We start from the raw sequence: 144,179 nt of genomic DNA on the forward strand, positions 1-144,179 counted from the left end.
TGGGTTGAAACTCAGGCTGATTTGAAATGGAGGCATAACTTTTTGTTCCCTCTTACTGTAAGAGTCAAAGTCATCGGTCTCAATCAGCTTTTAACCCAGAGATGGCAGGGCCCTTTGGGTCACTGGGCGCCAAATGCACTTCTTTTTACATTTCAGTGAATATGCCAAATCCTATTACAGAGTATTTCTCCAGTTGTGGCCACAGTGCTTCTATAAAAAAAAAATCGTGTTCTATTAAAATATGCAGACAGGTGGTTAAAAGCGTGTTTGGGTGGATGGAAATAGCTCAATTGAACAGAAATACATCCTATTTGATGTTCCTTGCAGATGGGCCGCATGTTTAATTTGCATAATGTTATTCAGGGAACACTCTGAGATTTGCTAATTCATCTCAGCATCAGGCCAAGCTAAACAACGCTGTGGCCCTTGAGCTTTGAAAGGGCAACGTGTTTCCACATATTAGAGCGGACTGATTGTTTACAAGTGCTGTAGCTAATTGATGAATCTTAATACAAGCAGGCAGCGTTGCATGGTGGGATGTCGTGTGCTTCCTGTTGGCTTGACCGCTGTAAAGCTGCGAATGGACGGGGTTATCCCTCTGATCTTTGTAGCTTACTTCGCAGCCGCAACCTGATGCTGTGATCTCCCTCCGATTACGTTCCTTCTCTGCATTTTGTCTTTTATGTCTGACTAGCAGGGCTCACTGTAAAGCATGCGTCCGTGGGAGAGCCCCAGCTAGTCTGATCAAAGTTTGATACGGCCCCCCCCCCCCCCCCCTTTTTGAATGTACCAACCGTGCACTGTAGGATAGAAAGATGAGAGGAATAACAAGAAATGTGCCGCAGTCAATTGATGCAGGGAATGTCTTTTTTGACTGCTGTATGAGAAAATGTAATGTAATGCATCACTGCCGTGAGCGAAAGTCGCAAGGTGTACATAGATTAAAACACCCCCACAGATGGACACGCACACATACACGCACAGCCACACAAGTTATTTCATCAAAAGATGGCTTCAAAAGCCACTGTGTCTTCTAGAGGTTCCAGAGCCAGTGATTCATAATGAGTTTCTCACATTATTTTGATCCTTTACACTAGATGCCTCTTTATTAACATGCATATTACATTATCATGTAGGTTCAGGCCACGTTAGTGTCATGTAAGCCCATCTCGGGCCCGTTGGATTTGATTAAGCTTGTTGTCTTTAGTGTGTGTGGGCTCGCTTTAGGCTACTCATGAGGACATGATGTCCAGGAATATGATTAACATTTTATGTGCATAAGACATCCCATATCAGTAGTAGACTTGTCATTACTCAAGAGTGGAAATATAAAGATGTAAGGATGTAAAGTTTGACTTAGTGGAAAGATTGGAGAACAAATGTGGTGACAGAAATGATCATGACTGATCATCACAGAAAATCAATTCCTGACCATCTAATGAAAGCGAGCTCTTCTTATAGCGGCTCCTATAGTTATTGAACCAGATTTACATACAGTTGGGACAATACTGAGCATGTAAGAAGTCTCAGTCTGTCATTCTTTTAACTATTAAAAAAAGCTTTTTTGCAAATGCAATTCAAGATTTTAACCCAATTATGAAAGATTACCTTTTGTTTGTTTGGACTATATACAGACATATAAACACCCACAAAAGCATTTGGTAGTTTAGACTGCAGTAGGTTTCTCCCGGACCACATTTTCCCTTGATGACACACACACACACACAGTCTCACAAGGGGAAATCAATACCATACACATGCTGTAGCGGATAATAATTGGTTTTACGCAGCGTTTAGTGCCCTTTGACTCCTTGCTTTGGTTTTTACGACTATTCGGATACTACTTGCACCAAACAACCGACAATAGCTGCTGCGACAAGCTGGTGAACATGGTGCAGCATTTGGGAGCTAAAGAGCGCAACATAATACCACAATATTGGAATTACATTCATATAATCACAAAAACAACCTAAATGTTGCCCTGCTGGATTTATAAACAGACGACATAGCAAATGTAGCAAATGTAGCAAACTTGCTATATTAATTTCATACAGTGAAAATATGTCCCTGGTGTGATTACAGCTTGTTGTGCAGCCCCAAAGTTGACAAAACGCACATTAATCAATTCCCCTTTATGAATCAGTATTAATGACAGAATAGTCAGAATAGAGAGAGGTCTCTATTTTGTCTTACAACAACTTCTCCTGTTCATCCTGTCTCTGCAGCCAGCTTTATAAGGCGTAATAACATGGATCAAGGCGGTGATGTGGATCAACCTTGAATTTAATTTATGACATTAGAAGCATCATTGTCATTTGCATACATTGGCTCTGTACTCAAAAACCCACATTTAGAGGAGGAGGGGTTAAGGAGAGCTTACAATTATGCTATTATTCCCACTGTGTCCTGTTAGGCTAAATACTTCAAATCCAGCAGAAAAGACGTGAATTAATCTGGTTGATGTGAATTGGAGAATAAACCCTGTGTAATAAGCATTATATTTAAGTGAGTGGCAGCTTGTCTAGCGGCCTCTAGGTGTGTGTTAGAAAGAAAAAAAGAAAGGAGCGAGAGAGGGAGCATATGTGCTTGTGTGCTGATGTGAATGCCCATGTGTGCATTTGTTGTCTGTTTATGTGTTTATGGATTTGTTACTCTAAGTGGGGGGAAGGGAGGAGAGGGGAGTGCGGGGGGGTGGGGGGTAAATACAATTTTGTCTGTTGTGATCCAGTCCCAGCTGTGTCTCATTAACTGCTGTCATTTTAATCCTCTTAGTCAAATCCCATAATTTTGTCCATCAACAAAAACATAAGCAACAGGGCAACGATTAAGCTACCCAGTTTCAGCCGTTCAAAATGGAGGAAGTCTAGATAGAGTCAACACGAGTTCAGCCACATCCACCCTGGTGTATGTAAAAACAATCGGGAGGGCTTGCTTTAACTTTTCATCAAACTTGGTGCTAATCGGTTTGACATCTGCAGAATTCTGGGAGCTGAAAGGATTTGTTGTTTGTAGCTTTACTCTGCTCATCTGCAGTACATCTGGGGAGGATGAGCAGTTAGGTACCGTTCTGGATTCCTGCAGTCAAATTCTAGTTTACCCACGTGAATTTATTTCAAAATGTATGACTGATTCAGTCTCGGCCTCCCCGTGTCCGACACTCCTCTCCCCTTCCTGATGAAAGTTATTTTCCTCTCTTTCCCCACACTGACAGCTGGTATGTGCTCCTCACCAGCAACACTTCAGCTAAGACCAGCTCTATGTATAGATTGCCGTCATTGAAAAAGCCTATTTCCGTGGCTCTTGCTGCTATGAATATTTGTGCAACATTCTGCAGTGCTTTATCTCCAATGCAATTACCTCTTTCTCTCCAAATGAGTCCAATAATGCTGCAATGCGCAAGCTCTTCAGGGTACATAAAATCCAACTTCTTTCATGATGAGAAACTCAACATGATTGTCCAAATGTCAAGCTGTCCCCAGAGACATTGTAATGTACACAGAGCTTGTGGTTGGTTTTAATTGTGACATTTATGAGATGTGGGAGAGCAACATTTGTGCTCTCTTTCTCCTGTGCCAAAGCAGCCCAGGGGACTCTTTTTTTTCTGATGAGAGTGAATCGTCCATTAATTGAGGGTACAACTGGTGAATCGATCTGTCAGGTAGTATTTTCCCTGGTTGCAAATGAGCTTCCCTGGAAGCTGTTAGACTAGCTATGAGAAGGTTGCAGTATGTCTGCTCAGTGGTAATACAGTGTTGCCTTAGCTTCTCATGATGCCTATAAAGTTCAAATCACAAATTGTAATTACCATCTATTCTTCAGTGTACGGCTGCCCGTAGTGACTGCCTCCACCAGGAGAGTTAGGACAAGCTTCACTGCTTTATTCTCCCGCATGTCATCCTGGGCTGAAAAACAAGATTAAATTGGTTCTGCTCAACTATTTGCTGTCAGCTAAAAGTAGATGGTTCAGCCTCAGAGAAAAAAAAGGTATCCTGCGAATCTGTGACCAAACACTCGCTCAAACAGACAAAAGAGGCGTGCATATGCACGAAGACGCACACGCACAACCTCGCACTCGCACACAAATAAACCCAAGGAAATTCAAGAAAGCACTCACGGAGAGAAGCTTTCACACACTCATAAACACAAACACACAACAACAACAAAAAAACGCCAGTGAACACACGAGACCACACATTAGTGGCGTGTCAGAAGTCTGTCGTTCTTTTGTTTAGAAGGTGTCAAGGCCAGATTTGTGACCTCTGTTGTGACTCTGAGGCGTGTTTCTCCCTCTTTGGAGAAGATGATTAATTTCTGTTATTTACATTACTGGCCTGAAGGCTCCTCAATAGGCCTCACACATTTGTCATTTCCACTGCACTGTTTTTCAAATGGAAATGAAATAGAATATACAGCCTCCTGGGTCCGCCTCACAGAGGCTCTTTTAAGCAGAGAAAGCCCAGGAACATTTTTTATTTGCTCATAATAAAACAGCCGTGTCAACATGGCTCTGCAGCAGTCATGCAGTGCAAAGTCTTTTGGCTCTAGTAAACAACAAAATAATCTTGAGGGCTATTATATACTATGCTAACACCATTCCCACACCGCTCTTGCTTAATTAGAGCTCTGATTGGATGGGCACAGTCCATAAACCAGCCATAACACTGGTTCGATCCAGCTGCGAATCTGCGCTGCTTTTTGAACATTGGTTCATAGCCTGCAGCAGGAATCATGACATCCCCAGATGTCTGTCTGTGTATTCCCACACCCATGCAGCAATCAAGCACACAAACACACACACACCACACACGCACACGCACACACACCACACGTACACACACACACACACACACGCACACACACACACTCAGTGAAACACCCAGTGAATTTATGTTCACCCAGTTCTCACTTCCTTCTCCTCCTCCTCCTCTCTTCCAACATTTCAGGGCTTATTTCTTTCACCTCCTGGGAGTGTGGCAATGGAGTAGAAGAAAAGTGAGAGGAACAGGGAGTTAAAGGGAAAGTGAGAAAGACTTGAAGGTGTCCTTAGAGCGCTTCTGCTTTATGGAAAACGCTGCGGCTAATCCTCAGTGTCACTGCACTCTCCGCATCCTAAATGAGAACCTTTTTGTACGGTAAGTACCGACACTTCCCGAGACATGACTTATCCCTGTCCCTCCTCTTGCCGTTGCGCAGTCTTGGAAAAAAGCAAAAAAAAACAGTAACAATCAACTGCATGAACTATATTGTGACCATCATTAGCTTTCACCAACACAGTCAGAGTTGGCATCATTAGAGCCTGCTGAGGTTTGCTGGAACAGTCTGAGTGGAAAACAGCAGCCACTGATGAGCCATAAATACGTTGGGGTCATTTATGCTAATCAATGCAACAGCACACACTGCACAGATCTCGTTCTATGCTAAACAAAAAGCTTTATTTTCCCAATGAGAAGCACTGACGTTTGTTCTCCAGGGTTGTATTACTACAGCTGGCCTACAGCTGAGATCATAACTTAACGTCTCCATAATGGGCTTGGCCCTCTAAGCAAGCTGACCTGTTAGGTCTGGGACTGCTTGACGGCGGTAATTACACATGTGAGCCATTTAAATGAGCATGATTTGCCAGTAACAAGCTGAAAGACTGAAAGGAGGTGATTATGCAACTGGGTGCTGATTCATCCGCCAGTGGGAAAAACCAAACCGCTGCAGGTGAATATTTGTGTTGCTTTATGCAGTAATAGTTTATCTAACGATGTTTATACACGTGGCGGTAACCCCAACCATAATGACAAGCTTAAATTGTAATAAAATTAGAATTTACTACTATAATTTAGGCAGAAGGCACACCAAGGCACAATGAAATGGAGGGGCTTTTATGTAGCTGTGTGTGCTAAGAAAGCCAAACTCTGTTTAATGTCAGCAGCTCAGTTTGGGTTGTTCACCTTGTGTTTATTTCAGTCTCTTGTTTAATTTAACCACTAGCTTGTGATGTCAGCGTAGCCCCTGAGCTTTGTTCAAAGCCCCAGCATTGCCCTCTGGATTGTCTTTCCCTTTGCAGATAAAGAAACCCCTGGCTTAGCTGATCAAACAATTGCCCTTTAATGTGGCAGATTTATTTATAGAAGGCAGGATTTATAATTATTTTCGCATCAAAAGATATGCTGGATTCTGTAATTCTAAAGCTTGTGTGTGCGACTCGCCATCATAATATCTGACAAGCAGCAAGAGCCCAAATCTGACACTGGTTAATTCTGAGATATCAATAACACTCCTTCACTTTTTCCATTTAGATACTCATGAGTTTAAAAACATACCTTTGCAATCACCAGCCACTGCAGTTGTTCCTGGGGGTGAACACACTTGTGATTAATTACCCGTGAAACATTAGGTTTTTACAGCGTTCGTCGGATCATTTTAAAGGGAGTTGACTACATCACAGCAGCAGAACCAAAAGATAAAAAAGAGCCAGAGAAAACCAGCCAAATGTCATCTTGAATGCTTTGGGTGACTGATCTCCACTCAAGATGGAGTGAACCGCAGAGTGTGACTCTAATGTTCTCTTGCAGGCCAACAAACACAATCAAATGTTGCATTAAGTAGAACATGACATCACATTAGACAGAGTGATTAGTGGCCTTGTATAGGTCAGTAATAAAGCAGGACACATCTCCAGTAAACACTCACGAATGCACATATCCGTGCCCAAACATACGTACGATAATGATCCTTCACTCAAGTTGAAAAACTTCTAGGGCAGGGGGCCAGTTCCAGCAGCCATCGCCATTAATAACATATTAACAATGTATGTCTGCTTTGAAATTATAATATTTTCATAGGGGCTCAATTTTAAAATCTATCACGGGTGTGGGGGGCTCATTACTAGTATGTAGCCGAGGAATTATCGGAACAAGGCCCTTTGCTGCCTGTCTGTCATTACAACACTGTCAGATGTGACTTTGCTAGGGGGGCTGTTAAAGGGAGCGCAGGGACTTATCTGCTCAGCTGTAAAATGATTTTCTGTCTCCTCAAGAGATACCAGCAGTGTGTGTGGGGGGGTATCAGTGATCTGAGAGTAATTAAGATATGGGCTCACATCACACAAGGGCTTTGCACGTGGGAGACGATGAGATAAAATTCAACGTGAAATAGTCCCCCTTTAAATAGTTTAAAGGGGGACTTTGATTAATTACAAAACTCTCAAAGGATGGTCCACCCCCTCTTAAATTGAACTGCCATCCAATTGCAGCTGCTCATGAGCCGGTGACCTCAACCCCTCCCCTTTTATCTAATAGGCAGGTTATCTCGTTACTCATTGCAGCTCACCCGCTCATTTGCTATATTGCTCGTTCTGCAAGACTGAAATACATCATTATCTTTGTATCAAGCTGTTCCATGTAAAGATTTTATTTTAAAGGGTAAGACAAGTGTCTGCTTTATGGAATATCAATTGAGTTCATGACACATAGCATATCGGCACTGGTCTTTTCCCTTTCAATTTGCACATTCTGCTGATTACAAGGTTTTATAAATTATATATTACTCTGAAAATAGCTGCTAATGTAATTCTTAAAGATCAATACATTTAAAGGAATACTTTGACATTTTGGGAGATACATGAGAGGGTCACATATTTTGTCATTAAATATGAAACTACAGCCAGCAGCTTGTTAGCTTAGCTTAGCACAACGTCTGGAAACGAAGGGAAACAGCTAGCATGGCTCTGTGCGACGCTGACAAAATCACTCCCTTTTTTTGTTTCATGTGGCCAACTATTTCTTGTCTCTGAGCTAGTTGCCAGGCAACCAGCCCGCTACATGATCTATGTTTAACACTGTCTTTGTTTAAGATTAAACAAACAGATATAGTGTGTTAATTAAAAAGTTTAGAGATGCAGATTTTGAACAGAGCCAGGCTAGGTGTTTCCCTTTGTGTCTAGTCTTTATGCTAAGCTAAGCTAAGCTAAACGGCTGCTTGCTGTAGCCTTATATTAATCAGACAGAAATGAGAGTGGTATTGATCTTTCATCTAATTCAATGTATTCTACAACAATGTCAAACTATTCCTTTAACTGTCCGCTCACTATGTGATGCAAATTCGGGATTGCTTGGGCTCAGTTCCCCACAGAAAATAATTGTTTGTTTATAGTCTGTTGAGTTACACAACAGAAGCAGTAGGAAGTGAATGTGAACATAATGAAATATGCTCAGAGAAGCAGCTCGCACGGAGCTTCCTTATAGATTGATCAACATGTGCACTGTCAGTGCTTCACTGTCCATATCATTTCCTCTGACTCTGTGGTTTGTGCTTTCTACTAAAGCAGAAACAAAGTTTAAAAAGCAGCTCAAAGACGCTTTAAATTAAAGTGCTGATATGATGCATTTAGAGAGAGCCCTTCTTCATTTAGTTTCCTCCAAGCATGCGATGCTCATGATTGATAAAACTTTCAAAGGCAGTGAATTGATTTGCCTCCTCCTAGAAAGATTAATAGGCCACACTTATATTCACCTACAGAGTTCAGTTTGCTTTACAGCCTCAAGTCTCCATGGGCTGGACTACATCACATGATATCTGATTCAATGACCAATCTCAGTTCACTGGTTGTTCCCCTGAATACTGTTCAACGAAGACTGACTGTTCCTTCATTTGGGACCAAAAAAGAAAGGACGAAACACATTTTGCAGTCCAGATAAAGGGAGAAGTGGAAGTGCTGTGTGCCGTGCCTTCATGATGATATTTCACCCTGAACAAACAAGCTGAGCCTCACAGAGAGAGGAACGCATCGATCTACCCAGCTACAATCATAATACATCCACTTTTCCCCAAGTTTACTTTCTGGCATTCTATCAGGACTTTATAAATTATTTTGGGTGACAAATCGATTTGTTGCTTTGCCCCCCTCTCTGCTGAGTGAAGGGGAACTTGATTGTGAGCATGTGTGTGTGTGTCTGTGCTTATGTAAATGTATCTGTGTGCGCACACGCGCGTGCGTGTGTGTGTGGATATATTCGTATGAGTGTTTGTGTGTGGTCTGCTTTGGAGGCATCATCTGCCATCTGGCCTCAAAGTACAGGGGCCACATGGTGGGAAAGCAAATGTCACCGGCCAGGCCAGCCGATGCCAAGTCCCGACAAATGACGTCAGGAGAAGCCCACACTGACACTGCCCGAACAAACAACCCTGCCATCAAGTCCGAAACCCTTGGCCTCACTGTCGGTTGCTTCAAATGATCATGATGGTGATCTACTGTAGACATTGAAGCTTATCCCAGCAAGAAAGACAGACAAAACCAAATCCTAAACAATAGATTGAATTACTGAGCCAACTGTAACTAGTGGTATAAAGTATCACCAGCTGAAATGGCAAAAGCAATTCTGAGCACGATCTGCTAAACCAATATTATTTCAATGCTTAAACAGATTAGATCATATTTTTCTCTCTTGGATGCAATCCCGCGTATTCCGACACGCACGTTAGTGTGCACCAATGATGGGCAATGCACTGTGAATGTATTGGAGCTGAACTTTGCAGCTAATGTATGTCCCTACAGCCATAACTTCAGTGCACAGAAGCATCGGGAACATGAAGGTTTTCGACACTTTATTAAGAAGCTTCTTTTCACTTTGGGGCTGCGGCTGCACAGACAGTGTGAACCTGTTAAAAGGTTGAGAAGTTCACATAGCATCTGCTCACCACCACCTCTGCAGCAGGGATTGTGTGCAACAGATGAGGCAGGTAAACAATGCAGTGTCCTTGGAAAAAGACGTACTATTTCGAAGAGGGTTTGCCTGTCAGGCGCTTTGCTGTCATTGATTTTTAATTACGCACCGTGAGATAAATGCACATCTGTATTTTGGCTGAAAGGCCAAAAGAAACACTACAAGGTTGATCTGACAAGGCAAGGTGAGTAAAAGTATGGAACTGTTTAGTTTCATGGCCGCACTTTACATTTTTCAGCCGATGTGCCCCTGTGCAGTAGCAGTTAAGGGACTCGAGGCTGATTGTGCGGTGATGTACTGTACTCGAGGAGTTCTCAAAGCCCCAGACAGATACTGCGGTGTATGTGCTTTAGCTATAGGCACAAGTACTCACAGTGACAGACACCCCCCCTTTCTGTTCCAATCCCTTCTACACCTCTTCACCAGATGACAGGAGCTACTTTCCCTATAGACACAGTGAGAAAGAGCTATGTGAAAAACAATTAAAAAGGCGCTAGTGGGTGGAACACTTATCCCCATCTCATTGTTCCCCATCCAGGATGTATTGTATGTAAACGATACAATGATTTAATGAGTAAGGCCATATTTTTAAAAAAGGGCGTTTGTGTTTTTGCCAGCCTGTGATGGTGCCAATAACATTCGTTGGCTTTAACGTATTTGGTTATAATAACGAGTATATGTTTACTCCTAAAAACAAAAACAAAACACAGGTAGCATTACAAGTGCTGTGAACAACACATACCATATGGCCCATTTGCAGCTTTTTGACAAGCAGCAGGTGTTAAATTACAGATTATCCCCTCAATCCTGACAGGGATAAAAACGAGTCATACAGTCCTCAAGCACAAACATCATCCTCCCACTCCCGGCAACTCCCTTCTCTGCAGTACATAGAGCACACACACACACACACACACACGCACACACACACGCGCACACACACACAGACACACACACACACATGCACACACACACACACACACATATATATATAAATAGCTTCACACGTGAATGTACGGATGGACACAGAGATGCAGACACACAAACACACCAGCTGCCATGCGCAATAAAGAACCAAGAGGACCTACTCTATTTTACACATCCGCAGGGGGGTCAATAACTCATTAGAGTCGAGGAAAGGCAGAGGCAGCTGAGGAAGATGACGTGGTGGGAGATAGGCTGTGGGCTGTTCACCTGAGAAAATCAGCATGTCATTGTGCCCAGAGGTCACAAGGACGATTCATGACTTCATTAGCAACATGTCATAAAGCATGCCAGGCTGTTCCCAGGTCTGAAATAGGGTACTAATGTGCCTGTTTTATTCCTCTCTAACCTTTTTCTGCCTTTGTGGGATTTTTACTGCTCATCCTCTTGGCCTTTTATTTATTACCCTTTTATGGCCTGTCATGAACTTTGCATCTCGTTGAAATGCTTCATAAAAAGAAAGTTTATTATGGGGTTAAACTAGACCTCTGTCCCACTATCAACACGGTGTAGAGCATTGGCCTATATGACTGTCTTTAAAGGCGTTGAAAGCATTCAAGCAAATATTTATACTAACAATCACTCTGCTCACTTGTTATTTGTGGCTTACATTTACAAGATTGTAGGTAGTTTCAAATATTTTGAGTTACTTTATTGATGATGGCTATCAAAATGGTGGCTGCACTTCTTCCTTAACAAGCACTGGCACGTCTCCAGCGAAGGGGACTCATCTGTTTAATCATCTCAATCACTGAGCTGGACGTGACTAAATATAGAATACACAGAAAACATGCAGTGTGGGCTGCGCAAGTGTACTAGAGTGGACAGACTGTTACTGTCAGTTGATCGAATGCAACAAGGAAAACAAGAAAACGTGACTGTGTGTGTGTGTGTGTGTCTGTGTGTGTCTGTCAGACTGCATGGAAGTTTAAAGGGTTTATCAGTCAGTGTGTTTGTTTTGGGTGCATGCCTTTGAGTTACACACTTATGGACCTGTTTACGAAATGTATCCTGTTACACAACCTAATCCCAAAGGCGTCAATAGAAGTTCAAAAAGCTGGCTGGACAGTACAAGAGTCTGATTGTGTATCGTTACTAGTGGAAGCCACTGAAAATCAGGTCGGCATGTTTGTTGATATTACTGTTTTTATTGTATATATCAAGATCAGCAGTTTCCATCTTTGAACTGATATCCACAAAATGGCACAAAAAATGCGGGATGAGTTATTCAACCTTGTTGAGGACACACACTAATTACTTGATCCAAAAGGTAAATCCATAAACACACAGACAACGCAATTAAATCATCTGCACAGTTCTGTGTCAACACCAATCATCTGAAAAGACCTTGGAACTTCTTGGAAATGAGCGTGTTCATGTCAACACCTTGGATGGTGTCATTCTCACCATCACACCACACCACAGACCACAACCATTAAACGTGACTCGTCCTATATGTATCTGCCAACATGCTGTGAAAAGAAAACAGGGTATAACTGTGCTTTCACCTGTAGAAATATACATTAAGGATTTAGAGAATTTACAAACCAAATGCAAATGGTAACACACTCATACTGATGTCCCATGTTTTGGAGAAATATCATAATTTAAGAACGTTTTTGACAAATTACAGGATATGTAAATTATAAATAACCACTTTGAGTACCTTCTAAATTAAAACACTGTGGCTATCTGTGCTTTGACAAGCTTGCAGTATCCAGCTCAGCTGGGATGCCTGTGTTTGGTGCCATTTGGCAACCGCTGGAATATTTAAATGCCCTGATGAATACATAGCCCCTGGGCCTGACTGCTCAAACTGAACACTGAGTGTGCTCTGACATGCTCAGCATACACTAATGGGACTTCTGACAGTCCTGTGCATTCATCCTACCAAAAAAATAGTCCCCTCTGGCATTGTGCCAACGGGGACCATGGCTGGGTGTGAATGTGTTACACTGGCTGGAGATCTGGAGAACAAAAGGCCACAGATCTGACTAGTGTGTCCATCAGTGGCTACTTATACTGCCAAACTGTCCTTGCGCAAGATATTTGCCACTTCCCTTTTTTTCTTGTTGCAAATTGCAGTGCTTATAAGAGCAACAGCTGCTGCATCTTTTTAAGAGAATGCATCTACATCTCATTTCGAGGTCAGGAGTCTGGGTCAAAGAGTCTATTCATTTTCCAGAAGCTCTGCAGCTGTGTGTACTTAACCATGATTCCGATCCCCCGTGTGTTGAACTGAAGCTAGAGAACATATAAAGCTAAGTGACTACAGTGTAAAACAAACCACGACACTGAAAGTGACGTCTGCCACGCTGTTGAACGGCTTGGAGCTGTCCGTGGTGCTGAAAAACGAAAAGAGGACAGCAATCTGTTCACGACTCGGTGCGAACCTGATCTTTATGTTTTGATATGTAGATCTGAAGCTAAATACGGTGCCCGCAGAAACACATGCTCCACAGTGGACGCAGCTGTCCGGATTCCCCTCGGAGATGGATGTGGTGTGTTATGGAACACAAGAGACAATTTCATTGATTATGGTTATTTTGGAAAATGTCAGTAGAGTAGTGTAGCCCAATGATGTTGACCTTTAAAGCCGTGTTACTCCGTCAAGTAGCATCAAAAAAAACAATGCAATTCAAGAAACAATATTGATTACGATTTGTTGCAGGTCTTAGATTTTATTTTCTTAAAAACTGAAAGTATTATAAGCGCAGCTGTTTAAATCAATAGCCCATGGCATCCTGCGAGAGTTTTGATCATATCAAACAACCATATGGCTCTTAACTCCACAAACTGAGTGGTATCAGACATATTATCTTTTCTTTCTTTGTATAAGGGATTTTTTTTTTTTTAAAGAAAAAAGGAAGACTTCAAAGGACTTTGCGCATCAGCCAGAAATGAATCACGACGTCCACAGAAAACCAGCCACCTGGAAAGATATTTCACGATTTGTATCATACACAATAGTATAGGCTACATTTGGACCAAGACGAATTGTGAGGTTCACGGTGTGCAGCGAGGGGAAAACACCCGCGTTAACTTGAGGTTTTGGAGATGCCGCCTACTTGGACTACCATTACGCATTGATTATTCCCCACGGAGAAGCAGCAGAGGAATCTCTGGATGCAGATAGGACCACTCCTCTCTCTCTCTCTCATACTATTGTCTCTCCTCTCTCCACAGTACGGGCTCGGTGGTGAGGAGGGGGGAGGGTGGTCTTGCAGTCGACGAGAGAAACACGAGTTATTGAGGAGTAGCTGCAACGCGAGGAAAAAAACGCATGCAACTGAGCCACCCGTTGCCTTGCGGTGGAAAAGAGGAAAGAGAGAGAAAGATCGCGCTTGGACGACTGACCACTCTGTGCGGGGAAACTGCTGCTCGAATTGTTTAACTTGTTGATGCGACGTTATTCTACTGTTTTTTCCTCTATCGCCTGGCTGCAGTGAAAGATAGATGGGTGTCGGAATCGCAAGTATTCTCTTCCGAGGATAGCTGTTTTTATTTAATTTATTTAAAAAATAATTAAACTCACCGTGGATGCGATTTAAAAGAGCAGCCTTCCCTAAGGTGGGTGGATTTCTTTTACTTTCATTCCTGCTTATTGATTGGTGACGTTTCGAAATCCAATTCATATTCTGCCGCAACCATAACTGAACAGTTAGAATGGGGGAAAAAAAGGCTTGAGAGTACTCAACAGTGCTATGCGCAGTGCCCGTATACAAGTAAATGGGTTTGTTTGTTTTCTTATCACACATTCTGTTGAGCCTATATAGGTGCCTCAGAAGCCTAACCACCAGTTTCTCTATCTGCTGTTCTTCCTGCAGATGCAATACATCTCTGAACCATAGCACTGTGATAACCGGAGCAGGGTTGTATTAACACTATAGGCCAGCATGGCAGCAGGTGTAGCGGCGTGGCTCCCGTTCGCCCGTGCGGCGGCCATAGGATGGATGCCCGTGGCGAGCACCCCGATGCCATCCCTCCGCAAGACAAGAAGAAAAGGCAAGGACGGACTCATCATCCTCAACGTGAGCGGGACCAAGTTTCAGACGTGGCGGACCACTTTAGAGAGGTACCCGGACACTTTGCTGGGCAGCACGGAGAGAGACTTCTTTTTCCACGAGGAGGACAAACGAATACTTTTTCGACCGTGACCCTGACATCTTTAGGCACATCCTCAATTTTTACCGCACGGGGAAACTACACTATCCACGCCAAGAGTGCATATCGGCGTACGACGAGGAGCTCGCTTTCTTTGGTATAATCCCCGAGATCATCGGGGACTGCTGTTATGAGGAGTACAAGGACCGGAGGCGCGAGAATGCGGAGAGGCTTCAAGACGACGAGGAGATGGACATGAGCAATGACGTCACGCCGGTCAATCTGACGTCCCGGGAGTTCCTGTGGCGTGCTTTTGAAAACCCTCACACCAGCACCTTGGCGCTGGTCTTCTACTATGTCACGGGCTTCTTCATCGCCATATCAGTGATGGCCAACGTGGTGGAGACGGTTCCGTGTGGTATTTTGCCCAACAGGTCAAAGGAGATGTCCTGTGGAGACCGTTACTCTCTGGCCTTCTTTTGTTTAGACACTGCTTGCGTCATGATATTCACGGTTGAGTATCTCCTCCGTTTGATAGCAGCTCCCAGCCGGTACAAGTTCATGAAAAGTGTGATGAGCGTCATCGACGTGGTCGCCATCATGCCTTATTACATTGGCCTGGTCATGACCGACAATGACCAGGTGAGCGGGGCTTTCGTCACGCTGAGAGTCTTCCGGGTCTTTCGCATTTTCAAGTTCTCCCGACACTCCGCGGGGCTGCGCATCCTGGGCTACACCTTGAAGAGCTGCGCCTCCGAGCTGGGCTTCCTACTATTCTCCCTCACCATGGCCATCATTATCTTTGCTACGGTCATGTTTTATGCAGAAAAAGGCTCCACGGCCAGCAAGTTCACCAGTATCCCCGCAGCGTTTTGGTACACCATTGTCACCATGACAACACTGGGGTAGGTGGCTGCATATAAGTCCATACAATCCTTTCAGCTGCTCCATCGATACACAATTCACGGGTTCAACCAGCTCACAGCCTCAACGATACGATACACATACCATATACAACATCTCCAATTGCTTATTAATAGTTGTCCCATTTTATGTATTAACATTATTATATTCTTGAATAAGGTACATTAGCACTATCACACATTTGACTAATATTTGACGTAATCGTGCAGCCACAGGTGTGCATTTAGTGGGCATATTACAGCCTCGAGCGCCGCTCAGCCAATATGACGGTCTGCTTTATCAAGGCTTCTGTGCGGCATTCACTGCCTATCAATGAGCCCGCACCTCACAAACAGTCCTTATCCGAAGGTCACCGCAGTAACACAGACATTGTGGCCAATAAACCGACTGTGGAGGTGTCTTTTGGTTTAATTCCACGTTACAGGAGAGGCCTTAGAATCAGTTACAGGCTCCAATTGGCCAAGACCCTGCATATAGCGCATTTATAGTGAACACTGAGGCACAAGTGCAGTGATTGAATTAAAGGCAAAGTAGTTTACAAAATGTATAGATTAGACACACACACGCACACACACACACACACACACACACACACACACACTCACACACAAACACACACGCACACACACACACGCACACACACGCACGCACCTTCCCCCTCGCTGCATTCTCTCTCTCTCTTTATTTCTCTCTCTATCTCTCTCTTTCTCTCTAGTTTCTCTCTCTTCCTTTACGAGGTACAGTAATGTTTGAATGCTAATTCATGGTCATGAACAACGTCAGCTGTATGTGCTGATGTAGCATAAATAATTAAAAGCGGTTTGAAACGATTACTACAAATTAATTTTGTATTGATGTGTGCACTCAACCGCTCAGATGCCTGCATGGGTTATTTTTATTTTTATTATTAATATTTATATTATTAATTTGATCTCAGCTGCTGCAGCAGTGCGCTTTCCAACGTGCTGAAAAGTTGTTGTCAATGAGTCAGTGTACTGGCCGCCATTTGTCTTTTATTGGTTCAATGAAAAACAAATGTATATTTGGCATTTGAGTGCCTGAAGCACGATTATTAAGTTATGCAGTGGGAAATAATAACCGAACCGTTTCTAATATCTGTGTAAAAATACCCCCGTTGCTTCTTTACTCGCTGCTGCACGTACGAGGTTGAACAGACACTCAGCCAATGTTAGTGCTCACGCGCTGCTCTCCGCTGATGACACATAAATGAGGACCTGATGAAATAATGTTGTCTTTTAATTTCAAAGTCATAACATCACAGATCAAACATTGCAAAAACAAATTGCCACTGGCTGTGTGTACTTATGTGAGCGTGTATGTGTGGCTACATAAGAGTGTGCTTTAAATGTGTCGGGCATAATGCTGTGAATAGATGTGCAGTTTTCTGTTTTATCTGTGATTTATCGGATACAGAAATGTTCATGCTCCATGCCAGAAAACTGCATTGTATGCTTGACTTTTTATGCGTTTGATACGGATCCCTCTTGATCCTCATATCTGCATTGATGCAGGCACTCGGCACCTGGTTACCCTTGAGCTCTGTAGGCAACATATCTTATTATTATTGTTATAATTATTATTATTTATTGTCACTACGCCAACCTCTCTATCTTTCCTGGTGCAGAAGGTGACACTATATATAGTGGATTTCCTGTCTTCTTAATAGCATACAAAGGCTTGCCCCCTGCACTCACTCAATACCAGTCGAACTACCACTCACCCTCGAAATGACCAATGAGTGCATAATTAGCAATATGCACGATTCGGTGATTGAAGCCGCGAGCTACAACGTAATGCTGCATTGGCCATGCGTTCCATTTATATTGGAAGCGCAGATGAGAGATGAGTTGTGTAAGAGGGGTACATTATTTATCTTTTGGGAGCAACAAATATATTGCTGCATTCAGCATGGAATCCCCTTTGTGTTGCTTAAGATGGATTTGAAAAAGATGTTCTGCCCGTTCGAGGAACAAAACTGAAATGTCCTTGGTAATGGGGACATTTTCTGTCACTCCATTGTGAACCATGACAGCCTGGCTGACAGATTTGCAACTTAACTGAAGCCTTGCAGTGGTGCAATATGCTGCATAGTGGACCACCGGTGGAGAGGCTGAATACCCATCACTGTAAGACAAAGTCGGCTCCTTCTCATGATCCATCATTGTCTTGAGGTGTGCTTTAAAAAATAAATAAAAAAACTACAGCCGTACAGTAGAGCTGAATTGTGCTTGTTATTGTCTGCGGAATACACTGAAGTGAGGAAAATATCTGTTGTTGCTCCTCTTCTCCAGTAACCTTCAAATTGTTATCTGATCAAATTAGGTATTTTGATGGTTTGTTTCAGATCTCGGCATGCAGAAAAATTGAGCCACGCCTAAGAAATAGTTATTTAAGTTAGATACAAATGGGGTAGTCTTTTCATTCGGTGTCAAATAATCTTTTTAAAGACTAGCGAGGGCGCTACTGACTGTAACCTCCATTTGAGGCATTTGATTTTATGCTGATAGTCAAAGAGGCCCTATGCCTGCATGGTGTCATGATGCCTTTCCACTACATATATTTTCAATTTCCTTGACTCTCGCCCTGTGGAAGTAAAGACAGTGGCGTGCGTTCTCTCCCCCGCTGATGGCCCATTGATTGTGCTTAAGCAGACGTGCAGACATTGGGAGAGCAGGGGCTCCTGTTCAGTGGCTCTTGGCAGGCAGCCTGAATGAAAGGGAAGGGTGCCTGGAGACTAGCGTCGAATCAATAGGACTGTGCAGCTGCGTGTCACGCCTCTGTGTGTCTGCTGCTCAGTGCCACCAAACACAGGACAAGACCCACTTATCCCACCTTATTTATTGAGACTAATCTCTGTGTCTGCTTTTCGGATATTTAACAAAGAGGAATCTGCCTCTGTCAAAATGCTCCTGCCAAGAACTACAAACAATTGTCAGACTGTGTGTTTGAGATGTGAGATTATCACCTGTGGATATTGTGTTTTGCAATATGTTTGAAAACTGCACTGAGGTCTAATTTAGTGACTTTACCCTTGTCCATTTAAGGCAGCGATAGCTTCCAACATAAAGATAGCGATCCCTTGTATTAGGCCGGAATCAGATGTTGCGGTGTTTTCTTGCTCTTGCTTTTCTCGAGATGATCCACACAGTCAGGGTGAATTAGCTGCAGTGGGACTTTTGGTGCTTCAGATCTTTTAAGTGATTTAAGGTGTAATGGAGTGCACTGCTGAGAGCAGCTGTGAAAACGGTGGAAGTCAAGCGCAACCCACAAGGGAAGAAGAGTGGGGAGGACAGGGTTTAGTGTGGCACAGAGGCCCACTCGTTCCTCTGGACACAAACAGACATTACCTTTGAAAGACGTAATGGCCCTGAGAATCCGACAACAAGCTGTTTATTTTTTTTTTTAACGCACACACACTTTTCTCCCATATCTATATCTTTCAGCCGCTGCCTCCGATGCTGAGAGGAATGATTGTTCTAATTGCTGATTTGTTGTCACATTTACGAGGTGCATTGTCCAATGGTGCAACAAACACGGCTGTACATTGTAGCCTCTCAACAGATGCACAATTTATCACCATGTTGCTACTCTGTGCTACAGCTCCACCCACCAAATACGTCTGTAAAGGCTGGACAAGTGAGCCCTATAAACCTCTCAGGGTCGGATTTATAAGCCAAAGGAGGAAAGGTTAACAGACATGAGGGTCACTGTTGGGTCCATAAACCACCAGAAGTATATAGCCATTATCATGCTTGCCATTTTTGACACCTTGATCCCATTGCAATCAAAACCTACAATGCAAAGCATTAACTTCTGCTTTAATATGGTGCACAGCGAAGCTTTCTGAAGTCCAAACCCCTTTACTACATGTCATATGTAACTGAAATATGCAGGAACAATCTGTAGGGCCTTTTACCGTATCTGTACCCATGAGATAACAAATGCATTCTTGAAGATATAGCACTCATCTGATTGGATGAGTTACCACATGAGCCAATTCAGAGGATTTTCACTCTTCTTTTCTTTTGCCGCCTGTGCACGACCGTCAGCGAGAACATTTGGTGTGTTTGATTATGTGCCGCAATGGGTGTAATTGTTGTGTTCACTAGAATACATTACACCACTTGGCATTGTGTATGTTATGCACATTATGAAAATCAGCAATCCATTATGAGGGATGTGGTGAATTACTCTGTAAAGCAAAAGTGGCTGATGTGAGATGTGTAGGCTGCCATTAGCCTGTAGGCTCGTAGTGCCTCTCCAGGTGCTTTATTGGGGAGGAGAGGTGATGCTAATATGCGGCTGGTATAATGGTCCTGAAGTGACAGGTGACTTAATGAGGGGGACCTGGCAGTGAAATGTGTTCTGTGCGCGCTCCTTTCTGCCCATGCAAATGACTGTGAAATGGAGGAGTGAGAGCGAGGGGCGTGAACAGGAAGCCAGGGAGAGGAGATTAGGATCATTGTGAAAGACGGAATCAAGGAAACAAAAAACGGAGCTGCTCTTCTTCTGCTAAATTGAAAATACGCAAGAACCTGCATTTGCTTCAGTCTCTTTGTTTTCATCACACTGAAACAGTTTCACACTGGGAGCTAGAGATTTACAAGGGTGTTTTAGACGTGTGAGTTGAATGATTGATGAGCATTTTATAGGGATTCATATATTACAGATCACATTTATGTAGCTTTAACGACTTTCATTCGCAGCTTAAATTACATTTTAATGACAGTGTACACGGTATAATTTTACTGAATAATATAATGTTTTTGGTCAGTCAACGCTGAACTGAAAACAGATTCTGGCCAGTTGGTAGGTTGATGTGAGGCTACTGTGTATGTGAACTGACTCTAAAAGCAGGCATGCGTCACTGCGGATGGTCAGATTGATAAATAATCTATATGGCAAGGACAAAATGGCTATCCCTCTATTTGATTTGATTTCTTTGACAACCCGCATTCAAGGCAGCTCTAATAACACTCATTCCATGCGTTTTTTTTTTCTCATTAATTCACTTTGAATGTGCTGCATTAAGCAAGGAAATAGACTAGCATGTTCTGCACTTGGGCCCGGGTAACGTAGTGTGAGGACATAAAATATGGCATCAGTATTTTTTTCCCACTGGTCAGCATTTTTATCTACTTCTTTGTATCGCAAGCAACGTCAAAGATTAATGGAATTTTCCAGAACAAGATTAAAGTTGCTCTGAACGAATGCAGCATCACTGCATTAGGAAACAAGGAGATATGTGAGAAAACACATCACCTCAATTTCATTGTTGTTAGAAAGTATTTGCTCTTTCTGGCTCCACTTGCATTCAATCTAACAGCCAAGAAACCCTGACATAACTTGAGAGAAGGAACAAAATGTGGAAATATTGCCTATTATGCGACTGTGTACTATCTTGAAAGTTGATATGTCCTAGAAGATATCAGATTCAAAGTGTACGCCATGAGATCAGTTGATCAAATGGTGTGAACATTATAAACCCAACCACAGCTATCTTCTCTTCTGGTGCTGCATGGCTTATTTACATACTCAACATTTACATACAGATGAAAATGGCTGTTCTGCTGATGGAGATTGGTATGCAGGCACACATAATGCCACCTCAACACTTTGTTGAGATGTCCAACTTTATTCTAAACGGTGTTTACTGTGCTTAGCTTTAGATCCATACACTTACCATGTCAGGATCACAATAAATATATTGCCAGGCTATCTGTAGAGCTCATTATTCTAAACATGTCTCCCCATTTATTACTAGGCTATTGTATGTGTCCAGATTGTAAAGCCCTCTGAGGCAAATTTGTAATTTGTGATTTTGGGCTCTATGACATGAATTGAATTGAATTAAATTATGGAGGCCGAGAGAATAAGGGGTTAGCAATACCACAACATTTTGTTTCAATTCAAGTAATACCAGGACCACAATCACACCGATCTTTCATTATTAAAGCCAGTAATGTAGAGGAGGACCACGTGTCATTGTTTTAGGTGAATGTGATCATCTTATGATTATTAATAGGCTACCTATGAATCTATTTTTCATCACTTTTTAATGATAAATTACAAAAGATGTGTGAAGTCTATGAGCTAACAAAGTGTTCCCCATCTGCATGTCCGCAACAGCAAAGAAGCAAAGAGTCCATGCATTACTGTATTAAGAGTGTTTATTCCATTTTCTTTTGGTATCAATCTTTTTGATGCAACTATCGATACCCAAAACAAGACTTAATGTCGGTTGTCTCAATCCATTAGGTATTGATTCTCCAACCCCTCCAGATCAATGCAACTCTGAAAAACACAAGCAAATGAAGAAAATATCTTCCAGATGACAAACAGAAATAGACAAATGTAAGAAACACAACAGCATGGGGAGGCAATATGGAAAAACTGACAAACACACTTCAAAGGAGAACAATGGTTCTTTTAATTGATGTCAAATTACAATATTCTGGGAGATTTGCGATACACTTCACCTTTCACTAATTGTAATTAGTTGTGTTCACCAGTTTGTAGCGCCCCCATCGTCACATTCGTTTGCTTTTCTTGTGTCAAGTTGGTGAATGAGTTTCTTCTTGACTTTATTGTGTTCATTTGTATAGCGTCTTTTTTTTCTTAATGCCACAAAACGTGTTTTCAATATGGTCAACTGTCTTTAACACGATGGTTAAAATTAAAGAAGTATTCATTTTAATCAAAACCGTAACCAGAATGTTGTCAAATCATAAAACTGATTAATTTTTCATTAGTGATTGGAAACGGCTTTGGAAGGCACGGACAAGAATTATCCTTATAATAAAGGCATAAGTTCAGATGTGTCCTTCTCATTGACAAGCACCTCATTTTGTGGTTTAATTTGGATGGCTTTAAGTACATTGAGCTCTCTTCCTCTCATTCTGAAACAATTTTGATATTATTCTAAAGTTTATTCTATATTCATGAATCAATTCACTTCCTATCATTTTAGTAGGACCTGCAATTCAATACAACATTTCCACATACTGCAGAAACTCTTTTTATAAGTTTGAGTCCAGCCACTGTTTCCTTGGAGAGACATACTGGAGCCACTGCCACTCACTTGTTTAAATCTTCACGATCAGGGATCTCGCTGTAAGGCCAGAAAACTAATTATCAACTCAATGTGGTGTTGACACAATGGAGAAATGAATTGGTATGTATAACTCCCACATGGTCACATTAACATTGTGAAAAAAGAAAATCACTGTCATAAATTGTAGAGTTTAACAAATGCAAGTCACTGGCCTCGCATTTGTTACTTCTGTGTCACACTGAAGCTAATGGCTATTAAAAGAACAGACTGCATTTTGTTTTTCACCATTTTTTATGCCCGCTATGCCTGTCTAAACATTTTCACATTGCCATGTAATGAGTGTGGGTTGAGGAGAAACAGTTGTTATTTTTTATTTGTAGATGCCTCTGTCACTACGGTAAACATTGAACTAACATTCATCATGCTGCAGATCAAATCCGGTCTTTGACCCCTTTTTTATGACCTCAAAATCACTCTTTGCAAAACAGATGTTGGAACAAAAACGTACGAGGGCGGTGATGATCGTCCCACACGTCACTATGAGGAGTTTGGGAGGAGTGAATTGCACTTTACACCGATTTTCTTTCCCTCACAGGCGCATGGGGCCGCATAGCAAACACAATATCTTGAAACAGTGCCAGCTTTTATAATGCCAGACTGCGAGTATCCCTCCCCCTGACATTTGTCTCTTTATCAAAAACGCCCCTCAGCCAACAAGCCAACATCTGTGATCAGCAGAGATCCAGAGATTATGGCTAAAAGCAATCACGAGTCTGCTGTGTGAACGAAACATAATTTAAAGAGTGATGTAACTTCTGCTGGTCCGACACCCCAATATGAAGAGTGATGGTATATCATTAGACACGTTTTTTAAATGAAACTTATGCTCTCTTCAAAGTCTCTCAGCAAAACAAGAACTTGGGTGAAATGAGAGAAATCCATTACCTTGACAGTTACCTCAGTTTTAAAGTACCTACACTTAGATGCGGTGTAGCATACATTTGACGGTGTCACACTTTCATTGTATAACAGTGTGTAATGTTAACACTATAGCCCCGGTCTAGTGTCCTTTGAGAGCGTTGAAATCGATGGAGGCTTTCATGTACCGAAGACAACCAGAAGGTTTGTCATCAGTTTCAGAGAGAGCGGTGAAACTTTGATGCTAACACATTAATTGAAACTTGGTTTGCAGCTCATTCATAATACGTGAACGTGTCATGAATATTGATTTAGCCTGTTTGTCGGCATTAAAGCACTGGTTCACTGCTGATGAATTGTCTCGTTTTTTCTTCATCGCTGAGGCATCTTGTGCCAGTTTACAGCGTCAGGATACCACAATAAAAGCTCCTCGTGATCAATACTGATCTCACTTGAATGAAATCCACAGTTTGCTGTAAAGGCAGAATACACATCTATGCAAAGTCGCAAAAGTGTGCCCTCGAATGAAGCTGCCCATACTCGCCACTGTTAACCCAGTTACGTTGTTGAGTCTTTGCCACAGGCTCCATAGATTATTAGTTTTTGTATGCAGTATGAATGATAAGAGGCCATGTCCCATTTCAGATGAGGTTTAAAGAGCTTCCTCCTGTCTGCCTGGCAGGGAGGTCCTGCTGAGATGAGGGATGTCAGCCTGTCACCCTGACGCATGGCAGCTGTTTCCTGCCCGCCCCAGCTTCTATAAATAGCTAGATATATCACCTAATGTAGGTCATTTGGTCAAACAGAAACTAAACAGGGCATGTGCTCCAGGGATATATTTTTCTCTTTCAACCCCAAACTTATTTCACATGTCCAGATGTATACCAGTCACTATTTTCTATTTCTTTATACCTTCTTCCTGCAGTCGCAGATGGATTGATGACATATTAAGTGGCGATCATATCATGCTATTATTTTATGTCAAGTTCAGACTTTCAGAATCCTCCAGCGAGCGGAGTAGATCTTAGAAAGAGAAATATTATGAGTATATCTGTTTTCTTCTGCTATCTACCATTATTGCAACTACCAGTTGCTATTTTTAGAGTTGCTGTTTAGGCTACTGTCTATCGGTGATTGACACCATAAAGCCTGTAGAATATTAAGTATTTCATTACAATAGCAATGACTATATGAAGTGCATTACTTTTTAGGTTGTTCTATTTAGGTGTTGGTTCTTGTTACTGAGATAGTCAACATTGCAATCATACAGAACAATGCACTGCAATGGAATTACCAGAAAATATGGTCTTAAAGAATTACCACAGTGTTAAATCAACACTTTACTGCCGCAGTCTCAACAGGGATTGAGCATTACATCTTCACAAAGGGAAATGGTGATGATGCTTTTATTGTGCCCGGCACCTGTAAATTCAGAGCAGTCACATGGCAGGTTCAAGGCATTACATATCAGAATCTGTCTTTTGTCTGTATTTCAGCATAATTTACTTTCCACAGTGTGTTTCGGGGGTTTCTGCATAAACAGACAGTAGTTCTGTCGGCTGGTTGATCCACCACTTTGGTGCAGACTGATATATCTCCACAACTATTGAATACATTTTCATTACATTTGGAGCAAAAATTAATGACACCCAGAGAATGGGTAACATGAATGGGTATCATGAAAATGGCTTACTGATTTTGGTGATCCACTGACATTTCCTCTAGCGCCAACACAAGGTTGGCATTTGCAGTTTTAAGTGAATGTCTCTCTGGGGTGGCATGCCTTACAAGTTGGTGCATAAATTCTTGTTCTCTTCAGGATGAATTGTAATTAATTTTCGTCAGGAAGAACACTTCCAAACCAGGTCAGGTAATGGGGGTGGAGATGCGGTCGTTTCGTGGCCACGCCCACTTAGGAGACAGGGCGTGCATACCAATTGAAACACTATTGGCAGGATTTTAATAACAGGTTGCGGTGTTTGGCTGACAGCTGATGGAATGAAAAGCTCCCTTTTATTTTTTGGATAATGTGTTTACCCAATTTGGTTATTTTCTATTCAATCACATAATGGTCATGGACGACACTCACGCCAGAGATCTGGGCCATGTTCCAGAAAGCAGGTTTAGTAAAAACTCTCAGTTAGTTAACCTTGAGATGATGACAAAGGGAGGTAACTTAAACGGTTACCATGGTAACTGACACTGTGGACCTACCCTGTCCGCTGGCACGTTTTCTTTAACAACCCCTGCTAACCCTTTCTCCCTGTCTCCTTCCTCTCACCGAGCCAGACATCCTGTTTTACATCCTCATTGATTCAGTCTGTGGCAGAGCGCGTATTGAAGTGAATTCATTTACTGAGGTTCCCTGGATGTCCAAATCAAAGTCCTGGTGACAAATTAATTTATTTACTCAAATCTAAAGTTCCTGCTTTTATGTGTTGTCACTCATTTCTCTTTTCCCTCACATTCAAATACCACCCTCAGCTCAGAATATACTATCTCTTTTATATAAATATATAACGCGGTGACTCTGAGCACGCAGTTGATGTTGGCTGTCACTGATGGAACATAATTCCTATAATATTGGAGATTATATGTTAATATTTCAGAGAAAGCGGAACGTGGTGCAGCTGCAAAATAGTTTGAAATTGAGTTGTTAAACAGACTGAGTATGGTCTGAATGAGTGAACAGCATTTCAGTGCCTGGGTTTCACATTTGTTTAAGTAGCTGAAATAAAGCAAAAAAGATGTCCATCTAGGGTATCTTAACATATTATTACTGGATCAGATTGTGAGTTTACAATCAGTTCTCTTAGGTCTCTTGATCTATGTATTTTTATTATTTTTAATCTTCTACTATATGTTTCATCTTCAGTTGCTCTCTCCTGTGTTTTCTCCCCGTCAGATTAAAGCTGAACAAATATATTTAACACCCAGTCAGCACAAAACACAACGTTATCATTCTATTGACCTATTGACACTTTTCCAAGCTCTGACTATTATTCAAAGATAAATGTGCACAGTCCATATACATCTTACATACATTGGGCTTTGACTCTCGTATACCTGTTGCCATGGTGAATCGTGGTATCGAAGCGCCATTGATGATGGCTTTTTTCCTTCATCGCGCACAGTTAACTCAGAGCTCAGGGTTCAGCTCAGACTTTGTTAAATCTGCTTTCTGAAACAGACCCTGTACTCAACCGAGTGCACCTTTCCGGTTACTGACGGTTCATTTATTTTTCATCTTGTGCCATCATCAGGTCGAAATACCAATTTGTCCAATTCTTTGGGATATGACCACATACCTGCTGTAAGCTTACGTTCCCATCAGCCTCAGCTATGATAGAGCCAAAGCTGTTCCTTCATGTATTCATTGCAAATGATCAGTTATTTACAGGATAACGCACTACACTTAGAAAAGGTTGAAAATGGTGAACATTATACCTGCTAAAATCAGCACGTTAACATTGTGACCCTGTTGGAATGCTGACAATTACATTTAGCTCAAAGCACCCCTGTGCCTATAAGTACAGCCTCACAGAGCTGCAGTTTTAACGACTGTCAGTCTGCCAGGGTAACTGTACAAGTCTTAAAATGATAAGATCTGCTACTTCTTGCTCTACTATCACACCTCTTTCATATTTTTATTGCGCTATCACAGTTCATTTCTAAATCCCTGCTAAAAGAAATCATGTCAGTGCTCAGTTTATGACATTCACATTAGGTGCTTTACCATTTTGTCACAGTGCATCATGTAGTGGAAACTAAATGGGTGTATATATTTTCAAGTGCTGTACTTCAGTACAATTTGAGGTTCTTGGACTTTATTTGAGTATTTCTACTTCATACTGCTTTATACTTTGACCTCACTCATTTCAGAAGGAAATAAAAGGTATTTGATACATTTTTTTACTCCACCGCAATTATTTGACTGTAGTTATAGAATTTAAATACACACTATTTAAAAACTACCCAGCAGGATATAAAACAGTTATCACATTAACCAGCATGGTTAAAATGCTGCGTATCAATGCATCAATATTGATGATACAAATTTGAAAGGGGGCATTCTGAATTTGTATTAGTTATTTTGCTACAGAAAGTTTTGAATAAACTATTTGAATGTGTATTTATATTAAGTAGTATTTCCTCCACCACAGGACAGATCATCCACATCCGTTTATGAAAATGGAAAAATTCCCAAACAAAATCCTTTGTGTATTTTAGCTCAGGTATATTTTTAAAGCCCACATGCAAGTAGTGAAACACACACATTTCAAGGTCAGACCAGGTAAGCATAATGAAGCATTAAAATGACTAATCCTAATCGTGTCCTGTCGATGGCTTCTGATACTGTAATGGTTGGATTTGATTGACTTAAAAATTGCAACAATTTCAAAGCTTTATTCAGAATGGAATGGACAATAGTTCCTGTCGATTGATATGTTCACCGAGGTTTTATTGCAGAGTGGGTTCTGCTTCCACCTCAAGGATTTCCTGCCTGTGTGTCTCTCTGCAGGCATCCTACTCAGGAGTATCTCAAATGCTTAAGGATTGCATTTCCATGCAGGGATTTTCATTTCTTTTTCAAGGTATTAGTGCAAAACCGTAAACAGTTGATTATTATTTGTATTTTTCCCCTTAGCCAATTGTCCGTAATCCCTGTGGAGGAGCTTTAGAGTTAGATTTCTGGCATGCTTGGCCTTATCTTTACATAACGGCCACAGACAAACGTAGTGTGTCTCATTTTGACTAAGCCACACATTTGGGCCGAAAGGCAAAGACAAGCGAGTGAGTTGGACAGAGAAGAAAGTAGCTCAGACAGTTAGCATTATTAAAGCCGGGTCCCGTTTAGTCTCATTTACCTGCACATTTACTGACATGCTCTCACGTACAGGGAAACGCGTACTATGTGCTTATGTGGTAATGTTTGATCCTCGGGTCCTTACTGTCCTCTGCAAGTCACAGGGGAATCATGCCGGATGTTTCCAGGAGACAGATCCAGCGTCAGCCTCGCTAATGTGACATTCAATTACCTGCAAAGGTGAAGTGGTTTCATTTGGATCCAAAAATCCTTTTTTGCTTGGACTTTGTTCTATTTTACTCCTCTTCTCCACACCTTTCTGTACACATGTTGGTGACAGAATAACAAGCTTTGTCATATGCTGTTCCAACTCTATGAAATGGCATCCATCAAAGTTAATGGGCTGTAATCATCACCACAAATACACTGTCACACATCCCACTGCTCGCTCCTGAGTATTCAACTCCTAGTCAATGGGATGTAAAGACTGAGCGCATGGAATAACATTTCCCATGTCATTAACGACTCCGAGTTGGAATGGGAGGAAAATCATAAAATTGTTATTTTCAGGATTTCAAGATCTCGTCTTTGGGGACTGCGGAGGAGAAACATTCATCAGATGTGCATGTGACATCCAGTCGATACTACTGACGCTATATTTCGGGGGAACTTATCGACATTGTCATCTTGCTAAATAATTCCTATTAAACTATGTCACTCACTACCGACAGATCTGCTGTGTGGTAGATTTATTTTCCAAACAGCCAATCTTGCCAGCTTCAAATCCGGGTTCAGCAGGGTTCTACTTATCTCCACCATGTATAGCGCTGGACATCTGATTATACAGAACATCACGACACACAGGAAAACACACGCGTAACCAAACTACTCTTTCAGTGCCTGGTATGGCAGCGCTCCTAGAAGTCTGTCCCTGACATATTTGTGTGTTTGATAGGATGTTTTAGCTGTAGCATCCCCAGAAGACAATTTGTAGACCTCAACAGATGGAATAGTCCAATTAGAAAGCAGGGAAAATGGATGGGAGAGATGGGAGACGTTCCAACTCGTTCTCTCTCCCCTAGGACAGACTGCTAATCTTAGAGTACAGGTACAAAACCAACATCACTTCTGTTTTGGAGGGGAAACATTGTTTTGTTTTTTTAAAGAAGAGAATTACAGGAGGCGGGCAAAAAAAAAGTGCCTGTGATTTGATTTCTAAACACTACACCGTCAATTTGATACAGCTTGTTCTCACTCCACATCTACAGTATGTAAAAATATCTCCTTCTGTTGTCTGATTCTTCAAGGGCAGACGTCCCACAAAGCAAATTGCCTTGCCATCAGCCAAGACCTAAAAAAGGAGAGGAAATAAAAAAAAAAAAAGTGCTTAAATATAGCAACCCCATGGGATAGTGAGAGGGAGGGCGTGCTGTAGTGTGATTAAAATGAATAACCTTAATTCAGTCACGATTGTTAACGGTATATTCAAATGTGCTGCCTCTGCTGGAGCCAAAGCTGCGCCCGTCTTCGGAGTGTTAACGTCATTATTCATCCGGAGGCCTGTCCTCTGCAGTGACGAAGATCCCGATGTTAAAAATAATGGGGCGTTGTGTCATTAAGTACACATGCGTTCTCCCTCTGGCCCAGGGTCAGTTTAATTCAGGCTTCAGCCACCCACCCCTGCTGTGAAAGCAGACACCGCTATACACTCCTTGATGACTGATAGATTGTGTGGATGCAAGGCCAATTTTCATCGGCAAAATGACCTTTCGGTCGCGTCGTTGTTGTTCCACCCATGTCCCTGAGTTATTATATTTCATGTCATTTTTTGATTTGACAGGAGAAGTCTCGTGGTGTGAAATGGGAAAAGTAATGATGTCTCCAATGCGCGTGAAGAAGCGTGGCGCAGTTGGGGAGATGGTGTATATTGGTGCAGCTAGCAGCGCCGCTCTACCCCAGGGGCCAGTCAGCAGCTGTTCGAAGAGCTGTAGCTCTATCCAATACTTCCCCGCAGGTTCTTGCTGGTTCCATGTACTTGCTGTTATCTGGGCTCGCTGCTGTCGCCGGTCTGGCTGCTGTCCACACTCTCTGAGAGAGCGCTCAGTACATTTATACGCTTCGCCGCTCTTTCTGTCTCATCCCAACCTCCGCTATTCCCCTCAGCTTCACTGTGAGATTCTGAAATGTTCCTTTGAACTTGCAGCTGTTTTATTATTTTGTTTTAAACGGCTGGAATTTGTACCTTGATGTTTGTTTCAAAGACACCCTGAGGAATTTGAAATGCTTTTTTCCCCACTGGTATGACAAGTAATCTGAGGCCATTTATGCATTGAGCTTCTATCTACTTGCACTATCCCATATGAGGCATAACTATCCAGCATTAACAACCAGTGTCGTTTTGCATGTTTTGCAGTGTGGAGATGAGAGACTAAGCAGCTGTTTGGTGTAAAAAGCTGATCTGGACAATTTAAAGTTGCAACTCAAACAGAATCTAAAAAGATTTCTGGTGTTGAGCGTAATGAAAATCGATCATTTACCCCCAACATTTATTATCCCTAAACTTTCTCCTTTCCTCCAAATGCTAGAAATATATTTGGCATTACTTTTTCAAACTCTTTTATAGTAATATTGATCTGCCCAGAGACTGCAGAATGTTATTCAATCAATCAATTCATTCTTGACTTAGATAGAATAGTGGTTTGACTGGCAATCCCAATATGAAGTCAACTGACTAGCTCGTTTTTCTTCATCAGTGGATGGTGTTTGCTCATTTGTCATAGAGATGGATCTGTTGACCTGAGAGCTCAGTTTTGATATCAAAGTATTCACATGTTCTATCTTCTCAATTGAGAGGAAGTGCTGCCCTTCTTTGCCTTCTATAATTGGCAATTAAATAACCTTTCGGTTTTGAACTGTTGGTCAAAAGATCTGACTTCAGGTCTGATGGGCATTTTCAATTATATATTTTTTACATTTACATTTAAAAGTGTAGCCAGTTAACAGATTAGGTGGGTATTTTAGCAATGTATTATTGCATTTACAAACAAGTTGGGCATGTGAGAGACAATTAAATAAATTGAGTTATCAAAAAGAACACAGACGGTGAGATGTCCTGACTTTTTTCAATAGTATAATAATAATAATAATCATAATACTTTAATTTGATAGAGCGCTTTTCTAGGTACTCAAAGACGATTTACATAGGGGGAGAGACAAACAGAACAACACAAAAAATAGAAAGTCAAAAGAGCAAATAAAATCAAACAAAGAGAACATTTTTGGTAAAGGAACAAAAATGGAGAAGCTGTGCAGAATGATTCATGTACTGGAGGGCAGGGTGCAGGGGTTAGCAGGTGAAGGCGAGTATGATGAATTCCAAAATGTCAATGCGTTTTTGTACTGAACCCTTCCTGACTGTTAAATGGCTCTTTTTTTTTTCTTCTTCAAACTCTACACTTTTAGTTTGTGTTTTAAGCTTTAATTTGAAAGACTCCAAGCTCAGATAGTGTCATGTTTTTTTTCCGTAGACTTGACAATGCTTCTTGAAAAATACATTATTACATCTGTTTTTACAAGCTGGATGCTCGTCACTATGAGGAAACTAATCAAATGTCAAATTGGTGGAGAGCCCAATAGATAAAATTGATTCCAAAAATAATCAGTAAATGCAGCTGTTTCTTTACGGTAGGTGTAATATTACCAGGAGCACAATTTCACAAAATCCGGTGACTCTGTTCTGCCGTTGAAAGTGCAGATTTTTAGATACTGTACCTCATGAATGCACAAGCTGCAGAGTTAAAGGGCCATTTGGTGGAGGGAGCTGATATCCAGCGGCTGCTCTGTGTGGAATCGCACATCAAAGTTAATCTTGCACCGTCTGCTCTGGTGCTGCGTAGCACTAATCTGCTGTCAGTGTAATGAGGCTCCTGGACCAGTTCTCCTTTCCAACACAGACGTGCTAATCTGCAAGACCTTTGGCGTTTTTTTCTCATCTCCATCACTTGAACACACAACAAAGGTCACAGGGGTCACTTTAAAATCCCATCTGGTCAATAGCAGTTGACCATTTGCATCGGTCCTTATGTATGTCGGAGTATGCACCAGTGAGAGGCCAGTGTGTACCCCACTGCGTCTTTGTGAGGAGGAATTTGCTATTGCACTATATAATAAAACAACAACACATTAATCCTTATTTATATATGTTGGTGTTTTCACCTTTAACCCCACCGTAGGCCTTCACCAGAGGTGCGGTATCTTGCCACCTGCTTGATCAAAGCTTTCTGTGAAAATGCCACCACTCTCTCCCGCATGCCGATTAACCTATGATGAATACTGAATGAGCTCATTAGCATAATCGCTTGAGTGTCTGATGATTTCATTTCATTATCACGTTTTCTCATAATCCATAGCTCTGGCGCCCCTTCGTGCCGCCAACCCCTCTTTCATGTTCCTTTGCCCTCCCCGTTCAGCCACGAAGCAGTGTAATTGCATTATCAAAGTATTATACTGACATGGTGGGAATATACTTTTAGTCCCTGTCTTTTTAAAAGATTGTGAGGAGAATGGACACAAATCTAAACATGGAACGACACATTAAGCAATGAGTCAGTTTACCTCGTTTTATCTTGTCCTGACTGATGGAAGACCTCCCAAGATACATATTATTACTCTCACATTTGCTGTTTGTAGGATATCAAGCTATTTTTATGGGTCCATGTGGACACTTAACCGTCGTAAAACTTCTATTAATACAGAAGAGCCATTCATCTTGTAATTAAAATAAATCGCCGTAAGGAATTGGTTGTAATCACGACTACGAGGAGCTGAAGTAGAGGTGACTTGGCAGATAATAGCAGAGGAATTGGGCTGTTTTTTCTTTTTTGCATCGGACAGCAGTTGTTTCTCATGTGTCAGCAGGTGTACAATGGAGAAGAGTAGAAGAAAAGAAAAATGTCAAGCAGGGCTGTGCCATAGCATAATAAAAAAAAAGGAGGAGAAAAAGAAAGAGAATGAAGCGTTTCATCTCCATCTCGTAGTTAGAGGCAGGCAGGTCCAGACAGAGGAAGGGTGAGTCAAAGTCAGGAATGGAAGAGCGGTAGAGAGGAAAGCTTTTTATCATCCCTGACTCTTAAGAAGATCTCCCAAATGAGAGAGGGCGTGCATGCTAATGTCAAAGCCGCGATGATAACTAGCCGCCTGGTTTCACCGGGTGAGGGTTAAGCTGGGATTTGGAGGGCTGAGGGAATACATGTTTGATATGTGAGCGAGAGAGAGATGAGGTGCCTTTGCCAGAGCTATACGTGGGGGATTATTCTATATGGTTTATCTGTGTCTGCGCGGTTAGGAAAAGAAGAGGAATTTCACCAGCCTTTATTGGTTTTGTGCCGTTCCCGAGTCTCCGCGGTGAACCTTCAGTCAGAAGATCACATTGACATTGCAGCATCACAAAGTCTTCATTTACTATGCATTAACGCCCACTGGCATGAGGCCATGAGTGCGATGGCTGTTTCCTTGAACTTCACATGCCAACCTTCAGCTCTATCCATTACCTTTGTACAAATCTGCAGAGACTGGATCTCAGCTGTATTGTGGAAAGCATGAAAAAAACAATCTCTCACATCTGCTGCGCACTTCGATTATACTGCATTTCAACATCCAGTCGGAGCAATGTAGTGTGTGCATCTGTGCCTGCAGAGTTGACAATGGTTCACCTATCTTAAAGTTGTCCTTCCCTGTAGCTATTGTTCGCAGTTACTCACACTCGAGTGCTCAGTTTTTCCTACCACACATATTACATCAGGCAGTGAGGTCTTCTGGCTCCCTCCGATCTCTGCTTTCCCATCTCGCCATTATGTTGTGTAGTTCTGCCAGCCTCTCCTTCATTCCCTTATCACCTGCAGTAAAAATCCAGGAGGCTAATCCGAGCGCCTGTGGGAATCCCCCCTTTGTAACGATGTATATCTGAGGGATAGCATCAGAGCAGAGTCCTATCGGCCCACACACTCTTAATCCCATCAGTCTTTGGTGTCCAAACCCAAGAGAGGCAGCGCTTTTGGATGTTGGCCTCCCGGGCTACAGCCAGAGATGCAGTGCTGAACATCCGGAATGATAGGTGGTGTTTAGGGATCATGCTGGAGATCATGTTCATTTATTGTGCTTCTGATTCTTGAAACCTTGTGGTGTATCTCCCCCAAGGATTGCATTGCAGTGATACACACTGTAGCTGTGCCACTGCATTGAAACCTTCCTGCAGGGCGATAGCCACCAGTGATGCTTCCAGTCTCTCTGGCATGGAAAATACTTTCTTTTCCCAATCTGTTCATTCGTGCCCATGGATAAATACAGAATGTGCTTAATATTTTAACATGCTGACCAAAACTCCAAACTGATTCACATTTGCTTTATCAATAATATCGATCTATGGTACACAAGAGAGAGTTTTCCTTTATTCAACTAGCTCCTCTTGCCCTTGTTTATTGGTTAATGCAGCAGTCTCTGTTTGCTGAATTTCTCTTTTCTTACGACGTGGTCAGATTCACGATGCCTATCAGCACACAAATGAACGATCATATCGCCTTTCCTGTCTGGTTTTTACACACTCATTTTTTTTACGAGAGCTCTTAATATGACATAAACACCCTCAAGACCTCTCCTGCAGTACTCGATAAATCTTGCGGTCTTCACAAATACACCCCAGAAATGTATATCTCCCTGTCACTCATGTTAGTGTGCCTCGATGACATACAGGCAGCATAATCCATTTCTTGATATACTGGATTCATAGTTGTGTGAGCATGATGGAGTTCGGGAGGAAAATTACTTTCTTTTGGGTACATCTATTATTTAACCGTCAGCAAGGATGAATATTGTGCTCTTTCAGCCTCGCGGAGAAGGAACAGAGCACTGTATTGTCATGGAGCGATGCTCCATTTGCTCCTTGTCATGACTTGTAAAAAATGGAGCATATCTCGGATGGTCAGTGTAAGACTTCATCACTTCTGTGTCAGGTCCTCGGATAACATTAAATGTCGTGCACACTCTGGCAGTCTCTGGCCCGCTGCTCTAGCTTTACATTTCACATCACTGTCACTACTCTAAGGATATACGATGCTTCCCGACCTTGCCACTCTCCCGGTGTCCCCTTTGCTGTTTTTAATGCCTCTGTCATGATCAACTTTTGATTGGTACAGTCAGTGACAGTATTGGAGTTTCGGGGTAATTGACAGATTTCGGTCTCACAGGTTTGGAGGGCTTGTCTGTGATTTAGAAACCATTGAACTGTGAAAGTGAGCGAGTGAATTACCTCAGGAAGCACCGATAGAGAGGGATGGGACGGTCGGTGAAGGTCAGACAGAACATCATGCATTCACCGAATTATCAAAGACATGCCGAATAAACTCGATGCAGAGAGCATGTTTGGGATTTAGCAATCTCCTCTTTTTGATATATATTTATTTTATTTCAAACACAAATACAACAACAATATATAAAATACAATACAATTCAAGGACACAGGTATAATCATTGCAGTTAAAAAGTCACTGATGGTTAAAAACATACAGACACTTTGTATCACTCTGTGTTGGCTCAGTTAAGGCTTTTATAACTAGTCATGTAATCGACATTTAAATTTGTTTATAAAATTCAGCATGGAAGGTGGGAACATTATGAGTCACAAACATATGACTTGTCCATCTGGGAAGCTTGAGCGAGATTCTTAAAGCATCATTAAATGACACCTGAATCTTTTTCATTTTCGCTTTACTATAACTGCACCACAGTTAGTGTAGTAATGTGTAGTACAGTAGGCTCTAAAGAGAGCAGTTTTAACATCTTCTGTACACATATGAAATTTATGTGCCAGCATATTGGCTTGCTCATAACGTTTGCAACACTGCCGCTGCACATCGTCATCATCACTGAGGTCGTTCCAGATGATGTGACCCAAATATCTAACTTTGTGCACCACATTTAGCTCCTGGTCTCCCAAAAAAATTAAGGAAAATGGAGCTTCTGATCCTCCTTGGTTTTAGCTATCATGATAACACTCTTTTTAGAGTTGAATTTGATCATAGTGCACACCATACCTTGAGCAGACTCTGAGCAATTGCTATAATACAGGGCTATAAGGAGACAGGACCACTAAGTTGTCAGCGTAGATCAGATGGGTAATAAGACTTTCCACCACCATACATCCTGTCTTACACTCTTTTAACCTTTTTAGAAAGGTCATCCATAAATAGATTAAAAAGAGCATGTGACAGTATTCCACCTTGTTGGACTCCATTGGTTACTAGGAAGGGTGCAGACACACTCTTACCTCATCTAGCTCGTATGGTTTGACGTGAATACCAAAAAGATTAATTTGATCAAAAGCTTTAGATGCATCCAGGAAACACATAAATATTGTGGTGTTATGTCTCCTGTACATACTAACAACTTCCTTCAGTGCATATATACATAAGTCTGTGCTATGTTTACTTTTTTATTTTTATTTTATCGGTTTTATTTTTGATTACTGGCACTAACAAAACAGTCAGCATAGAGTCAGGAAGTACGCCATGCATTAACAATCCAGAGAAACACATAGCAAGTAACACTGAAATTCTGTTAGCATGCCTCAGATGTTCTGCTGTCATTTGGTCAAGGCCACATGCTTTGTTCCTGTTTTATTAAATATAATAACAAAAATGGTAATCCTGTGTTAAACGAAAAGTGGTTAACCTTGACGTTTTTTAAATTTTTTTATGAAGTGCTTTTTCAAACATTGGTGTTGTTTGATCATCTCAAAGAGCATTTCCTAGTAAGTTCACAGTGAGTCAACACCCACCAACAGATGCCTGGGGGTGCGATTGCCTGTGGATAATGTGAAGCAAACACAGAGTGAGATGTGAATTTATAACGGATCTCATGGAAGAAGGTGAGATATCAATTAATTTGAGATTCAGATTATCAGATGGCAGGCCCCTCAGCAATTATTGGCATGAAACAACGGGTATAGATCATGCACGAGATAGGACAGTGTGCTTAATCCAGCTTGATTCTAATCAGCTGACGAATCAAAAATGCTTAATGTATTAATCAAATTAGTGTAATTCTTTTGCTTCTCATTGAAATATCAAAGTGGAGTAGATCAAAGTGCGGTTTGATGAGATTCAGTGTCTTTACCATGACGGATTCAATAGAACAGCGCCGCACAGTTCAGCAGCTCCAGTATCTCTATCACAAGGTTTCTTCATTTGAACACTTTGACCTTCATTGCTCACATCAGTGGAATCTAGTGCTGTGAGGCCATTCATTCCCTTTGTTTTTATTATTGCCCTTTACTACAGTCACTTCTGCAGGAGGCGAGTTAGTTTCACGGTAAAACCCAGGAAGTGGAAGCCCGAAGTACCACGACAAAGGTGCCAGTGAATGATTGGATTTTAACGCTGGTAACAAAGCCCTCTCAGCCGAAAGATCTGCCACAATCCTTCTTGGATCCTAATTGTCAGCCTTGCTAAGCTGTTGGCCGTGAACTCAGCTAGCGTGTGAGTCGGTGGGACCTCTAAGATTACATCAGAAACTTAAGCCTGTGCTCAAGCAAGAGGGTTTTTTCGTGTAAGTGTTGCCTTTCTCCTGCCAACCCCAAACTCTTTGATAGGTCAGTTTATTTCTGCGGTGCAAACGATCGGAATTTTAGTCCTCCCCCTGTCTCTGAGAACAGTAATAAACAAACGACGTGTCTTCAAAGTCATCCAGATATCTTGTGGGGGGAGGGGGGGTTCAGTTTTTTTCCCTCTCGCTTCCCACCAACCAGATGGCAGTCAGATTTCAGACACAGGGTTCTGGCAGACAATCAAGCAACAAGATTGCTTTTTTAGGAAGGGGGATTGGTTTAACTAGATGTCAAATTAAAGGCCTTTTCCCACACAAACACACACACACACACACACACACACACAAACAAACAAGTGCATAATCTCGTGGCTGTGTATGTGTGCGTGCGTGCGTTTCAGTATCCGAGTGTGTTCGTGTTTTTTTTGGGTGTCGGTGCTTACTGTGCCACGGTGAGGTCAGAAATCTGTCTCAGAGCACCTCCTGATAGAATACCACACATTCTTAAGGTCAACCGCACAAACTCTGCCACGCAGGTTGATACAGGGACTCATGAATCTTTGATTGCTCTATTATCCCGAGCTGGGCGAGAACATTCATCCCCCGTTTACTGGAATTCAAATAGTCCTTTTAGTCTGACATTTCTTCTACACCGTCTGAGGCGAAGCCTCTGTTTCCCTCCCTCTCAGGGCTCTGGGCTTCATCTGCAATGCTGTCATCTCTCTGTAGGACAATTCTACCGAATGCGCTGTTTTTAAGACCGGTGCTGGTGCGAGCGCAGTACAGTTTCAGGTGGCTGGAACTGGGGAATTGATACTCACTCATTCCGACACTCCTCTTCCTCCTCTGCAGGGTGGATACAGATCTGGCCATCCATCTTCGTGTCTCACCCATGTCCGCTTGAGGTAGAAAACGTGGCTACCTGGTAGTCGGAGACAACAAGAACAAAGCAGGAACATTACTTTAATCTCTCGATGCTGCTAATTCCTGCCTCTGCCGTCATCCAGGAGGCAGAGCTCTGTGTATCTCAGCTTCCCCCATATGAACAATCCATCACTGTTAGTGTTTCTCTCAAGGGTGCTCTTGCTCCTTTCTTTTTTTTCCACCTGTCCCACTACTATGCTTTGCTTTCGAGAGAAAGGAGCTCAATAAATTGTATCCCGCAATTGGACTTATTTCCACACCCGGCAGCATGTTGCGGCTCCTCCCATTGGAATACAACACACTTGAGCAATCACGTATACGTGAGAGAAAGCTTTCCTACATTTTTTTATGTGGATCTCTTAATAGGCTTTTAGCAGAACATCCGGAATCCATAATTGACACCTGCTGTCAGGCTTTGTCTGTGATTACATAGAAAAATGACTTGACCTGTAATGAACTGTAAAACTAATGACACCTGTGTGAGATTACCCAACTTGAAAGCAAACTGTTGTACATGAAGTCCCATCAAGCGTGATATTAAAATGTCCACTTTTACATCTTTCCGCCCAAGCTCTGTAAAGGCCCAAGCTGTTTGGGCCCAATGTGACGGAAACCTGAGGCTAATGACTCAAGCAGACGACCGTGGGCATTAGACAACTTCATTTATGAAATAGTCAACCTCCCGTGTAGCGATACATTCACATTACGCTGCCTCACTTGAGAGACGCGCGGCTGTCACAGCCACTGAGCAATGCTGATGTCCTTTCCTACCTGCATTCATCTTCCTCTTCGGAGGTAATGGTCTTCTCAGGTCATTTGCGCATTAGGGCCTCGATCATTCATCTCACCCACCTGCATTCCTCTGGATCCTTGCCGGTCCTCCGCAGCACAAATTGACGAGGCAGAGGGTTGTTTAGAAGAAAAGGAAAACATCCATGCTCTGAATCATTCATTTGCTCTCTTTTGCCCATGTGCTGCCGAAAGTGTCTGCAGGGGCCTATTCATGAACATGCAGGTAACGTTCAAATGATTTGTGGGTGTAATTTGCAGTTTTGTGCCTTGGAGAAATCAGGGTTTGTTACCTTTTTTATTTCCCGATGTTGAATGATAGTTACCTCTCTATGTGGCAACAGGATGTCAAAATGTGGTTTAACATGTATTGATAGCAAGCAAGTGGTGGAGGTGTACATCCAAACTGAACCGGCTTTTCATGATTATCACAAACAAATCAGTAGCTCTGAGCAGTGGAGCTCGCCCCGACTGGCTGCTGAATGAATGAATGTATGTTGTTTTCTCATCAAATAATTATTTAAAAGACCACAATTCTTCAGAAACAATCATATGATAACTTTATCTCACACAGTTGGCTTCTGAGCCAGTAACCTTACCCAAACAGTGTCTGTGTAGTCTAGTTCAGTGCTGAACTGAAGGTAACAGTTTGCACAGAAGGTCAGTATAACTATGTATATATATATATATATATATATGTGTATGAACATTCAGAATATGAGGCTACTACTGAACAGAATCCGTGTTGAACGTTGGTATGAACGGCGCTTCGTTCCCTTATTGTTGTACGTACTGAAGTGCATTGAACGGCAATGCAAATGCTTATCTGACAAAAAAAAGTGAGCGAACTGTTTAAAAATATCGTAAATAAATTAGCGAACAAAACAATTGAAGTCAGCGGAGTGTTAAGTAAGGAGCAGCAAAAGGTGTCGGCAAATGTAAAGAAAGTGAGATCATGAAGACAGTTTGATTTTAGCTTTACCTTGAGCCCAGACAGGTCTGCCTGATAGAAGACAGGCACATTAATCTCTTTCACAAGGATGATTCATTCCCATCTGACGTATGCACGACCATCAATCTGCTCGTGCTGAATGTAGCTCAACATTTGTACAATGTTGTACAATCGTATGCGTGTGCTTCGATCAGTGTCGTGCACGATTTCCAAAGAGCTGCTTTTTCGCTTTTATCCCCAAAACAAATTGTTTTTATTGTGGTTTTTAGTCTGTATCTGCATTCAATATATTTCAAGGTATTTCATGTGGAAAGAAGGCAAAAAACATACGTGTGGCTATCGGGGGGCCCACACACTTAAACCCTTTCTCCAGGGTTCAGCATCACACGCCTTTTGCTTTTACTTGATGTGATTCTACTCCCTGTATCTTTTGCACGCTGTTTGCGGCTAACAGAGGTCACGGGGGATATGTGGCGCATTTGGTCATGATGAGAAAGCATTAGCCGGTCCCAGCAGGTGTGTAATTATATATGAAACATGGCTTTAAAAGAGGAACATCGCGAACGTAGAAAGTAGGCCAAGAAGAAGAGGCGTCACAGAAGTCCTATTTATTCCTCACCCACTTCAAATGTGTGACTTCGTTTTTTGAAGTTGTGAAATAATCCAAGGTCACTGTGACTATTTCAGGACTATTAAAAATAACATTAGACACACAACAATTTAACTTGATGAAACAAGACTCCGGGGCGGATTCTTTCAAAGGAATATGTTTCCACCGAGTGCTCACTGTCGTCTGTTTTCTGTGTTTCAGATATGGTGACATGGTGCCAAAAACCATCGTGGGGAAGGTGTTTGGGTCCATATGCTCTCTGAGTGGGGTGCTGGTCATCGCCTTGCCCGTCCCCGTCATAGTGTCAAACTTCAGCCGTATCTACCACCAAAGCCAGCGGGCAGAGAAACGACGAGCCCAGAGGGTACAGACTCCCCCCCCCCCCAACCCCTCTGCCTCGCTCTTCCTTTTTCACTCTCTATCTCTCTTTATTTTTCTTCTATCTGCCTCTCCCCTCTCTCCCTGTCTTATCCGCACGTAACAGAATGACAGGGCAAACACTATCTTCCAGAATATTAATCTTTTATTGTGTTTCTGCGTATGTGTGTATTGGATGGGCTCAACTTCCTTGAGTACATTTCAGTGGGAGAAAGAAATAAGCGAGGGAGTGACAATGAACTGAACAAATGATCTTCAGAGTATTGTGTCAGCTGATTTTCAATAGCAATATGTGCATTTCTTCCATAAAACTGTTTGCTAAGGCAGAATGTCTTAATCGTAGGGTTAAGCATGGCCTCTCCCTACTAGATACTGTGGCTGCCAGAGGGAGATAGAGTCAATTAGTGTGACAGACAAACCTTCCGAGGCTAAAACAGAGGTCTGTTTGTTCAAACAGAAATCTCGACTTGCTAGAATCCGTGCTGCGAAGATTCGAGGCACTAATGTCTATATGCGCTACAAACAAAATGGGATCCTGATCAACTCACTGGAGGAGGTAACGAGACCAAGCAGCGGCTTGGGGCCTGACTGACTGGGGCCTCGCTGACACTTGCATGCCGCTCTGCTCGGGGGGGCCATGCCACCACATACGGGTGGGGGAGGGGGCGGGGGGGGCCTTCTCATGCTGTAACACAGGGGCTGCTGTCATTCCAGTGCTTCAGTGTGATCGTCCTCTCTCTTACATCACACCTCTGAGCTGCAGCATTGACATGCTTCCTCAACACTCTCTCTCTCTCTCTCTCTCTCTCTCTATCCATACAGCAGGAGGGCCAGGCGGGCACACTTGCTTTCTGGTGGAGCACAGCCATTACCGTCACACTGACTCATGACCAAGCTCTGCATGTCTGTCCAACAGGGTTTGGAGGGGAAGGAGGAAACCAACGGCTTACTGCTATGGAGGCTGTCTGCTCGGCCTGCATCTCCTCTAAACTCTGTTTTTTTATCCGGTGTGCGTTCTGTGTGTTATTTCTAGAGCATCCAGGTTGTATTGCAAACTAACACAACATACCTTCCATCCCAGAGTCGTGCAGAGCTCCATCAAAGTGTGCAGTGTTGTTGTGGTCCAGAATCTGTGACGTGTTTGGTGCAATCTGTTCGATCTGTGTCTAGGTGTGCCACTGCTGTTGAAATGACCTCTAATTTGACGTTTCTGGTCCTTGTCACCACATCAGCTAAAGAGTGGCAAAAATACAATTTTATCAGTGAAACATGTTGTGGTCCGCCACCGTCTCTACGCATCTCTAAAACGTCCACACCTCACTAGGATCTCAGTAGATTGGCTGCCGTGCTACAGATCAGCATTTCAACCCTCAATGCTTTCCGTCCTCTCCACTACATCACCGATCGAGCTGTTGCCTGAGACTTTGTGTCCACTCAGCATCTTAACCTGCTCATCTACACTGTTGTTTTTTTGTTTTTTTACTCTGTGTGTTCGAAGGCCTCCAAGGAGGCCGGACAAGCCCTGGTGGCGAAGGCCCCCAGCCCTCCTTTTGAGAGCCAACATAATCACCTGTTGCACTGCCTGGAGAAGACCACGGTAAGATACCCTTTGCTTCTCAAACATAACAAAGATAAGTCCACTGGAAAATAACCAAACACTTTGGCATCTTTCATTCGTACTATCTTGGTAACAGAGTTTAGATAGCGCGCTCTAAAAACATTTCTTGTGTGAAATAATGCATCACTTGTGTCTGTGTTGTATTATCAGTAGTACCCGCCTCCTACAGTGTGTTGCAAATAGAAACAAAGTGAGTTTTGTCATCCATGCTCTGGCATGTACAATCTATTTCATATGCAGCGCAAGTTAAAAATAGCTGTAAATAGAGCTGGGGAATGTTATGTCCCCTCACTACCAACATGCTAAAGATAACATGACTCAAGCAGCCAGTCTCTCCAAACAAACCAGCATACTTCATTTTACACTATGGATAATTTAGAGCTGTGCGAGTTTTACACATGCAGCTTTAAATCCTATACAGAGATATGGACCGGCAGGAAATAAGTGTACCCCCCCCCCCCTCTGAGAAAGGGTTGATGGTTGTCTGGGAGAAGCTACATAAAGGCTTTATGCCATTCAGATGGCAGCGCACATATTTACATTAGGCCTCTCACGGGGGCGTGCATTATAGATGGCAGGGATACATGAGTGACAGAGGGAAGGCATAAAACAGGAGGCATGATTCAAGGCATGGCGTCAAACTCTGTGTGGTGTCACTCTGCCACCTGCTGGCTGAGCCTGAAACCCTCGTGGAGCCTGACCTTGAAGTCACGCTCATTTGTCACAGGGATAACAGTTGTGAATGTTATCACAGATGGCACTTAATATGGACATCTGGGCCAATGTATTTATATTCCCTTAATGATTCATTCTCCAATTATTAAACAATTTTTACTGTGGATTCTGTTCAGTCTGTTTAGTCTTTACTGTGAAACATCTTCACTTACTATTTCGCAGAGCCAATCGTCTATGTAATAGAGTGATTCATGAGCGACATTGAATTCTAAATGTCCCCCCCCCCCCCCATCTTCCTCCGCAGAATCACGAGTTTGTGGACGAGCAGACGTTTCAGGCCAACTGCATGGAGATCTCTGTGATGAACAAGTCGGGCTCCTGTGGGTCCTCGCTGTCCTCGTCCCCGCACGGCCTCAGCTCGTGCTGCTCTCGACGCCACCGGAAGAAGAGCAGCTTCAGTCTGCCCAGCACAAACAACCAGGAGCTCAGCACCATACAGATAAGAGAGAGGCCCGTGGCCAACAGGTAGTCTCTACGTCGCCGTCTCCCTCCACTCACTCACACCAAAACACACAGCAGATCCTGTATTATATGACGAGAAAAAACAACTGTATTGATTCAACGCTTGGATAGTAAGTGATGGATTCAGTTTCCCTGATGTGGAGACAAGTATCAAATACAAGGAAGTACAAAACATCGTGTTGCTGTCCAGTGAAGATCCCTGAGTCTTCATCAGCATGTTAAGTGTTTGGTTAGCTCTTGTTTCTACCAGTTTAGAAACACTTCTAAACTCAGCCCCATTGTGTCCACTGTTGAGTTGGAAATGATAATTCATGCATTTATTTCCTCCCCTGTAACTATCTTTTCACGTTCCTTTCGCAAGACTTCCCTAAACTGCCTACCAGTGGTCCAAAATGCTGCTGCCCAGCTTTTGACCAGTCCTCCAGGGGGTCTCATGTGACTGCCATTTTGTTTTCGATATAGAATCTAGTTCAAGTTACTTGTGATCACTGTGAGAGCCCTTCATGGTCAGGCGCTAAAGACTACAGCAGCAGCAGGTCTCTGATGTCCTCTGATCAATGCTTGTTAGTTGTTCCTCGCTGCAGGCTCATGACTAAAAGAGACTGGGATTTAGAGGTGGTAGCTCCTCGACTGTGGACTTCTCTCCCAATTGAATTAGCATCTGTTGATACACCTGTTTAGAATTGCTCTTGTTTAGTTTCTTTGATTTCTTTAGTTTGCAATCTGCATTTTCTGCCGGGCATTTTGTCTTTTCCTATGGAGCACTTTGGGCCATCTGCTCTTGAAAGATGCTTTATAAATAAACTGATTATTATCTCCATGTTTAGTTTAACAGCAACAACAGTTCAAAGCATGTGGGATTTGTGAACACGTTCGGTTTTCACATCGCATGTGAGAGGGCAAGTTCGGATTTGCCAATATCTTAAAACATAGGCAAACATAGGTGAATTGACACCCATTAATTTTGGTGACAAATATTTAATACACAGGTGAGAATTCTTTTTCATGGGTTATACATTTCTTGTGTGGGATTTTAAATGAAACATGCAACAGGACAGTCGGCTACATACAGCAAATGAGAAATGCACGATTCAATTCGATTCAGTTCATTTTGTATAGCCAAAAAATCACAAATTATAAATTTGCCTTACAATCTGTACACAGACGACATCCCTGTCCCAGGACCTCACATCGGATCAAGAAAAACTTCACCCCCCCCCCCCCGCAAAAAATAGAAAAAAAATCTTTCACAGGGAAAAGAAAGGAAGAAACCAAAACACTGATAACTGAGATATGTATACTTAATGCCGTTATATAGTCACTCGGCTCAAAGAACGTGGATCATTTTGGATTATGGCTTCTCGACTGTTCAGTATAAGAATAAATAAACTCTGTATAGGCTTTGTGTAAGACATTCACAAGGTCAAGGCTCTCACCCTCTTTCATCCCGTGTTTCCTTCGCAGCCGCTCCTGCCTGAATGCCAAACTCGATGAGACTGTGCCCTTGAAATGTGACAAACCTTACATCACTCCTTCCATGGTCAGCCTATCTGCACCGGCGGTGACCTCATCGGACGGACACGGCTCCACCACCACCACCGCATACTCTCAGAGCAACATTGTCCGAGTATCTGCCTTGTAGACGTCATGCTTATCTGATCAGCTAACTGGTCTTATGAAGCACCAGATGCTGAGGAGAGGGACCACCGAGCATCAACCTGCCATAATCTAGAGGGATTATAAGATTAGCAGAAATCTGGGTTTTTTGAAGTAGTGATCTCATCTGATGTCAAACTCTGCATGGTATTAAAATGATGTGGACGGCTGCCTTGGAAGTAAAAAGCAAACCAGCAGATCTTGCACCATTAAGCACAGCAGAGCAAGGAAGCGTTGGAAGTGCGTGGTTATCGTTGTTGCCTAAAAATACTGAGAAAAGAAACTTTATTTTTGAATATGTATTGTAGTTGTATTTGTTGTCTTCTGATTCAAAGGAGTAAAGGCAGATGTTAAAAAGTCATTCTCGATGGCCTCTGATGACAAAGCACACATATTCATTAACTGAAGGCTGTCTTTGTGAATATTCAATCATCTACTTACACATTAGAAACGTTCACTTCACTCACCAACCGGATGAATAGATTGTTTTGAAATCCCTCAATTAACTGCTTTCTAATAGTCCCCTCACTGTTGTAAATTTAGAAAAACATACATCCACTGGAACGGATAACTGTTGTGAATATTCATGAACTGACTCATTAACTGGTTGATGTCATCGCTTGATGAGTAAAGTATACTACGCATCCTGACATGTTTGTGAAATGTGCAAGTGAAAGTCAAAAATGACGAAATCTGTGTTAGCTTACATATTTGACATTCTGATATGGATCTTTGTGAAAGCCACTGTCATTGATTAACAATCTACATTGAGAACGATACAGGGTACATATTAGTTAGGTCACAAGGTAGAAATATAACACTTAACTAATACTAACCCTAATGTGGACACATAGTATTGACCTGGAAAACCATATGAAGGCCTGTTGAACATCAATTCCATTGAGTTGCTCTTAAATTATAATATTCATTATAATAAGCGAGACTTGGTAGATTTCACTGTGTTTAAGGGCCATTTTGTAAATTTTTCATATTGTAAATATCTCAGTTAGAACTTTATCGACTGCATTTGAAGTTGGCTCCTCTTATTTCTAGATTTAGTTTACAGTTGTTACTATTTCTGTCTGTTTACTGGTTGAATTAAGGATTTGCATGCTGTCATTGCAGAATTCTGTTTTATTAAAAGTATGTCTTCTTGTTGGAGGTTTGTCAGTAAAATTGAGATTGATGGAAGGAAACACAATGCGACTGGTATGTTATGATGTAAATTCCGCAACACTTTGGCTTTTAATGAAATGCAAATCTTGTCATATATTGAGTACATATATAAGGAGTAAGGCAAAGGGACAACTGGTCACACATTGTGCATTTGGTGCAGTGGATAGAATAAATACTGTAGCTCTACTGAAACATCCATTACATGAGCCATGTCTTGTTTTTTTTTTACCAGAGCACAGTAAGATGGATTTCATAACGTTTTGCCTGATTACTCGAAGAGCATCACTAATAAGCAGATGGGGATGATAATTAGGTAATGCTGCAGGACATGTGAGGACCTGACTGTCCCAGTGGTTGGTCCTGCCTGCAGGGTCTCTGGAGATGGACAAGCAGGACTCAGTGATGGTTTGACAGAGAACTCCCAGGACAGCATCCCTCCACCGTGCTGATTGCTTCAGTCCGGGCTGCTTGTGGCAGCGTGCAGCGCCTCTGCTCTGCAGTGCTACGGAACTGCTGCAAAGTCATCCTGCATGAAATCTAAGATAACGCATCGGCATATAGAATAATATACCCAAATAGAAAATTCACACTTTGTCTACCGGGGTTTAATTTAGTTCATATTTGAGCAACGACTCGACAAACGTTGACCATTTTAATATTTAGGTACACAGCGAATATTGAATTTGGTCATTTGGTCTAGTGCCACTCAAAAGGAGATATATAAGTGTCAATATGATTATTTCTTATTGAACGAGGACACAAACTTGTTTTTAATCCTGTAAAACTCTGTCTGAAACTGAGGGTTCACTGCAGCATATATGATAGGGTCGCTCAGAGATGTGATGCAGGCGACGGAGACGGACAGCACGTCCACGTCCAGACTGATCTGAAAAACATCAACAAATTAAAAAAAATTAAAAAAGATAACTCGGATAACTTTGTGTAGCGGCTGTCATTCTATAGAAAAGAGCTTTTAAACCATTGGTTCAGTTTGATTCATAGAAAATAAGCAGCACATATGGACAAAATATGCCAGAAGAAGTTACATCCTTATCAAACCTTACCGTAAAACAAATATTTACCTTTGTATTCTTGTTGCCATGAACAACAAAATTCATCAGGATAGTTGTGATCAATGGGAACCAGGATAAGAGGAAGGATAAAATGATGTAGCCAGCTCACTTCGCCATTTGACCTTCCTTCTTTTTGTGCACTCTTTCTTTACTTGCTTTGGAAGGCATCATGCAAACAGCACCTTCCACCTGCACACTTTGTTTTGTAGCTTCTGTTTCGGGGCCATTATTTGAGATGGGAGGTAATGAAGACACTTGATCTACTGTGGCAACAGTCGGTGGTTCTCCTCCATTGCTGTTCTTAGCTTGTGTTAGTTCAATCAGTACAACAGAAGAGGATTGGGGTTGTTCTAACTGTGCAAATGAAGGAGCATGGGAGGTGGTTTCTTTCATTTCAGAGGGCGCTTTGAAAATGTTCACTCTCTCTCTGGGATGCTTTTCAGTGTCGAAATTGCTTGACACCTGCGGCATTGTGGTCGATCTTTTAATGCTGGCAGCAGCACCTCCATTTGATGGTTTCACCTCAACTTTTGTGCCACAGGAGTTGGACTGCTCTGTTTTAAAAGCAGTCTGCACGGCAAGCTGCATTGCAGGAGGGCGAGGTTGTTCTGGTTTCCAGTCAGTTAACTCTGATGCAACACTTTTGCTCAGGGTCTGGTTTTGCTCTGATTTTCCGGGTCCATTTTCCACCGCTGTGGTTTCTTCTTTCTTCTGCTCATCTTTAGTCGAAAGACAAAAGTACCTTTGTCAAATATTTTGCGATTGTGTGATCTCACAATGGCAAAGATGTGAGCGTAGAATAAAATTATTATAGTAAAGCAAACTGCCCATAGTGGAAACAACATGTAAAGTCCAAAGGTGTCATAGGAGGACGATGTTTCTTCATATCCTTTGCATTTGACATGCACGGGTGAGTCCCTGATACAAATTAGACAAAAAAACGCCACCAGAATCGCCAAGATCCATGTGAGGGGAATCTGCACCATAATCCGTCTTCGCCTTTGACTAGTTTTAAAGGGTTGTGCAATGGCCTGGTACCTCTCTGAACTTATACAGGTCAGTGTCAACAGTTGGACACAGCAGCTGAAAGAGAAAGAGGCCACTTGCGTATCGCAAATCAACTCATCCACATGCCCTCCTTGATACACAGTCACGGCGATGGTAAAGAGGATGGGGCAGTCTATTAAACACCTCAGAGTGTCTACGACTGCAAGATTCACCACCAACGCATTAATCGCAGTTTGAAGTGATTTTTGATGGCAAACCGCCAGTATGACAAAAAGATTTGCTGCAATCCCCACGGCAGAAGTGATCAACAGAATCAGGCTGTTTGCCACTACAAAGGCGACGTCAGCCGAGTCCTCCCGAACGGTGTTGTTCCCAAAGCCCCATGCAGGTGTAGGCTCGCCTCTCATCTCCAGGTTCAAAGAACCAACATGTTCAGTTCTGTATCTTCATTCTGTCCACGCCGCCTGAACATACAGGTTGCCTGATCCGCTTGTTGGCAAGGGATTCTGCACTGAGTGAATAATATTAATGGGTGAACCTGTAGCTTGGTCAAGTATCCACCCTTTTCATTATCACTCCACTGCAGCAGCAGCAGGTCACCTGGGAGTCCTCACTGTTCACAATCATTAAAGGCTGTGTTGTGTATTCACAGCATGGACAACTAGGGGGGGAAAAGGGATAGCTGTTAATTGAAAACGTATTTACGTCACTATTGTCTCACTCCCGATTACAACTTTAAAAAGCAAAGGTTTAAAACAGAAATGCAATAATGAAGATGCTGTAATGCATAGGCTATTCTTACAGCGCGTGTGTGAGGGGAACAGCCGCCCAATTGACTTAATCTCACAAAGGTTAAGCTTTGCATTAAGCATGCCAGATGGATGAGTTGGGAGTTCTTGAATTGGCTCAGGAAATAAAGGGAACCATGCTGCTGGATTATAGCATGACATTGTGTAATCCTGTTTGGAGATAAAGTGTGAAATGCTCTTTACTTCAAATGTGCAAGTTTATAGATGACAGCAAATCTGGGATTAGATCAACACAATACATTTTTCTCCTGACCATCCCACATATTAGAGCGATCAAATGTCGAGGTCCTGGAAAATTCAACTGTGCTGAATCACAAAAGTATGTATCAAATGCCTTGGCCTATAAACAAAAAAATTGTAAATATTTCAGAGTTAAACACACTTTATTTCGAAACATCCATCCATCCATCCATTATCACCCGCTTATCCGGGGTCGGGTCGCGGTGGCAGAAGGTTCAGCAGGCCGACCCAGGCTTCCCTCTCACCCGCAACACTTTCCAGCTCATTCTGGGGGATGCCGAGGCGTTCCAAGGCCAGCCGGGAGATATAATCCCTCCAGCGTGTCCTCAGTCTTCCCCGGGGCCTCCTACCAGTTGGACGTGCCCGGAAAACCTCTAATGGGAGGCGTCCAGGAGGCATCCTGACTAGATGCCCGAACCACCTCAGCTGACTCCTTTCGACATGAAGGAGCAGCGACTCGACTCCAAGCTCCCCCCTGATGTCCAACCTCCTTACCCTATCTCTAAGGCTGAGCCCGGCCACCCTACGGAGGAAACTCATTTTGGCCGCTTGTATCCGAGATCTCGTTCTTTCGGTCATGACCCAGAGTTCGTGACCATAGGTGAGGGTTGGAACGTAGACCGACCAGTAAATGGAGAGCTTTGCCTTCCGGCTCAGCTCCCTCTTCACCAAGACGGACCGATACAGCGCCTGTTTTACTGCTGCAGCCGCACCGATCCGCCTGTCGATCTCCCGCTCCACCTTACCCTCACTCGTGAACAAGACCCCGAGATACTTGAACTCCTTCGCTTGGGGTAGGCAGTTTGCCCCCACCTGGAGGGAGCAATCCGCCGGTTTCCGGCAGAGCACCATGGCCTCAGATTTGGAGGTGCTAACTCTCATCCCTGCCGCTTCGCACTCGGCTGCAAAACGCCCCAGTGAATGCTGGAGGTCACGGTCCGAGGAGGCAAACAGGACCACATCATCCGCGAACAGCAGAGAGGCGATCCCGAGACTCCCGAACCGGATCCTCTCTGCCCCCTGGCTGCGCCTAGATATCCTGTCCATGAAGGTCACGAACAGGACCGGTGATAAAAGGCAGCCCTGGTGGAGGCCAACACCCACCGGGAACGTATCTGACTTACTACCGAGGATACGAACACAGCTCCTACTGCAGGCGTACAGAGACCGGATGGCCCGTGCCAACGGGTCCGGCACCCCATACTCCCGCAGCACCCCCCACAAAACCCCCCGAGGGACCCGGTCGAAAGCCTTCTCCAGGTCTACAAAGCACATGTAAACTGGTTGGGCAAACTCCCAGGACCCCTCCAGTAATCTTGCGAGGGTAAAGAGCTGGTCCACTGTTCCACGACCGGGACGGAATCCGCACTGTTCGTCTTGAATCCGAGGTTCGACAAGCGGTCGGAGCCTCCTCTCCAGCACCCTGGCATAAGCTTTTCCCGGGAGGCTGAGCAGTGTGATACCACGATAGTTCGAGCACACTCTCCGGTCCCCCTTCTTGAAGATGGGAACCACCACCCCGGTCTGCCAGTCCATGGGCACTGTTCCCGACCCCCATGCAACACTGAAAAGGCGTGTCAACCAAGACAGCCCAACAATGTCCAGCGCTTTCAGCATCTCAGGGCGGATCTCATCCACCCCTGGCGCCTTGCCACCAAGGAGCTTTTTGACTACCTTAGCAACCTCTGCCAGGGATATGGGTGAAACCACCCCAAAGTCTTCCGGTGCTGCACCCTCTCCGGGGGACATGTTGGCCGGGTTTAGGAGTTCCTCAAAGTGCTCTTTCCACCACCCGACGATGTCCCCAGTCCGGGTCAGCAGTTTCCCCCCCCTGCTGAGAACAGCCTGGGGTAGACCCTGCTTTCCCTTCCTGAGCCGTCGGATGGTTTGCCAGAACTTCCTTGAGGCCAACTGAAAGTCCTTCTCCATGGCCTCCCCGAACTCCCATGCCCGAGTTTTAGCCTCCGCGACCATCGCAGCTGCAGCCCTTCTGGCCCGCCGGTACCCGTCAGCTGCTTCAGGAGACCCCTGGGCCAGCCAGGCCCGAAAGGCCTCCTTCAGTTTGACGGCTTCCCTCACCCCCGGTGTCCACCATCGGGTTCTCGGGTTGCCGCCACGACAGGCACCGATGACCTTCCGGCCACAGCCCCGAGCAGCCGCGTCCACAATAGAGGCTTTGAACAAGGTCCACTCCGATTCCATGTCCCCAGCCTCCCTCGGGATTTGTGAGAAGTTCTTCCGGAGGTGGGAGTTGAAGACCTCCCGGACAGGATCCTCTGCCAGAAGTTCCCAGTTCACCCTCACTACACGTTGGGGCTTGCCAGGTCTTTCTAGCCGACTCCCCCGCCATCTGATCCAACTCACCACCAGGTGGTGATCAGTTGACAGCTCTGCTCCTCTCTTCACCCGAGTGTCCAAGACATACGGCCGCAGATCAGATGATACGATTACAAAGTCGATCATTGATCTCCGGCCTAAGGTGTTCTGGTACCAGGTACACTTATGAGCCACCTTATGTTCGAACATGGTGTTCGTTATGCACAGAAGTCCAACAACAAAACACCATTCGGGTTCAGATCGGGCAAGCCGTTCCTCCCAATCACACCCCGCCAGGTTTCTCTGTCATTGCCCACGTGAGCGTTGAAGTCTCCCAGGAGAACTATGGAGTTGGCAGGCGGCGCCCTTTCCAGGACCCCTCCCACCGACTCCAAGAAGGCCGGATACTCCGAAATGCTGTTCGGTGCATAAGCACAAACAACAGTCAGAGCCTTACTCCCCGCAACCCGTAGGCGCAGGGAGGCGACCCTCTCGTTCCCCGGGGAAAACTCCAACACAGCGGCGCTCAGCTGGGGGCTCGTGAGTATCCCCACTCCCGCCCGGCGCCTCTCACCCTGGGCAACTCCAGAAAAGGACAAAGTCCAACCCTTCTCCAGGAGCTTGGTTCCAGAGCCCATGCTGTGTGTGGAGGTGAGCCCAACTATATCTAGCTGGTACCGCTCCACCTCCTGCACCAGCTCCGGCTCTTTCCCCGCTAGTGAGGTGACGTTCCACGTCCCTAGAGCTAGTCTATGCCGCCGGCGATCGGCCCGCCCAGGTCTTCCGCCTGGCAAGGTAGCTTCAGTCCGTGGGCTGCTATTCATCAGGGTTTATTGAACCGCTCTTAGTCTGGGCTCTTCCCCAAGACCTGTTTGCCTTGGGAGACCCTACCAGGGGCTGATGCCCCGGACAACATAGCTCCCAGGATCACTGAGCCACTCAAACTCCTCCACCACGTTAAGGTAGCGATTCATAGGAGGAATCTGATTTCGAAACAGATTCACATTTACAATATTTACATCAAACGGCTCAAACATGGGGGATCAGGACAAAATAATCAGCAAAACAACAAAATTAACCAGACTATTTCTTTGAACATAAAAAAATACTCAAAAACATCCTGACATATTTCCAAAAGACTTTTCAGAAACATTACATTAGGGCATCCACCACTAAATGAGTTTATAATAAAATCACTTATAGTGTTCACCTTTTCTTCTTTTTTTTACAGCTAAAATGAGTTACCGGTAATTCACTCTTCAAGCTACACTCCATACCACATAATGTCAAAGAGACACATTTATTGAAAAGAGAAAAAAAAAAGGAAATTTAGCTCAGATTCCCCTCGATTTGTCTCGATCTTCTTTGGGATGTTTCCCCACCTTGATTGGAGTCCTCCTGTAGTTAATTCAACTGATTGGACAGGGTGTCCAATAAGCACTCGCAGCTGACAATGCTTCTGAGAACAAAAACCCAGCCAAGAGGTGGAAGGAAAAGCCTGCATAACTCACAAACCGGATTATGTCAAGGTGCAGCGCTGAGGAAGGCTACACAATCCTTTCTGCTGCTTTCAACATTCTCATGAGCGCATTTAATTTTCAACCAGAACTTTTCCAAGCACTTCCTGGCCAAACTGAACAATCTGGAGAGAAGGGCCTTGTTAAGAGAGGTAACCAAGAAGCCAATGGACCTACTGGCTGAGCTCCCCATGGGAGACAGTTCAGCCATCACTGATCTGGACTTTATGGCAGAGTGTCCAGATCGAAGAAGTGAAAGACACACGAAAGCGCCTAAAGGACTCTCAGACTGAGAAAAAAGATGCTGGCTGTTTGCAATCAATTATAAGGGTCATATCTGGAGTAAACCGGAACATGAGATATTGTAATAGTTTTTTGGGGTAAAATAAGGATTGTCAGATTGACAGAAGTTTATTGTGAAACGCTACTAAAGCGAATCATGGTGTAAGAAAAGGAAAACCTGAAGTCAAGTAAATCAATATTTACTCCCCTTAGATAAAAAAAAATGATTTCCCTAGTTACTCACTATAAAGTTAAGACTCTTTAATTGTTTCCCTTTTTTTTTTTTTCAATCTTCTTTTCTGGTGACTCAGTTTCGTGAGTAAGACACAACGTCTTGAGTTTGAAACAGGGACCGTCTAATTCTTCTGAAGTTTCTATAAAAAAATGAACACAAATATGAAACAGACCACAGAAAAGACAAGCTAAGAAAAAGGAAGTATCTCACTGCCTGAACATGCACACGGTGAGCTGTGCAGCAGGCTTGCTTAAGTGCACCCACATCTCATGTATTTTGTGTAACTGATTTCTATTCATTGTTGTTCTTATATATTAAGCCAGCCATACAATATGAGGAAGAGCATATTGTGATAAATAATTCCACTGAGTAAATCCCGTATTCACAGAGGTGCTCACGAGTGAAATGTTGCCTGTATACACTGCAGCAATCTAATCGTCTATGTTTTGCGCTGCAGACTTCTAGGAGGTCAAATCGATTATGAAGGAGCTGGCTATTGTTGACATTGATTACATTTTCTTTAACATATAAAACATATGGGAAGAGGTGACGTGACGTGCAGTATGATAATAACTAATAGAATCTGAATATTTGTTTAGAATGAAATAATCTTGAAAGTATCTTTTCACACTATAAACAGGTCAAAGTGAATTTTATTTATAAACAGAAATTCAGGGGTCAAAGGTTTCACTTCCTCATAGTCTCTCTCTCTCTCTCTCTCTCTCTCTCTCTTTCTCTCTCTCCATCCATCCCGGCTGCAATTGACTTCCCATAGTCTTGTTTAAAATGCAGGATCTCCTTTTTTTCTGGGGCTAGTTTCACACATGCATACAGTATACACCTGCAAACATCAGTATGAAAGAGGTAACAGTGTACTGATCTAAACAAATCACATAAATAAAACCACCTTACTGAATAATCTGAAACAATTGGATGGAGAATAACTACAGGAACACCTTGCAATGTAATGCAATTTATTAAAATACCAAAACAAATTAATTTCAGATGAATCAGCTCTTTTATCATCTAACAGGGGAAGAAAATAAGCACTATTTGGGGTGGATTGGTTTGGATTGCATTAACATGTTTCACAAGGTTTTCCATTTGTTTTTTTCCACCTCCTCTAAATCAGCTACCAGTTACTGAGCTGATCCAGTTCCCACTGGGCTGCAGTGAAAACCTCTCTGAGACGTGGGCCTGGAGATGTGCAGGTCTGCGTCCTTGATGAGGCACCGACGAACGCCGACGATGTGTTTTTGCTGGAGGCGGTCACAGAGGCAACACCTTGCTGTGCGAGTTGACGTTCCTGCCTAAGGAAGTCAGTCGGCTCCTCTTGTTCAAGGAGTGCATGTTGATGTTGACGGTGGTGGGCATATGGGCAATGTAGCGGCCGCACGACAGCATCTCCAGAGTGGCATCACGGAACTGTTGGACGTATAAAAAAAGAAAAGAAAAGAACATTCGGGAAATATATGAAGCATCAAGTTCACGAGCAATTCAAATAATTGTGCCTTGTGTATAAGTATTTATGCACACTCAGCATTTGCATCTCAATGATAGAAGCAGATATACACTTCAGCTGCTTACCTGCTTGTTGGTAAGGAAGTAGATAATGGGGTTATAGACCGGGCTGGTCTTGGCAAAGTACATGGGCATGGTGGCGACCAGTGGAGGGATGTAGAGGGTTGGATCCACGACAACCACCACTGACAGTGCCGTGTAGGGCAGCCAGCAAACAAAAAAAGCTATGATCATAGAGAGGACCATGTTGATGGCGTGATCATTCTCCTTCTGGCTGGAACGCCCACCCTGGAGCTCCACACTCCTGTTCAGCTACAAGTAGTAAGAACATTTCACACCCGTTAACAGCTATTTAAAGCCTGTGTTAGTCTGTAGGCGGTAAATTGCAAACAGACGAGGAATTTAAAATCTAGCTCTAATGGTGTAAAAGTGTAATAAATACACAGACACCGCCATGAGCCCACCTTATTCATGGATGTGAGCATTTTGGAGTAGCAGTAGATGATGACCGCAACAGGTAAAATGAAGCAGAGGAGCGTGTAGAGGATGAGGTAGCTGTAGTTGCTCCACGATCTCTCCTCCCAGGCCAGAGAGCAGGAGGTCTGGACTCCCTCCGGTCCGTAGGAGCTCCAGCCAAATAACGGAGCCACCGCCCAAAACAAGCAGAAGATCCAGACAATTAGCAGCCCGTGGAGGCTTCTCCGCATGCTCAACTTGAGGCCATTTCTCGGTTTACACACCATGTTGTAACGCTCGTAGGCAAGCAGGGTGAGAGTGCAGAGTGACACCAGACCTGGGAAAGAGGGATATGTTTAAAATCTCAAGTTGCACTCACTTTTTCTCATTGCCCTTCTCAGGGATTGAACATCAATATCTTTACAACAAATGGGCAATGTCATCAACTGAGGATACGTTGTATTACAGTTTGAGTCCAAAGTCAAGAGTGAACTTCGGTCAGTTGAACAAATATGGAAATAAACATGACATTTGCAAGATCTGATTACAGTAGAGGGACATCAAACAGAGGCCTACCACATGAATATATTTGTAAAGCCACAACAAATTCTGAGATTGCGAAACAAAAAGATAAATATTCTACCCTTAAGATTGTGTTTTACAGTGACACAGAGAAAACAAACAAACAAACACTCCACTTACCAAAATAATTGACTGCGAATCCTTGAAACACGCAGGCTGTGTGGCCGATAAAGAAGGAGCCTTGGTAGTTGGTGATGGTGACGATCAGGGAGCCGCACAGGCCTATCATGAGGTCCGACACCGCGAGGCTGAGGATGAAAATGTTCATGGGCTGGAGGAGCGACGGATTCCTCAGCAACACGGTTATGACGAGAACATTGTTAAAAACGGATAACACCGTGTTGATGAACATGAGGAAGGAGAGTATACTGTAGCCCACCCGAGGGAAGATGGTGGGCGTAAAAGTCACCATCTCGGGGTGGATGGATGGAGGAGGAGAGCCGGAGCTCAACAGCGTGCTGTTGCTGTCCATGGTGCCTATATGAAGTCCAGCTTTGGTGGAACAACTGTGAGGCCAGAGACTGAACTCGCGGACACTCAGCTCGAGACACAGCATCATCGATCTTATCATTTCTGATCCCTCTAAAACTCGGCTTTGCTTATTTTCTAAGAACTCACGATTGTGCACCTGTCTGATCGAGAAATCCCCAAATGCAATATGCGAAATTGGTCCGTAACACGATTTGAATGGATTAGTCCCAATAAACCCTCTGCAATAATGGTAATTAGAAAGTAGACGGATATTAAGGAGTGATGAATTAGCCCTGACATTTAATTTTCGAATTACTTCTTCCTTTTGTTGTTGATACAGCTAATAGAAAAGGAAAAAGCAGCATAGTACAAATGGATTACACGTTAAATAAACACATACCTGCTAATCTAATTACATAACAAGTATCCAACCATATAAATTTGCTTTGAATTCATGACTCGGATCATTAGGCCTAATCCATTTTAATAAACAGTGAAATAAAAATACACTTCATATTTTAAACTACAGAAACACAAATAAACAATGAGGTTTTGGTTGTAGCCACGGATATTTAAGGGTTCCCCATTTCCAAATGATATATCAAATACATTCTTCTTAAGCCTTTATTCCAGCACATGTAAAAACATGTCACATGTTTTCTGCAGAAGTGTGAAACCCAATGGAACTCATGCCTGAACAGATCAAATAGCAACACTCTTGCTAAATATAACACAAATGCTCTATTTTTTCCTGACTAATAAGAACATTTCTCACGTGCTAAAATTAGACTTGATGTGTGGAACCCGTTCAGACAATTAAATACAAAGATCTCAGGCCATAAATGTGCAGTTCAAAATGAGATGAACCAAGATGTAACATTTGAAAAGCTTCATTACCACAGATTACATTAGACTATAGCAAAAATACACACATTGCAGTAATGCCACAAAGTAGATTAAGGCAGCAGAGTTTGTAATGTAAATGTCCCATCTGAGTATTCCCATTTCACTGACAGTCTAGTCCAGTGTCTCTCTAGTTTTACTGACACAAAGGATAGGAAAAAATGCAAAGGTAATCTTCCATTTACACTCCAGAGACACATAATAGAGACGATGCGTGACTGCCCCCCGTTGTTTAGACTGTGTAAATCCAGCATCTTTGCATACATTCTTACAATACCTCTCACACACACACACACACACACACACACTCACACAATCAGTGCATTCAATGTTTCAAATTCTGTGTGACTAAAATGTAAAGTACAAAGTGTCCATTTCTTAAATGAAAACATAACGTAATATAATAATAATGTGTTAAGTTAAGTGTCCTTTTGCTTAAATAGCACAAATCCACTGGTCCTCTTAAAGACTGACTTTAACGTTTGTAACTAACTAGTTTAAAGTCCAATTAACATCAACAGTCTACTTGATTGTTACTAGTTAAACATCTTAAAATGTAGCATGCATCTTCTAAAATTAAATAAGTCAGCAATGGAGATCAAGTCTCTCTCTCTCTCTCTCTCTCTCTCTAATCGGAGTCTGCGTTCATCTTGCTGAGCTGAGAGGAGACGCTAATACCAGCAGGACCGTGTTCAGGCCAGAAGGGGGCCTCGTGCTGCAGGGGGGTGCGGCGAGGGAAAAAGGTGTGCTGGAAGTCGTAGTTGAGCAGGCAGCTGATGGAGGCCATGTAGATGTCCGCAAAGCGCGAGAGCCGGCGTGAGAAGTAGGTGGGGTTGTGGTACGTCCGGAAGAGACTCCCGAACTGAGAGTTGAAGATGTCCTTCGTCTGTGACCTGCCATGAAAACACATTCATACCATCGAGATGAGATTACATCAGCTCCACGAGATCTCAATAAATGAACTGCTCTCTATTCTATACATTTTTATTTTATTATCTCCACTACCTCATGGCTTCTCGCTCTTGTATCCACTCCTCCACGACGGCTTGAGATGCTGCATCCCTGTGCACCTGTTTGGGAGCCGTGCAAAGAAGTTAAGCTCACACATTGGAGGATAGAGGCACAGAGGGAAGGACACATGTGTTTTACATAACGTCTCCTGACCTGCATCTGCTCGATAAGTCCAGTCAGCGCCTGTAACCAGGCCATCATGTGCATGTACTGCTCCGTGTTCATGATCTTGATCTCCTTCCTCAGCTCAGGGATGATGGCGCCCGTCCTCCAGCCATGTTTCAGTGTCAGATCCTGCAAAGCAAAGGACCGGAATTGTCAATGATTCAGGAAATCGTGTGAGTTGTAGGCTTTAAGTACATATTATACAGCACAGCCAGAATGCTATTGTATTTATGCTGTTATACCACAGTGTCGTGCTAACATTTATGATTACCTGCTGAGACAACTACGACATAAAAACACCACGCCGGCAGCACCGCTGCAATGCCGCACAGGATCTGTGTGACTGCACAGTCTCAGTGGGCCTAGTGTTCAGTACTCAGATGAATATGACAATGCTCACTACCCCAAACACAAGATGGAATTAAAATTCATATTCCCCTAAAGCTCATTAGGTAACAAGTGCAAACCAATTAAAACGAAAGTCAGAAGCAAATAAGACAGACGAGAGCGGAATTGGAAGAGAGAATTTCTTTGGGGAGGGATTCTTCTGTGTACTTGGATAATCAAATAAATCTGCATAAAACTGGAATAAAACATGGCTTCATCCCTCCCTCCCCTGTAACTCAGAGATGCTTCTGCTCTGTGACCGTAAGCTGTTGTTGGTGTAAAATACAAACGCCATGTTCCATCTTCCTAAACGAGACGTTTGACAGCTGGCTGCCCGCCACCGGCAAGGAATTATTATCACCAAAGATGTAAACTCTACGTTTCATTATCACCATTTGCACCTGATCAGACACATTAATATATCCAAGTCATTATAGCTCATTGTGACTCAGTGAAATGTCAGTTTGTTTAGCGCAGATGAAGGGCGGGTTGCTGGGTTACAGATATAAAAAGGTAAATATTCTTGGTACACATGGTAGATGTTATATATGAGGAGAAAATACCTGTCAACCAAACCCACTGCAGTGCGACGGTAACTGTGTTATAATGCATGAATAATTACTTTCTCAACCCATATTTTTTACTGTCTTTGTCGAGCATTCGCTCAGTATCTCATTATAGTATTCTTTCAGACAGTTCCGATTTAGGCGGTTGCATATACAAATTAACTAATTTCAGGAGAAACCTTCTCATCTGAAATGGAGCATGGTCAAAGCAGGGTTCCGCTCTTTGTTCATAATGTCGTAATTGTTCACAATGCATGGTTTGTGTGCTTGTAATGAGCCCTTTGTAGTAAATATGGATGCTGCTTACTGCCAAGTCACTGTAGATGTGATCACCGAAGTAGAGCACTTTGGATCCTCTCCAGCCGGTGAGTCTCAGGAACTCATAAAGGTTTCCCTACAGTGATCAAACACAGAGTTTTAAAAAAAATTAAAAATGAACCATATATTTTATTAAGTGTATCCAGGTGACGTTTTTCAGAAATTATGGGAACACCTGTTTGTAGATCTTCCCTTTTTCCAACTTGTGAATCCTGTCCCACTGCAATGCACCTTTGTCTGTCACTCGCCTGAAAGGTCTGGTGAAAAAAAACAAAAAGACACATTTGACCCAATATTGGCAGCTCCTAAACAAACAGATAAAAAGATATTTGCACATTGATTATGTGTCCAACTAATAAACGCGGTAACTGCAGGCAACGTGGCCCAGTGGGGTGAAGGAGGCCCAGCATTGCACAAACTTAAGCACTTACTTCCTCCTGTCATTGAAGAAACCAGGTTTGTCAGCCTGAACTATCACAACGTCAAACAGGTCTCGCCAGTCCTTCCCTACGATGTAGTTCATTCCTCGGTTCCTGAGGACAAAGATTCGAGACGTTAGCTTGTGTGCGACATCGTGAGGGTGTTGGAACAAACACTTGTACGTAAAGCAATAAATACTCCCAGTTTAGATAAAACTCAATGAAACTGCCACGTTACTTTCATCATATCGGTCATTTCACATCTATCCTCCTGTGTGAATTAAACACTTGACAAATTAAGTGAAAAACCTCATTTGGGAATACAAATGTTCTCATTTAAATAAGACCTCTAGCGCATAATCTAATTTTTTCATTCAAATATGTGCTTGTTATTATCAATTTAGACAAAGTAATGGTGTATATTACAATATCTCAACATGTTAAGATATTGTAATATACACCATTACTTTGTCTAAATTGATAATAACGACAATTCAAAGACAACAAATTCAAAGACAATATATAATAATATTGAATTATCGGCCAGCCCTGTTTCAAAAAAGGAACAGCGCACATCCAAACCCAGTTAGGTACAGCTGCTGGACAAACAACAGCAACAAAGGAAAAGGACAGGCTGGGGAGGCCAAAATCATAAATAGGTTGTAAACATGTTTTTTTGTTGTTTTTTTAAACCTTTATTTAACCAGCGTTAATACCATACCATGTTTGAATATGGATCTGAGAGGACATCATGGTAAAAACAGGGGAACTTCAGTGTGTGTACAGCCTCTCCTTTTCCTTTGGTCCATGTTCAGCTGTAACAACTGAAGGTAATAAACCTTTAAATCAAGGACACAGGTTTGATGTTTTGGGGCTCTGGGAAGCCTCCCGAGGTTGAATATGCGTCGCTAGTCATTTTGCACTTCCGAAGCGGGTCATAGTCAATGACTTATAATGAATTACAAATACTTGCGGATAGAAAGCCCTTTGAAGTGTGCTTGCCTAACCACAAAAGGTTGAGGCATTAAACAATGGCATCAATTAAATATTAGCACAGCGATACAAGGCAGTGTTAATTCTTCTCAATTAATCACAGCAACAATCACTCGCGCTCCGTTCGCTTACACAAAGTCAAATGGGCTATTGGTAATGAGGAACATCTTTTTCCCATGCTCGGACAGCTTCTTCAGCACAGCATGGCTTTGCTCGCCATAGCAAATGTATTTCTCTAGAAAATGAGAAAACAGAGAGGTGGGTGATGGTGATATAATTTGCACAGACAAAACTCTGTTTGTTTTTTTATTTGTACTATATCAAAGCCTCATTACTTCTGAATTAATTGTTTAAGTCTTGGCACCAACTTAGATGTGGCCATATTACGTACTAAATTCTGGCTCAAACAAAGTAAAAGGCTATAAATCACAGGACATTACCAATATCTGCCTCCACGGCTCGGTACATGATGCCCTTGACGTGAACGTCTCTAATGGCTTCCTGTGAAGAGGAAAAAGTGAAGCCAGGAAGTCAGGACTTAGACACAATGTTAACATTCAGCTGCAGGAGCAACACTTTACTCTGTGTGTAAACGGTTGACTTGAAAGAACAAAGACAGTGCATCTATGAATACAAATTCAATATAAAGAACGCCGTCCCTGGAGTTCAGTTGCTTTGGTGACACAGTGAGAGTTTCCAAAAAAAAGGTCAAAAGTGTAACCTGCGCTTTTGAATCAGTGCATGAGTAAATAGACTCTCCCGTGAGATATTGCACAATAAAGGGCAAACATAAAGGACGTTTATCATAGCCAAAGACTATTTGATTTACGCTAAAGTCAAAAGGAAATGCGAGGGAAAGAGTTAAGGCTGCATAATAAAACAGACTTGGCAGGAGAAAAAAAAAAAGAGATGAAGCGGGTGTCCTTGAAAAGATATGAGAGCCACTCGTGGAACCGAGGGCGCGTTTGAGGGCTTTTAATGACATCGATCTGTCAAAAATGCTCCACTGTCACACACAGAATAGACGGGACCAGCATGACAGCTGCCCTCAGAGGGAGAAGGCAGCGCTGGTTTCTCTCCGCTCTCCGTCTGAAGCAGCAGAGCCACCAGAGAACAGAGGCAGATGGCTGGAGGCGGGCTTGCCTGACTAAAATTAGACTCCTGTTTTCACGGCTAAAATTAAGACTGGATTGAATGGCTGGAGTATCACAGCACACTGCGAACATGTACGCATTAACATGTATGAATATGTGTCTTTACACACGTTGACCCCTGAGAGATACAGCAAATGGGTGCAAATATTGAATGCCGACATTGATCAAAGTCACACAACAATAATAACAACGGTAGTTCACCTTCACGTCTTTGTAGAGATGCACTGGCTCATAGTCGATGTTGTGCCTCATGAAGAAGTCATTGACACAAGACAGGAGAGTCATCTCGGGCAGGGAGAATATGTCCATGAACTGTTTCATGGTGTGGCCGTGGGAACTCTGCGGGACAGGGATCAACGTCATTATATTCAGCCGATTGCATTTCTGCAGCGTCGGCCTCGTCACAGGCGAGAGAGGGAATGATCGTCACCTTGCCATAGAAGTCGCTCATGTTCTCGAGAGGTACGTGACAACCGTCATACATGGCAATTACTTCCTCTTCAGGGACTGGATCAAGACCCCTGTCGAAGAAACACAAAATATGAAATCCTTGGACAATAACGTTTTCATTTGTATCGTGCCACAGATGTGCAGCGTTGCCCCTTCACTATCTGAATCTGTAGCCTGGTGAGAAGCGGCATGTTAGGCTCACACAGGGCTGTGTGTTCTTCAGTGTGTTATTCATTACCTACTACACTGAAGTGAGAAATAACACAGTGCACACATACCTGTATACAGTTCCCAACTGGATGTAGTGAAAAGCATCTATCTTCATCAGCAGCCCCTGTTTCAAATCATTGAATATTTTCCACAAAAATTATCACTTCATAAGAACTGAACCGTGCGGTACAATTGGTGCAAAATATAAAACAACGGTCAGTTTTTGAGTGAGAAAAGCAAAGACCTTCTTCTCACCTTCTGAACATCGTAGTGAAGTCCTCTTACAGCAAAATTAGGAATATACTCGTACTTTCTCAGACCCTCTGGATACTAATACGAAAGAAAATCAAATATTTTAGTGACAACAAAATAGGGAATTACATCTTCTTAATCTTAAAACATTTGAACAACAGAGTGCACCACAAGCCGTACCCATAATCCACCTGTGTAGGTCAAAATGGTGCTCGGTGGTGCGACACAGTTTAAACCTTAGATGTGATGTGATTATTCTGATCATTATCTCTCTAATATATAAACGTCTGAAGTGCCAAGTGAACACTGTGAACACACCCTGTGGTTAGTGATAAGAATGTCCCGGGCTATGTTGAAGATGAGGGTGTGCAGGTGCCTGGAGTAGAAAGCCAGGGTGTAGTCGTAGTCGAAGCCGTAGATCTCCGTGTCTCGTAGGCTCATCTCGTTGTTGGCAAAAATGGTGTCAGGGTTGATGGAGTTGGTGAAAATGGCCGGGATCAAAGCTAAGAGGAGAGAAACACATGGGGTGGCTTTACAGTTTCCTTCCGTTTCAGAATATGATGTGTTGTTATGACAGAATGGCATATCTCAGGACAGACGTACATATATGTCTTAAAGGTGGTGGATAAATCATTTTGATCTGGTGTCTGAACAGGGCCAGTACACATCTGTCAATGTATGTTTCTCCTGTCACTATTCTAATAAATACAAGTACGCATGGTGTACTTGTGATGTGTCTGGAGTTTAGTCACTTCCTACTATCCACTAAACTGCTGCGATATGTTACCAGACACATGCATTATTAATGCAGAATCCAGGAAAGGACACATTATTCGTCTATTTGCTGGAGCTAATGGAAGGTCGGGGTTTCTCCTTCTCGACCAATAAAAGGCTGAAATATTCTCTCAGACATGTTGCCACTTAAGGAAGCCAAAAACAGATCAAATGTTTGGAATGATAACAATAAAAACAAAGTCATGGTAATAACACTTGGTGATTTCTGTTCAACTACAGTTACTGATTTCTATCTTATTATATCTATTTGCTTAGATGTGTCCAAAAACCTTTTGTCCATAAACGTCTGTGCACAGCCAAGCGGATACTGCAGGTCATTCTTGAATTCCAGTATATTTTGTTTGTGTTTACAAAGTAGCATATAGCTTATTGACAATATATTATTTCCACCACATGTGCAGGTTTGGAAGGCTACTATAAGGCGAGGCTGCAGAACTGGTTGGTGCACAAGTCTGCTGTAAACACGCGTAATAACAGCGTAATAAGACAACAACAGTTGCTGCTGTCCATACCTTCAGTCTGCTTCTTGGTCTCGTTGTAAACAGCCCGCAGCCGCTCTGTCATGTCCTGGCCGGCCGAAGAGCTGCGACACACAGATGCTGCGTAGTTTGGGGATCCGGGTCGGTGTGACAGTAATTGACCGACTCCGTGGGCCACCGCACCGAAACTCCGTTTCCATAAGCGAGACGTGCACGGCCGGTGGTGTAAACTCTGTAACACATTACAAAACGCGTTCGCCTTCTGCAGACAGTCCTTGTGCTTCAGGAGAGACGACAGGGGCAAAGACAAGGGCGCCATGACTCTTCGGGTTGCAGCCCGGGTGTAGGTCGCGGTGGGCTGCCGGACCAATGCATGCAGTTCAGCAGCTCTTCTGTAAATACCGAGAGTGTCCCCTGGATGGGTGCTTTTTTTTTTACGTCACTTCCGCGTTTCGCGACGTCCCAGCGAAGCAGCGAATCAGAGGCGGGTGCGTCTTGGAGATCAGTCGCTTCCTACTGTCGAGCAAATAGCTGCGATACAACCCGATACATGCATTTTAATGTGCATAAGCCAGGAGAGGATCGTTACCAGTGAGGCCGGAAGGAGTTTCTGTTTGGTCGAGCATTCAAATACTGGCGATTTAGAATATTTCAGGCATAATGGCACATAATTAAGTCAAATAAACTGTTAGGAATGACACACATAAACATATAATAAATACATTAAAATAAACATAATCACGGGGAGTCCAAATGTGTCCTTTTTAGGGCACACTAGGGAGATACATTTTTTTATAATTGTTTGGAAATATCATTTTGATAAAAAATCGTATTATTCTGTATCACACTGTTGTCTTGATGAGACTATCTTATAAGTTTGATTTAGAAGATATACATAATGACTTAGTAAGTCATCATTATAATATACTACAGAGCGACTGTGGGTCAGTGGGTCAGTGGGTCAGTGGTGGTAGTAGTAGTAGTAGTAGTAGTAGTAGTAGTAGTAGTATGTCTGTCTTTCAATCAGGGGGTTGGTGGTTCAATCCCCGCCCTAGTCGATGTGTCCTTGAGCAAGACACTTAACACTGAATTGCTCCCTGTAGCTGTGTCTACGGTGTATTAATGTAACATGATTGCAAGTCGCTTTGGATAAAAGCGTCAGCTAAATGACATGTAATGACATATGATAGTAATAACAGTGTTGTAATAATGTAATAACTAATCAAAAGGTAACCTTTTTAAGACACATTTATCACATTAAGTCTCATTATTGTTTGTGAATAAGTAAATTAATCGGTTTACTTCACATATTGTTTTTCTCGAATTATTTACTTTGTCATTGATTTTGGTAAATCAAAATTATGCAATGTAGGCTTGTTAGGACACACTTTTTTTATTTATTTATTTGTTTTAATTTCTGTGATATATAATAAATTTAAAAAAAATTCTGACCGAAATTTAAAGATGCTAAATCATAATCTAAGCTTTTTAGGACACACTTGGCAAGAGTATTAGTTCTGATTGTCTTAATATTGCATGCATTTGACTTTTAACTGTTTATGCTTGACTGAGTATCTCACTTTTGTCTTGACAAGTCAAAATATATGACAAACCATTCGACTATCTCATTCAGAAAGAAAATTAACATTTTGAGTCGATAAATATTGGCTTCCATATTTAAGGGATTATTTTAGGGGAGATATATGCTTTGTTAATTGATCAATTAAAACCATTTAATATCAGCTGCAATTGTGTTTAATCAGAGTCAATCTAGCCGAAAATGTAAGCACTGATTTAAAAAATATGACTAAAAAATCCCATAAGGATTTACATTTTGAATGTACCCTTCTCTTTCTCCCTCTCTGAGTGAGTAAGCGTGAGAGACGCTACACCAAGGGTGGGCAAACTACGGCCCGCGGGTACTAAGTATTATGAATTATAAATGATAGTAAAGACCGCTGTAACGCTTCGTACCCTCGGGGCTGCGTGTGCGCGCTCCTGCAGCAGAACACGGCAGGTTAAAGAGCGCCGTCACGCTTTCTGCTGCAGGAGAGCGCGCACACAAACAGCCTGAAAGAGCTGAGCAATAAATGAGCATTAAGAAACATCGATGCTGGTCTGTTGTCACCGCGCTGCGTGCCGTGCTTTCTGCTGGCGCGTCAGGCTGCGATTCCAGTTCATAAGAGTTTTAGAGTTGTAAAATTAACAGCTGCATCCAGAGTATTTTTCCTCGGCATAATGAACACACATCATACCCACGGGACTGCACCACCCCGGACCAACAACACTGTTCCACTGAAACGGTTTCTTTACTTTTTAGTTATTGGCTTTTACTTAATTCATATTGGTTCACACAAACACTCCATCAGGGGCGTCGTTATAGGCCTATTTTAGGGGGGCTACAGAATGTGGCTGTCGGTAGTTGTTAACGAGTGTTACCTGCTTACATTCAGGTTTACCTGTAAGTCCAGGTAGTTACAGAATGTGGCTGTCGGTAGTTGTTAACGAGTGTTACCTGCTTACATTCAGGTTTACCTGTAAGTCCAGGTAGTTACAGAATGTGGCTGTCGGTAGTTGTTAACAAGTCTTACCTGCTTACATTCAGGTTTACTTGAGACAAATGAAAGGGAAGTTAGAAACTGTCTCCAGTGAGCGAGTGTGAACGAGCGAATTCGAAATACAGGAAATAACTATCGACATTTCTCTATTCTTTGCATTAATATAGATTATTATAATATTTTGTTTCCATTGAATGGTATATTTGACACTGAACTAGTTCATCTTTATCTCAGTGATAGTGTCCAAATGAGCATCAAATATCACTATGAACCTGAAATTCTGTCTCTTGTGTTATCATATACTGAATGAAGCAAAAGTACAGAGCAAAATCACACCCTGATTGAACCATTGTCAGAAACAATGGGGCCCCAAGAAAGATGTGCGCACACATTCACCAGGGTGACACTCCCCTTGGGGCTTAGCCCCCCCTTTCTTGGAATCCTACAAACGCCCCTGCTCTCCATCCATCTGATACTGGCCCGGCATGTCTGTCAAATGTTAAAAGTCGAGAATAATAATGTGCATATGTGTTTGATAATGTAACACACTAATCATTCAACAATGATGATTCCAGTTTGACACAATCTCGGTCTTTCAGCACTTCAAAACCTTCCCACCACTGCATTTTCAACTCACTGACTTCACAGCGACATCGCGTGGACAAACATCAGTAGTGCAGGTACTGTGTAGTCTTCCCTAAGTGTATTCTTCAACAGCAGGATATCTAAGTACAATGACTCCACACTATCAAGTCTAAATACTGTACCAGATACACGTGCGTGGATACACATGGTGAAATGTAAACTATCATAGACTGTAACAGACACATATATATATTGCTGCAGTCAGTGACAATGTCACTTGGCTGTGACATTGCATAAGAACATCAAACTTTAACTAACGTGTTGACAGAGATTTGTTTTTCTCCCCATATCGAGAGGTACATTTTAGGAAGTGATGTGCTGATTGTTCATTCTTGGCCAATGGTGTCTAGCCACGATTTTCGAGTATTGACTTATGTTGAAGAATCTGATTGGACAACATGTACCAGGTACTCTGCTATGATTGGTCGGATGTTGTGCGTGGTGCGCAGCAATTGGTCGGTGATCAGGGGTTTAATAAAGTGGGCTCTTTCGGTGGGAGAGGTCTTGTCAGTCTTTCTTGTTAAGGCAGTGCTGCGTGCACTCATCTCCTGGCTTTTGTTTCAGCAGCTGAAGATACTCATCGTCTTTCGAGCAGTAAAATGAACCGGGTTTGGGTGATAGCTCTGCTCTGCGCACTCTTTGCCTTCGGTGAGTAGCGGAAACGTTTTTGCCATCTTGTCCCACTTTTAACGACCCAACGTTTGAGCTAACATTAGCCACCGAGCTAACGTTAGTCTCTCAACCGTTGGCTTGGTTGCTGCTTCTGTGCTCATTCGTGACCAAAGCCTTTCATACATTGTGTCGTTATGAGGCTTAATTTTGGCACACTTATTAATTATAGACACCATAATATGTTGTGCTTCAACACACTTCTTGCAGAAACGCTAGTACGCAGTATTTCTAATCGCCTTTTCCAGAAACGCAATGTAACGTTGTGTTAAAGCAGGTTGATGTTAGCTATCACCCCCTTTTTTAAATCGTTGCTTTTCATCTCTGGTTACATCCGTATTGTGGCTCAGTACAAAAAGCCCTCCTACTTAACATCACACCTTACTTATTTTGGTGATTTGGATCACGACTTCTCAAAGTCGCACTCTAAATGAAATGATTTTAAGTGCTGTATATTTCTTCAGACGTTAATTAATTGGTTTCTCCTTTGGCAGCTGCTGTGAAGGCAGAGGATGAACTTGACGTCGATGGGATGGTAGAGGAGGACTTTGGTAAAAGCAGAGATGCCTCCAAAACCGATGATGAGGTGGTGCAGAGGTAGGTGTCACTTTGAATATCTGTTGAGTGAACTGTGGTTGTCCCTAATCAGGAAAGGTCGACTAAACCTAGAGTTAACGGCACAAGGTCAACATGACCAAGCTTGTGCACACAAACTCTCATAGCAACTCTTGAATTGTAATGGTGGTAAAGCTCTGCAACCTTCACTGCACATCCGGCCTTAAGACTAGGCAATCCTGTGTGTCTTGGTTTTAACTGATCCCTAGAGGCAAAACATAATTTTGTTTTCTGCCTGAAGCTATTATTTGTTGATGTGCACCTTCCTGATCTCACGTGTGTGTGTGTGTGTGTCTATCCCCAGAGAGGAGGAGGCTATCCAGCTGGATGGCTTGAACGCAGCTCAGATCAAGGAACTCCGAGACAAGTCTGAAAAACATGTCTTTCAGGCCGAAGTCAACCGTATGATGAAGCTGATTATCAACTCCCTCTACAAGAACAAAGAGGTGACCGGGAATACATAACATCTTGATGTACAATCACTGGTTTTGCAGGACTATTCTGGTGATTTACTGTTGGGTGTTAATTCAACAATGTTTATTGTTGAGCTCATAGTTTAGTTTTATATTGCATTGTATTTCTATCTGTAATCTTTCTTTGCTTCCATTTCAGATCTTCCTCAGGGAGCTGATTTCCAACGCCTCGGATGCTCTGGATAAGATCCGCCTGTTGTCTCTGACTAATGAGGATGCAATGAACACCAACGAGGAGCTGACCATCAAAATAAAAGTACGCACAAGAATGACTTCCTGTACGATTATTAATAATGTTAATAGTCCTTGCTCTGTTGGTAACTTAATTTTATTATTCCCATCTCCAGTCTGATAAGGAGAGGAACATGCTCCACATCACTGACACTGGTATTGGAATGACCAAAGAGGAGCTGGTGAAGAACTTGGGTACCATTGCCAAGTCTGGCACCAGCGAGTTCCTCAACCAGATGACAGAGATGCAGACTGAGGACCAGTCAACCTCAGAGCTTATTGGCCAGTTTGGTGTGGGTTTCTACTCTGCCTTCCTCATTGCAGACAAAGTCATCGTGACGTCCAAGCACAACAATGACACCCAGCACATCTGGGAGTCTGACTCTAATCAGTTCTCTGTCATTGAGGACCCCCGTGGGGACACGCTGGGCAGAGGAAGCACCGTCACGTGGGTTTCATTTTGTTTTTGTTATTTAAAAATCACAGTTTTAGCTACTTTCAACTGCTGTTAGTTGTATTGGTCTTCACACCTCTCTTTCTGTTACACTTACTCAATTACACCGTGACTGCTGTTTTCCTGTTATAACCTTACACTCAAATATTAGAATAGCATTATAATTAAACCATCCCCATGTTTTTCTAACACCAGACTGGTTCTGAAAGAGGAGGCCTCAGACTATCTGGAGCTGGAGACCATCAAGAACCTCGTCAAGAAATACTCCCAGTTCATCAACTTCCCCATATACGTTTGGGCAAGTAAGGTGATTACTTGAGCGACTTCCTCCCACACTGACTCAGACTTTATCCCAGCACAGTGTGTTGTGAAACTGACGTGTGAAATTACATAAATTCTTTCCCTCAACATGCCAGACTGAGACAGTGGAGGAGCCCATCGAGGAAGATGCTGAAGCGGCAGAGGAACCAGAGAAAGAGGCTGCTGAAGAGGAGGCAGAGGTAGAGGAGGAAGAAGAGGACAAAGAGGACAAAGAGAAGCCTAAGACAAAGAAGGTATGAGGTTCATATAAGTTAGATGATGACTATCAAATGTATCTTTTTTAAATTGAGTATGTCCCCGGCTGAGAATTTACAGTCAAGTGTTGTGTCTTTTTTTAAAATTGTTTTTCTTGCTCATTGATTCCCCCTCTTTTTAAGCTGTATGTACCTAAAGTAAAAACGACAACCTTATTGGTTGAGATGTGTGATAATATCGATTAGCTGTTTCAGAATAACTGCTGTGGCGCTGTCTGTAGTACTCACACAGAGCGGAGATCAATAGACGGTTTCTTATCCTTCTTGCGTTCATAAATATAACTTCTGGTTCTAATTCCATTTGAACTATTGTAGCAGTTCAGATGGAAGTTAACTGACAGGGAAGCAATGAGACAGTCAACGAGGGAGCAAGCCACAAACTGCTGTTTCTGTGTGCATCCCCGTTGATTTTTTTTTTTTTTTTAGAGACTATTCAAAATATATCTAGTGATCTGATGGTATGTTCTTATGAGTGTTGATTTTTCTTTTTTAAAATGTTCTTAAATGTAGGCCTATTCTTTCATTTTGAGTGAGCCATGTTTTTATGAATTATCCTTTTTATATTTCATTACCACAATTACCCGTCACTGACTATTCAACAGTGAGATTGACAATAAAATAAAAGCCCCTTGGATCTACAAATACTTTTCAGGGTGACCTGTAATATTTCTTTCTGAAAGAGTTTGGTCAAATCTATTTCCTAAACAATTTTGATCAAATGGTGTCAGTAAAAGATACACGATCATGCCCTAGCCTAAGTAGATACTGCTTTGTTTGGACATATTGATGCCTACATTTGGTCTGACACTTTTGAGCATTAAAAACAATATTGATTCTTTATTGTGTTTGTAGGTTGAGAAGACTGTGTGGGACTGGGAACTGATGAATGATATCAAGCCCATCTGGCAGAGACCAGCTAAGGAGGTCGAGGAGGAAGAGTACAAGGCGTTCTACAAGACGTTCTCTAAGGTAGGCACCGGAATGCCAGCGCCTTGTCGAACATCCACGTAGATTGTGTGCCTGCTTAGGATCAACATGTTTAATCAAACTCTGTTTTGCGCTTTAACAGGACAGTGACGACCCTCTGGCCCACATCCACTTCACGGCTGAGGGGGAGGTTACCTTCAGATCCATCCTGTTTGTGCCCACTTCAGCGCCCCGCGGCCTGTTTGATGAGTATGGCTCCAAGAAGAACGACTACATCAAGGTATTTCCCTCAACTGTCTCCATTATTAAGGCATTGTATGGTCCTTTTTAATAGAAGGATAATCAGGATTTCCTCTCAACTCTGTTCCTAAATGATTGTTTTTCTGTCACAGCTGTTTGTGAGGAGAGTTTTCATCACAGACGACTTCAACGACATGATGCCAAAGTACCTGAACTTCGTCAAGGGAATGGTGAGTGATGCCAACTCTTCCTGAGACACAGGCATGTGCAAATATAAACCATTTGGTCTTTGCTTAAATATCACTGATTAATAAACATGTACTTTGCTAGGTTGACTCCGATGACCTTCCCCTGAATGTGTCAAGAGAGACTCTTCAGCAACACAAACTGCTCAAGGTGAGTTTCGCATCTGATATTTATAAAACACCATCGAAATACCAATTTACTCTATAATGTACATGGTCTTTGACCCTTAACTGACAAGATTACTGATAAGCAGGCATGAAAGGAACCTTAGTACAGCACATTTCAAAACGAAGATCATAAAGTGTTTTACAGGAAGGAGAAGAGAGAACAAAGTAAACGTTATGAAATAAAATGGTTAAGAATAAGGAATATCAAACAAAATGTAAAGGGAAATTGACAGAAGATGGGATCCTTTCTGTCTCTGTTCAGGTTATCCGCAAGAAGCTGGTTCGTAAGTCTTTGGACATGATCAAGAAGATTGCAGAGGAGCATTACAACGAAAAGTTCTGGAAGGAGTTTGGAACCAACATCAAGCTGGGTGTCATTGAGGATCACTCCAACAGGACCCGTCTGGCCAAGCTGCTGCGCTTCCAGACCTCCAACAGCGATAAAGATGTGGCCAGCCTGGAGCAATATGTGGAGCGCATGAAGGAGAAGCAGGACAAGATCTACTTCATGGCTGGTACCAGCAGGAAGGAGGTGACGTTAACATGCTTACTTATGTCAAAGGCAGTGTACACTGTCAAGTCCTAGGCAGGCTGGAATTGCACTTGGACCATGTACAATTTAAATGTAATAGGCTGGCACTGATCATCTATCCTGTTTTCCCTCTGCAGGCTGAGTCTTCTCCCTTCGTGGAGAATCTGCTGAAGAAGGGCTACGAGGTGATCTACCTGACGGAGCCGGTGGATGAGTACTGCATCCAGGCGCTGCCCGAGTTTGACGGAAAACGCTTCCAGAACGTCGCAAAGGAGGGTGTCAAATTTGACGAGAGTGATAAGACCAAGGAGAAGAGGGAGGCCCTGGAGAAGGAGTATGAACCTCTCACCACTTGGCTGAAGGACAAGCCCCTAAAGGACATGGTAGATAATTATTTTGTAATGTTCATGTCTTGGGGAAATAAACACCAGCCACAGGGGCCAAGTTGTGTCTGCTCCATCAGTCATATTATTTAATGCGATGCTGTCTGTCCCACAGATTGAGAAGGCTGTCCTCTCTCAGAGGCTAACAAACTCCCCCTGCGCGTTGGTTGCCAGTCAATACGGCTGGTCAGGAAACATGGAGAGGATCATGAAGGCTCAGGCTTACCAGACAGGAAAAGACATTTCCACAAAGTGAGTTCTGTGCTTTTCAGCCATGTTGAAGCTCATTATCGCAATTGCAAATGTGGAACATGTTGTGGCCTACCTGACTGTTTAATGAGCTAATATGCTAATTCCCCTCCTCAGCTATTATGCTAGCCAGAAGAAAACATTAGAAATCAACCCCAAACATCCTCTCATCAAGCAGATGCTTAACAAAGTCAATGTAAGTCTGGCCACTGTCATGTCACTGTTTTTATTAATTGTAATGATGCCAATAAATCTAATTCATAAAATAATTATAATGCTTTTGTAAATTGAAAATAGAGTTGCTGTTTTTTACTCCCAAAAATACATGTCGGTAATAGGTTTCAGTGCAACATTTTTGAACATGAAATGGACCAATCGGAGCAGACAACTGATCAGTTTCTTTCCCTTCATGTCCGTCAGGATGACGGCGAGGACCAGACCGCGTCAGATCTGGCCGTGGTTCTGTTTGAGACGGCCACGCTGCGCTCCGGCTACCATCTGGCTGACACAAAGGCTTACGGAGAAAGGATAGAGCGCATGCTCCGACTCAGCATGAATGTACCTCTGGACGAACAGGCAAGTTGATGCCCGCTGCCACATTTCTGTAACACTTTGAAAACATTCATAGAGCAAAGTTTTCACTTTAAGTGTACATGTGTCATGTCAGATTTCCTTTTGCCACACACACATTCTTATGGCTGGCTTGTTCAAATGGGGTTATTTCATTTCAGCTACATGGATCTTTTTTAATTTTCAAAGTGTTAACATTTTAGCCATCCCAACCTCCTTTAGGGTTCCCAATTGCGTCATTTTAACTGCACTAAATGACTGTTAAATTGTTGGAGCTATGTTAAAAATGATGTGACTATTCTACAGATTGAAGAAGAGCCAGAGGAGGAGCCAGCAGAGGAGGAGGAGCCAGCAGAAGAGGAGCCAGAGGAGGAGCCAGAGGACGACTCTGAAGATAAAGAAATTGTTGATGAAGATGAGGAAACGGTGAGAACACACATTCTTTAGCATTTTTGAGACGTAAACTCATGCAATCAATGCCAAAGTATATTTCCTTTTAGGCAGTTTTTCCTAACTTAAATGTTGTTCTCCTGCAGACAAAATTGGACCATGAAGAACTGTAAAGCACTGAATGAAGAGCATGAAACTAATTGGATTTGAGTTTTGTTCCAGCGCTACCGTGGTCAACATCATGAGTGGGGTCCCTGGGTTGGGTTTTTTAAGGCGAGCATTATTTGTTTTTTGTTTTGTTTTTTATTACATTCCTCATGACTGTAAATTTGTTAATATTTAACTGACCTGTTTATGGAAAGAAACAATCCTGTCTCTCGATCGAAATAAATGTTTCCTGGAAAAAGGACACATGGTGTTTGTTTGGTGATGTTAACAATACACAAATGACAAAAAGGAGGAAAACGAAATTTTGTGGATAAAGGTGATTGATTGTCATACACACACCAACCACACCAAACTCAATAGAGGGGGCATCGGGGTAAGTCTATAACGATTGTCTCTCCTTGAGTTTATAAATCATGAAGTTCAGATTGCAAAAGTGAAGGTAAACTGAGAAAATACTGAGGAAAAAGAAGCAGTTTATATCCACTCAGTCAAAAGGAGAAATTACATTTCCTGCACAACCTAAAGCATTTTTCACACTGATCACCTGAGGTTAAAACCTTGAATCGACTCTATGCCACAGAGTTGTGTTGAAACATTAAATGGCCTTGGAAGTTTTATATGTATGAAGGAACTCCAGGTGGTACGAGAGATTTCATAAACGGAATTGTGTATATATATTCTATAGTAAATCAGCATTGCATGTACAATTATGGTGAAAAGCTTTATGGCAATAGTGACGTTCATGACTTTAGTAATTACGCAGCGCTAAATTGTTTTTAATACTTAAGTTCATTATTACATTTAGTTTTGCTGTGAAATGTTTTCTTTATTTTCTGTGTCTCTGCATTGCAAATACATGGAAGACAACTTCACATCTTTGATTGTGGTTTCTTTAGCTGCCGGTAAGAAATACATCAAGTGACTTGTTGCAGTTTATTAATAGTATTTATTTCATTTATAGAACGTGGCCGTTTATCCAGGTAAGAGCCACTGAAAGAATGGTTGAGTCCTATACTTTTACTGTTATGGTTTGTCCGTCACAAAGTATCCAAGTTTGAATCGAGTTGTGGGAGCAGCACTGGTCATCCTAAAGAAGGCGAATATGTCGCCGTAGTACCTGGGCTCTAACAAATCACTTACTGGGAGGGAGGAAACTGACCACAGACCAGGCGGGAGGCAAAGGTTGAGGCCTCAGAAAATTAAATAATGTATGGTTTCAACCAAATGTGATTATGTTGACTTGCCATCATTTTCACTCAATAACGCATCAAAATCAGGCAAGAAAACTTAATGAGTTTCATCTCACCCAGGAAGTCATAGCCTATTTATTTATTTTTTGTCACCAGGTAGTCAAGACTTCAGCAGAAAGTGCATGGTTATTTCTTTTCAGCAGTACTGTATGTGGTTTGGTAACTCTAATATTAGCAAACTGTGCAGTCTTATCTCAACATCTTTCTGGAAGGCATTAACAAACCAACAGTTCCCCGTCATCTTTACTAAAAAGCACAATTAGAAATCTAAATTGACTAAATAATTGTACTCATTTAAAAAAAAAAAAAAAAAACCTCTGGCATCTGAATAACAATGTTGCCCACTTCACAAATAACCGTATGAATTGCTTGTTTCAGCTGATCTCCGCTCACTCCTGTGATATGATTTGACTTCATTTGACCAGAAGGATTCATTAAAATTGATGTATGTAAAGGGAAAATATCATGTTTTATTTATTCTAGCAATGTATTGCAACACCATGCCCAGTAGGTGGCAGTCATCCACATCTTGGAAGTAAGAATGGCACTCTGGTGTGTTCATAAGAAAGAAGACGATTCATAAGTGTTCAGGTACAACCACCTGTAGCTCCACTCATTGCCAGTTTATGAGGTACAACTAATGCAACAATTCTGCAATAACTCCTCCATTCATGAAGGGTAGGCATGTCTAATATTTTCTTCCATTTTCAGTTTATTTTTATCATAGTTTTTCAGTTTCTAGACCAAATGCTGTGTTTTCAGAGTACCTTTCTGTTTCTTCACATCAGCAACATTATTGCTGTATAATTGAGGAAAACCTTTGTTTTTACTTGTTTTTTTTTGACAGCCGCACCTCATTCATTTACCTCACAATCTAGTCATGTTATCACAATGTGACATACGTGAGTAGGTCTTATCTGCACTTTCATATTAGGGGGAAAAAAAATGAATTTGTTCCATCAGGAATTGAATGTATCACACAGTTAAAAATAGTTCAGACTGATGCCTCAAGTGCATTTGTGCCATAAACGAGTTAAGAAACGAGCACATACTGTACATTCATTATAAATGATCGGTCTTTGTTAAACGAGTTTAAGAAGGGTGTTTATTTAACCATTGCCACTTTGGAAGCTCCATCTTGTGTGGATTGCTCCCTGTGGCTAACTTCATAGACTAAATACAAACAGAAATGGAACATAATAACCTTCATGAGGGTAGGATTTGTTTTATTTCATGCATTTGTTTCAGCTAAACCTAATAAACTGAATATTAGTGCACTCTAAATACATATTACCTCCATGAACATGTCTGTCAACTAATCAAATACTGTAGATTGTACATGCACAACTATTCATTTTTTCCTTATTGCATTTTTCAGAATGACAACCTCAATATTGACTATTCAGATTTCATAGCTGCAAGCTGCATTGGACTATTAAGTATTCAACAGCAACAATCTTCAGGTTATACGGTTCAGAGAACAGTGCTGCTGCACGGTGCTTGTTCTCTCACTGTCTGATGTCTTCTTACTACAGGTACCATGATGCACTGCACACATCCAAATGAAAGGTTTTGAATGGGTTTGGGAGCTATAGCAGCTAAGCAGCAGCACTCACTCCACAGGCTTCCATATGTTGGCCTAAGTGAGAAGATATTGTGCTTTCTTAATAAAAAGTGACAAATATGGGCCAAAGCAGGGGGAAGGGTCTCATATGGCGACCATGCAGATAATCGCTGTGCTCTTTTGGTGGATTTCTTCAGTCAAATAAATCCCTGCTGCTAACCTATAATTATTTCTTTATCTCCTTTTGCACTTTGCTCTTTTACAAATTCCGACACAGAATGATAATCCCTACAATTTGGCACATGTGATTTTTTTTTTTCTTCACTTTTTAAATATGGCTCAATCCGCTCCACTATTTCTTCTGAAGCTAAATATTTGTCAATTCTGTGATCACCACCATGCAGTAAATAATTCCCCACCGTAAGTTGTTGAATGTTATATTGAATGACCTTGTTCCCAGTCTGTAAGTACCAGACCAGACCGTGTTACAAATGTGTCATCATACTTTTAGTAACTGCTTCAGGTGTGTGTGTGTGTGTGTGTGTGTGTGTGTGTGTGTGTGTGTGTGTGTGTGTGTGTGTAAACTCGTTTTGAGGGGTTTTATGTCATAACAAAAAAAAATCAATCTCAACACACATTTTTATTTAATCTTCTCCTCTCCTCATGTGTCTGACATACAGCACATGAATTCCAGAAATCAAGTGTTGCTCTATTGTGAGAACGTGTAAAGGAAGGGCTAAAAGTGTTCTCCATAAACCCAAATGACCGCATCGCTCATCACAGCGTTTCAATGTAAAAGACTCTCCATATGAAGTGTGGTGACTGTCATGTTTTAATTCATAATCCGGTTTATTGTAATAGGTTTTCACATAAAAGGAAATTGCCTTGCTGTAATTGGAGCTTTCTTGCAGCACAATATTTGCCTAGGAGTCACAATGTTCTCAAAGGTCCCATGACATTAGAATATGCATCAGATGTATTAATTTATCTCCCTCTGGAACAAGAAACAGGGCCTTATACTGCTGGTGCTATTAAAGGGACAGTCCCTCTACAATGAGCCTTTGTCTTATGGCTACTCGTGTATAAATGTAAATTCGGAATGAAGATATACCAGAACAAATGCCAGACTGATTTTCACTGCACAGTACAGTGGTTCTCATTCTAAATGAATGATCATATTTATGAATCTATGATGACACCTTTTTATATCAAGCAAATATTATTATATTTTTTTTTTAAACCGTTATCTTATATATGACCATTTCATTCATCAGATTGTTGTATACCTATTGATCTACGATAGCACCGTTTCGCAAGAGTGTTTATGTTTTTCTTAGATTATTCTTTATTCTATATTCATCCATTCAGTGAGGCATTATCTGTGATAATAAACACAGATTTAATGGCCATAGACACACACCACATCCTACTGGACATGAGACATAATACGGACGGACATCCGAGATCTCATCTCTCAGTGAAAATCGATATCTGACTGATACACCCGAGGGTTTCTCTTTCCCATCATTTGTATTTTGCGACTGACTGCAGTTTCTGCGCCGTTGCTGCTGCTCATACGCAATCCCTGGATAGGTGGTTGCCATGGATTCCTGGGTCACATGCGTGGGTTTCCTGTAGCCAGAAGCAGCAGAAGAAGAAGATGCTTGGACGAAAAATCCAGAGCCATTTTCATTCAAGAAAAATAGAGGTTTCGCTGTGGATGCTGACTGGGTGGACCGACTACACCCGTCTGCGGATTTAGGCTTTTTTTGGGGATTATTTCAAATTCGCAGCAAACCGGTTTTGTTCACATTCATAGACTGATAATAGGAATGAGTATAGAAATTCCTGAAGGACTGACGGAGCTGTTACAGAGCTTTACCGTGGAAGTGTTGAGGAACCAGCCCAGGGATTTGCTCGACTTTGCATTACAGTACTTCACCCAGCTGAAGGAAAGTGAGACCAGAGAGGCCTCATTTGGCAATGACCAAAATTCGGCACCAAGACCCGGAAAAGCGGTCAATTTCATTGACGAAGCCATGCAGATCGATTCGGAAAACGGAGAGGAGGACGACGACGATGACGAGGAATTCATAGGTAGGCAACACTACGTGCGCTGCGTGTCGGGAGGAGAAAGAGGCCAGCGTTATGTTCTTAATGTGTCTCGAACAATGAGCGTGTGTGTGAGCGTGTGTGTGTGTGTGTGTGTGCGCGAGAGGAAGAGACGCTCATTGAGCGCAGTGATGCTCGCCACCTTGCATCCACCACGGCTCGGTCATTTACCATATATGGGCAACGCGGAGGCTCGGACGCCGCCGCTTAATGAAGGTGTCTCGGTCTTCCTCTGAGCAGACACGTGACGAGGACAGCGCTGAGGCACAGCAGCTGCAGGATCAAAAGGACTGACTGTGTGTGTTTGTGTGTGTGCGCGTGCGCGCGCGTGTGTTCTAGACGGACCCCGCACCTCTATAGGTCATTTGAACATGTTCAGTTTCAGGTGCAGGTCTGATGGGCCTACTGGGCCTACTGGGCCTACTCCCCCCCCCCCCCCCCCCCCCCCTGCGTGTGTGTCACAGCGGATAGGTGGAGGATCCTCAACCTCCTCTATGTGATGCACAATGTGACTTCCTCCGCCCTCGACTCATTTGTGCGTTCCTCGCTGTGGTCATATGTAACAGAGTGGCCGGTGCAGTGGTGCCATACGGTGCAGCAAGTAGCATAGCAACCCAGAGCTCTGACACAGCATCCCCAAATGGGTGGTGGGGTTTGCGAGGCTGTCTGCAATGGTTACATAAGGACATAAGGACACCATATGCTGTCAATAAAACTAACTGTTGTTGTATTTGTGGGTCAAGACTGTGCCCCATCACACCTCCAGTGCCTTAATGATATTCCAATGAGCCTCCTCGGACAACACTGGATTGCCTGCTGTTTATGGAGGAGACCACCTATCTGATGTATATTTCATGCCCAGGCTATTATGTTGGAGCTTAGCTTTGTGTTTTACATTTGAATTTTTTGGATTTGATTGAAATTTGATTCAAGCGCACTTCAAAGCAGCTGTCTTTAATCAGGTTTTACCCGCCTGAATAGGGCTGCTTAATGAGCACAGGACTGGGTGTACTCCACTACACATGTAGAACACAGGGCTGTAACATAACCCTTTGCAGTAATGACTCGGTCACTGCGAGATAGATTTATGTTATAATGAATTCTAACCTGTTGATATTTATACCTTTTATGCTTCTGCAGCCCCGGTAATAAACAGATTCGTCAGAAGAGCATCAGGTGAGTTGTCATCCTGTTTTAAGTCTGTTCTGCCAAGAGGAAAGCTCTGGTCAATGTTAATGCTGGAAACATGTCAAACTTCTTTGACACTTGAATACTGAAGCTATGACAGATTTCCGTCTGTCTTTTCTCATTGTCCTTCGCTTAAAATAAAAATAGTGTTGATTTATTAGAGTTTGTGAAACCACTTGTCTCAAGCCTGGTTAATAATGCCAGTGAGTGACGTGGGTGGGGAGATGAGGGCCAGTGCTGCTCCTATTAATAATAATCTCTTGCTAGTGATAGTAGTAACATTGTGGCTTCACATGATAACATTGGACTGCTTTATCTGCATGTTTGACAGTCTGAATGGATGAGCAAGTGAAAGTATTCAGTAACACCTTTTCTACCTTTTATCACTTCATTTGGGAAATCATTCTCAACATATATATATATATATATATATATATATATATATATATCAGACTAAACATCAAACCAAAGGCAAGGCGAGGCACATTTATTTATATAGTGCATTTAATAGACAGAGGTAACCCAGAGTGCTTTACAGATTGCACAATAAACAGATGACACATACAATAAGAGCAAGCAAACCAAAGCACACAGAATAAAAACAATGGAACAAAATTGATAAATGAGATTTAAAAGAAAATTAATTTAACGTAACGGTAAACAGGTATGGTCTTCAGCTTAGATTTGGAAGTTGTCATATTGTGACATATTGTTAATTGAAACAAAGTATTTTTTGCAGGTTGTTTTATTCAAGTAAAACTTTATGACTACAATTTCTTGCACCCACTATAACAGGATCCCCCCAGAGCTGCACATGATTTAACTTTTGTTGTTAGAACTAGTGTCGTATCTTTCAAGCGGCAGTGATGTTGAAGAATGATGTTTGAAGGAATCTTCCGCGGACATTGTTCTTTCTTGTATGATAGAGTTTATTACAGGAATCACAGGTCATAACAAGCGACTAGTCAGCCCGGAGACTTCACAGTCAATCGGAAGGTCTGACTGGATCATGCAAGGCAGCTAAGTTATATAGGCCGAAAACTGGAGACCGTCACCCAGGGGCCCCCAATCTAAACACGTACCTTCCAGACACAGGAAGGAGTATCATATAACAAGATTTGGACATAACACCTGTGGTCACACAAAGGCCTCTAACACATGCCCTCCGGGCACAGGAACAGACCCCCCCTCCAACAGGTCAAAGGGCATTCTTTCGAGGGGGACACGGTATTTTGGAAGCGAGCTTCTAAGGCAGCTGAGAATATACCACACTAGGATGAAAGTGTTGCTGCTGAATATGAAGCTTAATTCTTCTTCTCCTCTGGTAGTGAGTGTCTAGCTCATGCGTTTGTTGATCTCTGTCATGCAGTGTGTGCTGAAGCATTCAATCCTGATGAAGATGATGAGGATAAAGAGCCATGGGTAAACCGGGTTTCCTAAGATTCAGTCTTAACAATGGAAGTAGATTTCTGCATTAATTGTAAGACCTGCGCTTCAATTCGCAGGTCACCCACCCCAAAACCGATGAGCAGAGACGGAGGCTACAGGAAGCATGTTGGGACATTCTTCTGTTCAAGAATTTGGATCCGGTGAGCGGATCATTCCATAAGCACTCTGTCCTCCTCTGGTTCGTGCTTTGCCATCTCTGAAATTACACAAAGGGGAGCATGGCCTGTGGCCAGCAGCGTTTTGCCACAGCTCAGTACACTGTGCATGATTTGGAAATATGGTTATTTTCAAGTAGCTGAAACGGCACACTGTGTGGATTCTGCATGATTGTTTCCAAACTTGAAATTCACATATTTGATTGATATTTCACACCATCGCAGGAAGAGATGTCTCAGGTGTTGGATGCAATGTTTGAGAAGTTCTGCACTGAAGGGGAGCACATCATTGATCAAGATGATGATGGGGACAACTTTTATGTTACTGAAAGGTGATCTTTCATGTGGCTTCCACAACATGGCTTACTCATCTTTTCTTTTTTTTTTTTTTTTTTTATCAGATCATTGATTGTCATATATAACTTAAGTATACTGCCTTTAAAATAAATGCTTCCTGCTGAAAACAGGACACACCATTATTGCTGACGTGTGTACACATTTTCTCTGATAGTCTGTTTTTCCTTTGTGTTTTCATTCAGTGGAACGTTTAACATTTTCGTGAAGGTTGATGGCACAGACAAGCTGGTGGGCTGCTATGACAACCGGGGCAGCTTTGGAGAACTGGCGCTGATGTACAATACCCCCAGGGCAGCAACAATAATCGCCACCTCGCCTGGAGCCCTTTGGTGCCTAGTGAGTAAACCATTAAACCCTCATGCGAGAGCACAGCTGGCTCCATGCTCCGGTTTTCGTAACAAGCTGTGGCGTCAGTCGTCAGGATTTACAGTAAATATCCAGGTTGACTGTGGAAGTGTTGGAACTATAGGTGAGATCATGTCTGACTGAAAATAACATACTACATAAGACACACCGAATGCAACACAAAAAAGCGAGAGAGCGCTAATTGTGCCCCTGGATATGAATAGTTTTATCTATATTTATTATGTTTTATTAATGCATAGATTAAAGCTAATGAATGTGTGAACTGAATATGAAAAAATACAACACAGGCCTATAAATAAAAATGTGCGTGTCCCATTCAAATCAGATCAGACAAACATGGCTAAATACTTTTGTCTGTTTTAGCAAGTATACACCTCAGATGAACTTAGTACTTAAGTTAGTAGTACTTAAGATGTTATAAATCATCCAATTGTGTAAAGTGTCCACACCCTCATGGAGAACACAATGGTCAAGGTGAAAGCAATTGTATTCCCTGTACTACTTTCTTTTCAATTATAATAATTACATCAAACTAACTAAGTTGTGTCCAGAACCGCTATTATCAATATTCAGTTGCTATACTTGATCTGTGAAGCAGCCTGTTTATTAATGATTCAGCCATGCAGGGCCGTGCCCTTAAACTGTGGGTAACAGCTTTGTTATGGCATCTGTGAGCGACGCGGGCAAGTTGCAGCTGGAGCCACTTGCGTACTTGTAGTACGTGTTTGACTCGGTGAGCACGCAGCCTGTCCGGCTCAGACGACAATCCACCGAGGTCGAGGAGAGACAGTGATCCTGAAATGCCACTGAGCGGTTTTAATTAGTCTCATTTAGGGCTGAACTTTAAGTTGTATGCAGTTAACTTTGTGGCAGCCTGGGAGGATATACTAAAGCTCCAGTAGGCTCTGTCCTAGGGCCTAGGACTGACTCTACTAACCACTTTACCACTATGTTAGAGCCTTGTCTGATCATCTGGTAGGGAGCTTCCTCCCCCACTGGATGGCGCTGTAGTCCACTGCCTTTGTTTCCCACAGCAGCTTTTCTCAAACATTGAGCCAGACCGCCACCTAGAGGGAGTGCCAAATGTTGCGATTAAATGTACAACTTGTTTTTGTTTTATATACACATCAAAATGCAAAGAATTCACCTGAGAAATAATTTACACTAAGTGTTAATTCAATGACCAGACATATTTAAATATCACCATCCCAATCACAACGCCACTGTGAGCAAGCTACCCTTCCTTTGAATGCAGTGACACAAAACAAATGGTGGTTGTTGTGGGTATTGTTGAGGAAATCAACCCTGGATCAGTAAAATGTCCAAGGTGTGTGCTGAGGAAATATAACCCTTAATACATTACATTTAGTTTCATAATGGCATAAGTGAGGATAAGCAGGATATTTATTTTGGTCATTACAGCTGACAAAGGCATAACATCCCTCGGAACTCGTTTAACAATCAGAAATGGTCCAAAAGGTTGAGACGCCCTGTCCTACAATGTAATCCTCTACCACTGCATGTTGCCATCTAACATATTGCTGGCCACTATTTGAGTCTAAACTATATCATCCTGCTGACATAACGTACAGCTGTGATTATTATTGCGTTTTTTATTACTGAGAGCAGCACAGGGACATGAGCACATGCTTGCTGTCGCTTGAATTACAATATGTTGTTTCCTATGAGTTATTGTTCGGTGAAAGAGAATTGCAGGGACAACGTACATGAGGATTACTACCCAGACATCTTGCCTTTTTAATTAAAGAGGGCCGGGCAAGAGAGCACAACATGACAACAGACTTTCTCCATCGTGTGTATTAGGAGTCAACACAACTTAATATCATCTAACAGGAAGAGGAAGGAGAGAGGCATTTGATGTACAACAATTCCTCAACACAGGAAGGCCTTTACACGTGAACCTGAAGGTTTTCCTGTTCTTTGAATCCGTGTTTCAGGATCGTCTGACATTCAGGAGGATTATAGTGAAGAACAATGCCAAGAAAAGGAGGCTGTATGAGGCATTCATGGAAACGCTACCACTGCTCACATCCTTAGAGGTAAGATTAGCTTTGTCCTCCAGTGTGAAGAAAGTGCAGTGTGCATATGAAACCACCGTTAACCAAGCATCCTTTCATCCACAGCTCTCAGAGAGAATGAAGGTAGTGGACGTAATAACCACCAAGATCTACAGCGATTCACAGCAGATTATTGCTCAGGTGATGAATCTCTTCATGATCTGTTCTTGAATCGATCATTTCATTTTCTGCTGCGATGGAGCATTTCTAAACGCTCTGTGTGCCTTGATTTACAGGGTGATTTAGCAGATTGCTTCTACATTGTTGAGTCTGGCCAAGTTAGAATCACCATGAAAAGAAGCAGGGTATGTTTGCCCCGTCTACCTTCAATTGTTTAAGTGTAGAAAAACAAAAAATAAAATGTTGCTTGTGTGTATGTCATAATGTACATTTCTTTGTTTCCAGACGAAAAAAGACCAGGAGGATGAGGAAGTGGATATCGCCACATGCACGAGGGGCCAGTATTTTGGGGAGCTGGCGCTTGTCACAAACAAGCCCAGAGCTGCATCAGCATATGCTGTGGGAAGCGTCAAATGCTTAGGTATATTTTGTGCATTTTGATGATCATTCATACATTACATCTGACACATAAACATTTCAGTACAGCACTTACTATTTTACAGTTTTCTCTTGAATTCTCCCTATATGATGTTGTCTTTTTTATTCATTTTTTTGGTCAGCCATGGACGTCCAAGCCTTTGAGAGATTGCTGGGCCCTTGCATGGACATCATGAAGAGAAACATAGCTAACTACGAGGAGCAGCTGGTGACCCTGTTTGGGAGTAGCACTGAGATTGAGCAACAAAGTGCATGAGACAGCTCCAATGGACCATGAATCGGTGGATGTAAGAAAAAGAAATGAGGCTTGTATGGATGTTTGTCCCCATAATCACTTAAACTGATTTTTCTTAAAAATGTGAATATCCACTATAACATTTGTGTGTCCGATTAAATACAAACAGACTATCCCATATGAGATTATAGGTTCATTTGAGCATATTTGAAAGTAAAGTAAGCCCAAGCAGAGCTGCTTCAAGCTGGTTTGAATTAGATTTCTCACGACTCTCACCTTAAAATTGTAAGCGTACATTTTACTTGTCAATGTCCGATGCATTAATTGTTTGTATATTGAACACTTTTGTTAACGCTCACCTTTTCTCCACAGTGTTAGTTACACCTACAGTATAATATCGTTTGTAAATTTCTAAACATTGTTTGTTAAAATCAGATGCCAAAGCTCATTTCTTACTTGATAATCGTGAGCCAATATGTCACAATCTCTTGTCATTTTGGCAAGAGCACTAACATTGGCAATATGGGTACAAAGGTGCCCCAACACGAAAATAATTAACAATTTGTAAAAGTTGATTTGATAACATATTTCAGATATTGATCACAACAGAATGTAGACTTGGCAGTACTTTAACATTTTTACAAAATGCATTTCTGTTTATTATAAGATGTAATCCCTTGAACGAATGTTCATACACTGTATATCATTGGTAAGTGTGTGTGTGGCTGTTAGCCTAATACTATGCTTTTGCAAAAAAACAAACTTCAGAGAGATAGCTGATAGTTTTGTATGATTATACCACACATTGCTGTACAATTTGAAACTGAGTATTTACTGTTATTATATAGGCCCAGCTTTAATTGAATAAGTTGCCCCATTAGACTGTAGTCATTATAGGCGGTGTCTTGAAACTATTGATTTTCCTGTGTTTTAATGTAAAATTCAAGTCAAATTGTTTTTGTGTCAGTGAAACATACATTATGATTATGACACCCATTTTTGCTGTCTACCTCTGCCAACAACGTATACTGTTTGAATACACATATTCTGATGTTTCCTCTGAACAGGAATCTAAAGTGTGTCTTCTCTGTATCTCTTCTCTATCTTTTTAAGATTAATAATTGAAGTCTTCTGTATTTCGTCTGTGGTTTACTGCAGCTTACACTGGTATAGCTGGTTTAACATTTAAACACTCTTAATTTATCCCACCCCTTGTGCAGGTAGTGCTGGTATTTTTTTGAAGGCAAACCCATAATACTGGATGAAAGTACTGTATGTTTCACTTTTCATGTCAATAAAGAACATTTTTTATATTCGTGTGTCACGTTACTATTTGTGACAATAATGGAATAGCACACTTTCCATTCACTCATTCCCCATTCATTCATTCCTGATTCATACAGTTTTTCGTTCATTCACAAGATGTTGTAGTAAAGAGTTAAACTCAAGATGTATTGACAAAGGAAAAGACAAATAATCCATGCATTATCTAGGAAGCAACGTGACGTGAGTGTAACTGTACGTTCTTGCTGTAGTGGCAACATTGCAGATAAAAAATAACAATGTATTGTTCCTGTTATTGCCAATCAGCTGTTACTGGGTGGTAACAGGCATGTACTTTTATCCAATCGCACGATGATCAACAAACTAGGCCCCGCCTTCAATATTTTCCTCCACGCTCTCGACAAATGGAATGCTCGTATTCTCATTATCGACGTTGTCCTCCACCAATAGGAGGCTTTCTCTGGGAAACATTCATCCCCACCCCTCGAGTGAATGCCAGAGAGTTTCTTGATGGCGACAGGTTTGGTAAGTGAGAAGAGTTGACTTCGGGTTTTTTCTCTCGATTAAACAAAAGGTTCTAACACATATTTAACTTAAGCGTCGTGTTACGTGGTGCTAGCGTGGGGCTTTAACGGGGTTGTCACGCGTTTTAAGCGAAGTCCAACGCCAGTGTGCTCGACAATGGGTTTTTTTCTCTCGTCGTGACGCTTGTTGTTTTGGTGATAACGAGCCCGTCCGACCGCAGCTCTGTGCACCGAATCACGTCTTTCATTTGCTCGAAGGTGCTGTGAGATGGCGTGAAGAAATAGGGCCTCCCGTGTCATTCATTTCCAACGGAGGGCAGAGAGGTTGCGTCATGCCTCAACTTGTTGACATTCTTTTGTTTACAGTGTTGAACCCGAGCGCCTCTGGGTTTCAGACCTTGACGCTGCTGCTACTTTAGATGAGTGTAACTGTTAGGCCCGCTATGTAAAACTGTCTTTTGGGCACGATGGCACTTTTGAAACGTGTATTAACGGTTTGTGGTCGGTATACATCCGCGTTGACGAAGTCAACACGTCGATTCATCAACGCATGCAGCGATTGGTGGGTTGTCAGAACGCTAAACGCTAATAACCATTTAAGATGATCTCGTTATTCCTTGTAAACTGATTGATTTGATGTTATTAGCTTCATTTCTATTTTTTTAAACGTTGCATGTCCTCAAACACGTATTTTCATATCTGGATACAATATATGAGAATGTCATTTTCAACTTTCGAGCCTCCGTATGATACTTTTCAAAAAGAATGTCAGCTATTTCTTCACTTTTGCTACGCAGTCGAATGAATGGGCTCTGGTACGCATGCGCCAAATCTTTTTAAAGTTTATAAACAAGGCCTCCATGCAGCGGGTCACATGACTCGTCACAGAGGTATACTGTGGATTCCGAGACAAAGGACTCCCTCTAGGCTGTCTACCTATTCCATCTTATTGATGTCAAGCGTGACTTGAGATTATTGCATACTATCCCGGGTATTTTCTATTATTTCCCGCAGTTAGAATAATTTGACCAATTACGAGTATTATTAAAGGTTTAATCCACGGATCCGCTGATTATGTCTTAATGAAACCTCATTACAAAACGCATACCACCATATGTCTGCAATTACAAAGGATCTGTTTTCATTGTTTTCTAATTTTGTCCCTTTTTGTTTTGCATAAAACCAGCTGATGCGGCAACAGAAGCAGAGTCATTAAACATAAAGCCTGTCTAAAAAAAGAAAGAAAAAGGAAATAGCAGAACATTGTGAAAATGGACGAGTCTTTTGATCTACTCAAGTGCAACGAGGACCTGCCTTCCTCACCTGGGTGCCACATGGATTTTGGTAAAATCATACACCAGCAATCACATTATATATTTAAGTAAACTGAACTTTTTCCACATTCTAATTATGGATATTACTGTTGACTTCTCTCCAGATGATATGCCAGAGCTGCAGGAGGTGGAGGAGGACCAGAGGTCTCCAGGGTTATTTCAGGTTGGAGCACGAGTGTCTCACCAGGAGGTCCGCTGCTCCCCGAGCACCAACTGGCTCACGGAGCTGGCCAACATTGCCACCAGTCCTCAGAGCTCCCTGCTGAAGAGCGCCCCACATAAGAGGTTTGTACCGAGACGGACTCACATGAAAATAATCAAAGTCCGATGAGTTCATATAAGGATATACATTTAAAGAGAAGTTGACAGCCCCAGTAAGAATATGGCACACTTGTACCACTGGGGGTTTATTCCACAAAGCAGGAAGGGCAGGTTCGCCACTATCGCTACATAACTTGTCATGAAATATCTTCTGAATTCTGTTTTTTTTATGTTGCAGTTATTGAAGTGAATGACTCATTATATTTACACCATTACAACCAGGATATTGCCCAAAATCAATTCACACTAAACCTAGCTAACTAACCTTTGTATTGTGGAATACCCCTGCTGGTGCTGAACAAGAGGATTACATTCAGCTAAATATCACTTATCATACTTATATTAAAGAATATTAAGTATCAGCAATGACCATTAATTACCTTGAAATATATTGATGACATTTACATTTTTTTCAGATCATCTCCAGTCCACATCTTTGGCACCAGTAATAGTTTACATTCTTACGCCCGTCCCCCATTAGCCAGTAGCGCACCCACCCCGTCCAGAGGCCACCTCAGGGAGCGCAGGCGTGTCCGGGTAACCTTTCAATTACAACCTCAACCTTTTGAAAAGCTAAGAATCACACATTCCTTGAGACTCAGGGATTAATTACTGGTACATTCTGTATACTGAAATAATTATATTATTTATTTAATAATATTTTTTAACTGATGTCATTGTAAGATGTTTATTTATTATTTTCAACAGGCCAGCAGTGAATCCGAGTCTGGAGTTTTCTCAATGTCCTCATCTTTTTCTGACGACGAAGACATGGCCTGGTCTCACTCCTGGCCCTCCACAGCCTGGTATTGCTTCCTTAAAGGTGCATACATACACACTCATGTACATGCTGTATGTATCCACCGGTGCACATGCAGACACTTGCACCTCGCTCACACACGTTGAAGTGAAACCTGAGCCCTCTGAAGAATTTACTGAAAAGAAAACATGGTCTTGAAAAAAAATCTGCAGTCTATATAAACGTCATTCGTGTTTTCTTAAATCTGTAAAATGTCTATCAGTAATGTGGGAACAAAAATGTGAAATGCAGCATTTTATTATCCACAAATATAAATTGACAAACACACACACACAAAAGGAGAAATTTATCTGTAAAAGATTTTGAATAGACTTATATTAAAATGGTCCAAACAGTTCTGATTGGCTGCTTAATTGCAACCAAGACTGATGGGTGCTGACACTAATCTTTAGTTCACACTTTTATGAAAGGATCCTCATTTTACAAACGGGCTGAGCAGGAGTTACAAACATTCAAAAAGAAATTCTGACCTCGGGTGTCCAAACAGCAGTATTGCATACAAGCGTATTCTTCTCGGTAACAACACACATCTGCTTATTCATCATGTCACACCGTGGTGTTGATATTCAGGAACTCGCCTGCGCTTCCATCGAGGTCCTAATGTGGAGTGGCAGGAAGCTGATGAACTTGGAGATTCTGATGATGAGTCAGATGATGAAACCATGATGCCGTCCTCCTCCTCTCTTATTAAGGTAGGCAACCACTAGAATATTTAGTACCTCTTAGATTATCTAATACAAAGCTGCAATATTCTGGAATACTTTCCTGCTGTGTACACGTTATGTTTAATGTTGCTGCATTGCTGAATAAATGGGTGCATGATTCAGTGTAATATCAGTAGCCATAACAATTGCTTGTAATGGCCACCAGGTGGCAGCCAGGCTAACAGAAGCGGTACAGAAAGTGAGTAACTGAGTGGAAGAATGAAACATACAGAGTAACATTCTTGGTGACTCACGGTGATGGTCTCATTTAGTGACTTAGAAACCAAGCTTTCAGGCAATCAGGCTCCAAGTTGTTTTTGGTAGTGTATTCCACAGCCTCATCTTGCTGGAGGAAAGACTTGACTCTTTATTGGTCTTTTGCTTCCTTTACAGAGATACGGTTCAGAGGGTCTGAAGTTGGTGAGCCACGAAGAGACTGTATCTTTTGGCCAGGCAGTTCTTAAACTGACCTTTGACCCTGGCTCAACTGATGACGGCTTTTTAACAGCCGAATGCCGATTGGATCACCCATTTTTTGTCAAAAATAAAGGTAAAGCAAAACATTTCTTTGTTTAATTCTGTTCAAAATATGGTCAAAATATCAACTGCAGGTCGTGTTCTCTCTTAAAAAAAACAAAAGCAAAAGGAAAGTGGGATTTGCCAACAGAAGCTTCCACTGACCAAATCCAAAATGCTAAAATTATGTATATATTTCTTATATAGCTTCATGACTGTAATCTGTAATTTACCATCTGTGTTTTTCAGGTTGGTCTTCCTTTTATCCGAGCCTTACCGTGGTGCACCATGGGATCCCTTGCTACGAGATGCAGTTGGGAAATGTGTGCCTGCCACCGAGCCACCCAGAAGCCATAAACTGTGATGACTCTGTCGTCTTTGACACTTTCAGAAGGTACACGCCTGTAACTACACCATCTGGCTTTGTGAAGAGACTCAAAGTGTTTTTTAATATAACAATGTATCAGATTAATTTAATTTCATTGTTGAGCATACACATATGCTCCAAAGATGCAGCCCAAGTTTTTAAATATGTTTAATAATATTAAGCATATGTTCTTGTACACTATTCTAATCACCCTAGTCAACATCTTGTACAAAGACTAAAGTTAACAGAGACATGCTTTTTTAATTTGATGTGCATAACACAATTATACTGCATACAAAAAAATGAAATAGCTGTTCCTTAATATTACTTTAAATGTAGAAAAAAAGTTTAGTATTTTAAAAATATCTCATCATTAGAATCTCCAAGTTCACAAAATATACAACAAGATAAATTAGAATGAAAAAGTCTACCTTCCGGTGCAGTGTCATTTTAAAGTAACAAGATTACTTTTTGTTACAAACAGCACAAAAAAAATGCAAATGAAATGCGACACATTAGAGAAAAAAAAGATATTAAAATCTGTGTCTCTGGTCCTTCTTTCCTTTCGCAGTTATGACTTCACCCCACTAGACTCCTCTGCAGTGTATGTGCTCAGCAGCATGGCTCGTCAGCGCAAGACCTCCCTGTCTAGCGTCGGTCCAGACTGTGATAAACTCGAGCGCTCCAGCTCCCCACAATCCTCTACTGGCAAATCAAACAGGAGCCTCAGCTCAGGGACCGCCAGTGTTGCCACGCCTACAAAATGCAAGCGGCCAATGAATGCCTTCATGCTCTTCGCCAAGAAGTACAGAGTGGAGTACACGCATATGTATCCTGGGAAGGACAACAGGTATGCACAACTCAATGGCACTCAATCATACTGTTTTGCCATGCATAATTATCTAATTTAGGTTAATTCATTTGGTATATTACAGTGTCACATCTTAAAGTACGGTCACATTAATCTTCCGCCTTAGTCTGGATGCGTACCGTACAAATTAGCACGCTGGCACACGCTAGAATAATGACGTCACACTGCGTTAGTGTTTCTGTGACAGAAAGGGACATTCGAGTTCACTGAAGCCGGCTGGAGGTCACAGAGAAACAGCCGACGCTTGTCTGAATGAACGAGAGCGTAATTGGTAGAGAAGAAGTGCAATATGGCCGTAACATCTACAAGACAGGCTCATTTTGTGGTGACGCGTCAGCTTTATGAAGCAGATCTACTGCTACAGCATGAGGGTAGAGATGGTGTTGTTTAAAAACGACACTCTTCGCATTAAATGTTACTTAGCCGACCTGGCTAGAGCGCTCAAGGCCAGAGCTCCAGATTAAAAGTCCACAACATCATATGTGGAGCTTTGTAGTTCGACGCAAAGACAATGCCTTGTGAACCTATAAGAGCCCGAGTGTAAGGATAACGTCACACAGTCGCTCTTGTTACATGTGGTAGCAAAACCGAATGAATAATACTTTCTCCTCCTTAAGACTTGAATAGTCCAAGAGCAAAGCATCCATCTCCAAAAGAGAACTGGACCTGGATTTATTCAGCCATTGATCTCCTAGCCGGTGTGCACACAAGATTAAATACCTCTGTTGCTAAATCTAGCAACAAATAAATCTAGCAACAAATAATTTATTTATTTTGTGTTATTTATCTTTCAAATGAAATCCCTCTTGCGTAGAAGTATTGTTCAGCTTCGCCTCAGTTTAATTATATTTTCTTGGACCAAATAACCAAAATAAAGTCAATTCATCATTTAAAGCCACAGGTCCCAGTTTCAGCTCCTGAGGTTGGCAACCCTGCCTTAAGAGGCCAGCGCATAAACCGATAACTTTTTTCTGATGACACTTTTTTTGTCAATTTGATGATGCTACACTATGACATTTTTAATTAATTTTTCACGACACACCAACATACTATACTATACATTTTTTTATGATTTTCTTTCATGGCCCACTATTTTATGACTTTCTATTACATTTGTCACAACATACTACACAATTACCTTTCATTCATTTTTTTTTTTTTACAAGTTTCATGGGAGACTTTTTATGTCATTCTATACCATAACTTTCTTTTTGATATTTTTATAGCATTTTTATGCCCCGACTTTGGCTTGACCATTGCACAACATAAAACAATCCCCGGTCCTTTCCAAGTCCCCGTCGGACACAGAGACAGTTCACTGATTGAGCAAACAGTCCCGGATGAACACGGGCTACTCAACGTACTCACCAACAGATCTAGTCTGAAAGCAAATAAAGAAATCAAAATACAATCACTAACCTCCGTGATGGTACACAGGAGGAAACAAGATTAACAAAATAGACAGTCCACCCCGACAATCTCCAGCAGAACCAAACTATCAGAACATCGCTACATTGCTCACGTGGCATCTTGAAAGTTGAGAATGCCGCTGAGCCGGCGCCATCTTGGCTCTTCATGGAAGGAGCCAAAGATGAGCGCTCCGGCCACTTGTGTCCTTGTCCCGGCGTACACACATGAACATGCATGGAAGGACACTTTGGCAACAGCATTTAATTTTTTTTTTAAAGAAATTGTTCGAGCATACACCAGGCTATATTTCATAAGATACTATGGCATTTCTTTTAGGCCTTCAAATTCTATGACATTTGTAATACTCATTTATGGCATATTATATATACTTTGACTTTTAATTACTTTTCCTATTACAATTTATCTTAATTTGTATAGCATGCTACTTTTTAACGTGACATTTTATTTAATATTATACTTTGGGATTTCTTTTGACATTTTGATGGCATACTATAACATGATTTTCTTTAGGAATTTTTCCACAACAAAATATACAGACTTTCAATTACATTTTTACAACACACTGACATTTTATTTAATGGTATACTTATGTTGTGATGACAGTTTATGAAAAGAACCAAACACTTTAGTAGATCATTATTCTAAGCAAAATAATTGTTATACTATAATTTGTTTTGACATTATGCTTGACATACTAGTAAGAATTGTATGACTTTTTAACATGACATTTTATTTAATACTATACTTTGGGATTTCTTTTGAAATTTTGATGGCACTGGAATAAAGGTAGTTGCTTTGACATGAAGAGGTGCTGGACAGAGTCTGACGGACCGCTTGATGCCTCTTTTGCTCTCCTGTATTCAAGCAATGACATTTGTATGACTTTTTAATATTGCATTTTATTGAATACTATAGTATGACATTCTTTTTGTGAATTTTTATGACATACTATCAATATTCTGATACGGGAAAGTCCTTAATCCTTTGTCTTTCATCTTGCACTCAGAGCCATAAGTGTCATCCTGGGTGACAAGTGGAAGAAGATGAAGAATGAGGAGAGGAGCCTGTACACCATGGAGGCCAAGGCTCTGGCCGAGGAGCAGAAACGACTCAATCCAGACTGCTGGAAGCGTAAAAGAACCAACTCCGTAAGGACCAAAGTCACTGTACAATAACACCCAGTAGCTCTTCTTGTATTACATCCACTTGTACGCTGACATTGCATGTTAAATGATATTTTACCAGTCTTTGGTGTCAATCATGTGTCCACCCTCCTGTAGACCAACAGCTTATGTCATCCTTCAACAGGGTTCCCAGCAGACCTAGATAATCTCCCAGAAACCCCAGCTGTCGGTTGCTTTGACATGAAGAGGTGCTGGACAGAGTCTGATGGACCGCATGATGCCTCTTTGCTCTCCTGTATTCTGGACTCGACTGTGATGCTAATTCATTGCTTTTTGTAACCTCGAAACATTAGAGACAAACAAGAATTATGAACTATAAACAAATCATGTAATCTAGTCACTAACAGTGCATATATTTTCTTATATCTTTAATGTCAAAGACATCTTATTCCCCTGAAATAAGAACGAACCTCCTCATTTATTTCAGGTGATTTCATATTCAAGGCGAGAGCATGTGGTGCTATGCCTCCGTCGATGGAGCAGAAAACGACATGTGTCGGTTTATAATTGTAAACAAGGGGAATTTTAGCTAACTTTTTCCACAACTGTTCACATTATTTCTATTTGTAAGATTCAATATATTGCACAGAGTGGTAACCCTTTCATACATTTTGTAATACAGTATATAATCTGCAGGTGAACGATTGCCAACAGCTGCCCTGCCAAGTTTTTAGATGTTTGCTCAACCACCACCTGGCCATACGATGAGAGGGCTTTCAGCATGTGGTGGTGGATTCATACTCAGTCACAAAGCACTTCAGGTCTTTGCTTTAAGTGTGTGTTTGTTCTGCACTTTATATAAATATGTAATCTCCTATACAGTTATTGTATACTGGTGGAAACCGTTTGTATAATACAGCTAGTATCTGGACAGTTAGCCGTTTGACACAATCATGGCCTAGTAGCCGTGCTCTGCTTTCAGGTTGCTCTTGAATTTTAAGTGCTTTGTTCATAATGTACAGGTTTCACAGCCCCAACAACCTCTTGCACAAAATATCCTTGTATCATATTATAAATAATTTCTTTTTTTTTTTTAAATGGTAAACGTGTTTGGTCCTTTTCATAAACTGTCATCACAACATGTGGTTATGCCTTTTGTGTTTTTAATGCTTGTGAAAATGTTCTTCGCCCCGCCTTTTGCGTTGAATAATTATCTTTCTGCTGTGGGCACATGTTTTTTTTTAAAACACGCTGAACCCGGCACGTTTCATCTCAAGCTTTAGAAGCGCTCAAATATGCACCGATCTAAACGTATAAAGCCATAAAGCCCGATGTTTCCAGGTAACGGGACAGTTCAAGTGTTTTATTCTTCAGATTAAAGCCACAGTGCACATCTGCTACCAATCCCAGAGCACAATTATACTGACGTAAGATGATTCACTCTTGGGCTGGATTAGAGCGACTTTAAAGGTTTTAATTGAATCGTATACTCACTGGAACTCTGGTTCCCCCCCTCCACCCTTGAGAGGAAAATGAGAGGAAATGAGAGAACAAAACAACTTGTTGTAGTTAGACGTACACAATTTGTTGAATTTACCTTGCTTGCACAGACATAAAGACAATAAAAACACATGGTAATAATATGCAGTATTGTACATTTTAAGACATAAATTACATTGTTAGAGGGCCAGAGGGCGCCGACACTCCATTTCTTTTCATTGAAAGATTGGCTTTTCCTCCATGATATAAACACCTCTCTTTGTAAAGGATAACAACATTAAAAGGTCAATAAAGACACCATTGATAAGACTGGCCGAGGAGACTAACATGTTGCATAGAAATAGCAGTAGATGTTCAGCAGTTTTAACCCTGCTTGACATAAAAAAATAAAAAAACACCCCTCAAATGATTTATGGACATTGGGAAGTTAATATTTTCATGTTTATGAATATCTTGAGGGCCCTGCATGTCTGCGAATAGAAAAAGGTTAGTCTGAAAGGATAAGATTCATAGCACTGTGCGCCTCATGAAAAAACAATGATCAACAAACACCCTGCAAGCCTCTCAAGCAAAGGAATCTAATTATAGCATTTTCATAACAGGCCACTCCAGAATGATCCGACTTGAATACTTCATGGAGTATTTGAGGAAATGGAAAGTTGTGTCGGATATGCTTCTGGCTTAACACTATTTCAAGTTTAAATGGGGATCTAAAGAATAGTCGTCATTGCGTGAGAAATTAAAAGCATTTTTCACTGTCATGAGGCAGATTACATAACTGGAAGCAGGCTTTGTCCATTTGTGAACTACTGTGTGGACTCGCCGCTGAAACAAATACACGCATCAGTTGAGTCGTCTCATATGATTCATAATGGCGGCTATGCTGAGTTTTAATTGGACATTAAATAAATAAATACAGATTACAAAATTCCAATCCCCAAAGAACATAAGGCTATCATCTTGCCAATCTAAATTGTGACAGGTTCGATTTTCAAACATTTTTCTTGAAGAATCAATATTGAGGACTTTAGTAGCCTACAGCAACAGCTATTGCATCTGATTTATTTAAAGTCATTGGGTAGCCATTTTGCACAAATGTCTTGCATTTATGCATGAGGCCTTTTGACTGGAACAATTGAAGAGGGAATGAATACTAAAATGAACAATTAGAATGGAGAGAAACTGAGACAGGGATCATCACTGCTGGCTTCCTCTTAAATCAGGAGCTGCACCTTAATCAAGGCTTCTTAATTAGGGGCAATTAGTTTTCATAATTCACTGAGCGGTAGCAGACCCGCATGGCGTTTGTGTCAGCAAGGAGCAGTGCATGTTATTTTGTCTCTTTTACCAGTAAACCATGAGCACAGGCTGCAGTGGTTCTGCCCAGTACATCTGCAATGGGACAACACTGAGCAAGCATCAGAAATCTGTGCTCACTGAATTGAACCTTCATTCAGCAGAGGGCTGTTGATACAGATTGCACTCCCAGGCGACAGGATGTTGGTGGAAATCTGTTTGATGTTGTAGTGCAGATCACACAAATTAAGCTGGAGCTACGATTCAGATGAAGTGCGTAAAACACTTCATCCCATGAATAAATCAACCCTATAAATCAACCTTTGCGTTACCACGCTCTCCAACACCAATGTGTTTTCCCTTTCCTTCACAACAACACCTTTGAGTCATGTCACACATTTGAAACTTGAACTATGTATTATATGACAGTACATACACCTTATCAATGTATTGCCGTTAAAAGAATGGACTCATTTGCTGATTTACTGACAGTAGGTCAATGTGGATTTGACATCTTCATGCATTAAAACAGACACAAAGATGTTGTTCAGCAACAACAACAACAACAACAACAACAACAACAAGTTGTACTTCATTACAGAATGTATAACATGTACAAATTATAGCCCGATGCATTCAAGATGTTTTAGGGATAATATCAATAGAGTTATACTAAAATTGGATGCATTTGCAGACTTTTAATTATTGTAAAGAAATAACATAACAAATAACGCATAACATATTTACAAGATAAGAATTTTAAATAAAAATAAAAGTGTATACACTGATGTAACATATCAAGTATATATGATATATAAATTATATACAATCATTTCAGAATAATACAGCAAAAACATACTATACAAGCAAGTATGATGAGATTCAAGTGCCCCCTATTTTCCTCCCTTTTTGTCTCTTTCTTCCTCGAACTCAATTCTATAACCTGTCACACTGCTGTTTGTCTGTTGTCCTCTTATATGCTAACATCTCTTTCCAGCTCTAATTAGATGGTGTGTGAACACGGTGAAAGGAGGGGAATCACTTCGTTTTCTTGGTCCACGGGTTCCAGGCAAGGGAGAACTGAATTGAATAAGCCCCTGCTGATAGAATTTGCACTTTGGTCTGACAGCTGAACAACAGAACAGCGAAGACGACAGAAATCTCAGTCCAGTAAAACAACAGGAGGCGCTGCGTGGCTGACTAATCCACCGTGATGCTCATACTGCATGCCAGCATGCCGCTGCCTGGGTTTACTTACTCGTTCATGTCCGCACAGACATGACCAGCTAAGTCGGGTCACTTTCCAGGTGACTGCTTTTGTAGTTCAGAGGAGGTTGGGTTACGACTGTGACGTCACTTTTTAATACCATAAAGTAGTGCTGAATGGATGATTCAAATGACTCAGTTGAGCAAAAGAAAATGTATCAGCACCAATTTTGATAATCAATATATCATTTCAGATACTTACCAAGCAATATTATGACAATAGAAACATGCTGGTGTTAAGCAGTTGTAATATTTACTCGAATGATGGCGCTGGATGAAAAAGTCAGGGGATTACCAAAGTAATATTACTATTTATTCAGGAGAAGGGACACGTATGTAACACATCTCTCTTTCTTTAGTATGGCTTAAAAAGTCATACAATATGAAAATTCATAGAATAGTATGTATAATAAAAAGTTATAAAAATGTCAAAATATAGCATTCCGTGACAATGTTTAAAATATCATTATGTAATTCCATAAAACAGTCATAAGAAGTTATAGTATAGTATAAAAAAGTAATTAAATGTTATTAAAAAAGTCATAGTGTGTCTGCCGGAAAGAATCGTACAAATATGAAAATAAAAGTCATTGTAATAAGTCATAAACATGTCATAAAAAAACATATTATAGTATGCCATAAAAATAATAAAAGTATAGTTTGCCATATACATGTTATAAAAAATGACTATAACAAAGTCATAGTATGGTATGCAATAACAAACTTTGCAAATGTCATGAAAAATATTCCACATGTAGGATTCTACCATGTGTCCAAATAGACATACGTTTCATATTTGGACACGTTTATTACTTTTTATTGCCATAAAAAGTAATAATAATGTCACTGTATAATATACTGTAACAGGTTCGAGTCTCGGGCAGGCACCAAAGAGGCAACACACACACAATTGTGAGGGCAGTAACCGTTTTTATTTATTTGTCACGCTTCTGGTAGCGACCGATCCGGGCCTCCGCTACCCGCTCTTTTCCCCTCTCCAGCTACTCCTGATCTTATATGGAACACAGAATATAATTGATCCCAGGTGAGGCTCATTTACACATCATGACACTGTTCCCTGAACCACCCCCCCGCTCCACCCACTCTGCAGCTGAGCCTAGCCACACCCCGCTGCCACATATACCATAAAAACTCATAGAAATCTCATATTATAATGCAGCATAAGAAAGTGATACAAAAAAAAAAAGACATGGTATAGTATGCATCCTTTAGGAAAGAAGGAGCTTATTTGGTGCATTCTTAGAAATTGTGATGGGCATAGCACATAGAAAAAAATAATCGTATCATTAGTTGATAACAAAGATAACTGTTCATTATAATGGAAACAAAATAGAAGTTAGAAGGCAAAAGCTATTCCTTCTGTGAAAATGGTCAGACAATGAGATACAATGAGCTACTCTTACTGCCTGTACACTTATCGATTAATACTTTCAGAGAAATTATCCTCAGGGTTCAGACAGAGGCTCCAGCAAGTACATTACTGAAAACAGTAAACATAATAAGCCTCAGATCCTCATTTCCTGTGTTTACTATATCGAAAGATACAACTCAATCTTTGATAATGTAATTAACCTCTCCCAGGGATCAATAACCCAAGAGCACACCGCTAATGAGACATCGAGACACGACAGAGAGAGAGAGAGAGAGAGAGAGAGAGAGAGAGAGAGAGAGATACACCTGGCTCACCTAATATGCTCTAATGATGTACTGAGAGTGTATAAATGGGAGCTTAATAAATATATTTTGCACCATAAAATTCTAGTTTGTGAGATCTCAACAGGAAATTATTCATTTATCATTGACATATTATCGGGTAAATTAAAATCTAATGACACCCTCTAATGTAATCACCCGATATTATTGCCTTCTCATTTGCTCAGGAGCCCTCGTGAGTAGTCCGAGCTGCTTGAAGTGAGCTCCAGTATCAGGAGACCAATAAAGATATTTTAAATTATGCAGCCGACCAATTCCTCACAACAGAGAAGCTACCAGATCTGACATGAAAGACGCAGAACATCTTCTGGGGGTATGACATGCTGTTATGATCATTTCATAATGCAGGCGTACTTTGTATTTCAGAGTTACGAACAACTACTGAGACGACAATGGGTCACGCACTCGTTCACGAGCTACTGAATGACTGTACCACAGATATCCATGGAGAAGCAGTGAGTTTGTAATTAAGCTGTGACTGTGCAGTGGGAAATCATTTTAGTTTCAAAGCCTTATGCTTATGGAGATAACAATGTTAAATGACAAAAAAAGGAAATAAAAAGGAAACAATACTGCTACTTTAACAGACATTAAAGAGGACAACAATAACTCAAATGTATATTAACATATTAATTAAAAAGAGAATACCAGTGGTTATGACTGAGTGTATGCTTAAAGGTTCAAATGTACTACATCTTCTATTACAATATATACAATTGTAAATAAAATCAGTATGCTCTGATGCATATTAGTGGATATTATTTAACATCAATTAAAAACTGTTGACGTATGACAATCCATTAAACAGTCATTGAGATATCCTACGCTCAGGGGTCACAAAGCCATGCTGGCAGCTGGGCTACATATCCAATATAGTCATAAAGCATTTTCCCATTTCCCATTGATTTGCAACATTGTCCACAACAACCTAAAACAACCAAATACATTACCAGAAAAGAAATGCAACAGTATAAACAATAAAGTCAAATTTGTGATGACAACTTCTCTTGTCTTTATATTGTCCAAATCACTCAACTCTAGTTCAAAAGTGCCCCCTCACACACAAAAAGTAAAAGATGAATTCCTTAAACTGAGGGTCAACTTCTGCTTTACAGCATAAACATGCCATCATGAGTGAATATTACCCGACAGCAAGAGTATAGAAGAAAGTAAGCAAGCGCTGCTTTATCTTTTATTGAATCTTTGGAGGCATCAATGAAAACCAAATAGGCTGCTGCTCTAGAGGATGCCTGTGGTAACATCCTCGACCACTGGTCTGCCCATCAAGTGTGTGAATTACAACCAACAATGCTGCTCCAACACACTGGAACAACTCTGTTCTCTAAGGCTTGTTTTTTTTTTAATCATTTGCAAATTTAGACTGTAAACAAAAAGATCTTGTAGGAGACGAGCTGTGATTTTGGGGACAACTTCTCTAAGAAGTGCATACTTTTTGTTTGTGTTTCTTATTAGACATTCTATATATGTCGCACGAAAGTGAATGCATATAGGCTTATGTATTTCTCACAGAGCTTACAACAACCTTTTGCTTGTATAATATAGTTTCTGTTTTGCTTCCTAGCTGGAGGGATCACAGCTCATCAACTTATCAACAGACCTTTTTCTATCATATATTTGTTTTATGTACCTTATCTTTAGGGGCCGAGCACCAACAACGTCGGGCCAGCAAAGGCCCTATTGAAACTGTCATGTTTATTGTGTTTTATAGTTTTAACCGTGCATATAGTAATATGTATTGTCTTTCATTCAGAAATCTTCCCTTCCTTCAGTCTCTGCAGCTTGTCCTCTAGCAGCTGACTGTGTGTGTTCACTTTGACATAAACCAACCTCATTCTGCCAAATCACAGAGTTGACATCAGCATTTTTGAACTGCTCTCCTCTCTTCTGCTTCAGCTGTCATTGCAGTATGAACCGATGCGACCCTCTTCCACCACGTTCACCTCCAGTCTCCATCATGTGCAGAGTCAGCAGTCCACGGAGGAAAACTTTGTCCAACACGGGACCCGACGTCACAGACATTCCCCCTACTCACTTTCTGTTTTAGCTCCACTTGAAACAAGGTGCAGAAAGTTAGCATGATGTGACATCAGTGGGTTATTGTCTAGTTCTAGAGGTGCATCATTCTATAACACATCCATGATGGTAAAGTTGATCACCCCATAGGCATTCACGCCCTCACGACATTGTAGCATTTAGCTTGGCTATCGGGCTAACGGTCCTGTGTATCAGGTCCGTAGGAGACTTATTTTGATAGCAAGTGATTGAGCCTTGCAGGCAATTATCAAAATGAGCCCCAAGAATTGAGAAGCATGACTGATTTACAGTATCATGTCAGTGTTGTCGTGCCTGGTCTCCATCCCTTCAGTTCTCCATCTCCAGTGCAGTAACAGACACAGAGAAGAGCGTTCACAGACCTCAGATACCATCAATCTAATGTCACCTCCCCTCTTAAACGCTCACCTTGTGATGGTATCTCACTTCTACCTTCAAACATGAATAATTCCTCTCCGTGTTATTAAATATTTCACCGCGTGCAGCCATTTCAATTTATTACTTCATTTGTTAGGGAATAGTGTTCATGGACTAGGTAGGGGTCTCATTCTAATGTGATAAATCAAACTTGATACATACAGGGGTACATTAAGGCAATCTTCTGCAATATAACTGAAACAATACTATTTATCTAAGGGATTTTATGTTTTTCTTTTATGTCAGACAAGTATTGCTTGATTGTAACATATAATTAAAGGTCAACCTACAGGAGCTTAAAGTAATAGGTACACATTACAATGCAATACAAAAAAAGGACAAACTATGGTCTTAAATACTATATTTCATACAGTCTTAATGAAGAAAACAGGCTTTACATTGTTTTAATTTAAAGTAGGGCTACAAATATGAACAACCTGTTCATATTTATAGAAAATGTGTGTAAATGTGTAGGTTTTATAGTGTTTTACTACATTTACATAAACAGAATAAGTCTTAATTTCAGCTTGGTCATTTGACTTATAGAAATTGAATACAAGTACGACCTCGGGAAGGTCTTTGAGATTCTGCTTCCATTGCTCGCCAAGGTGGACAAAGCAGGCATGCCAGAGAGGTTCAAGACCTGGACATACCAGCACTCCATACTTTCCCAGAACTCCTCCCACAACACATACAGGTCTAGCTCATTTTCGTTCTCATTTGGAGCCAATGAACACATGGTATAAAACATTTTTCCTTATTAAGATGTTTACTTACATTGCAGAACGAGTGAAAAGAGGTATAATCATGTTTTGAGTGGAGTATTCTGTTTAATTTGTAATACTTTAATACTGCATACAACACCAAAAATACTGTAATACAAATGTAGGTCATATTGCCCTTCCCTATCACTGATGGGAGAAACAATGCTGACTGGCAAGAATGCGAATCATCAGCCAAAGTCAATAAGGCTACACATTTGCTTTTATTTGCATTCCTGCAGTGGTGTCCTGGGAACAGGACTTGTCACTCTGACGTTCTTTACATGGAGTACAGCAGAGACCCTGTGTTGCAGCTGCTGCTACCTGCAGGCCAGAGCCCGGCGGGCAGAGTCTACGACCTGATCTGATCATGATGGATGGTCATGTCAGCCCATCAGGACACCCCCCCCCCCCTAACTCATGAATACACACAAACACAAACACACACAGGTATGTAAGGTAAGACGATTCAGTTTTGACAGCTTTCCTCCTATTTTTATCCATTTATTTATTTTATTTCTGTCATGCCAAATATTTGCCGCCCCCAAACCCCACATGAACACCATTATGTTTCATACATCTTACGTTCGTGCATATACAAAGCATATGTTTGTGCCAGACTTACTCCAAATGACTGGCGAAATGTTTCACATGTGAACAGCCATCTCGATCTTTGTGTACCATCCATATTTACCAAATCAATATCTATTTCTATCTTTCTAATGAAATCATCATGCTGTTTGCAGTAAAAAGGACATGTGGAAAACTAAATGGAATTCATAGATCTCAAATGATCACATAGAGATCTTTGCTTTTTCGACATATTTTATTCAACCTAATTCTCTGTATCATATTCAGTTTTTATCATCATAAAATTCTGCAAATTAGGTTTAGTCCATATATTATAAGCCCAATTCCCTTTATCCTTGGCAATTCTCATAGAGTTTTATCTTATTAAAAAATGCCTCACTAAACCCAGGGTTGCACAACAATGGGTAAATCTTTAGACCAAGAACCAATATTTAGTTTATCCCAGATACATATTTGCCTCGCCAACTTGCTTTCATCCATATCCAGTAACCTGTTCCATAAAAACGCATCTTCCAACAAGTCTCACATGATTCCCCATCCCAGGTCCACTACAGCCACTTTTGGTGCACATTTGTATTATGTTCCAGAGACAGTGGAAGTAGGTGACACTTATTGAGAAGAACGAGAGAGCCCAGAGAGCGCTGTCATGGTAACGTTCTAAAAATGACAAAGCAACAGTTAATTACCACCTCCGCCCACAGGTATGATGCATACATAATGTCTAAGGTGACAGGACACCTGCTACAAAACCTCAGCTCGTTATCACCTGCAGGTATTTCTGGAGCCCCATGTGCCAGAAGACTAGCCCAGTGAGATTTTTTTGTTGTTCTTCCTTTTTTAAAGATTCGGTACATTAGGAAAGTGTGACGGAAATACAAAGAGATTTGCTGCTGCCAGAGATGACGTGTTGTCCCTGCAGGTTTTGCCAGAGACAATTTAGAAGTTGTTAGTTGTACTATCAACCCTTTCTGGATGGTCACTACATGCAGGATATGGATGCAGTGTACCCTAGAGACATTTACAGCCTAATAAAGTGGGAAAGATGACATCCCAGTAAATATCATCTACAAGCGTAGCTCAAGTATGTATCATTATGTCACAGCTGCCACTTTGCTACAAGGTTGTTTCAAGCCAGGCGTGCTGTTATCCACCTACTGAGGCACTTCAGTCTAGTTCATCTGTTTACTCCATTTGTCAGACTTCAGACTGAAATCAGTCCCCACTCAGAGACAAACTGTAAATTCATCAGATAAGATGTTCGAGAGCTCTGATACCACTACAACAGCCAGGATGAAACGGCAATTGACCCGACTCCTTCAATTGGTATTAAGCTGGCAAAATGCAGACAAAGCAACTGCAACATGGGCAACAGGAAGATTCCCACACATCTGATAAAATGACTGCCAGACACCACAGAAAGCAATCAGCCTGAATGGCCATGAAATTAAAGGTACAACTATACGCACATCTTCTGTTGTCTCAGAGCAGCAACCTGTAATTGTACTTCTGCCATCTGCTAATCCTAAAGCAATGACCTCAGTGACCTTTGTTGTTCCCACGACCTCTTTGTGCAGCCATATACTGCTGTATGCTTCAACATTATCTGAATGTGCATTAAAGTCAAAGGCACACAGCTAATCTTAGCAAGTGTGATCCAGTTTGAAGGAGGAGGAAATGTAGACAGCTCTTCCACACTGGTCACATTAGTAAGTGGCTCACTCATTTTACTTTCTCAGATGGAGTGGGATGAACTGTGTGACACCGACCTCAGAAGAAAACTGAGGTGAAATTTGAAGTAAAGCCCCTCAACAGTCCCAGGCCTGGGGAAGAGAAGTGCATTATTTTTTATGATATAAGGTTACTCGATAAGTAATGTCATGGTGAGTGGCATGAGAGAACGTTTCCATCAGTGCTGACCCAGAACACCCATCTTTATCTTTTTCTTTGCTCCCAAGGTTGAGAGCGAGCAGTGGCTGCAGGCTGCATTTTACATTAAGAGTGTTTTCCGCACTTCCATCAAAGTGCAGCTGAACGCGGTGCTTCTTTGATCAAACTCCACCACTATCCCTTCTCTGGTGAATTTTTACATATGTACATAAACAAGGCTGTAGTGTTATGCTATGATCTGTCCTCAGTTATTCACAAACAAATATTAGCAATACTCACATGTATTGTATGTCTCAGCGTTTGGGCTGTTATCATACACGGATTGAAGCTATACATACGAAAAGTAATGCTTTATAATTTGATTATTACTAACGTAATCAATTTGTATTAATTCCTAAACCAAACGCAGTAGTTTTGTTGCCTTTGTTACCAGAGAGGCTTCTGATTGCTCGTGGAATCAGGAATAATATACCTTGTGAATTGAACAAGGTAGTAACAACTGTCACCAGTTATTCTTGATTAGGTATGTTGACGAAGTGAACACTACCCATAGCTACAGATAAAGTTAAACTGTCTTTACTGCCAGGTCCACATCAATGTCAAATGGTTGCTTGTAATAACTTTTAGTAGCCACATCATGAGCTCACCTTGTCCCATGTCCTCAGTAGCATTATGAGCAGATCATGGGACCTGCCGCTGCTCCATGTGTTTGCTAGGTAATGTCATTAAATATGCCTTATGTTCTAAATTGCCGATATGCTCCAAACTAGATTATTGGCTGACAGCCCTCTTTTAAAACAGCTTATGCTATTAGCTTAAACAATACATAAACAGTGTTGTGCTCACCTTTCTTCTGTACAGAATCAGGGAAAAGCTGTTTTCCCTCAGTTCGCTTTCTATCCTGAATCCGAGTGCAGGCGCAGACTGAGCCATTTTGTCATGGGTGCCACTATTTTATCTTTGTTCGATTAAAACTCAAGTCATTGAACCAATTTTTTCAGACAATTTCAATATAGTTATGACTAAAGTCTTTAAAAAAACAAACAGGAAAACAAAACTTGACATTCCTGGTTTTCACAGACAGCAACAAGGCTACTGTTACTCCCGACTGTCCATTGAGAAAACTACACACACACTTGTGCCCACCTAACGTAAAGGCACAGGTCCAATCTGACTACTTCTCAGTTACCGCCATTAAAAAAAGGTTTTAAAGTTCAGAGCTGCGCAGAGGGAGGATGAAAGATGAAACAGCAGCTTCACAAGATCTACACAGCTGCTAAACCGATCTTAGGCCACGAGTGACAGATACACCCTGGGGACGAGGGAAACGGGAACGAGGAGACTGTATCGGTGCCCTTGCTTGTTATTTGATTCTCAGTGCTGCTATTCTCAAACAAACACGGCCATTGTTTTTTCTAGAGCAACTGGGTTTGGTCTAAAGAAAATGGATTTCAAGAGGTCGCTTATTTTGGGATGATGATATCCCTGCTGTTTTTGAAAGGCACATACAATACTCTGACCTCTTCTCAACTCATTCAGGCACATGCCTTACATCCTTCCAGCTTGGTGGTTCATCTTTGAACACATGGCTTATTGGCCAGCTAAAGCGGCGATAAGAATCCTGAGACAAGCAAATGATCACGCTTTTCTCCCAACAGATGGAGAAAAATGTCTGGACTTTCACACTTACAATAGGTGATGATCTAACGATCAGCAATAAGTGGTGGCACTTCAGAAACTCTCCGGTTTAAGACCGTGGAGCATTGGCTGCGTATGGACAAAAGCAAACAGCTCTCACCAGCATTAATGAGGACGTCTCCCCAAATGTTTGTACTTTAGAAGTTAATCTTTATAGACAACTGATGTAGTATCCTCATAAGAGTTTCAAACGTAAAAGCTGGACGTAAAAGGAGGGCAAAAAGTTTATTTCCATCTCTGCAAAGCCACACTCTTTAAACCTCCAAAGCAGAAAAAAACTCACAAATTCATCACTACGGAGCTTTAATGTCTCGCAGCAAGTTCCTCATCATAGACTTAAGATCCTCTCAAACTGTAACAGATCCAAATGTAAAAAGAAACCGGCCTTGTAGGACATTCTCCGAATAACATTATAATGGAAAGAATTGTATTTCTGTTTACTTTCTTTTCTATTTAAACATAAACATACCACTCAACACACTTCATCTATCTTACAATAGGACACATATTTGCTCATTCAGTAAACCCCTCCACCAATCAGCACTGGTCCAATCGCTGCTTGGCAAAAAACATAACTAAGCACAGCAGGTCTAAGTTTGGATTATTCCACATAATAAAATTGTAGCGCCAGTTTGCCGTGCGTGGTAGCAATGAAATGTGTACAGTATCATTTGGTTTCAGTGCTCAGCCAAACACGCATTCCCAGAACAGGATGGAAGTTAACAGGTGACAGTCTTGTGAAATTATTCTATTTCATACCCGATATGATGGAAATCTGTTGAGGAAGTTCCTGAGTGATGACGCCAACGAGGAGTCCTGAGTTGCCGCTGTGTTGACACACCGTTCATTCTGGGTGCTGTGGTGTGCCAAATTGACTTGCTGTGGAGGTTCCCAGTTGGTCCGGTGGCAAGTGATAAATGCGCGTGATTAGGACAAGGGAAGGTGCTCAGCTTTAATCTGAACTACTGACTGCTGCATTAGACCAAATACAGAATAGGCTGAAACAGGTAAGCCTTCCCAAATGATCCAGGCAGAGATAAAGATAATGGGAAAATAAAATAGTACCACCCTCTCCACCTACTGCAGGGACAGCGGAGCACATTCTCCAACAGACTGCTTCAGCACCGCTGGAATGTTCTCCTGTACCTGGAATGTTCTCCTGTACCTGGAATGTTCTCCTGTATCTGGAATGTTCTCCTGTACCTGGAATGTTCTCCTGTATCTGGAATGTTCTCCTGTATCTGGAATGTTCTCCTGTATCTGGAATGTTCTCCCGTATCTACGGACGGTGAGAGATTACCATCCACAATAACTGGGTTGTGAAGGAAAGGGTTGAATGCTTTATTTATTTTTCCCTATAAGCAGCTGTGCACACTGTGCCGCTCGTCCTGTGAGCGTTGTGTTGTCTTCATCATATGGCACACATGCTTTTTCTCTGGGCAGGGCCTCACGAACCTAAAACCAACGTGTTGGCAATGCTGATCACAAACCTCCTTGGTCCACAACAACATCTTCAAAATCTCATTTCATCACCGATACGTGTGAGTGTAACTGAGGATGGCGTGTGCGGGGCGCAGTATTTATTCACTGCAAATTTAAACAGTATTGAAAATCAGTGCCAAGGACAAAATTTGTGATTTGGACTGAATATTTTACTGCAGACGATGTTTTCGACTGCAGGACTTGATTGTAGCCTTTTAGTTTGAAAGCTATATGAAACACATCACTGTCCTGATACTTTCTGACAGCACCAAATGTTGCCGTGAGTAGAATATGTTGCCGTGAGTAGAATATGTAATATGAGAATAAAGAAGTATCCTGAACTGCCTGCTGTGTTTTATAACACTACAGAATATATATACAGTTTTGATATTTGGCGTCTAGGTTCTGCATCTCTGCGATGACCCGTTTCCGCTGTTTGGATCTAATTATGATATGAAGAGTATCATAATTATATCAACAGCATAAAGTGTCATTGTGTATGTGGCAACAACAATCTAAAAAATAAATCAGCTCAGCCATGACATGAAATGAATCACAACAGAACAGCTAATAACTTCACATAGAGGTTTATAGATGCAGCAGCCTAAAAATAGCACAAGTTAGCAGCCACCAGACTCAATGACCTGTATACAGAGTGCAGCAAAGCACAGTCAAGGTAAAATAGTTACACATTTTATAATCAACTGCTTTGCTTTCACACTGAAACACACACACACAACATTTTAATGGGAGGCGGTAAAAAATGTTGCGTTCACCAACCGTGAAAAAACACAAGAAACAATAACTTGCTGAAAAACATTAAAGTGTTACAGAAACCTGTTTATTAAACTGGAACATGTCAAAACTCTGTGACCTGGTAGAGCAAAGGACTCATGAACACATCATCGCTTTTCCCTTCACACGATGTTAAGATCAGTGAGTAGTGCTGAGGTCACGAAGAGAAGCTCCTAAAAGCTTTATACAGTTTTAAAGGCCACATTATATTGCAGGTGTTGGGGAATAGCAACAACAACAATCATAAAGCTATGATATCCTCTAATGTGTGCCTGATGAACTATTAACTGTTTTAAATTATTGTATTGCTATAGTTGTATTTCGCAAGCTATGGGGCCATTACTCAGAAATGACATGATCCTTGTCTTTATTACTTTATTACTAAACTTACTAAAGTCCAAGTTTTCAACATTGATTCTTTGGATTTTTCACACAATTGAACAATTAACTAACTCCACACTAAGCTAGATATTGTACGATGTATATTTCGTTGTAAAATAATGTGTTTTTTAATGATTAAAAAAAACACTCCCAACCAAACTTGGGAAAGCAAACAGGAGAAACCCATCGGGTTCTCTCTGAAAACGAAAGCATCCCAACAGTAAAAACACACATTGCTGCTCCTGCAAAATCGATATGGGCTACGTGTTATACGACAGCCTTTTAGCCTCTTCAGGAGTTTTATCTCCTGAAAAGGTTAATCTAGCGCCATACTTCCACACCTCTTTACACCCAACTTGCTGTCGTTAAATACTAGAAAACCATTTCTCAGCATCAGTAGAAATAGCTACTTTGAGATGGACTATTGGACTATCACCATGGCCTATGCAGGTAGTCTAATTCTCTCTCTAATGTTGTGCCATCAATTGCGTTTGTGTGGACCAGCAACTGCTGGCTATATCCTCTTTTGTGGCTCACTTTCAGCCTCTCCTCCCCACCAAGCTATATGCAGCGGGTTTATTAATGAGAAGTGTGAAGCAATGCATCAGCACGGAGCCAAGATGGAGGTGTGGGTTTGTAATGGGTTGCAGCAACACTACACTAAGCCCAGAATTAATGACGACAACAAACCTGGAGCGCAGTAGGTGGACCATGAACATCATTTGCCCCATGAAAAGCAAGGCATGGAGTCCTACAGAACAAACACGCTGTGAATCCTGGAGAAATTAAATCTCAATGCGAAGACCATAATTAATGTACATTACAACATATAGCAGTCGTATAACCCTTAGCCCAAAGACAGACAGATATCATTAAGAACACCTACAGCCTGATAAGGAGAACAGAGTTCTGACAGCGTTCACATAAATGTCAAAATGGATGGGGTTATCAGATAACCAGGAAGAGCAGCATTACACCCTGAAGGGGGTACACCAATGTTCAACAGAAGACCAAGTACATCATTGAGCTCAGCAGACAACTTAAACTCAGCTTATTAAGGTGTACTTAGCAGCTTAGCACAGGATCTGTGCACACATTTGAATGTGTTAATATGGATGCCGCACTATCAGCATCATTCCTTGTGTTCTGTCCTTGCCTATGGTGATAATACATTTTGCATTTGCAACATTCAATAATATTTCTCTTTGACAAGAAAGAAAATAATTTAGAGTCAAAGATGAAGGGGCGAGCTGGACCGTTATTGTTGCCGCCAAGTGGCTAAAATAGAAGTTAGTAGGACACAAATTCTTTATTTATGTTACACACTTATGTTAAACTAAATCTGCCGCTATATTATTACCAGACGTTTTACTCCCAAAACCTAGTGATCTGTATTCCAACTGTCATTATCCATCTGGCTCGAGCTGTTACCAAATATGATGAAATCAAATCACTCTCAGTGGGATGGAGATCATTGCCTCTTTGATTAATGCATCCATCCTTTAAAAAAAAAATAGATAAATCATCCATGCAGCTTTCACATAGGCTTAATTACAACAAACATTTCTAATTCACTCCAAAAGACTTTGCAGAGAATTTTGCTTATCAGTGCAGCAACATATGCAGCTGGATGAGTAAAGGAGAACAGGTGTGAAGAGGAAGTAATTGTCCCGTGTCTGAAGGGGACAGGGAGGAAGTCAGTGAAAACAAATTATAAGCCTGACAGGAAGGGGATGAAAAATAAACGCTATCTAAAGAGAAACATGTCATATACCAAAGACAGGTGGAGGAACTGACTTCTACACCACTGGTGCATAACTCTACTGTATTGTTTATAGAGACACTGTCATCCATTTCAACAGTGCACTGAAGCAGAGGGCAACAAAAAGACTTGGTCTGCGTGCAAAAGAAGCCGAAAGCCTCGGCTCAGACAGACAGTCCAACACATCAGTAGGCAGAAACTGAGGGCTTTGTTTTCCGTGAAAAAAAGACAATTTCTAAGACATTTTACTTATATTTCTTCAATTGTACATTTTCCTCACTGCAAAAGGATGCGATATGAGACTTCAACACCTATTTTCAATAATGGTCTAATAATTTAGTCTTGGTAAATGAGTAACAGTAAATAACACGTTTTCAGCATTTTAAAGTATGCATATCTGGATTATCTATTAATGAATTCAGTCATTTGTTTCCTAAACGTCCAAACATTGTTAGAAAATGTGAAATCAAACAATGATGTTGCTGCAAGGATTCAGATAAAAAAAATGTAATTTATGGTAACTTGTGAAAATGACACAGCTCAACATACGGTTATGTCTCAAGGAAGCTGATGCATCGTTTGGGCTACAAACAATGTTTATAAATCCCACAAAATAGTCACAAACCATCCACTGTATTATGCAGATATAAAATATGCTCAATAAATATGGATGGCAGTGGCAAAGGTGCATAACGATATTGAATCACTAAACAAGGAAAACATGATGGTCAGCGGCAGACAGGGTACACAGATTTTATTAGAAGACCATTCACGAGCAATTATTTAAATCCAAAATAGCTTTCATCACTCTTTTTTCATCACACATTCACTAAAAGGCATGCTTTTTGATGATATATATATCGACTGATATATATTGTTTATCTTTAGCAGACATATTTGACAATATTGATATATTTGCAATAAGTTATGTAATATCAGCAGATAATATCAACCGGCTGATTAGCCAGTCAAAACAAGTATACTACTATACAACTAGTAGACTACCTTATAAACTGATCAAAAGGGATCTCAGGTGCTACTTCACTAATTACTTAAAAAACTATACATCTAAACATAACGCTTCATCATACTGATCATTGATGAATGGTAGCTACTGTAAAGGGCCTAACACACCCAGCAGCACTAAAGTAAGCCAAAGACAATCAGCAGTACCTGTCTGAGACACAGCAGAAAAAGTTATTACCGGCCGGTTCAGCTCAATACGCGACCCGAGGCGGGAGCAGAAATAACTACCCAGCGAGCTGTGTGTGCAAACATTTCCTCCGCTCAGTGGAGGCGAGACAGGAGGAGGACAACAAGCCCTGGAGGACGCGGAAATCGATTGGTGCAACGGCAGCTGGGATCATCTCAGCTTCATGTATCAAAACGGCATGCTTAGACAGCTCCTCCACTGCTCACACAACAACAACAACAACAACAACAACAACAACAACAACAACAAGCCCTTCCTTTTGACACAAACGATACTTCTGGAAGAAGTGCACACTCTGTGAATACTGAGCCACTAGAACCTGAGACATCACATCCATTTTCACACCTATCTGTCTGGCGGGCTTCTTATTAATAATAATCACAGTCTTTCAAAACCATAAACATAATCATTTGTCCAAAGTATACAAGTATGAATTAGCTTCTGGAATCATTTATTAATTATTTGGATTGATTAAGGAGGTACTGACTCGGTACATAATGATTGATTTTAATTTCCAATTTAAAGCATTGAGCTGTCAAATAGTTTTTTCATATTGTCCATTTCTGCTTATTGAGTATCTTTTTGGTTTGATTCTAACAACGTAATCTATGAATGTCTTCCTGATCAACAGCCTTTTTTTCATACGCAGCCACTCATAAGCTAACGTATTGAGGTCGTAGTAAGTTAACATTGTTTCTCTAAATAAAGATTCACTGACATAGCCAGCTTTAAAATGGCCAATATACTAGATGTAAACAAATCATTGCCTGAAAGGTAGGAAAACACAGTCAAAATCAAACATACTAAAGTATTGCTCTGGAAAATGTTCAGTACGGGAATACAATATTTTCAGAAAAGGCTTCTGAATACAAACAATACAAAAACAGAGAGAACACACATTTGCTTTGAATATTAGCTATGCAGAATAATTTATTTAAATTGAATAGATTAATGGCCTCTGCATTGAGGTTGTAACAAAACCTGTCCCAATTAAAACTGAAAAAATGCTGCTCTCGTGTTTGTGTTGCTCACATTCAGACCTGTGTCACTTATGAGGGCCACATAATGTAGTTTGGGACACCTTCGTCTGCAGTGTGAACATAGAGCTGGTGCTGCCGCGCGATGCACACAAACAAAAGTTTAGTTTGCGACGGAGTTTGCCGTCAGGCTCATATTTTTATTATAATGCAGCACAGTACTAGGAATGTCAAAATGTGCACCGTCATGGCTCCTCTATGTGCTGGAGCGCCTTGCTCTGCATACCAGTAACCCAACAGTAACTGCTGTCACTACTCCACATAACGCCCCAAAGAGGTTATGGCAGCACAGAAAAGCAAGGATTTAAATACGTGATGAGTTCTCAAGTCAGTTCAAAATCAGGCCCATGTACAACCGTGCCACCTGAAGGCAGAAGAGTTTAACATCCTCCTGCACCTTTAAACTACCCAAACTAATCATGTTAAAACAAACAAGGTGGCAAACAGAATGTCCTGTATTCATTGACAGTTAAAAATGGAACGCTACATTATGAAGAGACGGCACAGCTGAGATCAGATGAGCATAAGCACCATCACAAAACGACTCTATTATAGCGTAATAACTATGCAGCGGACTTAAAACTGTTTTGGAAAACATCTGGTTGATGTGCATCCAGGTTGACGTGTCTGTTCACTTATCCGAAAGGTAGTGGAGCATCTGTACAGGGGGACAGCAGACTCCTCCAGGAGCACAGGCAGAATGCTAATGCTGTAATGCTCACCTCCGTCCTCGCTCCTCTCTGAAACATACAAGGGCAATGCTGCATTAATCATGGCTTCACATCCCTCCTCCTTCACTCTCACCTCCCTCCCTCCCTCCAAACACACACACACACACACACACACACACACACACACACACACACACACACACACACACACACACACACACACACACACACACACACACACACACACACACACACACACACACACACACACACACACACACACACACACACACACACACACACACACACACCCCTCCATCCATGTGCAACATCATTAAAAGAGACCCAACACAAACTGTAACATCTAAGTGACACTTAACCTAAGAGGGATGATAATTTAAAGTCAATGCAATCAGATTGTCCAGTAAATAAATGTCTTGATGTCTCTGAAGCACAACAGATAATACAGCATAATTCCCATGCACAACATGATCTCACATATCTCTTAAACAACACCCACTCCAAACATGCACAAGTATGTGCGCCCACACACACACACACAGACTTGTTTTGCTCCACTTCTCTCGGCAAAATGAGTGGGAAAGAGATACAGAAGCACACAGTTGTATCGGTGAAAATCATTTCTGGACATCAAAACATTTTCTTCATGTAAGGGTGCAGGTCCTGCATATTGGTTTCAAACAATGTAACAGAATGGTGCCGGCAGCCCAACGGATAGAGTGATTTGAAGAGGAGGAGAAATATGAGCAATGGCATTATGAGATTTCATTTTATTCATAATTAATAGATGTTACAGAGGAAGGCAAACAGCCCTGTGCCAGACAAGCGAGTGGGCAATTAGCTGTGTTTAACCCTGTGATTAAGTGACACCATGAGGACATTGTGTACGGCAGATGCAAAAACTTTGGACAGGAATGTAATTGAACTGTAATAGTACTTTGTCCTATCCCTTGAAACGTGTACAGACAAATTAGTAACAACAGTTTTGGAGTAAGCTAATGTGTGGCATAAATTATTAGAGATGTCCCGAACCAATGCTGAGGATCGGTATCGGCGCAAATCCGAAGCAGGTATTTTAAAAGCTAAAATAAAGCTAATCAAAAATCGATCCTTTACTCGCGTTTTGCTGCATAGGCCAGTAAAAATGTATGAATATTAGGGTATTTGAGCAATGTCCAGCTCGGCAAAATAGAAAGATTTGCTGACATTAAGCTCTGTTACAGTAACTCTGCGGTTGAATCACAGGTGGAGTGTGTTTGTAGTTCGGATCGAGTTCAAGATCAGGTGCACAACATCTTGCCGGGACACTTCAGCAGAGCTTTGCTTTCTGTCGTCATGGCTTAAACCAGAGATTGGTTCACGGATGGACTGTACACCCTCCTTTACCACTCTGCTACCCAACTAAATTAATTAGTAAAGAAACCATTAAATAATAATAAAATTTCAGTACAGTGCACAATCTAGTGCGCCAGCTGTTGAAGTTATTTTTTAAGCAAAACGTCACATCATACCGAGCAATTAAAAGCTAACAAAATAGGCAGCTGACAGATGAGCAGCATGATCAATAACCCCTTTATTGCTTTATCAGCCTGAGAGCGAGAGTCCATGTTTAGGCACTGATGCACTCCCCACTCTGATCAATAACGAGAGCTGCTGATTTGAATAAAGACGGACGAGATATGATACTTTTATTTTTAGGTCTTTTGCAGCATTGCCACACAAATTAGACAACAGAAATATGAGAATCATTAGGAAAACATAGCAGGCGATATTGGTGATGTTGCTGTTGTCCTTCAGTCAGGTCAGAAAGAAGAAAGGCTTTAAAAAAAAGGCACATAGAGAATTGGGCTCCTAAAAGAGAGCACTGCGAGGGAATGATAATGGAAAGTGTAAAATGGACCTTAGGAGAGGGATATTGGAAAGAAGATTGAAGTTGGTAAGAGGCTAGACCAAATGCAGGGTGCAGAGAAATGTGTTGAGGAATGAGAGGCTTTAAGAAAAAATGAGAGAAGGATGTGTGGTGGTGCAATAGCAAAGGGAGTTTTAAAGCACTGATGCAGCTGTGCAACATAAAATGTATCCAATGTACCCAGAACATTTGCAAAGTTGATACCCTAAATTGAATTTTCTCATTGTTCTCTTTCTGTTAGCAGTTTAGAAAAGGGTCAAATGCACATTGTTTCTAAACTCTGTCCTTTAAACGCCTATGTGTTGTTAGTTAAAGAGTGCAGCAGAAACACCTGGAAGTAAGAATGTGCTTACAAAGTCCTAAAAACTGTTGTGTGCCACTTGGAATATAAACATTGTACAAAAGGAGGTGTGTATTTAGTGTGTTGATGCATCTTTTTATACTTTTGGCAGACACATTGAGTCAAATAGATGTCAAAGTTGAACAGCATGACACGACAGCAGGCTTCATGATAAACAGTGGGGTGAGAACCAGACTGAGACTGGGACATTGCTTCCTGCTGGTCACAGTGAAATGACAAATAAGAATAAGAATAATAAGAAGAAAAAAGCAGCATGCTAGAGATCTGCGCCCTGCTCATATTGCTTCCTTTTAACCCCCACAAAAGGTACACTACCTGTGGAGACTCAATTAGAAATCCATTAGCCGATGACAGACTGACGACTAATTGTTACCTTAGGGGAAATCAGAAATGGAAGGATTCAAAGTACAAGGACAAGAACACACCGTGAAATCCATCAACCTGTGACACATTTCACAAGGACAGGAAGCTCTCTTTCCCTGAGCAGACATTACTGAAGTTTGATTTCTTTTTCTGGCAGACAGAATGGCACCGAAGCAAATAAATAAGTCTGACCTGTGTATGTATGCAGCTATTATTAGTGATAAAAAATCACTCAAATCGTAGCCCGGAGGCTTTCACAGGACAACAGCAATGTTTGAGATTTGTATGTTCCTGTGTGAGCGGTGGAGAATCAATACAATCACTATACAACTGTGCTCCAAGCCCGACAACTCTGAAACAAAAAGTGTGGCTCCCTTACAGATGCATTGAAAAGAGCACTCCACATATTTAGTTTATACTTCAATACAATCGTCAGACTCGCAATGGACAAAAGGACGGCACGGTGGTGTAGTGGCTAGTATTGTTGCCTCACAGCCATCCCAGGTTCGATCCCGGTCTGGCGGGCCCCGTCTGTGTGGAGTTTGTTCTCCGTGTCAGCGTGGGTTTTCTCCACTTCCTACCAGTCAAAAACGTGGGTTAATTAACTCTAAAATTGCCCATAGGTTTGAAAGTGAGTGTGAATGGTTGTCTGTGATAGCCTGGCGGCTGAATAGGATAATTAAACATGGAAAACTGGATGTCGACATAACACAATTTGATGGTAGATTTGAATGCGTTGTGCTAGGAGTAGCTAATGAAACCTCGAGCCACTTACGTCAAGCGGACATGAGGAGCGGGCTGCAGAGGTCTCTCAACATCACTGGCTGGCTTGTTCACTCGTGGACCCGAAGGAAGCGCTTGTCTAAAAGGCTGGAGACCAAGAAGCCATGTGGCTTGTTTTGAAAAGCCGTTTGACTGATTCATTGCTGGCCAGAATAATTACACATTAGAATAAACAAAACTCTGCGAGATCATGAAGAGACTGAATATTGTGTTCTTATTAAATAATCCATAAAAAAAGGTTATTAGATGAGGTGTGTAAACACAGATAACCTCCACATTGTAATAAAATAACACAACCCGGTTAATGGCTTGTAAGCATTATTAATTGTAAAACTAGGTTTATTACAGCGTGTTACTGGGCTGCTGCTGTGTGATCAGTTGATAGCTCAATAACTTTTTTTAAATGCTAATTGCCTCATCGGGAGTGATGACTTTTGAAGAATCAGATTACAAATTATGTCGCTACCTAAATATTCTCCATTACCGATTCTTTAACAGAATATTAAAGATATTTGGACTGAAGGATTTTGAAAAACATAACCAGTTCTGAGTCCATTAAAATCAGTAACTTTAAAATGATTATGCCGTTGAGGTCGAAGAGGCTTAAGACTTCAAACAGAATGTTCCCACAGCTCTGCAGTCTGCATGAGGTTCCTAACATTTTTACTGACGTCTTCCCTTCATGCTGAAGTTGTCAGGCCTCCAGCGTATCAGACGGTGACGTCAGCAAAACGCAAGTAAATCTCCTCAAACTGGGTCACATTCAAAATCTTTCTCTGCAATAGGCCACACTTGCTGGATTCAAAGTAATCATTGTCTGGGCTTTTTAAATAGTCATCCGTTTCAGATAAATACAGGATGCCTTATACCGTATGAGCACTATAAAGGATTTCGGTGTTTGGGAACTCTAAATAATTTATTTTCATGTCGGTGGTGTTTGTTAGGACTAGAGGAAAATACCCACTGCATTATAACACTCTCTCTAAAAGCTCACTGACAAGATGAAGTCTTGAAGAGCAAATGTAAATAAGCTCAAATCAAACATCAAAAGCATGCAGCTCTCACTGCCAACACAACTTGATTAAAAACACATTGCTGTTGTATGCGTATTGTTGAGACTGGATGTTCCAATTTGTCTTATACCTTTGGAAAATATGAAAGATCTTTTTTTTTATTATCTTTCACATCCAACAGAAAATGATGTCAAATGGCACATTTTGATTAAGTCAAGAAGACACAACTTGAAATTCAAGACTTAGAAACTCAGACTTAGACTCAATGATATGATACTTTGAGTTAGTGTTTTTTTTAGACTATTGAGAAAGAATAATGTGGTAATATGGCAGCAATGAGGCACAGTATGAAAAGTTACTCCGACGCTCTTGTTGGCGTGTACAGCCGCACATGACACTGCATGCATGACGCCGTTGTGCGTTGGTGGGTTGTTTGTGTCGGGACATTTAATGGCATTTCTATGTGTTTTGTATTTTTACTTCCAAGATGATCATCGTTGCTGATATCTCCTGCAGCTTCCATCATTGAAAAAGAACGTCAAAGAGGCAAATGCATAACAGTCACAATTATTCTAATTATCAATTATTCCTTTCTCCTCCAGGATATGGAAATACATTGTACTACTGCTATCTGGATTATGTCTAATTATGTAAAGTAGCAAAAATAATACACAGTAAAAGTTCTTTTAATGTTGTGTCCATCCAGCTCTCTCTCTCTCTCTCTCTCTCTCTTTCTCTCTCTCTCTCTCACACAGAAACACATTCCCAAAACTAAATAGTAAAAAACTAAACGGTTATGTTTTAATGCATTACACCTCTCCTAACTTCCCTCTAGAGTCACTGAAGATAGTCAGTCTTTTCTGCGTCTGTATTGATAGTGTAGTTGTGGATACATCCCGTATAGCCCTTTAACAAGTAAAGAAATGGAGGTTATATAATTTATAAGGCAGAAAAAGTCCAAGCAGAAAAAAAAAACACAGTTTAGAGTTTTACTTCTATGGCTGAAATGTAGCCTTGTGGCACTTGTGTTGGGTGTAACGTGGAACTGAGTGTTGAGGCACTTCTTCTTGAAAGCTTCTCCTTGATCCACTGAGGCTTAAATTTGTGTGTCTTTTATGTTTGTTTTTTTTGGACAAAAGCGCAAAATGTAAATGTATTATTGTTATTTTGACGGTACATGTGTCAAAATTGGCATATTGTTAATCACTAGTCGGCTTGTAAATGTGAATTGCTAATTTGACATTCAATTTATTGAGAGTCATGCATCTTAATTAGTCTTAATTACTTGGAACACTCACACAAGACAGATGACATGATTAAGTGTCAACCCTCTCTCCTTATTATTCTTTCTATTTCCGTCTCATCCTCTTCACATGAAACCACTTTTGCATCATAGAGAATCTCTTTGATGGCATTGGAGAACAATAATAGTCAAACAGTAGTCTAATGGTGTGTAACAGAAGGAAGCAGGCTGATATGGTCTTGTTGTTCGAGTATGAGGGTAATACAATTTTGCTGCGGAGTGATTAAGCATCTTCCAAAAAAAGAGCCACTGAGCTACTGATACAAATTCAATATGTTGGCCTCAGACTCTTGGCCATGGATGGCTCCTCACAAAAGTTACTATAACTATGTAACTATGATACCTTTTCTACAGTATAACCCACTCCAAGGGGCTGTTGAGTTATGTTCCAAGAATTACATTTACTTTATTGTAGCAGGTTTGAGTGATTGAGTTTCAGCGAATGGCACGAAATAGCTTTGGCCTACACTTTGTAAATTCTGAGAGCAATCGGAAAACCTTCAAAGAGTAAAATAGACCTTTAATTAGATAAACTAGTGAGGTGACTTCCCCCTCTGAAAGCTTTTTTTAATTTTAAAGTCTCAGTGAATTTCAAAACAAGTCATCAGTCTTCTCATATTGGTGCAGCTAACGTAATGAAGGTCATTGGGTGCAATGACTTCATTGCACAATATGTGTTGGACATTTTATTTGAAATTGTGTCATGACTTCTAATTTCATGTACAGGGCCCACTTCGATCTGCTCTGGAATAAATCTCTCACTTTCTCTGTCCATCTGTGCCCCGCTCTATCTATCCATCTCTTTCTCTTGTTGTATTGAGCTTGCAAGATGAGTTGATATAGACATGCATTATTCATCTGTGTGTCCTTTCTGTCATTGCTGCGCTGAGCTCTGAGCACAGGGGTGCGAAGCAGGGCTACAATCAATCAACCAGGGTCTGACACTCGACACAATGGGATACGTTGATTGGATGTCACAAGACATCCATGCAAATAGAGAAGTGTTGTGAGTCAATCCGGTACACACTGAGATTGCCTGGGCCCTTTTCACACAAGCAACAGTTGAAGTTCATTGGTATTCTACTCGTTAGCCGATGAAATACTCAAACCACCTGTTTCAGGAAAGATCCAAATGCTCGCCACAGTGATGGCATGGATATGAATACGGTTACTTTGTGAGGTACTTGAAGTGTTAATCATAGTGATACAAATGCAAATTAAAAACAGTCAATGTATGTAATGCAAAAACATTTCCAAATAGCATCCTAAACATCAGATTAATTCATCTTTACTGCATAAACTTGTCATAAATTGCTCATTTCAACTTGATGAACGCCACTTCATGAGTAGGAATGCGTTTAAGAGATGTAACTGTTAAGGCTACCTGGCAACATCTATTTTTTCACTCACAAAAAACGTATCCAAAAAGTAAAATATGAAGTACTGATTCGTGTTAGAGGTCCTGAAGCGATTAGAAAATATTGATAGAGTTGCCAACGACGTGTCCTCAGTTGTCTGTACTGCGACGATTGATGCTGAAAAACGTCCTGCTGAAGCAATACAAACCATGACATGAGGTCAACTTCTACGAGCTTGGACCACTCGGAAGTTATGTTTGCAATGTTGAGAACATTGAATTAAAGTAAATTGGAGATCAATCTTTTTGGAAGTGCCACTTCAGAACTAATCTTTTCTTACAAGAAGTTCTGGCATGAGGCCCATTGTTGCTTATTGTCTGACTTTTGAGTATGCCCCCTGTGTTGGAAGACAAATCACGTTCATCGCCGAGCAGTAATTAAAGGCAGACAGAAGACAATTGCACTAGGAGGTCCTAAAGTTTGCCAAGTGTCATCACAGCAGTTGATTAAAATGCTATTTCAGGCAGCAGGGAAGTTTGCATTTGCTGATTGAATCATTTGTTGATACACTGCCTTGAATAATAGCACCCCATTATTTATGCAGTTTGGGCACTTTCTGAACACTGTCTATGGCGTGGAGTTAATGCTTTTAACCCCGATCATTTGCCCACGTAATATTCTGCAGCACACTCAAAAGAAGTCGTTGAGTAAACAACTTGATGACGAAGAACTCCCTGTCCACATGTGCAGTTGTTGTAAGAAAAACAATGCTAATTTTCAAATGTAATTATGAATTTCAAAACAAAAAGGTTTGTAGTGCAGAATTGGTCCCCTAAACTCTCGTCTGTTCTTTATTTATCAGAAAAGTCAATTTCATGGCTAATAGGTTCATTACTGTGGTCATGCTTGAAGAGCCTTCTCTGATAAAACCCACTAAGCTGCTGGCGCACGGGTCTTAATAAGGTTCTTTCTCTGTCTCTCAGCTTCTTTTTCTCGTTGCAATATTACAATGAAGTTAAACTTTGACCCCTCTGTTCATACAACTCCTGTATTGTAGACTATTGTGACTGCCGTGAGGGGCAAATCAAACGACACAAGAGCAATCTCCTGGTGCAGAAAAGGGCACAGCTTTGCCTCAGCTTCTCTATTCACTACAGACAATTTATCTCCTGTTCTGGGAGAGAGAGTTTCTGCAAAGGTCCAGCTAGACAAGACGCGTCTGTGCTGCATACTAATGACAGAAGACTGTTTCTACCACACAGCTTTATCACATCATGCATTCAAGCCATGTTCTCATGCTGTCACGCTGCGGTGGAGATGGAGCACTTTATGACGCGATGCTTTGCTACAGCACGTGCAAGCTCCGACTTGTGTTTGAAATTGAGTTTGTTATTGTCATGCAGATAGGCCCAGACCTAACCTGCGTAACGCTGTCGTCTTTTGTTCTTTCTTTCTTTTTTTTTCCCATCAAGTTCAACAACCTCGATATCCTGATTCAGCACATCCTGACAGAGGCGGATGACTGGGAAAGCGTTCTGCCAGCTCGTCCACCTGCTTAATCCCACATGCATGTGCAAGGTGCATTAACGCAAGTTGCTCTCCAGAAATCCCATTTCACCAATCACCAATCACATCTTCAATATGTTTATGCACAACTTGGCTGGGCTAGAGTTCTCCCTTTCATCTGTTCTAATCTAACACTCTCATGTAATATTCACCAGAAGGCTCTGGGCTTATCATAATGAACCATGAGTGCTAAATAATCCACTCTTTTGTTCCCAATCTGATTACATCCTCATTTTTTTTTCTCTCTGCTTCGAATTCCTTCCCTCTCTTTTTGTCATTCACACTTTCAACCTTCAAGGGCACTGTTCAACACTGTTCATGCTTAGCACTAGGGACCACCGGACACACACACATGCACAGACATAACTAATGGAGCTTGTAATGTTGTGCTCAGGAGGAACAAAAGAACAGTGGTTCATGTGTTTGCAAGCCATTTGTCTGAGCAGGATCAGTGCTCCTGTCTAATCCAGTATAACTGACCGGCCTCACCGGTCCGTATTGATTTCCAACTTAGGTGGAGGATAGATCCTCAGAAGAAAGATGGAGTTAATATCTCTGGCTGCCAGTGAAAGGGAATTACACATATTGAAACGCTGCTTCTAAACTGTTAGAGTGACTATAGCGAGAAGAGGTGAGATGACAGAGTTTGAATCAATACAATACATTTCTCTGTGTTGACCACACAAGCAAAATATAGCGTCTGACCAGCGTTTTGGGGCAAAAAAAAAAAATCTACCAGAGGTCAAGTGCTTCATAAGAAGCGTCATGGAAACTAAACCCTCTGTTTGAGCTTTATTTTTCCCTTTTCTCGTTTAGCCAAGAGTTTGTGCTCCTTGGCAAAACGGCAATCACCTCTATAAATAGCTTTTACAGACGGTTCTGGCCAATTATTTATGAATAATAATGGAATGACTAGCATGGAGACACGTCACAGTTCAACACAACATCATCCATCTTTCCCTCCGTCTTAGCTCTCATTGCCCAAGGGGAGGTAGTGGGAGTGGGGGTGAATGGAAAAGGGGTGGGGTGTTGGAAGAAAAAAAAAGAAATGCAAAACAGAAAGATCTGTGATTTTGAGCAATGCGCGAGGTGAATGCCTGCAGTAAACCACACTGACACTTAACGCATCAACATCAACCGGAAAGAGAGGCTCCAGAAATAGCAAGAATTGTCTTCATCAAACAATGTTTCAGGGTCAGAGGATATTGTGAGGTGAAAGTATTTCTGGATCAAAGATGTATCTCCGTTCTCTGCCTCACACTATAAAAAACAGAATATCACTATTCAACTGCTCCTGGGAATAAAGAGACGTCAGCTCTACAACACAAAGTCACACTTTCAAAAGCAGATGCATTTAAATGATGCCCATAACAATATGAGCAGTAGGCCTCTGGCGAAAAATCAGCAGAGCTATACAGTTGTGATACTAACAACTGAATGATATTTTAATAATGACGGTTTCAACTGAATGTGACTGTAATGCAATGTCAAGCTGTTTATTACAGAATTCCTATCATTAAAAGTGATTTCTAAAGCACGCAGACTCTGAGTATAATGACTAAAGCCACTGGACCGTATCGCATTTTGGGAATTGGACAAGCTTGGCCCATCATCAAACATTACTCAGTATCAGTGTTCAGTTTAGTGTAAATATCAACCGCGGGGGCACACAGAAAAGCCTGTGCCATCCTTCTAGTGTTGCCTCATTTGCATAAATACAATGAAAAACAGAAATATTATTCTGTGACAGTCGTGAAACTGATTGTAGACTGAGTATTGGAAGTTTTCTAAGCAAGTTTATAACCCAACAGAAATACAGTTCTAACCTGGAGCTAAGTCACTAACTTGCAATATCATGCGGTCCTAAATCCCTTTGTGCACATGGCTCTGGATGGATGGTACATGCTTTGTATTGTGTATTAAGGAAGAAGGATGCAGCTCATGGGATAAAACCTTTTTCATACCTCTGGCACTGCATATTGTGCATATCTTAATTTATACTTTAAACAACCGTTCAGCCGATCCGTGACCAATGAGAGCACAGCTCAGAGATTATGACTTCCAGGCAGCCCCACCTAAATCCTCACTGTGGAAACCAATGGTTAGTTCAATAATCTCCACAATTTGCATATTATATCAAATGCTGTAGTTGCTGGACGAATGCAGGGCTCAATCTCCATGCATGTTTTACTTCCTCATTTTTACTCGCTGTTCCTCCTTCCATTGGTCCCGCATGTGGAATGGATCTGCCCCCTGAGTTCTCCTTGACTTTTCTGGGTCACGATGATAAGAGACTGAGCAGGTGTTTCTTATCTAGAGTTGAAAATGTATTGCATGGCATTTTGGCTGCCATTGAATGTCACTTGTTAAAAAAGGGGGAAATATGCATTGTTCTCAATCAAATCACATACTACAAAGAAAGTTCTACAAAGAAAGTTCTACAAAGAAAATAATCTTACACTGGCCTGAAAACATTGATCCACATGGCTCCAGGTGGAATACAGCTGTCGACAGACTGCTATTCATCCAGCGAAGATAAAATTGCCTTTGCAATGATTACACAGAATGGCTCTATTTGCTCCTCAGCCAGGTTTATTATCCCATGACAACATCATTAACAAAAAAAGGTCTTCCATTGAAGACAACATAAACGGTACTTGGAGTAACTGGATGTAAACAAGCTCAGACAATCAATTATGTAATTATACCATTCGCAAATGTCTGGAACATTTGAAAAGCTCTTGATTCAATTCTGATTCTTGGTGTCAGAATTGAATGGCAGATCTCCGTTGGGTTTGCTACTAGTGTCTCCCGCAGTTGAGAACAAAATGAAAATGATTGTACATTGTACGATTATTTTATTTGTCTGATCGGAGTGTGCCTTTGTCAGCTCACGAGTGCGGTGCTCCTCTTTGGGTTGTCTTTGGGTGATGGTGTTTTTAGTATTTACAAAGATTGTTTTGAAAATCAAGTCCAGGTGGTACACGGTGCTTTCGTGATTGAATTCTACCTTTGTTCAGTCATTTTAATAATGTACAAAATCCTTTTTTGAAAATGGTGAATCGACTCAGAATCTTAGAACATGTTAAATGGGATTCAGTGTGAATCAACACCTTTCTCCTACTTTATATTGTGCAATTTTGGAAACATCATTGAGCTACAATATTGTGCCAGAATAAACATCAATTCAACCATCTTTGCCGCCACAAAGTGGTTTGGATCTGCTGTGTTTCGATGCAGGAATAGATGACAGCACCTCCTCTTTGCTGCCTACATTTCGTGTTTTCTTGTAAATGGAAAATGTTCACCACCTGCTACAGTAGAGCAAGCCAGCAGCCTCTAAGCCCGGCCCAGACACACATCTCCTGGTCTTCTGAGAGTGTAGGCGGAAAGTCCCTTTCACTTGGTAACAGCCGGAATGTCTCCCCAGTACATGTGTGTGTGAACTTCAGTGCCTCCTTCAGCAGGCAGCTTCTCCCTATGTATGTCACTGTCGTCTTTTGAGAGAGAGAGAGAGAGGAATTTAACAGCATCATTTCTGGCCTGTCCTGGCCTCCCCCTACCACACCCACCCCCAACAATGCAACCTGATACAATGCAAGATCAGAGACGGTAATAGAGATAGAAAGTGGAGGATAAAGAAACAGAGATCTAAATGAAGGGCAGAGTACAAGGTACAATGAGGAGATTCATCAGCGCCTTAAACAAATTGCGAAATGTTAAAACAAACACCATTATGCAACGGACGTTGTGGGATTTGGTTGCATAAAAAGTCAAAGAGAGAGGAGGCAATGGCTTAGTTGTTGTGCTATCTGCTGTAAAGATTTGATCTGAAGAAAGAGCGTGAGCAAGTTTTCCACCCGCTTAAAAATGACACCTTGTTGTAATGCAGACAGATGGCCTGATATCATCCATCCTGGCTAGTTTTTTTCCCCTATGATTTCTTCCAAAGCACAACCCTACACTGGACTGCAGGGCGCTGTTGCTTGCCATCTGCTTGCCATGTTTGGCACTAGAGGATGCCTTTCCTGTTGGAGTTCTCTTCTATTGGGGACACTATTGACTTTGACGAATGCCGTCATAAAGACAGCTTTATCAGGCGGTTCAACATCTGTCTGGTATATAGTATTACCTCTAGAGTTAATCAGTCTTGACATTTCAAATTGCAAAGGAAAAAAAAAGTTTTTTTGCTCAATCGTTTCATTTGGGAGTTCCCCCTATTTCATGCAGAAGTGATTCTCAGTCTCTGGGTAACGCCAAATGAGCATTTGAATCAAGACTGAGCAGTCGTTAGATGTTTGTTTTTCTAATGCCTCGCTGTGAATTTCTTACAGAGCCCAGCAGAAATCCAATCTCTACCGATCATCCAGGCAGCAAAATAAATTACAGTCAATTTGTCAAGTGGAACCAACATCTAATCTGTTTGTTTAATGATACGAGGCTCCTATCTACAAGGCCCACTAAACAGACTGTTTTTAAGTCCCAGTGCTTTCATTCCTTATCACAAACAACATTTAAATACCCCCAAGAACATGACCACCTGCCTCAGAACTGTCATGCTCTTCGTATTAATATAGTCATGGCTTCGGTGTATATTAGCCATATCTTAAAAGCAGATACAATGCAGAGTATTTATTTTAGTTGTTATTTTGGTGTCCCATATGTTTTCACATTATTAGAGGGCAAAATGAAGATGTGAATATTTTAACTGTCATAGATTTCTCTATACCGTTTATATACCATGCAAATAATCGGCTGACATATTTGGTTGGTTGGACTACTTTGATAATAAATTAATCTTTTGATTATTACTTTGTTAATTGGATTAAAAAAAGAACAACTTCTGCACATCTTCTTTTACAATGATATTTTACTACAATAAAAACAGTTTAAATAAACAAATGGACATTGATTTCGGTATGCACTGAAAATAATGGAAAATATATGTATATATTTGATCAGATATTACTTACTTTTCAGAAATAGTAGGTTCACTTTATAAATAAGAACCAATAAATAATTGAGAATAAGTGGGGTTTTCAGATATTGACCGATGCTAACAGCAACATGTGAATTAGGGGACTACTGGAATTTGTTTGTTTTCAATTTCACGCACTGGATTAATGAGAATTTATATAATTTGGTATCCATCCATTTCCAACTGCTTAGTCCGAGGTTGGGCCGCGGTGGCAGCAGACCCAGAAGGCTGACCCAGGCTTCTCTTTCACCTGCAACATTCGCCAGCTCATTCTGGGGGATCCCAAGGCGTTCCCAGGCCAGCTGGGAGATATAATCCCTCCAGCGTGTCCTGGGTCTTCCCCAGGGTCTCTTCCCAGTTGGACGTACCTGGAAAAACTCTAATGGGAGGCGTCCAGGAGGCATTCGAATTAGATGCTCGAACCACCTCAACTGACTCCTTTCGAGGCGAAGGATTAGCGGCTCAACTTCAAGTTCCCTCCTGATGTCCGAGCTCCTGACCCTATCTCTAAGGCTGAGCCCTGGCCCTGCCGCCCGGTCTACATAGCACCCGACCCCGATGCTTGTCCCTGCGGGTGGTGAGTCCACAGGGTAGCTGCTCCATGTTATTTGTTCGGGCTGAGCCTGGCCACCAGACGCTCGCTGGCGAGCTCCCCTCCTGGGTCTGGCTCCAGGAGGGTGCCCCTGTTTCCCTTGTCCGACCGAGGTAGCTATCCATCAGGGTTTTTTGAACCACTCTTAGTCAGGGCTCTCCCCTGAGACCTGTTTGCCTTGGGAGACCCTACCCGGGGCTAATGCCCCAGACAATATAGCTCCTAGGATCACTGAGCCTCTCAAACTCCTCCACCATGTTAAGGTGGCGATTTGCGGAAGAGCTAAATTTGGTATTTGTGTGTTAATTTTAATGAAACCCCTGAAGCCCGATCCCAAACTACATTGTAGAATCAACCCGTTTACTGGCAGTACCTTTGCTGCTTCGTTCAACAAGTGCCAACTTGTCAGTTTTTTTTTTTACAATGGAAGCCAAGAACTTTGGGTCAAATTCCAAATGTTCCCCAAATTGATGTTCAGTTAGTTTAGTGTAACTATTGTCCGCTTAACCCGGGCGTATTAGTTTCCTCCATTAAGCATTTACAAACTGAACAATAATAGCAGCCTAGATAACAGACTGGGGAAACGATTACCCAGTGCTGGAGTAGAAGAGACAAAATTCAGTTCAAACTGCACATTTTTAATTCAATCAGATCAAACTGATAAATCAGATTAAATCATTTCCATGTTTGAATATTAGTTTGAGTTTCAACACTTTCCCTCACCACTATTTTACATCATCCATCTCTTAATTCAATTTCCAAGTCACCCTGCCTGGATTTCTGCCTGGATAAAGTACGATCAATTCATATTCTGCAGAGATGAGCAACAGCCTGAGAGCATCAGCATCCTCCATGCTGATAGAGAGACTAATTCACAGTGGAGGCAAACATTTCTTAATGGAACATGATCACTAAGTAACTAAATGCCACAGACTGATCTCAATAATATTCTTGGTTCTTCCTACTTTTGAATGAACTAATGCTTGATTTCTTGTAGCGGATAGAAGTTTTTTATTCAACTAAGCACAAAGCACAGGAAGTACATCTAACAGTGCAGTGTATGAGTCAGTGGCATCAGTAAAGATGTACTGATTATATAGAAACAGTTTGGCAATCTCTTTTTACATGACTCAAAATGATACACAGAAAAGCACAAATAACACAGCAACATATTCTGTTGTACATGCATCCACGCACAAATACACACACATTCAGCCACCCAGTTGTGTGAGAGTGTGTGCCTTGACAGTGAGAAATGCTGACAGTATTGACCAACCCTGCGTTACCGTGACCCTGTGCCAGACGATCAAGGGCAACAGCCTGGTACATCAGGGGCAGGGCCAACCCCCCACTGCTGACACCCACACAGGCTGTTACACTCCTGAGCAACAGTCATGCTGCATGGAGAGACTGAACTAAACTGAACCTGGTGTCTCTGAAGCTCGGAAAGGCTAAATAGTCTGCAGTGATTTAAGGACGTCATACTATTTCTGAAATGGCAAGATGAATTCTCATTCATTCCACATTTGTCAAAGGTTGTGCCCCAAGGTATAATTCCCTGCTACACTTCCTTACTACAGTATACGGAACAAGAATGAGCAGCGTATTGCTGAATTTACGTTAATTACATCAATTATATAATAATTAACTATTTCCTTCCATTCAAACAGTGCAAACGTTACAGGAAAAGATACTGGCTTCACATTTTGTGGCACACATCCAGACTCTTAACATCCTGCCGTGCGGATTAAAAGTTAGGCCGATAAAGATTTGGCTTTTATAGGGTTGAGAACAATCGGCATGAGATTCATTCAGTTCACACTTTGAATGGTAACGGAGTGTCCATGCTCCCACCATCTCGCCAGGTGCATAAATTGTGTGGCTCGGGAACAGTGATGCAACAATACAGAAACTGATACTGACTCAAATGGCTGGGTAACGTTAACAATAGGCCAATCTGGTGTCGGATACTATTATTTGAAGAAATAACAATTCAGTATAGCAATTTTAATTAGAAAAACAATATTTAAGCCACGCTTGATGCTGCCATGAAACATAAAAGAATGCTCATTGTCTCTTCCACGCCATAAGACATTCAGATTATGCATTTAACATAGTCATCGGATCAGTCCTCGGTACCCAAAGCCCACGTATCAGTATCAGGACTAAAAAAAGTGTATCCCTAGTTGGCACTTGGATATTGATATGGGTGGGAGGAGGAGCTAAGGTGCTGTGAAGATCCCCATCTGGTGTGACAGACAAAAGGTGCTGATCTTTGTGCCACAGAAGCTTGAGGCAGGTCTTTAATGAAGAGGTAGAAAAAAAAGAAAAAAAGAAAGAGTCATCCTGGCTGTGAGAGGCAAGGCAGTGGCCCATTAGTGGTTGGCCGCAGACAGGACAGGCCTCGCTGACAAGGCGTGACTACAGGGACAGGCAGCAGTCGACAGCTAGCACTGCATGGCTAACTATTGTTAGGTGCTAGGAAGGGACGTGAAAAGAAAGAGAACCAGGCAAAGGCACAAGACACAAGACGGAAAACAATTGGCAATTGTAGGGAGGGAACTACAGCAAAAGGTTTGTGTCATGTCGTCTATATTTACAAAGTGTAAATATTGGAACTCTTCCCCAGATTTATTTGTCAAGAGACAAATAAATTACTGTGCAGGGAATCTGCTCTTAAAAATAAGATAGCAGGAATCCCCGAGTTGGCGTTTTTCGAGAAGAGTTTAGCTTCCTTAACAGCATAGCTTACTGTATGTTAATAAGGATAACTTGTGACTATGTATTAACGCAAATGTACAATGTATACTCATGTTTGTGTTTGTTTGTCTATCGGCTTGTGTGTGAATGCATGCGTACGTGTACAACGAAGAGCAACTCTGCTTATTAGTGGGCCTCCTGTTGGTGTTCAGCGGCCCATCTATTTGAGATTGATCCTTCCATCCCCCTAAAGACTACAACTCAAAAGGAGAAAGAAAGAAAAACAAGCTTTGTTTGGAGCCATTAACCACAAGGCCACAGTGTTCCAACTACAAAGCCTTTCCTTACATGAGTGATTGGAACATTGCACACAGTACATGTGCCGGTCAATGCCGACCACACCAAACTACTCACCATCAATGTAGCCTTATTGGACCTTTAAAGTCACTGCTACATGACAATCAATAGATAACAGGATGAAACCAACACCATAAGATATAATAATTTGTTCCTTAACTAAATAAAGCAAAGCCAACTTCAAAGTAGCCCCACCCTTTTTAAGGGTGATGTAACCGAACATAACTTTCATGAAAGGAAATGCCAACCGTGACTCCATAATGGAGTGCTACTCTGTAACAACAGCATAAAATGGCAGTAAATGTCATTGTGCTCCATTAAGAAGTCCTTTGTCTATGTTGCCATTGTGGTGTGGCCTTCAGAGCCTAATGGTCTTTGTGGTCCTGAAGTAATTTCCTTAGAGAAGGGAATTCCCTCTCTGTTGGATCCCCTGTGTGCACTGAACACAGTGATAAGGCATTGTATTAGCAGACAGTCAGGAACACCAACAGGGCCCGACAGGCTTAAATCACAGACAGCATGGTGGTGTCAGCTCTTAACACAAACGAACTGAGACAGACTTTAACACACGTGCGCACACACACACAAAGATATACAGCCTCAGGGGTGGAAATGTCCTTTGCCCAAAGCAAGCATAATCATTTTTTTCTTGATATGCATTTAAAAAAAAGGCAATTCAAAATCCACTGACCCAGTTAACCCTCAACTTAGTCAATGAAAACAAACGGGGTACTGAAGTCCTTAAACTAGTTCAATCAGGGAGAGACCAGTTAGATCAAGAAAAGATACATGTTTATTGTTAACAGATGATATGAAATGATGAAGTCTCAGAGTCTTTGGCACTTGGACTCTACGGGGAGATTTGCAATTGAAGGCTGACGCCCCAATCAGCAACGAGATAAACCCCCCCGTGGAGTCCAGACCTGGTGGTGGCTGATGAGCTGATAGAATGATGAGTTGATGAAGCTGATGGATCCGTGAAGACTGGGCGGAGATGGCAGAGGTGGAGGTGTGTGTAACGGCAGCATGAATGAACTGAAGGTAGAGAGACAGTCATATTTAAATGAGACAGCAGCAAGATGATTGGCTAACCGTGTCATTATTTCTGTGTGCTTATTGGATAGAGGGGATCAGCTGATCTGCGCAGCTGGTGTCATGATTGACGGTGCAGAACAATGACAGCAAGTAAACAATGAGTGAGCATGTGTGAGAAATGATTGGCAGATATATGAGGAATAAATGCGGGCTGAGGGGTATGGTCTTCCTGTCTGAACTTGCGCTATAGCTCCATTTGTTCAAGAAGTGTGGCTGTTTTAAGAAAACTGTGCATCTTTAAGTAACATGAACTCCCAAAGGGTAGAACCATGACCAGATGAAATGAGATGACACACACTGAGTGCTCTGATGGCTGAGTGCCTGCAGCGGGGAGCATGTATGTGTGTATTTGTGTTTATCTGCAAAGTGTGAGCGGTTCCTCTACGTGCTTCCCCAAAGATTCAGCCCTCCACTGCACTCGCACCTCCCTGTTAGTGTGGGGTCCCCCATGCACAGCCTTGCGTTCCCACGCCTTGGTCGATGCTCTTTGACATGACTAACGTAAACAGATGTTGCGCGGCGACAGGAAGTGGCCGACTTCTGAGGGGCTGATGGAAAAGGAGCTGTTCTTGTTCGTGACACAGGACGTTGAGGAGTTCACAGTAGAGCAGGAAACGGCCAAGACATCTGTCCCAGGCGAGCGTGTGTGTAGGTTTGTGTTGGGGATTGAAGAGGCTGCATTTAAAATCTCTAACCCCACGGTCAGGGTTAAACAGCTGACTACACCCAGTTCCCCTTTATGGCTGTAACCTTACTGAGCCGCAATACCACCGGGATTGTAAATCAATGGCCGAACACAGAGCTTATATCTTACCAAAACAGAGGGAAGGACGAGTGATTAGAGAGAGAGAGAGAGAGAGAGATTATACAACTGTTGCACCCACTGTAATCAACATTTGAGTAACTGTAAAATTCAGATAATAAATAACCCTTGAATGACAGAAACAAAGGATATTGCAGCAAATTATGAGCTACGTGTGAAGTGCACTCTATGGGAGCAATTCACTAACAGCAGCAACCATGTCTGTTGCACTTCTGATCACAGGGCGTGCTATTAAGCTGCCCCATTCTCCTAAATTACCATACCTAAATGTGATGTAGCTTGGACCTATAGTGCTACGTGACATCACTGCTACGCAGAGGGTTTAAGGGCACGACTAACTAAAAGGTCATCTAAATGAGCAATTCAATGTATTTTTATTCTCTGGTAAGTATTTCCCAGATTGAACTTTCACAAATCCCGTCGGCCTCAATCATACAGGCATCATTTTATATGCTACTAAATCCTCGGACATACTTTCCGCGCGTCCCGGTCACGTGGACACGCACACAGTTTCATCCATGCTACAGTTGACTGGCTGCGTCGTTCTTGCGTTCTACGAATGCACATTTCCCAATCCACACTCCATTCCAGTCAGTAGCTGTAATGCACCATAACGTTGTTTGCTAGGATTTCAATGCCATTTGGCTGTCTTTTTGTTCCTTTAAAGACAAAATATGTAAATGTGGACAACTTTGTTATCCTCTTCTTCATCTTGGCAAAGCAGATAGAGGTGCATACGCCACCAACAATCAGAGTGTGGAACATAGTGGAGCATCCACAGTCGCCACTATTTGTACAATCCGCACCGGTCTAACTCCGTCCACACAGTTCACACACCAAAGCTGTTTTTACTGTTTTGAAAACCTTATTTATTAAGTTGGATTTGAATCCAAAAGTGACCCTGGGACTGAGGCCAAAGCCGACTACAGGCAAAACCAGAGGACCTTGGAATGTGGTCCAGCCTTCTCTCTCCATCTTCTCCTCAGTTTCCTTCTCGTCCAACATCCTAAGGAGCTACATTTGCTGTGGTGATCTATGCTTTGGGAAGTGGATGAAATTGGTATGGAATAAGAGGAACAACTGGGGAATAGAAACAGCAGCTTCCAGGGCAGCTCAAGACACCGTATTTGTCCATCTCCATTCCTGTATGACAACCCAAGATCCACGCGAGTTCCTGAGCGTTTTAAATGGATCAGATGACAGCACTCCGCAACAAAATTTAAAAACCATGCCACTCCATTAGCGCTGAGCTAGCTCGGTTCTGAAGAAAGATCTGGAGCAAATCACAGTGGCACCAAATGGAAGTGCAGGAGGCCTGCTGCAGGGAGGAGATAAAAGTCTGTGTGCTGGGTCGTCTGAGCCTGCCGGCTGCCATCCTAAGATTGAAAGATTGCCTGAAGATGTTTGGCATGCAAAGTACGGGCTGCAATAAAACAGCCGCTGACGACACATCTGCATCTTCTTTATCTGGTGAAGTCAGGCCAGAGATGGCCCTCTTGACAGAAGCACCACACACACAGTGCTGAAGATGGCGTGCACATGCAGTAAGTGTGGGATAAGCAGTATCGACAGGCACATCAATGGACGTCTACAGACACCCGGAGAGAAAAACTGTAGTGTATGTCAGACAGTGGAGTCTGGAGACAGAGAGAAAAAACTGGATGAAATATTAACGGTAATGAAATATTTACGTCATTCTTCTATTGAACTCTGAAGTTTGTGGAATGCGGTGTTTTTGCAGTGGCATGTTAACCCTTCTTTCAACTAGGAGGATTCCTCAATCTCTTCATATACATGTGCACTTTCCACTTTCTTCCAGATGCTTCTTATAATATACGCGCAGTGCCTTGAGTGGCAGGCTTTTGCACTGTGTAATTATAATCGACAGCCAGAGGCGTACAGATGGTGCCTGTGTACTTCCTGCAGGTACTTGATGTTGGGTGCAGATATCGAGGTACACGAACATGCAATCCAAGGGACACATAAGCACCTCACCTTATTGAGAAATACATCTGTACAAAAGACCTCGCACACCAACTAACCACTACAACAACCACGGATCGACACATGTTCCAAGCTCCATATCATGCAATGTAAAGATCCAGTGAGAATTAGTGTTAATGACAGGTGTAACTTTTTTTTAAGTATTTGCTCTTCTTAATTCTCTAATTAGTGGCGGTCTTCCTGTGTTAGGTGGAAGGGAAACATGTACCTCTGTATGATCACGGGCATCCGATACCAGATAGTAATTTAAATGTTCCCCATGACCTTCAATTTGTTCTACATTGGTAGAGTAGCAGGGACGTAAACTGCAAAGCCTATCATGCCGCTTCCAACATGTATGACATAAGGGCATTATCATATGCAGGTAAAGTGGAGACATACAACTATCAACAATTCGCCACAAGGTATAAGGCTTAATTGTTTAGTTTACAAAATGAAAAATCAGTACAAAAAAGGTCCACGACAACTCCTCAGAGCCCAACATGAGAGCAACTGCTCACACTTGAGAAACCTGAACTAGTGAATGTTTGACATCTTTATTTAAAAATAACTGAAATGATGGATCGATTCTTAAACCTGTCAATTCATTTTCTGTCAATCAACACATTGATTAATTGACTAATTGTTTCCTTAGCACCAAGGTAATACAACATCACAACCCATTCTAAAGCTTCAGTTCTTTATAGCTTTTGCTCTAGCTCAGCAAGTCAAGTCAAGCCAGCTGAAGCATTTGCCCGGTAAAGTGCAATTATTGAACTGTCACCACCAGAATAACTATCAGTTAGCCATGCCAATGCGACAGATGCCCCCCTCTTCTTTACTGGAGGCTGTCAGGTACCAACCAGGATGCCCTCTGTCAATAATTTCCCCTGACAAACAAGATTTGACAAAGAAATTGATCTGGCATAGCCACTTAAATGAAACTGTCAATCAGAGAGCAACTATACTCTATCTCTTCTTTTCTTACTTTCATTCCTTCCTGCATAATCCATTTCTCCCACTCACAGCTGCAAGAATGTATCATCTCTCTGTCAGTCTCGCTGTCTCTCATGCTCACTTGCACGCACATATTAAGAGCTATCTATGTGCGCAAAATCAATACAAAAAATATTGCTTCCCTCTGCTGGCTCTCTGTCCTCATCATTCCCCCTACTATGCGAAAACTCATTATGTATCCATGCCAGAGTGGCCGAGCTAATTAATACATCAGACCCGTATTTTCTTCTGTTTTTCCTTCAACTGTCTGCCTATCTGACTCTGCAGCAGGTTGTGTTTTTAGCGCAGTGTCATCTAAGGTCCCCACGCTAAAGCGTAGTACTGGAAAAGCTTTTTCCCAAATCACTACAGCCCCACACGGGATGTCACAGTCACTGTCAGGGAAGAGAGGATAGAGTGAGAACAAAAGGAAATACCTCCCCTTGCTGGAGAGGAAAGGGTTAAGCCTATTACAGAACACCAATCAGGACTGGGGGAGCACTGCAAACCTCCGCAGTAAGAGAGAGAGAGAGAGAGAGAGAGAGAGAGTGTGTGTAAGGGAAAGAGAGGAGAGCAAAGGGGGAGATAGAGAGATACCAGGAGTGTGATGGTTTGCACTCCTATCCAGACAGTTAGGCACTGAGGGAGCGCAACAGAGAGTTGGTGAGAAGAGCTTGTGGATGGTGAAGAATTAGAGGGAGGAGAAGAATCCCACCAACATCCTTGTCAGGACTAATCTCTGTGGACTTTTTGTTTTTTTCGCAGTCTGGGAAAGAACATCTTTCAGTTGTGTGACCCTTGCATGTTCATCAATATTCAATCTCTATTCTTGGATTACTGCTGCAAGGAGCAGGAGATCAACCGGCAGTTGCCAATCTGTCGACCTAGATTGTTGCAGAGCGGCAAGGAGAGGGGACAGCGTGGTGTCGGGACCAGCTCCGAAGCATCTGTGTTTACCCTGCATGGTGAGTCTTGACGGGGCACTCTACTTATTGGTTTGATTTTCAGCGTTAAGTCGTGTAGAACGTGTGTGATGACAAAGAAAACTCATTGCCAAACAGCTCTGTCACAACAACAAAGGCCTTGGATTAGAAGCTATCAATAGAATTTCCTGAATGACTTCAGTTATTATATAATGTATTGTTGATTTATTGAGAAACATTGGTTATGGTTCAAGTGACACCTATTAGTAACTGATTAAAAAAAGGTTATGTATTGTAGTTCTAAGTATACTGCTACTTTAAACATCACACTTTTGGTCATTTGTTTATGCACTACGACACCTCATGCTGTGAGCACATCTGTTTGAGTCCTATTCCTCCACAGATATCATATTCCAAACTGTCAGGATGAATATATAGGAGAAACTTTATGCAATTGTTCACTTTAAGAATGTGCATCTTCATAGTATACATGATCCTCTCCCTACTCTACTGAAGCATGGTACTCATTGACCATTTCTGCTGACATTGAGACATAGTAAAGTATGGCATCCCTCACTGAGACAACCTTGGAGAATGACTGACATGTTCCACTGAAGAGATTACATGGACAATATATAGTGATACACGGGCGGTCATCCATGTCTTTATGACAAGTTCCCAGAGGAATCGCTCGGCACTGAAGCTCTTAGCAAGTCTGCCCCTATCATGCAAACGCTAGGACCATTTTAGCACCACTGTTGCTGTCCAAGTGACAATCAATAATTACCACTAAGCATGTGGCCGTGATCATTTACAGAAAAACAACGAGAAGAGCAAAATATTACGACAGTTAATCTTCAATCCGAAAAAACTGGGGGCTGAGATATTTAATACCAGTTGCTTTTATTGCAAGCCCTTTATTAGTGCTACTGGCATGTTAATGCAATAGCAATGTAAAGTGAATCAGGCGATACGCAGGAACATGATAAGACATCAGAGGCTTGTTGCTATGCTAATGAGAGTTTCCTTGTCGCCTCGCTGCTGAGGATATCTTTATTTTCACTAACGCATCCCCCACACATCCTTCTCCTACTCCTCCTACTCTCTCTCTCTCGTCCATTACCCTATCCTTTCTCTCTCTCTCTTCAGGTCACTGTGAGTGAAAGATGTGGCATAGAAGGACAGACGGATGAGGTATGCAGCTCCTGCTACCTGAAGTCCAATTCTTAGTCCGGGATCTTTTTGCAAATCTACAAGGCACGCTCTCCGCCTCATGAACTCGCTCCCACTACCTCATGAGGATGACCTTCTCCTGAATCGCTGAATCAACCCCCCCTCCCTCCCATGCACATATAAAAAGCGGCGATCACAAATGACTCGGGGATCACACGTGTCACGGTGAATGGACACGCATGCTCTCTAATAATCTGCTCGACTCATGCCATCTACGGTGATTGAGGGTTCAGCATGTCGAGGGGCAAACTGAAGACTTGTGCTCGATTTACATGTCAATGGCATCTGGAGCCGGGCGTACAGACACTGATGAGAAAGGTGGAGAATAAAGGTCTGTTCCATTAGTGCTCCCACGGGGAACATGGGCCTGGATGCTGCCCGGAAAAACTAACCTCTCCTGGACAATACTATAACGTACACCGGGGGAATCTACATGGCCGACTGACCAACTCTGCCTCTTGGAGGACAAGCTGATGGATGTAACAGTTGTTTTGTATGTACAGATCTGACTACTATCTTCTCATTGAAGACAAAAAGGCAATGCTTTGAATCATCGCACAATGAGCAGTACATTCCAGCCCTCTGCAGGGGAAAGAGTCTGTGTGTCTTTGTTTTTTTTTGGGTTGGCTGTGTCTCTCCTGACTGGGAATATAATGAGATTATAAACAGGAGGTGGCTCCGACATCTTATCCCTGTTCCACTCATCCATCAGAGCTCCCACCATCACCAAAGCAAACGGACCAGAGATCTGAAAAAAAGGTCTGTAGAGGACATTACCTTATATACTCTAAAGTCCACTGGCTTATACCTTAGCTTTCTTATCATTGCGGTCAGGAAGAAAAGGCTGGCAGCCCATAGATAGTCTTTGGCGAGACGGACAGGTGTTTTTTTGGCTGTCAGCCTCTCTGGGAGGGACCATCAGTGAAAGGAAAGGCCTCGCTGGGGGGCTCTGCCGGAGCGGAAACTCTTTTCCACGGGCTATGTTTGGATGTGATGCTTGTCTCTGTGGATGCAACATGGCCTGATTACACAGGCCTGGTATTCAGATAGTGCTGGTGGGAAGGGTAAATATTATTATTTTTTTTTAAACATTTGTTTGTCTCCAAGTCAGCTTTTATCATTATTATGCAGTGCATGTGAAATAGATATTTCTCCTCTAACCCATTATTGATGACAGCTTCAAATACGTTTTTTTTTTTGGTGCACTACTCGGTCCTCCAATTATTGAAGTTCTGTCTGAACAAACATCTTATATTCTGAAGTGCATCTCTGAGAGTTTGACGCCTGCTGTTAACAAACTTAACATAATCTTCTGCCAGAATATTCCTGTCAGTTATAAACCGCCTCCTTTAAATTGGCGATGACTGAAATGCTGCCAGAAATGACGAGTTTAGTAAGCAAGAACCATTCAAAGTATGTTATTTCCTACATCCCCCTATCATATTAATCACAGCCAATTGGGGCTGAAATTAGCTTTCTTCATCATTATCTCCATGACCTCTGGTTTATATTCAATATGTATATGGTAAATGTTAATACACTAAAACTATGTCAACTTGAATGTGCTGTTCAACTGAGGCTCAAAAGAACACTAAGCCACAGCTAAGCCATCACAAAGCCTCAACATACTAAGCCATTAAGGCTATAGAATTTAATTTCTACCAAAGTATTTCTGTGCTTCTGTTATGTGCCTCTGCTGTGGATGCAACTGTCTGATCAAGGATGGCGATAACAAAAGCAGAAGCTGATTGAGGCAAGATAGTGACTAGTTAGTCATGCCATGTACGTAGTGAGAAAATCTAATCTGCTGGGCATAATAGGAAAAAAGGTTCCAGCACTGTGTCTGAGTGTCTGATCTCAGCATTTTTCATTTAAAACTCAATAAGCTTCCTATCATTTGATAACTGGCAGCATTACGTCTGAGAAGATTTCTCAGATGTGTGTTAATTACAACTTTCTAGTGGTGTACAAACACGGACCCCTTCTTTTCCTCATCATGAATTCTCTTTTTCTCCTCTCTCTACACGCAGGATAATGCATATCCTTCCCTGCCCTGAACAAGAAGCCACCATGAGCAACGTCACGGTCACCGACAACACTGAGCCCATCAGCCGCAACATGAGTCCGGCAAGCCCTAGCCCGTATCCCTATCCTGTTAGTTTCCAGGTCTCCTTGACTGGCTTCCTAATGCTGGAAATCCTCCTGGGGATGAGCTCTAACCTCACTGTGCTTGCCCTTTACTGTATGAAGTCCAACCTCATTAGCTCTGTCAGTAACATCGTCACTATGAACCTCCATGTGTTGGATGTGCTAATTTGTGTGGGCTGCATCCCCCTCACTATTGTGGTGGTGTTGCTCTCCCTGGAGGGAGACACTGCACTCGTCTGCTGCTTCCATGAAGCCTGCGTCTCCTTTGCTAGTGTCGCTACTGCTGCTAATGTGCTTGCCATCACCCTCGATCGCTACGACATCTCAGTCAAACCAGCCAACCGGGTGCTGACCATGGGCCGGGCCCTGACCCTGC

General features: G+C 41.7%; 7 protein-coding genes and 1 pseudogene across 9 annotated transcripts in view; 5 read left to right on the top strand and 3 right to left on the bottom strand.

Moving 5' to 3' along the window:
• Positions 1-14,593: 14,593 nt before the first annotated feature.
• LOC117732450 (potassium voltage-gated channel subfamily D member 2-like) lies at positions 14,594-46,232 on the top strand. The gene is given in 7 exon segments (XM_034535395.1): positions 14,594-14,827; positions 14,829-15,706; positions 41,599-41,761; positions 42,233-42,331; positions 43,274-43,372; positions 44,373-44,593; positions 46,055-46,232. Coding segments are annotated over 7 exon segments (1,872 nt in total).
• A 1,926-nt stretch (positions 46,233-48,158) lies between these two features.
• Positions 48,159-49,910, bottom strand: LOC117731976 (annotated as a pseudogene).
• A 6,261-nt stretch (positions 49,911-56,171) lies between these two features.
• Positions 56,172-57,933, bottom strand: LOC117731977 (parapinopsin-like). Its single transcript, XM_034534560.1, has 4 exons — positions 57,582-57,933; positions 56,888-57,216; positions 56,490-56,735; positions 56,172-56,327 (listed from the first exon to the last, which is right to left on the bottom strand). Exons 1-4 carry the CDS (start codon positions 57,931-57,933, stop codon positions 56,172-56,174), a joined length of 1,083 nt encoding a protein of 360 aa, XP_034390451.1.
• Positions 57,934-58,540: 607 nt separating this feature from the next.
• nt5dc3 (5'-nucleotidase domain containing 3) lies at positions 58,541-66,471 on the bottom strand. The gene is made up of 14 exons (XM_034536024.1): positions 66,068-66,471; positions 65,079-65,263; positions 64,764-64,838; positions 64,577-64,632; positions 64,279-64,369; positions 64,050-64,187; positions 63,135-63,195; positions 62,827-62,929; positions 61,714-61,815; positions 61,458-61,539; positions 61,272-61,358; positions 60,000-60,140; positions 59,841-59,905; positions 58,541-59,728 (listed from the first exon to the last, which is right to left on the bottom strand). The coding sequence occupies exons 1-14, from the start codon at positions 66,351-66,353 to the stop codon at positions 59,464-59,466; spliced, it is 1,737 nt and encodes a 578-aa protein (XP_034391915.1). The 5' UTR covers positions 66,354-66,471; the 3' UTR covers positions 58,541-59,463.
• A 3,220-nt stretch (positions 66,472-69,691) lies between these two features.
• hsp90b1 (heat shock protein 90, beta (grp94), member 1) lies at positions 69,692-76,369 on the top strand. Its single transcript, XM_034534781.1, has 18 exons — positions 69,692-69,885; positions 70,401-70,503; positions 70,826-70,967; positions 71,134-71,250; positions 71,342-71,673; positions 71,875-71,986; positions 72,096-72,233; positions 73,107-73,223; positions 73,324-73,461; positions 73,574-73,651; positions 73,752-73,817; positions 74,097-74,366; positions 74,504-74,749; positions 74,865-75,001; positions 75,116-75,194; positions 75,419-75,574; positions 75,875-75,994; positions 76,105-76,369. The coding sequence occupies exons 1-18, from the start codon at positions 69,837-69,839 to the stop codon at positions 76,129-76,131; spliced, it is 2,427 nt and encodes an 808-aa protein (XP_034390672.1). The 5' UTR covers positions 69,692-69,836; the 3' UTR covers positions 76,132-76,369.
• Positions 76,370-80,757: 4,388 nt separating this feature from the next.
• On the top strand, positions 80,758-87,459 carry LOC117732414 (cAMP-dependent protein kinase type II-beta regulatory subunit). Its single transcript, XM_034535348.1, has 11 exons — positions 80,758-81,037; positions 82,193-82,228; positions 83,610-83,662; positions 83,746-83,829; positions 84,070-84,176; positions 84,384-84,537; positions 86,526-86,627; positions 86,712-86,786; positions 86,882-86,950; positions 87,051-87,186; positions 87,326-87,459. The coding sequence occupies exons 1-11, from the start codon at positions 80,773-80,775 to the stop codon at positions 87,457-87,459; spliced, it is 1,215 nt and encodes a 404-aa protein (XP_034391239.1). The 5' UTR covers positions 80,758-80,772.
• A 1,701-nt stretch (positions 87,460-89,160) lies between these two features.
• Positions 89,161-97,875, top strand: hbp1 (HMG-box transcription factor 1). 2 transcript variants are annotated; one of them, XM_034535292.1, is made up of 11 exons: positions 89,161-89,247; positions 90,433-90,590; positions 90,685-90,865; positions 91,318-91,438; positions 91,610-91,724; positions 92,292-92,413; positions 92,819-92,975; positions 93,191-93,335; positions 93,880-94,158; positions 96,617-96,758; positions 96,919-97,875. In XM_034535292.1, the coding sequence occupies exons 2-11, from the start codon at positions 90,518-90,520 to the stop codon at positions 96,934-96,936; spliced, it is 1,353 nt and encodes a 450-aa protein (XP_034391183.1). In that variant the 5' UTR covers positions 89,161-89,247; positions 90,433-90,517; the 3' UTR covers positions 96,937-97,875. The 2 variants fall into 2 exon arrangements, with proteins under 2 accessions (XP_034391183.1, XP_034391184.1); XM_034535293.1 differs by lacking the exon at positions 89,161-89,247 and adding an exon at positions 89,258-89,296.
• A 42,127-nt stretch (positions 97,876-140,002) lies between these two features.
• The window catches only part of LOC117732623 (G-protein coupled receptor 22-like), a 6,070-nt gene continuing 1,893 nt past the window's right edge, over positions 140,003-144,179 (top strand). Inside the window, exons 1-3 of one of the 2 annotated variants that reach the window (XM_034535672.1) lie at positions 140,003-140,464; positions 141,572-142,719; positions 143,686-144,179. The exon at positions 143,686-144,179 is cut by the window's right edge and continues 1,893 nt beyond it. In XM_034535672.1, coding sequence (XP_034391563.1) covers positions 143,690-144,179 — 490 coding nt within the window. In that variant the 5' untranslated portion in view covers positions 140,003-140,464; positions 141,572-142,719; positions 143,686-143,689. The remainder of the gene's footprint in view (positions 140,465-141,571; positions 142,720-143,685) is intronic. The other variant, XM_034535673.1, reaches the window with a different exon arrangement.

The sequence above is a fragment of the Cyclopterus lumpus genome, chromosome 6 (assembly GCF_009769545.1).
Source record: "Cyclopterus lumpus isolate fCycLum1 chromosome 6, fCycLum1.pri, whole genome shotgun sequence".
Lineage (NCBI taxonomy): Eukaryota > Metazoa > Chordata > Actinopteri > Perciformes > Cyclopteridae > Cyclopterus > Cyclopterus lumpus.

Coding starts and splice junctions, on each gene's coding strand:
- LOC117731977 (XM_034534560.1), bottom strand. CDS start 57,933: ATGGACAGCAACAGCACGCTGTTGAGCTCCGGCTCTCCTCCTCCATCC. Junction 56,736..56,887: donor TGCTCACATCCATGAATAAG/GTGGGCTCATGG, acceptor TACTACTTGTAG/CTGAACAGGAGTGTGGAGCT. Junction 56,328..56,489: donor ACTTCCTTACCAACAAGCAG/GTAAGCAGCTGA, acceptor TACGTCCAACAG/TTCCGTGATGCCACTCTGGA.
- nt5dc3 (XM_034536024.1), bottom strand. CDS start 66,353: ATGGCGCCCTTGTCTTTGCCCCTGTCGTCTCTCCTGAAGCACAAGGAC. Junction 64,370..64,576: donor CAGTTGGGAACTGTATACAG/GTATGTGTGCAC, acceptor TTTCTTCGACAG/GGGTCTTGATCCAGTCCCTG. Junction 59,906..59,999: donor GACTTATCGAGCAGATGCAG/GTCAGGAGACGT, acceptor GCTCCCAAACAG/GTGCACAGGGATGCAGCATC.
- hsp90b1 (XM_034534781.1), top strand. CDS start 69,837: ATGAACCGGGTTTGGGTGATAGCTCTGCTCTGCGCACTCTTTGCCTTC. Junction 74,750..74,864: donor ACAAGCCCCTAAAGGACATG/GTAGATAATTAT, acceptor TCTGTCCCACAG/ATTGAGAAGGCTGTCCTCTC. Junction 75,575..75,874: donor ATGTACCTCTGGACGAACAG/GCAAGTTGATGC, acceptor ACTATTCTACAG/ATTGAAGAAGAGCCAGAGGA.
- LOC117732414 (XM_034535348.1), top strand. CDS start 80,773: ATGAGTATAGAAATTCCTGAAGGACTGACGGAGCTGTTACAGAGCTTT. Junction 83,663..83,745: donor ATGAGGATAAAGAGCCATGG/GTAAACCGGGTT, acceptor TTCAATTCGCAG/GTCACCCACCCCAAAACCGA. Junction 84,538..86,525: donor CTGGAGCCCTTTGGTGCCTA/GTGAGTAAACCA, acceptor TCCGTGTTTCAG/GATCGTCTGACATTCAGGAG.
- hbp1 (XM_034535292.1), top strand. CDS start 90,518: ATGGACGAGTCTTTTGATCTACTCAAGTGCAACGAGGACCTGCCTTCC. Junction 92,976..93,190: donor ATTTTTTGTCAAAAATAAAG/GTAAAGCAAAAC, acceptor TGTGTTTTTCAG/GTTGGTCTTCCTTTTATCCG. Junction 94,159..96,616: donor TATCCTGGGAAGGACAACAG/GTATGCACAACT, acceptor TCTTGCACTCAG/AGCCATAAGTGTCATCCTGG.